The sequence below is a fragment of the Rhea pennata genome, chromosome 15 (assembly GCF_028389875.1).
Source record: "Rhea pennata isolate bPtePen1 chromosome 15, bPtePen1.pri, whole genome shotgun sequence".
Taxonomy (NCBI): domain Eukaryota; kingdom Metazoa; phylum Chordata; class Aves; order Rheiformes; family Rheidae; genus Rhea; species Rhea pennata.
Genome location: NC_084677.1, coordinates 19,352,623 through 19,489,869, shown reverse-complemented (window position 1 = coordinate 19,489,869; position 137,247 = coordinate 19,352,623). Strand labels below are relative to the sequence as shown.

General features: G+C 57.4%; 1 protein-coding gene and 1 long non-coding RNA gene across 2 annotated transcripts; both read right to left on the bottom strand.

Moving 5' to 3' along the window:
* Positions 1–43,153: 43,153 nt before the first annotated feature.
* HS3ST4 (heparan sulfate-glucosamine 3-sulfotransferase 4) lies at positions 43,154–102,676 on the bottom strand. The gene is made up of 2 exons (XM_062588553.1): positions 102,000–102,676; positions 43,154–44,359 (listed from the first exon to the last, which is right to left on the bottom strand). Exons 1-2 carry the CDS (start codon positions 102,674–102,676, stop codon positions 43,723–43,725), a joined length of 1,314 nt encoding a protein of 437 aa, XP_062444537.1. The 3' UTR covers positions 43,154–43,722.
* Positions 69,965–71,945, bottom strand: LOC134147421 (uncharacterized). Its single transcript, XR_009960005.1, has 3 exons — positions 71,861–71,945; positions 70,348–70,392; positions 69,965–70,267 (listed from the first exon to the last, which is right to left on the bottom strand). It is a non-coding gene; the product is annotated as an uncharacterized LOC134147421 (long non-coding RNA).
* Positions 102,677–137,247: the final 34,571 nt, after the last annotated feature.

Genomic DNA, 137,247 nt, shown 5'->3' with positions numbered 1-137,247 from the left:
TCACCCACAATTATTGCCCATTACATGCTCTCTTCACCTGCGATCACACAACAAAGCGTGAGCGTGGAGCCAGAGGAGGAGCTGGGTGGCAAGGAGCTGTCGAGATGAAATAGCAGCAAAAAGACCTGTCAAACGCTGCTGCTGTGAGAAACCTAAATCCTCTGCCGACAGCCCCTCAGCGCAGCGTGCGAGAGCTACTTCTGTGCAATTATAAATTGTCTGCAGGGCTTATCTGAGAGGTTCAGAGCTGACGTTACAATAATAGGGTGGCTGAGCTTTATTTAAGGGATGATAATGTTATCCCTTAAATACATTACAATGGCAATAAATGAGTGTGGCTGGTGATTAACATGGGCGTGAAGCTGATGTGGGCCCTGCTGCGTGGCCGGAGGAGGAGGAGCCCAGCAGGGCCCCGAGGGGCAGCTGGGGCCAGTGGGGCTGACACAGGGCTGCACGGGTGACGACCGCGGGGCTGCACAGGTGACGTGGGGCTGCACAGGTGACCGCGGGGCTCCATCTGCAACGGCAGGGCTCCACACGTGACACAGGGCTGCATGCGTGGCCGGGCTCTGTGCCAGGAGGGCGCAGCGGATGCTTCTGCAGACAGGTCCCACCAGGAGAGACGAGCAGGAGGATTTGCCTGTGCAGCTCTGGACACATCAGCGCATGGTCCCATCCCTGCCACCTGCCCGGGCTCTCTCTGCAGCTAGCAGAAAGCATGGGGATTTTGGGGCACAGTTTATCTGACCTGCTTTAGACACCTCCCTTACGGTGAGCTAAATCATTCCCAGAAATGCCTTTCTCTCCACCGAGTATAAAAGGCAGAAGATGAAGAGCTCAGATGTGGGCCTGTAAACCAGGAGGGCTCGATCCCACAGGAAATACCTGGCTCACCTTGGCTAATACTTTCTCAACATGCTGCTCTGGTTCTACCTTACTGTAAGGATGAATTTTCAAAGGATGAATTTTCTGCAGTGTTTCTGTAGAAATACTAGCTGGAAAGGGAAAGTGCAGAAAACAAACCTTGCACCTGTGTATTTAAGGCAGTTTTTTGCTTCCTTGAGTCAGATTTGCTCCCGAGGTTGTGGGGGGCAGCACTTGCCCCATGCCAGCTCGGGCAAGGCGCTCGCTCCTGCCTCACTCCCCACGGCACTGGGGCAGCAGCACTGCATGAGTGGGGGGGCTCCTGCAGCCCCGCTGCCTGCAGAGAGCTGGGCATGGCACAGCACCCCAGAGCCTGCGGCTTGCAGCTAGTGCCTGCATCTGCCCCTTTGTACCAGGTGGAAAAAAAAACAGCTGCACAATCTGTTGTCCCAGACCCGCCTGGGAGCTCTGCCCAGAGGCAGCCGCGGCGCTTCGCAGCTGAACCGCGCGGGAGGCAGCTCGGGGCTGCAGCCCCTCAACTTGTCGTGTGAGCTGTCAGGTTGCAGTAAATTGTGTGTGTGGGGGGGGTCATTACTATTTTATGGGAAGGGAAAACAGCCCTGCCCTGGCTGCATCGGCCGTGGGGGCGGCAGGTGCTTGCAGGACTGTCCTCTGCGGAGGAGGCAGACTCCCCCCTGCTCCCGTAACGGGAAGCAGTCAAAAGGCGGCATGCTGCTTGCTGCGCTCTGATCCCAGTGCCAATCACAGGGACTGATTTCGATCGGCAGTGCTGCCAGGCTGGCCCTGCTCTGGAGGGTTAGTGGTGTTATTAACTAGAGAAAATTCTACAGAGTAAGTATTAGCCTTGTGTTATGTAGAATTTTTAAGTGCTTCATTAATTTACAATTCTACTTTTTATTAAATTAATTTGCATTTTAATGAAAAAAATAAGTGGATCCTGCTCTCCCCTCGAGCAGCAGTGATGTGCAGCCGGTGCGTGATGGAGCGGAGGGGCTGTGGGTCCTCGGGCCGCTGCAGCCGAGTGAGGACGGCGGGAGGTGAACCCGCTGCGTTCACTGTCGCGTTTTCTGCGCCGGGGCAGCCCAACGCTGCGTGTTGGCCGACAGCCTTCGCAAATGCCTGTAAAATGCTCCATGTCTCTTCCCGAGTGGGGCCTGCTGCTCCTCGACTGACGTCCGTCAACTCTGGAGCGGGGCCGAGCAAACTTCTGTAAGCTAAATGTTTTACAAGGCAAAGCAGTGATTGTTCTGAAATCACTGCTGTCAAGCAACACGGCTAGCATTCCAAGGGTGACAAAGGTGACGGTTTTCTCTGCAAGGATTTTTCTCCTACAGAGGATTTCAGGCACAGTTAAGGCCAGTCTGAAAGTAAAAAACCCATCAGTCCTCCTGTCTAGTCACTAAATGGCATCTGCAGCACCTCCGCAGACTCCTCAGCTCTGTGGTGGCATCAAAACATTTCCTTCAAGGTCCTGCAGTATTGCTTGAGAGAGACATAATTTAATGATGCTGGTCTTCAGGGCTTTGCTAATAAAGGTTGACAGAAAATGGGATGCTCTCCACCAAACTGTCTTTCCTTCTGAACTCTTTCATCGTCAAGTTTGCTGTTAATCTTGCATGGAGTACTTCCATAAGTTCTTTTCCTTTTTAGACAGGCTAATTTAACAAGCCTTTTATTTTATTATTATTTCTTTTTGATAGCATTCAAGTGTCTGCTAAGAGAGCTTATACCCTGTGACCCCGTGACTCACGTCTAGAGGTGGCTGCAGCAACCATAAGCCACAAACCTGGATCTCGGTCCAACCTGTGCAACCAGGAGGCAACTGTCGCTCCCGGAGCCTGTGAATGTCAGCTCCTCATAGCTAGGTAGGGGAACACCAGGGGCATTGTGTGTACAGGGGATTTTTTTAGAAAAGAAAATTGAGCAATAAACATCCAGAGAAATGAAACATTTAAACATTCAAAGTAATTGATACCAGGAAAAAATATGATAGGATGAAATCTATTCCTGCAATAAACTGTCCATTAGTTGGGCCATCAGCATAACCCTAATCTAAAGTTACGAGGATCCATTACAGATATAATCAAATACAATTTTGTATATTCCATGAATCAAAAGAACCATATGTATTAAGAGCCTAGTTTGTCTTTTTGTTCGTACCTTCTTCTGGAACAGTATATATCTGATTTCTGGTGTTATATTGCTCTGATGTCTGCTAAGGGCACCATGCCCTAGAAATTCACATTAAATAACTGAGTGCGAGCACTAGAAATGAAAAAAGTGAAATACTATCTAGACAGCAGGAAGTAAAAATATGAAAAGTGTTGCACTTACAGAAGGGAAAAAAAGCCTATTTTTATGACTTGAATAGACAGTTTGGTATAAAGAGAAATTCCTCACCCAGGATCAGACATACAGCTGAGCTGCAGCAGGCTGCTGAAATGTCGTAATCTGCAAAATGCCAGGCTACAGCACAGATTTTAACTTGGAAGCGGAGGTAAGGAGGTGGGTGCAGATGTGTAGCAGGACAGAGCACGTGGAGGCTCCTGAACGTGCTGCACAGTGACTGCGACCAGTCACTTTTTTGCCATCAAGCTGACTGCTGTTCTTCCGCAACCCCTTCCACGTCCCTGCATTGCTGCCCTTGCCTCTAGCCAACAAGGTAGGTCTATTCGGGCTCGAGACACATCCCACTCTTTCCAGCTCAGGGCTATGTCCCAGGTCCACCTCACATCTCTGGTTGTCTGAACTCACTTGAACGGTCACCTCTGAAATACAGAGACATTCAAAGACAGTGTGGCTTGTCCAGGCACAGGAAAGTGTGCCCAGCTCCAGACCCCGTGCCTCTGCCCAGCTCACCTGCACTGTCCACGGCTTCAGCAGCGCCTTGGCCCTGCGCCTTCTCTTCCACTTTGCACCCAGTGAGGTGCCCTGCGTGAGCCATACCACAATACTCTGCTGCACGCATCAGTGTTTCATTTGCAGGTGGTTAGCAGGAGTTTTGTTCTGACCTGAAATGCCTTTGCTGGGCCTTGCCTTCCAGAGAAATCAATGCAAAGTGGATATTTTATCAGAAAAAGTCTAGAGGGACCTGTGCCGGTTTGTAGTGACCATGAGAGCTCATAACTCCCTTGTCTTTGCACACAACTTCCAGAAACGTGTTGGGGTGAGACCTTCATGCAGGCCCCAACACAGTGTTTCCGGGGTGGAAAGCAGTGTCCGTAGCAACTGGCCATCTGGAGCAATCCTCCTCCCCACTTCATGAATTCTCCAGCTGTTTTCTAATCCCATCTGAAAGAAAATATCTCTTCTGTCTTCCCAGCCTGTCCCATTGATTTCTCTCTGCCTCAGTTCTTCTCCGTAGGTGCCTGTCCATAAGAGGGGATGCTTTAATTTATTCATCACTTGGGACTTTAGTGCCATTTCCTCCAGTAATTATACCCTGCTTCCACTGCTGACCCGTATTATTTAGCTCTTCAAAGCATTTTAGGCAACAGCCAGTGGGGTAAGTACTCTCCAGAAGAGCAGTCTGACATCATGTCGTTGCTGCTGCTGCTCAGTGGAGTTTGCAATGTGCCTTGGGCTCCACCAGTCTGACAGACTCTGGAGGGAGGCAGGTTGCTCTCCGTGCTCCTGGAGCCATCTTGCACCCCAACGCCTGGTTCTTGCCGCCTGTGATGTGTCACATTGCAGGGTGCTGCTGATGCCTGGGAGCTCCCCAAGGATGAACTTGCCCTTTTCTGGACCGTGCATCCTTGCCATGGGCAGGGTTTGCTTGGAACATTGAGTGCAAGCCAGGAGATGCCTCCTCAAGCAAAGCAGGAGGAGCAACGGCCTTCTCAGGCCAGCACAGGGATCAGCCTTCAGGGTACATTGCAGGCTTGCTGCTGAACTCTAGGGAGAGGAACAAAAGTTTACAAAAATACAACATTCTGTCAGTCCTTTAATCAACCTGAGTCAATTAATGCATGTGAGATGCTGGGAGAGCTCAATGCAGTCTCTGCAGGGGCAGGAAAGGAAAAGGCAGCTGGGGTGCCAGCTGCGAAGTGGGTCCCATCCTGGGGCTGAGCAGGATGCCACCAGCTGCCAAGGAGACAAAGGAGAGGCAAAAAGAAATGACATCTGGTTTGAGGTTTCTTGGCTTGAGAGTAAAGGATCAGCCAGATAACGAGGCGGCACACTCTGAGGGCAGAGGAAGAGCTGAGGACATGGGTAGCTGCTCATTAGCAGCTAGAGACATGTTAGCTCTCGACACCAGCCTCTAGCACTTTGCTCTGGCTGGTTCAGAGGGAGCCTTTGAACGTCCGCGAGAAGGAGGGCTTGCTCCCTGCTCCTGTTGCTCCTGAGCCAGCAGAGCAGCAGCTCTGAAGCTACTCTGCTAAAGACTTGAGAAATTAATTTTGCCTGTCAGATTCAAATGCACGGGTGTGAACTGAGGTTCAGCAAGGTAAGCTAACCCACCTGGCTGCTCTCCAGCTCCAGCAATGCTGCTCACAACAGCAAAAGGAAGACCAACAAGGACCTGCCTATGTAAGCGAGTGTTGTCTTCCACATAAAACATGCCCTCAATTAATAGCAAGGATGAACTAAGTTACTATCTCTGTTATCAGTTTGTGGATGTGGTATTGTCTGTCTCCCAGGACAGTAATATCCCTTCATCTTATTGCAAATTGCTCACAGCATCCTTCTATTACACAGGTTTAATGCTTGAAAAATAGAGATTTAATACTTCACCATATCAGACTAAGTGAGGTCAAAGCAGTTCATATTCATGGTCCCACAAAGCTCCCTGATAGTGTTTCCTGTGTGAAATATGGATGTGGAGGTAATAAACTGGGGAGTCCTTGCCCTCTGCTTCAAGTGGTCCCACTGCAGTGAAGGGCACGATGGAGACCTTGCAGTCGGAGCATTTGGCATGTTTCCTGAAGGACAACAGCTGGTTCTGGCACATGGAGGCCAGAGGGATGATGAGGGGACAGAGCCCTGCTGCCGGGCTGCACCACTGCCCCCAAACTCCTCCACTGCCTTCCCACCCTGACAGCTCCTGCTCCTTTCCTAGTCTTAAGAGGCTTCTACTAAGGGAACTTGCCTGTGGCCATGGGAAAGGACACCTCTTCTTTAGTGGGAAATGCAGGGAAGGTTTCTATCTCAATTTTCAGGACCTGCAGGAACGCCAAGAATCCTTTAAGAAAGAGAGACCAAAGATAGCCTAAACCACAGTCAAAGACTATATTTTCCTTGGACACTGAAAAAATGAGATTTTTGTTATGTTGGAAGTCATGAGACTCTGTAATAGGGCTGCTTGAGAAGAGCAGATCTGAACGTCTGCAAGATGCCTGGTGGGGATCTGGCTATCCCTGCTCCAGCTGCAGAGGAACATGTCCCATGGGGAAGTGCTGGAACTGTGCGTTGGTGCTGCCATGCTGAAGTAGGCTGCCTTTCTGCTGGCTTTTGCATAGACAGTGCTTGTCACTAGCTCTGTCATTAAAAGATTACAGGTCACAAAAAGGATTATTTCTGAATTTGCAGAATTCTTAGAATGCAGCTCCTGGACTAAAATTAACTGGTTCATTTATAGACCACATGTGAGGTCTGTAAAAGTACCTTGATTACAGAAAGAGGGCTGGCTGTAGAGAGTGACTGATGTTTTCCCTGCTGGGAGCAATCTACCAGTGGCAGTAGGTCACACCAACATGACTGTGAATCTCACCTATGCAGCAAGTGTCCCCAGAAGGGGAGCTGTCGGGAGCACGCAGTGTCCTCCGTGGCACTGCGACGCACTGATGAGAGCTCATGGATAGCTAATTGCACAGCGAGGCAGATGTGATGGAGCCATTCTCGGAGCACCTCAGCTGCTGAGGTCAGCAGTGACGCAGAGGGCATAATTTTTCATAGCATGCTCCTTGTATCCTACATTTCCTACTGTAATGGACTAGCAAATTACCACAGTATTTAAAAAGCAGCAATTTATAACATTTTGATAACTGTGTGCTCCTGAGGCTATATCATCTGTGCCTGCAGAGAGGATGAATGGGAAGGCTCTCCTGCCCACAGCCCGGACGTGTGTTTGTAGGAGCACACACGTGCACCCCACTTGCCTGCCCTTCCATGCACATCCTGGAAAAGCCCCTCCCTCTCCACCATGGGCTCACTTGCTCCCGTTCCTGTTCATTTCAATGCGTTTCTGACTTGGGGAAGTGGCTGATAAAGCTGAGAACTTGTCTCAGATGTGAAGCAACCAGGATGGCTGCCTGGGCCACAAAGCCACCCGTGTTGACAGAGCCAAGTCTGAAGTTCTATGTCTAGGAGCAGGCAGTGGAGGCCAGTCCTCCACCCAAAGCACTAGGAACTGGGGTCCTGCTCTGAAGCTGGCTCAGAAGCTCATTCACACTTAACATTTTGGGGTATTTTCCAGACATGCTAACACCACCAACACTCATTTCTTCCTTTCTGGATGCAGAGAAGAAACTTCCTTTCCGCAGGCTGAGTGGGGAATGCAGATGTGTTGTTTTTAAGTCACCGACAGGGCTCCAGGGCCCTTGCAGCCTCTCCTTTCCCTGTCTCAGCTCTCTGGAGCCCACATGGGCATTTGCTAGCTGGGTGCCTTGGCCATTCTCACGTATACTCTGTCTCTCATCACATGAGCATTGCTTTAGTCCCCAGGAGGTGTCAGGACTCTTGCTGCTGTAATCCTGATGAAGTGTCAGGGCTCGGGGAGCCATTGGATGCTATTTACAAGGCCCCAGAGTCAGCAGGAAGCTTTTTCCAGAGCTCTCCTTACCTTGGGAATGTACCTTGGGCCCGTTGCATGTGCCCCTGCCTGCCAACATGCTCACACTGTGTTGCACACATCTCACACTCTGTTTTAAATATGTGCTGCCCCTCAGCAGGTACATCTCCTTTGGTCCATAGGAGACATTGTTTTTGCTTCTTTTAAAGAAGGAATCTGAACAATTGAATGCAAGAAAAATTTGCATGGAGACTTTCATCCCTTTCAAGTAAACAAAACCTCGTCCTCCGGTCATGGCAGCCAGTCAGCTCTTCCTGCACAAATTAGACCCTGTGCAATTGCCTTTGTGGAAGTCTTTGCCTTCAGCAGAACTGCCAGGTATGGCATCCTAGGAGTGGGGAGCAGCCGGAGCGGAGCACGCCGGTGCAAGTTTGGGCAGCGGCGAGTTGCCCATCACACGGCAGTGATTAGCAGAGTGAAGGGAAGTGCCCGTCCAGCCTTGCGCTGGTGGGGTGCAGGGTGCCTGTGCCTGGATCCAGGCACTGCAACGCCAGTGGGACCCTGCCCATCCACAGAGCGGATTGGGAGCTGGGAGGCAAAGGAAGCTGGTGACCATCCTGGCCTGGGTGGACACATCTTCTGGAGACAGTGATGCTGCAGAATATGCAAACCTGTGGCAATGCATGCTCTCCAAGAGCATGTGTGTGCTTGCCCACTCCGTGTGCTTTGACCATGTGTGTACACATAAATCCATGCCTCTGTGCTTCAGCATACATCTTGCTGAAATGTGCGTGTGAGTGCACGTGTTTGATAGCAAACTATTCCTGCACTAGAACCTCAACAACACTTTTTATTAACTGCTTTCCTCTAGAGTGATGTAACCATCCTCCATGCAATAAAGATGGGTCCAATTAATCAGATGGATAAAAGTGGTTAATGCACCTTAGAGGAGTGTGATTTAATTGGAAATGATTATTACCTGCCACTCCTATGTAAAGGGTGTGAGAATCAGCACTAATGACTCTGTTATGAACATGACTTTTAATTGCTGTATGGTCCAGTGATTTAAGTCTTTCTCTGGGTGTGCTTTAGTTTCCCAGAGATTTCAAGTGGGATGCTGATTACAACAGCACGCTGGGGATGAACAAGGCACATTGTGATGAGTTTGGGCTTTCCATCCTTTTTGTGCTGATTTTCAGATGGAATGAGAAGACTTGCTGATTTGCCTTGGAAATCCATGGAGATTGGCTCTGTTTCCACGGTGCCAGTGACTCTGTGCTTGGTTGCAGCTTGCCTTCTTGATCACCGCTGTCTCCAGCCTTTCTCCGAGTCTGCGCATGCGCTTCTCTCTCCGGGTGCGAGGGATCGCAGACTGGCCGGACCCTGCCCCCCCTGTGACCCACTGACATCTGCGGGGCTGTGGCCCTGACCGGGATGGTGGGGAAGAGATGCAGTGGGGGAGGCCTGGGTGGCCGGGGCAAGCTGAACACGGTGGCAGCCATGGAGCTGCCGGGAATCACCCACGGTGCCAGTGCTTTGGTCCAGTGCCTGTGTGCCCTCCTTACGAACACTGAATTCATTCACAAACCTGAAAGAAGACCAGAGGTGCTCTTTTAAAGAAGAGGATCCCATTCACAGATTCTGTAATACTTATTTCATTTGAGCCTACTTAAAAAGGACCTTTAGCATGTAGTTAACTCACTTTGATGCTAGATACAATTCTCAACAGTAAATCTCATATTAGTTGTTGCTTTAAATTAAGCAGATTTCCCACCTGCAGGCTGGTAACCAGCAGCCAGGTCTTCGGTGGCTTTCTGAGTTGTTCAGTGGGAGTGCGATGTGCTGATCTGCAGATTTCGTTTGCCAGCCCTCGAGCTGAGCTGTGACCACTCATGTCCTGCTGGGTTATTCAGACTCACATCCACCTCCCTAAGGAGGGTGGTTTTCTCTGGTGATGTGGAAAGTGTTTAACATTATCAACTAGCTACATGCAGATGTTGCTGTTTAATTGATTTCAAATCGCTCATAATCAGGTCATAGTCGGGTGTGGAGCCACGATCCTTTTAAACAGTCTCAGCAAGCAGGCAGTGTCTTTACTACTGGATCCAGAGATGGGAATGCTTTGCAAGAAGTGTTTGCTGTGTTGTTTCTTAAAGATAGAGTTGTATATTGTTAGAAAGACACAGGGCATAGCTTATTTGTACCTAGGAAGTGAGAAAGATGAAGTGTGTAGAGCAGGTCCTACCAAAGTGCTATGAAGCTAGGTTGGAGGCACTAAACTCAGAAGGATTCTCAAGAGAAAACCCTGCCGCTGCTGAAACTAGGTCAGAAACGTGGGTCTTTTGTGAGAAGAAACTGAAAAAAGGGTCATGCGGGAGGGTGTACTCTGAGGTTGTGGCATCGCAGGTTCCTCCTCCGGAACGTTTGTTTGCTGAGTTTTCCAGGGTCCTCTTGTGTCTCTGGATCATCTGCCCACATGCTTATAGAGAGATGGAGCTTATTTACAGGCTCGTCTCCCCATCTCTGACTCTAGCGCTGCCAGGGCCGTCACCATCCTGGGCTGTGCTGAGCCCGGGCCTTGGTGGCCCGGGGCTGCATCTGGGATGGCCCCAGAGCTGGCGCGGCCGGCGGCATCACGTGTGGCCAGACCAGCCTGCGCTCTGGCCCGTGAACAACGGGACCCAGAGCATCATGTGTAGATTTAAGTACAAAGGGAAAAAGCCCATGTGGGCTCACCGTTTTCCTTGACAGCCTCTGCTTTGCACTTCGGATTTCATAAGCCGTTTCTTCCCTCTCCAGGACTGATACACAGCAAGGCAGAGCGAGCCGGCTCCCGGGGATCACAGGCAGCCCTCAGATCAGCCTCCCTGCCACGCAGCATTGAAACCCAGCACTTCTTATTTACTCCCCACAAGGCAAGAGAAACTTCTGAACCCACAAGGAGGAAGAGTGTGCGTGCGGGCTCGTGTGGGCACAGCCATCAGGGTGGCACGGGTGGCTCGGGCACTGCAGGAGCCTGGCGGCGCGGGAGCGGGGGCTCGCGCTGCGGCACGTTCCTGTGCCAGCCCGCAGCATGGTGATGTGTTTAACTGCACTGGAAGCACAGCAGCTGAGCCTGCATCCTCGCCGGGTAGCTTCATCTCCCGGGGCTGCAGAGATGGGCTAGGCTGGGCTGCAGTGCTGCCAGCACAGCCCCTTCCCCTGTGTCTTCATGTGTTTGCTTTTGGCTTGGAAGCAAGGAAGGGAGGAGACGTGTGAAAATCAAACTAGCCAGCCTGCAAAGGTGCTGCAGCCCCTGCTGGGGAATTGCACTTCAGCGCACAGACCTCACCCTCCAAGCGCTCCCTCCAACCGCGCTTGCCAGTCGCCCTCCGGGCCCGCGTGGCATCCGGCATGCGGGGAAGCTCCTAGCTGTCGCCTGATGCGAGGCTTGGGTGCACCCGGCCCCTTGCCCTGCTCTGTAGGCTGCGGCTGGCAGGTGTCTGGTTCCTCCTGCCTCCAAAAATGGAAATTGGGCAGAGAGGACCATCGTGCGTGACCTGACCTGCTCGTAGCAGCAGGTCAGAGCGAGCGCTGAACACCCAGCCGCATCCGTCTGCCTCCCCCATGCGTAAGGATGGGAGGGAAACAGTGGGCATGGAGTATGCTTCCGTGGGCTGCACAAGCACGGTGGCATGGGCTTTGCTGCAGCCTGAGTAGTGCAAGCTGCAGGGCAAGAAACGTCCACAGTGGTGCAGGGCAGAGACATCAGCGGCCTGGCTCAGACCCCGGTTCCCGCTGCAATCCCGCCAGGAGTGGTGCAGGGCCCCAGCACTGCTGCTCCTCAGAGCACACTTGCAAACTGAGCTGATTTAATAAACAACAGGAGTGTTTTTTCCCAGACCACATGCTGAGCTGTATTCAAAATACGTTTGTAGGAACATCAATTTTTAATGCAATTTATGCCAAATGTTGTTGCAAAAAGCAGCCGTTAACATGACATTAATTCAGTCACTTGAAATACAGTACGTGTTGCTAAATGAAAACATGTTATTAGTCAAGTAGATTAACTGGATGTAACTCTTCCAGAGGCAACGTATTATGGTCTCTACATGGTTAATTACGTTGTACAAATTACCTGGCAATAAGGGTTAGCACTGGACACACACATGCAATTAGTACATGTGCAGAAAAAACAGCTTGTAATTCACAGTTGAATTCTGTCAAAACTACATGAAATATGGCTGTCTTGTGAACTTGAAATAGTACATCAACAAAGAGAATTATGCTGGAATTATAATGGCAACAGGGCAATATCTGAAAGAGCCAGGAAAATCTTTACTGAAAGATCACAGATGTTCGTAGTTGCTTTCATAATGGGTTTTAATCTGCTTTAAAAAGATCATTTTGATTTTAACCAGAAATTCTCACAGCAATGGTGAAGTCCCTCCCTGTGCAGGAATCTCTCCACACATACATGAGCGATGACTTCGCTACCTCCTCCATTGTTTGTGTTTTATGCTGAATTTGTACCCACTTGCACGGAGATGTGCCAGACTGGCACCAGGAGTGGGCACTGTGCCCAGAACAGCGCGCCGCGTCATCGGCACCGCAAACCTGCCACATGGCACGGGTGACCCTGCGGACACAGCCGGGGCAGGGTCGCCCGCTGCATCCAGCACCCACTGCTGCTGGCACCCGCTGCACCCAGCACCCACTGCACCCGGCACCCACTGCACCTGGCACCCACTGCATCCGGCACCTGCTACATCCAGCACCCGCTGCACCTGCTGCACCCAGCACCCACTGCACCCGGCACCCGCTGCACCCGGCACCCACTGCATCTGGAACCCGCTGCACCCGGCACCCGCTGCATCCAGCACCCGCTACATCCGGCACCCGCTGCATCCGGCACCCGCTACATCCGGCACCCGCTGCATCCAGCACCCACTGCATCTGGAACCTGCTGCATCCAGCACCCACTGCACCCAGCACCCGCTGCACCCAGCACCTGCTGCACCCGGCACCTGCTGCATCCAGCACCCGCTACATCCGGCACCCGCTGCACCCAGCACCCGCTGCATCCGGCACCCACTGCATCTGGAACCTGCTGCATCCAGCACCCACTGCACCTGGCACCCGCTGCATCCGACACCTGCTGCCACCAGCACCCACTGCTGCTGGCACCCACTGCATCCGGCACCCACTGCATCTGGCACCTGCTGTATCCAGCATCCACTGTATCCAGCACTCACTGCATCCAGCACCTGCTGCGTCCAGCATCTGCTGCATCCAGTACCCACTGCATCCATAGCCCGCTGCTGGCGCTGCACGGCTCCTATGCACCTGAGTGTGGAGGGTTTCCCCAGGGCCCCCAGGTCCGAGGCTGCACAGGGGCTGCTTCCCTGCAGGACATGGCCCCGAGCTGCAGCATGGGGACACCGTGGGGCAGCCAGGCGCTGTCGGCAGTGCCGGAGGAGAATGGGGCTCCTGCCAGCTCTCTGTGCAGCTCTGTGGGAAATCCCAGTGTGGGTTGTGCCCCTCCAGCAGCACCCTGCTCCACTCCAGTCTCCAGCCCAGGCTCCCCAATGTAGCCCCTCACTGGGTCCCTCACCCAGCACAGCACTGGAGCTTGCTCATGCCCTTCCTGGCACCCGACCACTTCCCTCTCAGTTCCTGTCCATCCCGCTTCCCGGGGCCGTGTTGCTGCCCGTCCTCCCCGCCGGGACACTTGGGCTTTGCAGTGCCCGGCCCAGTGGGGCTGCTCCCACGGGCCCCGCACCACGGCAGTGCCTGCCGGCACGGCCTGCCAAGGAACCCTGGAAATGCACTGTTATTCCCAGTGCTGGAGTAACTAGCACAGTCCAGGGAAACGTGACTCTTTTCCCTGCTGATATTTAATCCCTGCAGCGCAACAAGCCATGCGGGGCTGTGCCAGGGGAGCGACTTCGCACCTGGCAGGCGACTGGCCTGCGGGACACGATCGCAAAGGGATCCAACGCATGTTCCGCGTGAGCACGCTCGTTTCATTCACATCCCCCATGAGCAAAAGCACCTGCGACTCAAACGCTCTCAGCGCCGGTGCCCAGCAGGCTGCCGCTGCCCTGGCTCCGGGGTGAGGGTGGAAATGGCAAACACCTCCCTCGGCGCACAGACGCGGCTCCTCGGCGTGCCCCCCACGCAGTGGCGAGGTGCTCCGGGACCGCGCGGCACCCGGGTCCCTCCCGCCCCGAGGGCCCGCGCTGGCTCCCGCGCCTGGAGAGGCCGGGGGCCGGGACCGCGGCGGCTCAGCCCCCGGAGCATGCGCCGGGCTCGGGGGACGCCTTCAGCCGCAGCGGGCGCCTCCGCGCAACCTCAGCCCCGGAGCCCGCCAGTGCTGCTGGCTCTGCGGCAGCGAGAGGTGCTAAAGCTCCTGGAGACTTTCCTGTCTCATCTCGTGTGAACCAGAGGAAGGCCGAAAACATCGGAGGAGATAAAAATGTAAAAGCAATAAAAAACCATGACTCTCGATGAAGGCAGCGACATGACCACTGGCAAAAGAAAGGTCTCACGTGATCGGGGGTTGCTTGCTGGAGGAATTGTGGATTATTTAGAGCTGCTTAAGGGGCTGGACACGCGCGCTCCTGCGCTCGGCCGGCTGATGAAAGAAGCAATAAAAAAACACGACTCTCAATGAAGGCAGAGGCTGGTTCGGCCCTTGTTTACCACCAGCCTCACCCGCGCCAAGGAGCAGGAGCGGTTTCTGGCTGCTTGCTCAGAAATAAAAGGAGACCAAGAATCAATCATTTGTTTACAGTGTAAAACTTGTTGAAAATCAATTGGCTCCACATGTTGCAGATCTGATTGCATTTTGTTAGCGGTCACAGGGAATGGTTTTCCCTTGACATGCCTGTGCTCGTACTTTCTTCAATGCATCAACTGTACCAAGCTTTTAGGATAATTGAGACCTGGCAACAATCCCCTTTATAAATATTAACTCTGATATGCTTGGGAAACTCTGCCTCTCTTGGATGAATTCTTAACTAGCTTTTTTAATCTATTGCTTCTTGTTAGAAAAGCTGGAGTGCTCCTGTCTCCAGTATGGCATCTCGGCATCGCTGGGCTGCTCTTGGTGTCACTGAGCTGCTCTCAGAGTCACTGAGCTGCTCTCAGCATTGCTGGGCTGCTCTCGGCATCACTGGGCTGCTCTCAGCATCACTGAGTTGCTCTCAGTATCGCTAGGCTTCTCTCAGCATCTCTGTGCTGCTCTTGACATCATTGCTGGGCTGCTCTTGGCCTTGCTGGATGCCCTCTCTGCTCTTGAGTCTCCTGCTCAGCTCCCCCAGGGAATTCAGGGCTCAGGAGGAATAAGTGCTCGGGCTCCTTCCTTCTTTGACAGCAGAGCTGTGCCGGGTCTGGAGGCAGCAGCGGGTGCCACAAGTGTGGTGCAGGCAGTTCCAGCCAGCAGCTTTTCCTGTGGAGCAACGTGGGCCCTTTGAATCCACATGCACTCTAGTTCATGCCAACTACGAGCAGCGGGATGGGATGGGACGGGATGGGTGGGGACGCGGCTGTGTTTCCAGACGCACTGCCTTCGGCCGAGTCTCCGTGTCCGTGACTGTGCTGTTCCTACTCCGTCCTCCATGCACCCCTCTCCTTTCCCATCCTTATTTCTCTCTGTCCCCTTTGCTGTTTTCAGGGTGATGTGGCCCAGAGCTGCTGTTCTGCAGGCCCCTGCAAGGCTGCAGCCAGAGGCTCTGTAACAAGCAGCATGTCCAGATGCCCAAGAGTGACACGAGTTTGCCAGGCCTCTGGAGGCTCTGTGATGGGCTTGTCCCTCTCCAGCAGGGAGGTGGCAGCTGCAGCTCAGTACCAGTGCCCTTGCTGGTCTTTGCTTCGTGCCATCTGTGCTCATCGGCATGACTCTGCAAAGCAGCAGGTTGGAGTCCGGCAGCTCCGGCCTCTCTCAGTTGAACTGCTTCTGTTCCCCCCACATCGTTCTTTAATATCATCTGAAGGTCTGTCAAACTGTGTAGTTTCTTGTGAAACCTCTGTACAGAAAAAGACAAAAGGAATAAGGGAAGCTGTTAAAATGGAAGCCCTACTTTACATTTCAAATACTTTAATAGATTTTTTTCCTCCTCTTTTTTTCTTGGCTGTTTAAGACAAGCTCTTAGAGGATTTTCTTACGGTGACGGCTTTCCGAGGGAGTGTCCATGAGGCTGCGTCCTGGCCCCAGACCCTGCTCAGCTGTGGGGCAGTTCCCGTGGAGTGGCTGCGTGAGCAGAGGCGGGACGTGCTGCCGGGAGAGGTGGCATCGCTGCCGCCGGTGCGTGCCCCGGAGCTGCGCCACCCTCGCATGCCGGCAGCCCCGGCGCCTTGCCGGGGCTCCGGGCCATGCGCGACCGCCGAGCCCCGGGACCTCAGGGCAAATGCCGGCCGAGAGGCCTGTCCTGGGACACTCACCTGTGCTATATGGTTTTTTATATATATATTTTATATATATATATATATATGCTTAGACCGTCTGCACCGTGCTATGAATATTATTAAAATGATCAGCTTAGCCTGAACAGCATGCAGAAATCTAAGCAGCAGCATGGCATTTCATTTTCACGGAGACCGTGCTGGCAGTGGAAGTCGCTCGGTGCAGATGGACAGACCCTGGTGCATACAGACAGACTGGTGCATTTTGACTGCGGTCGGTGCTGGCTGCCCAGGGACTCGGCTCCGAGCCGCTGCCAAGGCCAGGCAGGTGCCCCGGGCCAGCGTGGGGCTGCGTCCGGCCACGCAAGCCTGGCTCCTGGCTGGGGGGCTGCCTGTGTCTCTGCTGTGCCGGGAGCTCCTGTGCGAGGGAGCTCGCGGGAAGCAGCACTGGTACCGGCTGCTGGAGACCAGGGTGCATCTCATCCATGCAGCAGCACGAGGAGCAGGAGGAGGAAGCAGCACTGGATGCCGAAGCTGTTGCTGGTCCAGAGGCCAGGATACACCCGCGTCCGTGGTTTGTCACAGATGGGGATGGATCTGCAGTGCCCGAGTGGCCCCGCTGCGTCCCGGGAGGCCAGAGGAGCCACGGCGCGTGGCTGGGCTGGGCGGGCGCTGCCTGCCTGCACGGAAACCACCAGGGTCTGTTGGCCGCAGCCAAGGCATGGCCACATCTTTTGGGTCCAGCTCATGATTTTCCATCCAGAGGGGTTGTCCAGAGGAGCCGCTGAGGTGGCTGCAAAATCTAGTGGCAGCACTAAAACAGACAGTGTGGAGTGCCACGTTTTGTTAGTGCTGCGTGGAGAGGGGCTGTCGAAGCAGCAAACAGGACTCGTCTGGAATCAACACAAACGCTGATGCTTACATCCATTGAATGTGCATCAAAGCCGGGGCTCCAACACCTTTGCTTGCTGCCAAATGTTAAGAGTCTGCAGCACTAACTAGAGCTGATGGACGTGTATTTATTTATTTAAACTGTCAAGATAAATTAACTTTTAAAGCCACAATGAAAAAGTCTTAAAGGTCTGTGCCGCGAATCAGAGGCATGAATATTCAGATGCATGCACTCATTGAATTAGTTTGTTGCAGACATATTCGGAGGCAGCTGTTCATTTAATAATCAGGGATAATCACAGGAATAGATGACCAGTTACTCTGTCTAAATTACATGGTTAAAATTATAATTTTATAACTCTATCTCAGCAGTCAGATTTAAAAGCTATAAAAATCCAGTAAAACCCAGCTGGTGGAAAGCTGTTATTCATTTAATGCCGCAAAGCCCAGGTCAGCGTTGGGCTGCCATGATGGGTGACCAGCAGCCACCCCTCCGATGCCTCGCCGGCCTCCGACGCAGACCCCCAGGTGCCAGGCGAGGGGTCTGCCACAAGCGCTCCGAGGCTAAAAGCGGCCCAGGCAAGGGTTAACTTTTTTGGCTCTTCCTGTCTTCGTTACAATATTTGTCCAGGAGCAGATGAATTCCTGTCATGTTTTTTTGCCTTCCCAGCCCTTTGTCACGGGAGCGGTTTCCCAGGGCTCGATGAGTGCGCTGAGTTAAGGCTGTGCATGTGCTGTAGAAGTTTGACTCTATCAGCTCTCCACGTCGTGATTCTACCCCTGCAGGCTATAAACAACCCAAATTACCTCTTTCTTTAGCTTCCAAGAGGGCTAGTCCCCTGCCTAGTGCTTTATCAGTCGGTTGAGAAAGCATTAGACCAACCTGACAATCCAAACAGAATATATTGAAAAAATTGTATTACTACACTGCGGCTTGGCTGGGAGGCTCTGAGCGGCAGTGGCTGCTTGCTCCATCTTCGTCCTCATCCTCGTCCTTGTCCCCGAGGGGCTTCACCCTGTGCGCTCGGGCTGCTCCTCCTTGCTGCTGCCACGAGGCTCCTTCCCGCTGCGCCGCTCCGGTCCGGCACCGTGCTCGGCTTCCCACTGCTCCTGGGCTCCCAGCCCTCCCTCATTCCCAGCCACATCCAGTGCCATCGGCTGCCAGCTCTGCCTGGCCCCTCCGCACCGGCGCCTCCCGCTGCCGCTGCCGCTTTCCTTCCGAGGGAAACCGGGACAAACCTGCGCAGGTCTGGGAACGATGCTTGCCCATAAAGGCGCATTCCAGCCCACGGCAAACGGCTTGTCCCCACCCCTGGGGCCGGAGAGGGGAGCCTGGAGGTTTAACACTTTATTGGAAAATGAGAGGGTTGGACCGTATTCCAGAGAAGGAAATTTATTGCTGCTCTGGCCCTGCAGTAAAGCAGAGTGTGCATAACACAGGTGCGGGGTCTATAAATCCCCCAGGGCAATCGCTGCAGAAAGGATGGTGACAGCAGCAGCAGAGTCTGGCCACTTAGTATTTTTCATAGATGGGTGAATAATAGCAATATGTAAATGAAGTCTATGGTGAATGATGCAAGGCAGAGGGGTGTGTGTGGATTGGCATCCCCTTCCAGCAGAGCAGGACAGGAGCTCTCCCAGGACACGCGCCACCGGAGGGTCGGGGCAGGCAGAGCTCTGATGCCCTGCCACCTCCGGAGATGCCGACCCTGTGGACGGAGCAGGTGACCGGGTCTGTGCCTGGAGAACAGGCGGGGAAATCGGAAAGGAGGGAGAGAGCTCCGGAGGGGAGGAGGGGAACAGGCAAGAGGCAAGTGCTCGCAGCAGCAGGGCTGCGCGGGGGCAGCTGGGCGCTCGTGCCACGTGGCTGCGGCCCTGGGGGCTGCGGCCCTGGGGCTTGCACTGCGTGAGCTGAAGGGACTGCAGGGGCGGCTGCAGCGGGGCTGCTTGCGGGTATAAAATGCTGGGACAGCTGCAGCGGGGGCTGTTTTCAGATGTATTTTTTTTCCTGCTCTGGTTGGTCTCTGCAAGGCAATGGAGGGGTTCATTCTCCTCAGTGCAGTATAATTTGTTTTCCATTTTAAGCCTTTTATTTTTTAATATTTATTTCCAGGCACTAGATGTTTTGGAGTCACACTCACTCGCGAGTTCCAGCTGAGGCCGGGCAGGCCGAGCCAGGGACTCGCAGGAACACGCAGCCCGAGGGACCGTTGCAGCTTCCGACCGTGCAGGGTTTGTTCCGCGCTTGGGCGCAGGGGGGTGGCGCCAGGGGCTCCCCTCCGGACGCTCCCAACGGGCTGCGCGGTGCCTCCTCGGCCGTGGCGGCGTGCAGGAGCCTCCGCGTCGGCGCTGTTAGGGAATCCAACGCCTTGCTCCAGCCTAGCGCCACGGTGAGGATTTACGACTCATAAGGATCGGCTTCATTATCCCAGAGGGAAAAATCAGCATCTTGTTATGGATAAAATGACAATAAATAGAATGGCCATTAATTTACAGTCTTGCCACACAGTGGCACTCGAGCAAATTCCTGCTAATGGCTCGTTATTATCCCCATCCCCTGCGGGGCTGGAGCTGCGCGTGGCAGACGGGCTGGCGTCCTGCCGGAGCAGCGCGGACCCACTCCGGCTGGAGGCGCGAGGGGGCCCGGCCGGGCTGCGGACGCTGCCGGAGGGGGATGCTGAGTGGGAGTGGGAGTCGTCCGCCGGGAGGGAGCTGCGGCTGGGCTGCGCCTGCTCCTCTGACAGCAGCCGGGTCCTGCCGGCCCGTCTGCAGTGGGACGTGACGCGAACGGCCCGGTGCAGCTGGCTGCTGTTAGGCAGCAGCTCTCCAAGAGGTTTCAGCGAGGCAAAAAGCAGTGTAAGAGCCCCAAGGAGAGGGCACCCTTCTGCGCGGCCGCAGCCCGCTGCGCGGGGCAGGCTCCCGGCGGCCGCCTGCCCACTCGCTCACGCGCCGGCTGGCGCTTTCTCGAACCGCATGCTGCTGCTGGTGTAAAGGTAGCACCAGACGAGGACAAACACGCTTGCTCTAGGCACAGAGAAGTATCTCTGCTGCAGGGAAAGGGGCGATGCTCTCCCTCCCGTGCAGGGCTCGCGGCCGGAGATCGGTGCCGTTGGGCGGCTGGGAACGACGCCGGCCCTTGTGCACGCTCCCGCCTTTGGGCACGGGACCTATGCAGCTTCCCAGACTCCAGTATGTCTTGTGGAAATTAGGGAGCGAGGCCCAGGGAAGAATTTGCCCATCTGCGCGCAGCCTGGGGTGCAGCGTGGCCCAGCCCGACGCAGGACTCAGCTGTGCACTGCCAGCTGTTCTGCTCCGGTCAAAGTATGCTTAGTATTCACTTTGATAAACAATTTTTAAGCATGACAAAGAAAATGCCAGGAACTAGTCTTCATAAATGCATTTTTACAGTAATAGAGCAGAATAAACAAATGCTCCAGAGCATCTCCCAGTGTCACTGTTATTTACACTGCAAGTGACCTGTTATTACTCACCCCTCTGCCATAAATGCCTAATTGAGAGGAGGCCACAGAGGAAGCGGCCAATGTGAAGTGCATTATGCTAAATAATTCATAATGAGCGCTGCGGCTGTGGCGGTGATGTATGCGAATGGGGGATCCTTACTTTTTAACTTACATTCTGCATTGGTTTACGAGTTTCAGAAGGAAATCCTCAGTCTCTGGTACATGACTGGCTGGGGTTTCACTCCCCCTGAGGTCTCGGCGCCGCAGCCGCCCGCACCGGGCTGGGAGACCCGTGCTCGCAGACCCCTCCTGCGGCGGCACCCAGCACGGCTCTTTCACGGCTCAGCCGCGCTCCGAAGGGGCAGCGCCGGCAGGCGGGAGGGCTGCGGGGCGCAGACAAGGCACCCACACCAGGGCGCTCCCAGCAGCTCTGCACCTTGCCCCTGCCCGCATCGTGCCCCTGCCCGCATCGTGCCCCTGCCCTCATCATGCCTCTGCCCACACTGTGCCCCTGCCGGCATCGTGCCCCTGCCTGCATCATGCCCCTGCCTGTGCTACGGCCCTGCCTGCACCATGCCCCTGCGCACGTCTTGCCTCTGCCCATGTAGTGCCCCTGTCTGCCCCGTGCCCCTGCCTGCACCGTGCCCCTGCCTGTGCCATGCCCCTGCCCATGGCTCTGCACGGCAGAGTGATTTGCCCAGCACTGCCTGTTGCCCACCACTTGCAGTGCACATGAAGAAGGATTTCACTTTCATCACCCTTTTATTCCACCGTTTAATTCAATGTCATGTTTCCTTGTTCCTTGTTATGAGTGGGATAAGAGCAGCTCCCAGACTGTCTTTTCTAGACCATTTATTATTTATTCATTTCCTTTCTAACTTGTTTTTCTGTGTCCTTATTTGAGAATTTTTCCAGTCCTTGGTATTATTCTTGTCCCTCTCCAGTGCTCATCTATTCCTACAGTACCCTCTAGAGAGAGGGTAATCACTCCAGGAAAATTGACTTGCATTCAATGGCAAAAAGCTTCATTAAAACCCAGTTAGGGTTCCCAGAGGTCCCGTCCGTTCCTCGTGAACTTGCAGCAAACTCGCACATTCGGCGGCTGGAGTGGCGGTGCCCCTGGCTGGGCGCTCCGGGAGCCTCACACATTTGGCAGTGCCAAGGTGCCAGCTTCAAGGGCAGCTGCTTCATGTTGGGGTGTCCTGGGGCACCTGCGGGGCACTCGCTACCCTCCGGCTGCAGTGCCGTCGCCTGAGCATTTTGGGACTCGCTGTGTGCCCTCCTGCCCTTTTCAGCTCATTAACGTGTTTGCTAATGAATGGCACTAGCTGCGGAGCCCTCACAGCTTGATGATGGGTGTCTGGTGCAAAAGCTGCCCTTGCCGTGCAGGGCTTGGTGGGGGCCGGTGCCTGTGGCTGTGGCCAGGGAGGGGAGGCAGCTGTGGGGCTGCTCCGGCCGGGATCCTGCACGCAGCACGCGCCGTGCTCAGCCTGCGGCTGGGGGGAGCTGCCCGTCGGAGGCAATGGGAGGAGGGAATGGGAAGGGCCCTTCTGCTTTCCTCCGCGCCCCCTGAAACCTTTCCTGGGGATCAGATAGCCCCCGATTGGGTCTCCGTGCTGGCGTCCTGCACGCACGGCGGAAACGCCACGCCGCGGGATTGGGCTGTGCCTCCTCTGGGATCTCAGGAGCAGTGGTACCTGTTCAGGAGGGAGCAGCCCTTCCCTGGGGAGAATAAATTGCGCTAGTGTGGTATTTCTCAAGAAGGATGAGGCTCAAAAACTTACCTTAAAATAACTTAGAAAGTCAGTTTCTTTCCTCCTCTCCTACAGCAGAGGAGTAATTACAATTTTGTAAAGCTTTTAATTTTTTTAACATTGCATATAAATACTGCTGCTCAAGAGTTCAGAGGCAGGGATTTTAAATCTAATCCACATTTAACAAGGCTATTAAAGAAAATGTTTAAGCTGCCAGAATTTAACTGATTACAATATTTAATAAATCTTACCCCCAAAAAGATGTCTTAAAAAAAAAAAACAGCAAGGAGCCAAGATCACATGGCTTTTATATGCACACTACTGAGAGTGCTTTAATGGGAAATGGAAACCCAAAAGAGGCAATAATCCTGCCAAAAAGGCCCAAATGTATTATAAAAATGTTTAAAGCTCCATTTGAGTATTTCTAATTAACTTGATAATGACACCAGCATCCTCTCTCTATCAGTCTGCTGGAGGATCAGATGCGTCGCGGCTGTTAGAGCAATTCTGAGCATGGCAGGAAAAGCTGGGATTTTGCCCCTTTCCCTTTCAAAGCTGTCCTGTGGCACGCAGCTGCGCATCACCGTGGCTTGCCGACGTGGGGGAACCATGTGCGGCTGCGGACAGAGCGCGGCTGCCCGCACCGCCTGGGGCTCCCGCGCCCGACAGGCACAAGCAGCCAGGCTGGGCATGGCACGGCACGGGACGAGAGCAGCAGGGCGCCACAGGCGCAGGCACTGGCAAGGCATCCCTGTCCCCCTCTTTCCTCCCGGAGACGAGAGAACCATCGGGCTGCTGGCGCAGACCCACCAGCGCAGAGCGGGGAAGCGGCGCCTTGCTGCCCAAACTTGCCTTAAGCAGAGCTTTCTGAAAGTCTCTGCGTCGCCCAAGCCCTGTGCACACCGGGTGACTGCACAGTGCCCGGGGGGGGGGGGGGGACCCGAGATCCAGCTCCTTGCCTCCCCTTGTGCTGCAACACACCCAGGAGGAGCCCACTGTCAGTTTTAAATGTTGTGCATCTCCAAATCCTCCGCAAATAGAGGGGCGAAAGGAAGCTCTGGGCTCTCAGCAGATGCTCAGACCTGTTTGGACAGGTGCCTCCCTGTGGTGCCTGTTTCTGCAGATGGTGGCAAAGCAGGAAGCTGAGGTGTATGTGGAGAAGGGGTGAATCAGGAACAAGGCAAGAGCTTTGGCAACAGCTTCCCTGGAGCCATCTGAGCCCGAATATGTGGAGAGTGGTGTCTGCAACGCTGTGCCGCAGCTCACCGCACAGGTCGCAGACCGTGCAGGGCTCCACCAAGCAGCCATGGGTCTGAGGAGCTCCTTGTTCCTCTGCAGGTCCTGTCCGGTTCCTGCGGACCACACTGCATCCCTGTGGGCAGGAACGGCCCTTGAAGGAGTGACGGTGCCCAGATGGGCTGGTGGGGAGAGCTGCTGAGCACGAAGGGGGAAAGGGGCTCTCTTACCAGGGCTTGGCAGGGCGATGTGCTCCTGCTCGTCCAGCACAAAGGTGTGCACGCAGCCGTGGCACGGGGCGCAGCCCCGCTCTAGCCAGCCAGCCTCTGGTCTTGGTCCTGAGGCTGCTCTGCTGACTGCTGGTCTGATGAGGGGTGAAGGTTCCTGGGAAAGACATCCCAATGAATTAGCAGAGATCCGTGTTTTGAGACTGTATTTCTTGTTGTCTAGGTCAGAGAAACAGCCTGGAGCTATGGTTTATATTCTCCAGGAGATATTAACTGTAGAAAATCTGAGGTCAAGGCAGAGTCATACAATTTCATGGTTGAAGACGCTGGGCTGTAGCAGAAACCTGGCTGATGAGGTGTTCAGTGTTGTAGGAGAAATGTCCCTGGAGGAATGCTGAGTGCACTGGGGCAGAGGTACAGCTCCACATACCTGTGCCTGTGTCCAGAGCTTTGGCCTTGGCAGGGTGGAGGTGGTGGTGGGGCCAATCTGCCGTTGCTCCTGACATCCACGCTGCAGAAATGCTCTTGTGAGCTCATAGGTCTCCACGTTTTAGCTGGACCCATGGTGCCTGCTTCTTCTGACAACAACATCGGGGGCATTTCTCTCTTGCTCCCAGCCTGGGCAGAAAGTGGTGGTACAAAAGCACTGTTGAATCTCTTCAAATGTCCACCAGAATGGGTCCAAGATAGTTAGCCAGACTCTATGGCTGCTGCTGGCCTTTGCTTCTGTTTGCTAATCCAATCCACACTTTGCTTTTCAGCAGCAGGCATCTTCCTGAGCCTCTGAACCGTCTCGTGACCCTTGTTTCCTTCCTGCAACTTCTACATGTCTCCAGAGCAAGGAAGAAGAGCAGCTGTGATGCTCCTATGCTGACTCCCCAGAGCCATACTGAGAAGCTCTCCTCCTGCTCCTAATTAGCTCCTCTCTGCACACAGCCCATTTGGCTGCAGCTTGTGCTGGGACCGTATGCTGAGCTGCTTGTCAGTGCATCTCGAATGCTCTGCAAGGTCCTGCCTGATAGGATGGGTTTCTCCTCGGAGAAGTGGGCTCTGTGCCTGGCTCTGGGATAGCCATCACCTCCTGGCCGCCACCCCAGCAGCGATGCCTCCAGACAGCACCCAACGGGATTGCTCCCCGGTCAGTGCTTTGGCTGATTCTTTACCCAGTTTGCAGGGGCTCTGCTGTAAAGCATGATATTTCAATCAGAACAGGATGTGATACAGAGCCAAAGACCTCACAGAAGCATCTTGCATCAGTGTAATTGCCTTGATCAGCCAAGCCTGTAACCTCATCGAAGAAAGAGCAGGGTTGCTTGACGTGGGCTGCTTTCCTTCGCACTGTGCCAACTGGACTGACCCCACCTGCCAAACCCTCCCATGAGCTTTCCTGCAAGACCACGGTCATTCCCAGCAGTTCGTGAAGTGTCTCTGCAGCTCCCCTGTGCACAGCTTTTCTGTTCATCCTTTCTAGTCCTTGTGTAGTTTCTCAGCACTGTAACTTTCCCCCAACTCCAAACCTGAACAAAGCCAGCAGACGCTTTTTTTCTTCTGCCTCTTCTCAGGATTTTTGTGCAGGAGTTGTTCAGGCACAGGACGCTGTAAGAGTTGCTATTGTCACTAGCATTGCATGACATCCTCTGCTAGCAACTGATGGAAAGCACTTACCTGTGTGCAACAAATGTCTATAAAGGTTCTTTCGGGTGGCGAACAGAAATATCTACTGAATGTATGTGGGAAAGATACATACTAATTCACTGTCTCTCTAGAAATAGGCTCTGCCACTGTTTGCATTGAATAAAACCAGGCAAATATTTCAGGAAGTTTTAAAACAAATAACCTTTTCTAAAAAGAGGATATTTTGTTAAAGCTGGCTTGTACCAACCCCCCGCCCCATGCTGCCACCAGCCCATGCGGTGCAGGGATGCGTGGGCGACGGGGCCGGCGGGAGCACGTGGGCTGGCAGCACTGTGCAGACCCACACGTGGCTGCCTCTGCTCCTGCACGGCCGCGCCGCTACAGCTGCTCGGGTCAACGCCACCGTTCCCACGCACGCTCCAAGTGCCGATCCCCTGCAGGGGCTCGGCGGCTCGCGGGGTGCCGATCTCCCGGGAGCCACGGCTGGGGCTGGCGGAGCAGGGCTCCTCTTGCGGCCCTGGGTGATTCGCGCTCCAGACTTCATTAATGGTCTCTTTGCATCTGCATTACTTTCCAGGGAATTTCCAGTCACACTTGCCTTCATTAAAGAGGCTTCTTGTATTGTACGGGGATAGATGTTTTGAAAAACAAGAGATCAATGCAAGCGTTGAGCCACTTTATTGACTCATTCACTTATTAGTGGACGTGGCTCCCTTCTTGCTGTTTGTGCTCAGAATGGATTTTTATTGCTTAATTCTCTTTCAGTGAAGTGCAAGCAAATTGTAAAATCCTATTGTTTAACATGTAGCATTAAGTATTGAACTAGTAAAAGAATCAATTACAGGTTTGGTCACTGATTAGGTTGACTTTTTATGGAATTTAATGTCAAGTCTCATTATAATTCTGCTCCTGAATTCAGAACGTGCAGGAGGAGGGCTCATGGCGGTGAGCGGCTCCATCCCAGCTCCCCTCCTTTGGGGTGCCCAGCAGGACGGCCAGCGCCTGGCAGTGACGAGACCTGGTGGAGGCGGCGAGCGATGGCGCAATGTGCCGCTAGGCCAGGTGGCATGGGGGCTTCCCTGCTCCACCGGAGACGTGCCCAGGGCTGGAGAGCATAGGCTCAACTTGATATAGTGTGAAGGGATTATCCAGTCTTCTCCAGAGTCCTCCAAGCCTTCTGCCATAGGGGAAAATGGGGCAGAAAATATGGGTCCAAGCACTTCCAGGTGTAGACAGGGACCCTTCAGCCAAGGGCTGAGTGCCTGGCAGAGGATCCCAGAATGGAGCCCATCAAGGACCTTGGAAAAATCTGCCTGGCTCCTGGTGGAATATCAATGCAATGATTCAGGGTAAATGAAATATGAGGAAGTATAGGCACCCGAGTCAAAAATCATCACAGAAACAGTCAAGTCAATAGTAATCAGTGTGTGCTTCCTCCCGGAAGATTTCCAAGGAAGAGCTGCAAGTGCAAGGAGGAAAAGCAGTGGTTTCCTGTGGTGGACGAGGCTTTCACGCAGCCTCCTGGCAGAGCAGGAATGTGCTGAGCTGTGCAGCATGGGAATGGGATGAGCCGCGTAGCGTGGGAACAGGCTGCGCTGCACGGCGATAGCAAGGGGCTGAGCCCCGTGGCGTGGGAACGGGCTGAGCTGCACAGCGTGGGAACGAGCTGAGCCCTGTGGAGCAGGGACGTGCTGAGCGGGGATGGGCTGAGCCGCATGGAGCAGGGACCGGCTGAGCCCTGCTCCACTGCATGCTCCACTCCGCCGGGGATGCCGAGAACTGGCACACGCCGGGGCACGCTGGTAGGATTCCCCTTCTGGCACTCTGGTTTTGGGAGACTCCTTCTTGTCTGACCGAGCTTACCCCCCTTGCAGAAGAAGCTCTGATAGTATGCTAAATTACACTGTACTGCATCCTGAATGAGCATGGTTTGGGCAATTAAAGCTTGTAGGAAAAGTATAAAAAATACAATGTCCTCAAGCAAGGCATCTGTTTCTGCATCCACCAACAAGGAGACCACAAATGCCGGCAGCACCGCCGTGGTCAGTGGAGGGGGGGGGAGCGCTCGGCACGGCGGGGCTTGGCGCGGTGGGGACGCAGTGTCCCGGCGAGGAGCAGATTCGGTCATGGCTCAGGTCCGCTGGTCCCCGTCATGCTCGGTGTGAGCCATGGTCCACTCTGTGCAGCACTGCACTTAGCATGGTGCTGGTGCTCGGCAAATAATAAATAACAGTAATGATTATGAAAGCACTGCGCATGGGCCCCTGAGGTGCTGCAAAAAACTTTTACATCAAAATCCAACTGCAACATTTTCCCCCTTGTCTAATACACAAAATATGCCCATAAAAGCAATAATTTATCTGTACAAAGGCAATTCCCTAGGTATTTAAACAAAGATTGATGGCTCCAGTCTTACCGGAGAGTGTAAGACCCTGCAGAATTTCCCGCTGTGAATTTCCTGGGACTTCACAAAACTGCAGAAGCTTTTTCCATTTTCATATGCAAAAATCATAAAATGAAATAATATTTACCTCTTGGAATTAAATTGTGGGGCTGTTCTGGTCCCACCCCCAGCTGTGTCTCCCGACTTGCTCAAGGCTTCCCAGGCTCGGGGCCTGCTTCACCTCCCGATTTGTAGGAAAGCACCTAAGGGATGGCGCTTCTCCCTTCCTCCAGGTTTGACTTTTATATCATGGCTTTTCAATGCACTTAAATCTGCGTGATGTTTAAAATTCAGCTATGTTTGTTGGAATTCAATTACCCCTGAAGATTACACAAAGATTATCAAAGTTGTAAACAGCAGAATATGCTCAGAGATCAATGAAGCACAACAAAGACCATATTTAACAGGAGAAATAAAAGTAAGAGCATGCTGGCAAACTCTGACAGTGGAGTGTAGTGTCGCATCATCGTGCTGAAGGCTGGGAAGTAATTGAAATCTATGTTATAGCACAATATATCCCAGCGCAGCTTTGCAGTCAGGGAGCAGAGTTTCAGCTCTAGCATCGCAGTGACTCATGCGGTTTAAGCAGTGGCAGGACCAGAGGTGTTCCTGCTGTGAGCCGGCACGGGGCCTGGCGCTGCCCCGGAGACTCCCAGTGGAGCTCATGGCTGGGCGCCGTCCCGGGATGGGTCCACTGGGCGCCGCACTGCCGGCGCTGTTCCCTGATGTGCCGCTCCAATGCCCTGCTCCAGACCAATGCCTGCCCCCCCGGCAATGCCTGTCCCACAGCAATGCCCTGCCCCCTGGCAATGCCTGCCCCATGGCAATGCCCTGACCTATGGCAGTGCCCTGCTCCACAGCAATGCCCTGCCCCATGGCAATGCCCTGGTCCTGGCAGGAGGCTCCAGGAGGAGGCCAGTGGGGTGGGGGGTGGGGGATCCCACATCCAACTGCTGGCACTGTGTCCTGGGAGCGCTAGCACCAGCCTGAGGAAGGGAAGAGGAGCAGGAGCGGGAGTGGGAGCAGGAGTGGAACCAGGAGCAGAGCAGGAGTGGGAGCCAGAGCAGGTGGGGAGTGGAGCAGAATTGGGAGTCGGAGTGGGAGCAGGAGGGGAGTGGGAGTGGGAGCAGGAGCAGGAGCAGAAGCGTAGCAGGAGCAGGAGTGGGAGTAGGAGTGGGAGCGGGAGCGGGAGCCGGAATGGGAGCCGGAGCCGGAGCGGGAGCCGGAGCGAGAGCGGGAGTGGGAGGGGAGCCGGAGAGGGATCGGGAGCTGGAGCGGGAGCAGAGCTGGAGCGGGAGCTGGAGCTGGAGTGGGAGCTGGAGCTGGAGCGGGAGCGGGAGCAGGAGCGGGAGCAGGAGCGGGAGGGGAGCCAGAGCGGGAGCAGAGCTGGAGCGGGAGCTGGAGCTGGAGCGGGAGCAGGACCAGGAGCAGAGCTGGAGCGGGAGGGGAGCCGGAGTGGGAGGGGAGCCGGAGTGGGAGCAGAGCTGGAGCGGGAGCTGGAGAGGGAGCGGGAGCAGGAGCGGGAGGGGAGCCGGAGCGGGAGGGGAGCTGGAGCCGGAGCTGGAGAGGGAGCCGGAGCGGGAGCCGGAGCGGGAGCCAGAGCCGGGGCGCGCCTCCGCCGCCGCAGGGCCGCCTGGGCCCGGCCGGGAGCAGCGGTGCCGCAGTGCCGGGGCTCCGGCCGCCGCCGCGCTGGCTGCGGTCCAGCCGCCGGCTCCTCCTCCGGTGCGTCGCCGCCGCGATACCCGGCGCGGCAGAGCGGCGGGCAGCTCCCCGCCTCCTGCTCTGCACCTGGCCGCAGTTCTAATAGCGCTGCGGGGTGCAGCCGGGGGGGGGGGCAGGGGACTGCGCGGGGCGGCCCCGGTCCCGCTCCCGCGGCCCCAGCCCCGTGTCCCCATATCCCCCAGCCCCTGGCCCTGTGTCCTCACGTCCCCACATCCCCATGCCCCCGCTTCCCCATGCCCAAATCCTGTCCCTTGGTCCTGTGTCTCCCCCATCCTCGCATCCCTGTCCCTCAGCCCTATGTCCCCGTGTTCACACATCTCCATGTCCCACATCCCTACATTGCTGTCCCCCATGTCCCTGTAAGCCCATGTCCCCGCGTCTCCCATTCCGGCATCCCCAGCCCCCAGCCCTATGTCCCTGCATCCCCATGTCCCCACGTCCCTCATCCCTGTATCACTATCCCCTGTCCCTGTGTCCCTGTGTCCCGCATCCCTGCATCCCTGTCCCCCAGCCTTGCGTCCCCGCATCCCCATGTCCTACATCCCCATGTCCCTGTCCCTGCGTCCCCATGTCACTGCATCCTCACATCCCTCCCACCTCGTGTCCTCGCATCCCACGTCCCCGCGTCCCCCTGGCTGCCTCGCTTTCTCAAACACTCGGGAGTTCGGAAGAAACCCTTCAAGCCAGATTAATCGCTGCTCTCGGCCCCCAGCCTGGTGCACCTGCCTGCTCTCGTCAGCTGCAGCCACAACGTGCTGAAATTCTCATTCCCTTTCTGCTTTTCTTTCTCCTCTTTTTTTTTTCCTTTTCCTATTTACTTCTGCTTTAATCTGCATATTATCATCAATGCAAAGACCTCAGAAATAACATCTGACAAATGATGCCTATTAAAAAAAACCTCTGCACTACCCTCTTTCACCGCCTTCCAATTTGGACTAGCACTATAACTATGCATCAATAGACAAGCAATATTATGTTAAGAACATGATAAAATACCAGCAGCTTCATAATGGCAGCAGCCAAATGGTAATTTCTGCTTCAGAAATTGGTCATTTATTTTGCTGGTCTGTTCTTACGTTCAAATTAGATGAAGTTTAATATACTGTAAAATTGAATGTATTCTATCCTTTTCAACAAATATGGCATGTATGAAATGATTTATGGGTCTTACAAACCTTAAAATGTTAAATAATCTCCTTTCTCCTGTGCCTTAAGTCAGTGATGCCAAATAGTTTAAGTACAGAGAATCAAAACTTTATTAGCTCCCATCCTGATCATCACTTTATTTTGCTGCATTTACAGAGGCAGGAACAGTATTTAACATATTAGACTGAGTTTTAGAGGCAGCCATATTAATTGGTACATTAATTTTACCCTATTAACTGTAATTGGTAGGAAAGTGATTCTTCCCTGGTGAACGTTGTAATTTGTGTTTTAAATTTTTAATAAAGGCACGACGGCGCTGCAGATGCTGAAGGAGGGCGCGGGGTCCGTGGTGGCGGTGCCAGGCCAGTGCCGTGCCCGTGACGGTGTGGGGCTGCCGTGGAGCAGCACCAGCCCCGGGACAGTCCCGGCGCCGGCTCTGGTGCCACCGGCCTCCCACCGTCCCTGCTGCAGCCGGCGCCCCGCGAGAGCAGAGCCGCCGGCCGGCCCCGCTCCGATGCGGCACAGGGGTTTTCCAGCGGTGCCACAGGCTGCAGCCACGGCCACAGCCACCGGACAGCTGTCACCACCGTGGCGCCGGGGCTGCCCACGTTTAAAGGCTTCAGTAAAAATATGGGAGAGGAGAGAGTAGACAGAACAACAGGAAAATTCAAGAAGACATAGTAACTAACCCACCTGCTCCCAGAAAATAGCTGGAATGTACGCCCCATTTTAGAGCGTAATCCCCGTGCAGAGGCGCTAATATGCGTTTCCTTGTGTGCGTGTGTGCTTGTGCATTCTTAAAAGACAGTGGCTGTATACAGCTGACAGCTACAATACAAAGATTTTTACATCCACACATACACAGTCTGTCCTTGCTTCTATTAAGGAACATTTCTTATGGAAAAGTAGCTAGATTTCTGATGTGAAGAAACAATTCTGCTCAAGACTGAGAGCTGTTTAGAATAAATGCCAGACACTGTGATGGAGACATTGCATGGAAACTTAATGCTGGTCACATCTCCCTTCTCTGCCAGTAAGTCAAGGATGTGTCTTTGCTATTGTATTTGGTGACTCATCTTTCAAATAATCATCTCTGGGAGAATTTTGTGCCAAGATGAAAAAATGCTAGCGCCCCAGAAGCCCGCACACGTCTCCTTCCAAGCAAACCCCTGGATGGAGCCGAGGCAGCTCCGCGCCCTGCTCGACACGGCAGGCTGGGGCAGCGGGCAGGGGCACGGGCTGCCTGCAGGGCAGCTCCGCGTCTGGGCACAGCACGGAGAGGAAAGGGAGGGGGATTCAGTAGGGAGCCTCTGGGCAGGGCTCCTGCCAGGAGTGTGCACCCGGCCGGGCAACGCTGCCTCTTGCAGCCTCACTCACTGCGGTTTGGCGAGAGCAGGAGAGCATGCATTCCTGGAGGAGCATGGGGGGGCCCCGGGAGAGAGGCAGCCCCAGGTGCTGTGGGACAGAGGCATGGTGCACGGAGCAGCCACAGAGCTCCTGCAACGTGTGTGCACACCTGCAATGTGTATGTGCTTGCTGCTGCAATGTGTGTGCACTCCTGCAGCACGTGTGTGTGTGCGTTCCTGCAATATGTGTGTGTGTGTGCGCACATGCTCCTGCAAGGTGCATGCACCTGCAACGTGTGTGTGTATGTGTGTGTGCACTCCTGCAACAAGTGTGCACTCCTGTAACATGCATGCACCCACCTGCTTTAGGGCTGGAGCTGCAACTGCAGTGAGCATCCAACCAGCACCTGGAGGAGATTTCCATCATCCTAGGAGCAAAATATGCAGATGAGCTGAGTAGCTGAAGTGCTGTATGCTAATTAATTCAACAGACTCACTGTTCCATAACATAAAACCTACACAAGGAGAATGCGCTGGGATTAGCTTCCTGTGGAAAACAGTTCCTTGCTGCTTAATGCAAAGTTGCACAAAGTTGTTAAACACTTTGCAAGCACGTAAGCCCTTCCCTCTCACTGCCACCAGAGAAGCCACAAGCGCTGCGCGGGCTCGCTCCAAGCAGCACCCTGCAGGAAGGGCAGGATTCCTTGGCAGCTGCCAGAGCCTTCAGGCTGTGCCCTGAGGGGGCAAAGGGACGAAAGGAGCTGCTGGAGGAAAGGCAGCAAGCGATGTACCGGCTTCCCTAATGAAAAAGCTCCACCTCTACCTATAAGATCCTTCAAGAAGGTGCAATTTGACTTGTTTATTCCATATCCCTGGAGAAACAGGACACAATCTCTTCCACCGCAGCGCTTGTGCCAATGGCCAGGGCTGTGTCTCTTTTTGGGGCTGTGATCTTCTAGTCTGTCTAATAAGGAGCTTCTAGCATGCTCTGGGATGTCCAGCCTGTGAGCACCAGGACCATGACTCAGCTCATGTTGCTGTGCAGCTCTTTTCCTGCATGTGAACATACATGCAGAAAGTATGCAAGCAAACACACATCTAATGTACGTCTCTGCGAACCCTTTTTTCCCCTTTCTGTGAGTAATTCTCACATTGTAAATCTGGCAAATCTACTTTGCCACATAAATTGCAGTACCTGGAATGAAGACACTAGGTTTATGATTTAATTATTAAATCCTGCTAGCAGAAAATGTTAGTTATGTTATTTCTCTATCTTACTCTGTAGAGATGGTCCCTGACCAAATGGATGAGGAGGGAGTTTGCTGTTGTATCTGCACCTCAGGTCAGAGGCTTTAGCTATCAAGAAACTGTGAAGTCCTTCTCTGCAGGACCTTCTCTTCTGTGAACTCTGCCAGATTGTGTGAACTGGAAGGTGGCCAAATTGTGGACCAGATAAAGAGAGCCTTTTTGCATAGTCACTAATGAGCTGTCTATTCAGGATGGTATCCTGCTAAGGGGAGGGTGTTGTGCTGCCAGTGGATTAAGGAATTACTGCAATTGGCTCAGGAGACGCAGTGCTCTTTGGAGACAAAGCAAACTTCTGAGCAGAAGCATTTGCTAGACAAACAGGTCAACCCACAAAGGGCAGTCTAAGTCATTGGTGCATGGGCAAAGCACCATAAATTGCTTGATCTCCTTCAAGGAGATCATCTGCTGAGAGTGGCTCATCTTCATCTACCAAGCCTAGTAGCCTCATTAATCCACCAGTGCACATAGCCTGCAGGTGCAGGCCAGCCTTTGAAGTTGCAGGGCAATGTGGAGCAGACTATCAAATTGCTGAGAAATTAGATGAAATTAGCAGGAATTAACCCTGCTAAGGCACTTCTTCCCAGGTAAACTGAAATGCTGAGGATACAGGGCACGTCTCCGCCCTCTGCATCAGTGCTCCCCAGACAGGGGAGATCTCCCATGCATGATGGCACTGGTGAAGCTGGCGTGGGGCTGCGCAGCATGCATGGAGGCCCGTCCTGACCCAGCATCCTGCAGACCCCCCCAGCCACCTTGCAGAAGACATTGCCACCTTGGAGGCAGGTGACAGGAGGAACTGCGAATTTTGACTGCTCAGTCCCTGATGCGCTGGTTTTGCTCTCTCCTGCCGTGAGCAGCCCGCCGGCCGTGCAGTCCCGCTGAGGCCCAAAGCCACGTGCACCACGTCTTGGAGCAGGAGAGCCCATAAGGAAGGAAACTGCTCGGCTCTGGCCAGTCCTGACAAAAGCTGCAGGTCAGGCTTAGAATGTTCATAGACAAAGTAAAAACCTTTAAAATATTAATTGGAGGGTCCGACATCCAGGAAACCATCACACGACTGGAAAGATTCCATGAGAAAGGCAAAATCTGTCCAAAGACTTGTTTGCAGTCACTTACTGTGCTCATGAAATCTCCCAAGAGGGGAGCGCAGTCACCCTCACTGACCTGCATATTCCTCATTGCTTTCATTAACTGCACCTTATTCTCCAGATAGATTTCTAAGATAAAAGTAAAAATCACCCATTAGCTTTTTCTCATTAAACGAGATTTAACTTCAGCTGCTTGCGACATGCCAGGAAAAGTTCATCTGCTGCCGTGAGACCGCGGCGCCGAGCGCAGTCCCTGCCCCACCAGGGCGGATGTGGCTGGGGAGGCAGCCGGAGACGTCAGCGCCCCAGGAAAGGGTCCGGCGCGTGGCCGGGCCAGGCAGCCACCCTGGATGGGCTGCCCGGTGTGGTTTGGCTTTGGAGGCCCCTGTTCCCCGCGGGAACGCCTCTGCGGAGGACGGGGCGCGCGGCCATCGTGCCGCCGGGGCGCACAGCCACACACCGCATAGCTCCCCCCACGGGCACCACAGCAAGCTCTGAAGGATGATGTGCTGTTAACAGGGGCGTTTGTAACGGTTTATCTCTGTCAGCTGGGTGGGAAATTGCCAGATGTGCCGTCTGCCCTCGTTATGCAGACATCTCTGGTTACCTGGATCAGCGTGCTAAGCATGGGCACCGCTGGAGGAAAGCCCGTTTCTTGGGGCGGTGTTGGCACCTGGGATTGCGCCTTCGAGCACCGCGGGGAGCCACCCGGGCGGCGGCACGCAGGACCGAGCTCCGCGCCCGCCGTCGGGAGCCTTGCGGAGGGGCAGGCGGGACGAGGCGCGACCGCCCGGGCGGCGGCACGCAGGACCGAGCTCCGCGCCCGCCGTCGGGAGCCTTGCGGAGGGGCAGGCGGGACGAGGCGCGACCGCCCGGGCGGCGGCACGCAGGACCGAGCTCCGCGCCCGCCGTCGGGAGCCTTGCGGAGGGGCAGGCGGGACGAGGCGCGACCGCCCGGGCGGCCGCACGCAGGACCGAGCTCCGCGCCCGCCGTCGGGAGCCTTGCGGAGGGGCAGGCGGGACGAGGCGCGACCGCCCGGGCGGCGGCACGCAGGACCGAGCTCCGCGCCCGCCGTCGGGAGCCTTGCGGAGGGGCAGGCGGGACGAGGCGCGACCGCCCGGGCGGCGGCACGCAGGACCGAGCTCCGCGCCTGCCGTCGGGAGCCTTGCGGAGGGGCAGGCGGGACGAGGCGCGACCGCCCGGGCGGCGGCACGCAGGACCGAGCTCCGCGCCCGCCGTCGGGAGCCTTGCGGAGGGGCAGGCGGGACGAGGCGCGACCGCCCGGGCGGCGGCACGCAGGACCGAGCTCCGCGCCTGCCGTCGGGAGCCTTGCGGAGGGGCAGGCGGGACGAGGCGCGACCGCCCGGGCGGCCGCACGCAGGACCGAGCTCCGCGCCCGCCGTCGGGAGCCTTGCGGAGGGGCAGGCGGGACGAGGCGCGTCCGCCCGGGCGGCGGCACGCAGGACCGAGCTCCGCGCCTGCCGTCGGGAGCCTTGCGGAGGGGCAGGCGGGACGAGGCGCGACCGCCCGGGCGGCCGCACGCAGGACCGAGCTCCGCGCCCGCCGTCGGGAGCCTTGCGGAGGGGCAGGCGGGACGAGGCGCGTCCGCCCGGGCGGCGGCACGCAGGACCGAGCTCCGCGCCCGCCGTCGGGAGCCTTGCGGAGGGGCAGGCGGGACGAGGCGCGTCCGCCCGGGCGGCGGCACGCAGGACCGAGCTCCGCGCCCGCCGTCGGGAGCCTTGCGGAGGGGCAGGCGGGACGAGGCGCGTCCGCCCGGGCGCGCAGCCGGCAGCGCTGCCACCTCGGGTGCCCGCGGTGCCCGCCGTGTCGCCAACGTCCTCCGCTCCTCCAGCCCGCGGGAGCAGACGTCCGGGGAGGGTCGCGGGTGACCGGAGTGGCTCGGCGCTGCGGGGTGGCGTGCGGCGAGCGGAGCCGGGCTGGGGAGGGCGCGGGGCAGCGGCTGCAGGAGCTCTCCCGCGCAGGACGTGGTCTGCGAGCCGAGCGTGCAGCCCCTGCGCGTCCTAGAGAGCCCCACGCACCGAGGGGCCGGCAAGACCCACAGCCATGCGGGCGTCCTTCGTCGTAACGAACGAGGGAGAACCATGAAGAATGGGTTAAATGGAAAGAAATTGTCTCCTAATAAAAATTTTTCCGTGTTTCCCATGAGGCATGAAAATCTCTGCACGGACAGCTCGTCAGAGTAGAGCCCCCAATGCGCCCTGCTTTCTGCCTTGAAACAAATAGTTGCGTACTGTACAAGTGTTTGTTACGAGGAAACGCATGTGTTGGAAGAAGTTAGACATTAAATCATTATTTCATGCAAAAAGATATTGCTAAAGGGAAAGGATTACTTACCATATTAATTCTGTCCTTCAGCTACCCATACGTCTCTCTGCACATAGTGACTTCAGTCCCAAAACGTGATGCTGAAACAACTCTGGTGCCTTTCAGACCTTTCAGGCCGGTTTCTCTTTCAGCCCGCGGCGGGGGCGAAGGCGGCTGCCCCGGCAGAGCCATGTCCCTCCGTCCCGCTGCGCCGGGCCCGGCTGCCGCAGCGCCGGCCGAGGCCCGCCGCCTCCCTGCTTGCCGCTGCTCCTCCTTGCGTTGACTCTCCTTTGCTTGGGGACCCAGCGGTCGAGCCGGAGTTCCAGCAGCGCCAGGGACGAGTCAGCAAACCCCTGCTGTGTGCAGTGGAAGCCTTGTTCCAGGCTCACCTCACAAGCACATCTGCCTTTTTCCAGGTCTGTGTCACGCTGCAAGAGCAGGAACCCTGAGGCAGAAGAGCCCACCCGCCTCTCCCTGCTCCCCCATCCCAGTGAATCGCTAGTTTACAGCAGAAATTCCGATTTGTACATAAATCTGGCTCTGCAAAAGCCTGCTGCTCTGGTAGCCTCTGTCCCCACAGGAGATGCATGTGGGCAAGCGCTCATATCTGCCGGGCTACTAGGCTTTGTGTTACTCCTGAAAATTTCCAAAATATCGCTGTTGGTCTTGTAAAGTAATAATGAAGTGTCCCCGGAATTCAGGTCTTTTACCTGTCCCCAGAAGAGTTTCTTAAAAGGCAGCAAGACTTCTAATCAGATTTTTTTTTCTAGTCAATGACTCACAGGGGGACAGTTTCTGAGTTCAGAAAGGAAAAAAGGAAAAAAGAAAAAAAAACAAAGCAGAAAGTGTCATCAAAGCTAGGGAAAAGCGAGGGTGTAGGTTTGTTTTGATGCTTTTGGAAGTTGCACCCTGTTGGCACTGAGCACAGTAATGCATTCATGCTGGAGGAAGGAGTTTATTCATGCTGACGAAGTGATAACAGGCCAGTATGGTTTTGCAACCTGACCATCCAAATAATCTCTATGTTGTCTTCTCCCAAGGCTCTGATTTTAGGGAAAAACTCTTTCGTCTGTTACCTGAAAACTAATGGCTGGAGCTCTTGCCTGACGCTCTGCTTTCCCGTAGCTGCTGAGCTAGGTGCAGAAACTTCAGTGCTGCGCACAGAATAGGGAAGAGCAGCAAGCTACAGCTCTTATAATCTGGTGTGTTATCCTTAGCTAAAGGGCTGTGTTTGAAACCTGGCATCAGCGTATATAGAACATGTTGCTTCTTTGCTGGTACCTCGTCAATCTAGTTTGCAAGACATCCTGGAGGATGTGACCTTGGAAGGCAGGCAGGATATCGACCCTGCATAATAATAGCATCTCGGCATCACTGGCAGCCTGTTGGATTCAGGGCAGTTAATAAATAATGAGGATGTCAAAGATAACAGCAGGAAACTGGGAGCGGGTAACAACTTTACAGCCAGCTTTCTGACAGCCGCCTGGCAACATCCAATTAAAAGCATGTCCCTGTCCAGAGCAGCAGGACACAGGTCCAGTGCCGGACCTGCCGTGGTGCTGGGAGGCTGATGGGAGGCAGCAGGGGTGGCAGGGGGCTGGGGAGCTGAGGGCTGTGGGTCTGTCGGCAGCACCCTGACACTGTGGACTAGGCTGCAATGGAGCGAGGGCTGCACTGGGGCAAGGGCTGCGCTGGGGCCAGGGCTGCGCTGCGGCCAGGGTTGCACTGAGGCAAAGGCTGCACCTGGGCCAGGGCTGCACCCAGGCCAGGGCTGCACTGGGCCAGGGCTGTGGTGGGGCAAGGGCTGCACCCGGGCCAAGGCTGCACCCGGGCCAGGGCTGCACTGGGCCAAGGGCTGCACTGGTGCCAGGGCTGCACCTGGGCCAAGGCTGCACCCGGGCCAGGGCTGCACCCAGGCCAGGGCTGCACTGGGGCAAGGGCTGCACCCGGGCCAGGGCTGCACTGGGGCAAGGGCTGCACCCGGGCCAGGGCTGCGCTGGGGCAAGGGCTGTGGTGGGGCAAGGGCTGCACCCGGGCCAGGGCTGCACCCGGGCCAGGGCTGCACCCAGGCCAGGGATGCGCTGGGGCAAGGGCTGCACCCGGGCCAGGGCTGCACCCAGGCCAGGGCTGCGCTGGGGCAAGGGCTGTGGTGGGGCAAGGGCTGCACCCGGGCCAGGGCTGCGCTGGGGCAAGGGTTGCACTGAGGCAAAGGCTGCACCTGGGCCAGGGCTGCACCCGGGCCAGGGCTGCGCTGGGCCAAGGGCTGTGGTGGGGCAAGGGCTGCACTGGGCCAAGGGCTGCGCTGGGGCCAGGGCTGCACCCGGGCCAGGGCTGCGCTGGGCCAGGGCTGCGCTGGGGCAAGGGCTGCACTGGGCCAAGGGCTGCACTGGTGCCAGGGCTGCACCCGGGCCAAGGCTGCACCCGGGCCAGGGCTGCACTGGGCCAAGGGCTGCACTGCTGCCAGGGCTGCACCCGGGCCAAGGCTGCACCCAGGCCAGGGCTGCGCTGGGGCAAGGGCTGCACTGGTGCCAGGGCTGCACCCGGGCCAAGGCTGCACCCGGGCCAGGGCTGCACCCGGGCCAGGGCTGCGCTGGGGCAAGGGCTGTGGTGGGGCAAGGGCTGTGGTGGGGCCAGGGCTGCACTGGGCCAAGGGCTGCGCTGGGGCAAGGGCTGCACTGGGCCAAGGGCTGCACTGGTGCCAGGGCTGCACCCGGGCCAAGGCTGCACCCGGGCCAAGGCTGCACGCGGGCCAGGGCTGCACTGGGGCCAGGGCTGTGCTGGGGCCAAGGTTGCGGCAGGCCGGGGGCTGCATGCCCTGACGGCCGCCCCGCGGTGCAGCCAGCGCCCACACGCTCCGGGCTTGAGCGAGGAGCTTGTCCCTCCCTCCCCGGCCTGTGCTGGGAGCATCCAGAGCCCCGCGGCCGGCTCCTCTGCACTAACGTAGACAGATACTTGTTCCAAGGGCCGGCACTGTAGTCTAATTGCATAATTCAAACATTAGAAATCTGACTGAATTTCAGATGTAATTGATCTTCCGATGACTTTTTAAACATCTGGTAAGAGGGGACTGCTTTCCAAACAGCAAAATCTACACCAAAATGATCTTGATTTGAATATTAAGTATTCCATCCTTGTTTGGTAAATATACCCAGTGTTAATGGTGCTTAATGATGCCTGTAATTGGTGTCTAAAGTTATTTAAAAGTAAATTTACTAGAAAATAATTAGCAATTTTATAGTTCACTACTTCCTAATTTTGTTGATAAAAGTTTTGCAGTGGTTTTATCAGATGATACAATAAGGCTGTGCTATGAAATAGCTTTTTTCAAACTGGCAGGGAATTGTGCGCACAAAATAAAATAAAAACATTTTCTCCCTAATTTCTTTCCCTGGCAGCCAGCCCTCTCTCTCCTTTTATTATGCAGTGATTTATCTGTGATCAGCAGCAAGTGGCGTTTTCCTGGCATGGCTCAGGGTTGTTTGTTGTGGCCCTGGAGCTCTGGTTCAAGCTGCGAGAGGGATCGTCCCTAACCCTGTCCCATCCCCATCCCCGTCCCCATCCCCATCCCTGCCACCATCTCCATCTGCAACCCCATCCCCATCCGCATCCCCATGTCCCCCTCCCTGTCCCCATTCCCATCTCCATCCCCATTCCTGTCCCCATCTCCATCCCTGTCCCCATCCCATCCCCATCCCCATCCCCATCTCCGTCCCTCCCACTCTTCGGGTATGAGGCTGAAGGCTCGCTGCGCCGTTGCCCCGCGTGAGCACGGCTCCAGCTGCCCCTGGCCGCCCTGGGGGGATCCCGCTGCTGCCCTTGGCCAAGCGCCGCTGCCCGGCGCCGGGGGGCTGGGACCCCCCTCGTGTGCAGCCCCACGCCTGGCCTGCAGCCCGCGGCACCGGCAAGAACGGTTGCGGCTGCCGCAGGGCTTTAGGGCTGGTGCCGCAGCGTGCCGGGGCAGGCAGGGCCGCGGGAGGCGCAGCGCGGCCGCCCGGTTTCAGAAAGGACCGGCTCCGCATTTGCAGGCTCCGAACCAGCTTTTCCAGAACAATGAATCACCCAGTCTGTGTATAAAATTAAATATAATTTATGCTTTGCTAATTGAAATCAAATACAAAATTCAATTTTCTGTGTATTGTAATGCTGACATTTGAATAGTTTTTTTTTAAAAAAGGATTATTATCCTGACTCTTTCTCTTTTAGCAGGCCACTTGCTGGCCAGATAGAAAATAATTCCTCTGTCAAGTCCCTGCATTAGCAATGGGGGACACGCAGCACGGCACGTGGAGAGGTGGTGGACGGAGTTAGTCTCCCTTTCTAGAAACAGACCAAAGCCGCGTTGGATCAGAGCGCTGGAGCCGATGCCCCCGGCCCCACAGCGCCCAGCAGGAGGAGCCACGTGGCCCTGCACCCCACTGCGGAGTGGGGCCTCCTCGCCCACATTGTATCCCATGTGAAAAATAAACCTCTGGATCTATGGCAAGAAGAAAGCAAAGCAGGAGACTGCTGTGGCGTGGCCCTGCTTCCCACCCCGCTCGTCATCCAGCACAGCCGCTAGCCCACTGCCACTGCAGCCACCAGGACCCAACGTGCACCCCAAGGCTGCAAGGCACAACGCACACCCCGAGGCTGCACAGCAAAACACGGCACAGCAAACACCGGGGCTTCACGGAGCAACACGCACACCGGGTCCGGGGCACAATGTGCACCCTGGGGCTTCACGGTGCAGCGTGTGCACTAGGGCTGCACGCCCCAACATGCACACCAGGGCTGCATGGTGCAAGGCGTGCACTGGGGCTGCACACACAGGGGAACCTGCTGGGCTGGGCTGGGTTTTCAGAGGCTCTTCTAAGCTCAAAGTCCTTGCTCGGAGCAAAACCTCTCCTGCGTAGGCTGTGGATAGGGGTGGAGAGCGTCCAAGCTTTGGTCTGGAGATGCCCAGCACCACACTGATCACCACCGACACCCATGGTCACGAGCCAGGACAGAGCAACATGCCTCCGGTGGGATCTGCTGGTCCCAGGTGCCCCTGGGCTGTGCACGGCTCCAGCAGGTCCAAGTCTGCCATGGCCTCAGGGCTGCACCGCATTGCAAAGGAAGAAACCGTCCTGCACGTCCCGCGGGCGAGGAGCTGCTTAGTGGGTCTGGAAGGAATGCCCTTGTCCCCAACCGAATTCACTAATCATCTTGTACAAGGTGTATAGCAACAGTTTTCACTTAGGAGATGAAATGACATTTTAACAACACATGAAACAATTTAAAGATATTCCTATTACATACTTCCAATTTTTATGTAATAATTTTGGGGCTTGCAGATCTTTGAAAAACTGTTTTACATCGGGAGCTGTTTTGAAATCTGATCAGGCCAATGGGAACTGACATTACTTTAGCAGGGACTTCTGTGATGCCTCTCCAGCATGGTCCACAGTGTTAATTTTCCCGCTGAGTTTTACCCAGCCCAAGGCACCAGCACCACTTTACGTTGTAGTGAACCACAGGACAGACCGTGAAACACAAAGCAGGTGCAGCTTGTTACCTAGCATAGCAATGATTTCATTTGGTTAGCTGGATCAATAAGGATTTCTCGCCACCTTAATCAAAACTGAGTGTTGGTTTCCCCAGAGAAATCTTAAGCTGCATCCCGGCTGCTTTGGAGCACCAGGGACCTGGCATCTTCAAGGAGCCAGGAGACAAACACCGCTGTGCTCTGCCCTGAAGGTGGCTCACCACCACTCTTTGGAAGGAAAAAAAAACGTGTTCAATTGGCCTTGGAAACCACCCCGAGGACGGCAGCACTTCGGCGAGGGCAGCTCTGCACCCTTCTCCTTGTTACTGCGCTTAGTGTTTGTCTCTCAGTAACAGGCCTGGGAAACAGGGCAGCTGCATCCAAGCCCTGCTGCCTGCTCTGCACTGATCCCAGCACGCAGCTCACATGGCACTGCTGGGGGATGCAGCTGTGATACAGGTTTATTTGATAGTTTCTACCAGGATTTGCAAATTTGGTTGGATGTTCAACATGGTCATTTCCATTAGAAAGCACACATTTTGTGCAGACCAGTACTCACACTGGGAATTAATTGCTTTTTTGTTACTGATTCTGAAGTGAAGACTAAGGCTGCTTCATGCTTTTGCAGACCTAGCTGTCAGTGGTAAGCAGCAGAGCTCTGGTGTCCAAGTGAGTGGTGGTCCCAGGACCCTGCAGTCAGGTCGGTGCCAGGCATCACGCACCTACCTAGACGTACCGTAAGGTTTTACCTCCTCCCGCCCTGGCACCTCGGATCTGCAGGAACAACCTCATGCCCAGGGACAAACCTGTTTCCAGGAACGAGCTGCCCCAGTGGGACACGCTGCATAGGCACGCTGGGCTGTCTCCAGCAGCCTCGCTGTGTGGCGGCTGCCGGATTGCGCTGGGCCAGGGCCTGAGAATGGTGTTAGGACATGGTTTTCTAGAGGAGCATGGGTGGATTCAGGGGAAGGCCCCAATTCTGATCTACTGAGCAGCCAAGTAAATCAGAAACAATTCTCTTCTGCTAGTGGAATTACCCCCAGCAGCGAGAGAAGAGTTGGGGCCAAAGGGTTTTTGTGGCACTTGGTAAATACTAGTTTTAGTGCAACAAGTAACTGGAACATCTGGTGCAAATGAAGTTTCTGTACATAGTTCCTTTGCAGCATAACTGGCTTTATTCCTTCCACTCATGAACACGAGTGTGTGCACGTGAATTTACCAGCTCTGATGCTGCTGTGCAGGCAGAACTAAAAGCTGGGGCAGGAGAAATCAAATCTACTGGTTTGTCTTGTTGCTGCTGGATTTTGCGAGCCACCATCATGCTTAGCTGCAGTGGCAGGACATGCCAGTCCCACCAGCCCGGTTACATGGGGTGGACTGCCGCCGAAGGTCAGCACGAGGCATCCCCTCGCCCTGTGCGCTCGGTTCCCTCCAGCTTCTCTTCCCACCCATTCCCTGACCCTTCACGCAGCGGGAGGGGAGAGCCTGGGCCCCAGTGCGCCCTAGAGGTGACAAATCTCTAAGCGCAAGAGTCTCGTTCTTACCAGAGCGAGACTGTAGCCCCGGGGGAGTTTTGGGTCTCTTAATGATTCGCATCTCCAAAGGAAAGAGCTTTCTTCCTGATTTCTTGGTTCTACTTATCACTTTCTTCCCGCTCCCACTCAAAATCTTGGCCTGTCATTTGGTAAAACATAACATTGAAAGGTTTGTAAAACTTGCGCAGTCTGTGGATGACATCTGGGTCTATTCTGGGGTGAGTTCGACCCTTGGACTTGCCCAAGCACCGGGGAGCACTGCTGTCCTCCGGCTTCTTTAGACAGGGGAACCCCTTGGTTTTATTAAAATAAAAATGTTTCTCTGTTACAATCCTCTTGAGGCCTAAGAAATCCTGAACCTTGGCCATTTCCCCAGCTGGGTCAGTGATGAGCCTCTCACCACTGACAAAAAGAATTTGGGACAGCGGGAAATACTGGAGCCAGTTCTCCAGGTGCAGAGCATAGATCCCAATGCGGATCGCGCTCCAGGAGGCGTCGATCAGCCCCAGGGTCCGGTTCTTGAAGGCGAGCACCTCGAAGGTGGGGATCTCCGGCTTCTTGGAGAGCGTCTGCGTGTAGTCCGAGATGGCCCGGGTGACCGGGTTCCTCACCACCACGATCAGCTTGGTGTCCTTAGCCATGGAGTGAATGCGCTTGGGCGCCTCGTTGGTCACGAAGTAGCTGGGGGTCTTCTCCATGGTGATCTGGCCCTCCAGGGTCTTGGGCATCACGCTCCTGTGCAGGAGGAGAGGAGGAGAGGGGAGAGGTTAGCGCTGGCTGCCCCTGCCGCAGAGACACCAGGATTGGCAGGACGTGGAGAGGAGGGACGCTGGACCCGCATGCCCCACATCAACCCCTCTTTCCTCGGGCCCGGTGGGGACCTGAGGTGTGAAATCAGCCTTGGTAGCACATTGTACAGTGAATTTGCCATAGGCACATGTAGACACAAGTTAATTGACAATAAACCTGTACAATACCTGTCTGCTCAGCAAGCCATCTGCTTCCATTTGCTCAATTAAGTCTATTCACTTCAGAGCCTTGTACCAGAGTGGTGCAGTTAGGATTACACAAGACCTTTTTGTTATGATGACATGCTTTTAAATGTCTCAGCTAATAAAACTTAATACAGAATAAGATCCCTTGCTTCTAGTACAATAATTAAATTTATTTACTATCTTGTGTGCGAGAAAGAATGACTTTTCTTTTATCTCTAATTCACATGCTCTGTCAATAATTAATTGCTGCTGGGTTTTGAGCTTCCTGTGCAAGCACTTTTATTAGCCAAAAGGAATTTGCCTACCGGATAAATTAGCACGTAGCAAGACTTTCCTGGATAGCACATTACCATATTGTAAAATGAAACTGCAGCCAAGATAGCATTTATATCTAAGAAAACGGAGAGGTAAATGCTTTTCCCAGCTGCCCCCAGTTCAAGATTATCATAGCAAGCCGGAAGGCATAAAGCAGTCTCCTCCGTCGGTGCGTTATAGCCTCTTCCAAAGCCTCGTAACGGGCGGGTGCCGGAGCGGCCCGCGGCGCCCGGCGCGGCACAGCCGCTGCACCGGCCCGCCGGGCTCAGCGCCGCCGCCCCCGCCGCCGCGCTGCTTTGCCCCGCGCTTCGGCAGCGTCCCTGCGCTAGGCTATCTGCAGGGGCGTGCCGCAAAGGCGGATCGCCCGACCGCGCGCTGGAGCGGCGGGGACACGGCAGGAAGCCGCCCTTCCCTTAGAGGAACGCCCGAACAAATTAAGAGGGTGCAAGCACCAGGAGACTGTGGAATTCAAGGCTGGCGTTCCCGTGGGGGATCCGGCACCCAGATTTAGCAATCCTGTGGGAAGGCAGCACCCTTTGGGGCTCTCCATATCACTGCCTCCGGGAGCCCCAAGTCACAGACCGCTGCGCAGAGGTTGCTTCGTGCGGGAGCTGCAGAGGAAAGCGCCGCGCACGGAGATGGGACCTGGAGCAGGGCTGCGGGGATGGCAGCAGCTCCATCAGGAAGACGGGAGTCAGGGCGCTTTTTCCAGAATTTCTGCATGGAAACGAGGTCTCTGCCACTTCCTGTTATCAGGCTCTCCTGGCAGATGAGGGTTTGCTCTAACCATGCTCAGCTGTGGGGGCTCAATCATCTTCCCCAGTTACTGAACGACAGCTGGGGCAGCAGCAGCCTGCGGCCACGGGGTTGCTCCTGGCAGCGCTTCTGCCCCTCACGCCTGGCTGACTCCGCTCCTGACACACGCAGCCCGAGTCTCTAGGCCGAGATGCACCGAGGAGCGTGGGATCCGATTGTCCCGTGTGATGGAGGAGGTCGAGCGAGATCCGCCAGCGTCTGGCGGATACGAATCCCAGACGGCTGTTGCAGTGACAGCACGGTATTACAGCCTCGTGTTAATCTTGCATCGGTCCTGGTCCTCACACAAGGGAGGGGACTCTTGCACGGGAGCAAAGCCATGCCAGCTGCATTGGTATAACAAAATTTTCTCCTTCCATATAGCATTCTTGGAAGGTCAGGAAAGGCAACGGTTTGGCCTGGCTGCTAAAATATTCCCTATCCAGTGCTGAAAACCGACACTCTGGTGACTCAGGCCTGGAGCACACAGGCAGCAGGGGACAAAGACATTTCTGGAAGCCACCACAGTCGGTGGGATAACCCAGCCAGAAACCATCCCCAGCACGGTCCTGGCGCAGTCACTGAGCAGCCCCGAAACACAGTTGAGGAACCGGGCAAAGAGCTGATCCACAGAGCAAAGGCTCCTCCAGCCTGGGACTTTGCCCAGGGCACTCCCAGAACAGATTTCTATTGAACGATTAATTACCAAAATCAATGCATTTACTCTTCTGTTCCTCGCTGTACAAAATAGCTGTTTTATTGTCATTTATAGCCATTCCCATGCATTTCCTTTTTAACTCATCCTATCACATGCAAACCGCAGTCCGCTCTTTCCTGCTGCCTGCTGTCCTGCACAGACGCTGCAGCGAGCCGGGGCAGCGGCGCCAGCAGCCGTGGGCGAGAGCCCTGCAGCCCGGGCGGTGGTGGGCAGCTCTCCCGCCGGAGACCCGCACTTTGACACTGCTCAGGAACAGCAGCCCCGCGGAAGGCGCAAGGACCAGACCGTGGCACTGCTCTGCCCACGTCTCCTTCCACCCTGATCCTTACGGCTAAAGATTAGGCAACCTGCAGCAGGATGTTTTAGTACCCCCTTCCCCGCCTCTACAGCCCCGGGCGTGAGTAATATGCACCGCCACGTCCAGGCCTTTCTGCATGCTGCGTGCTGCCTAACCAGAGCAGCAGCGTGGCAAAGCCCAGCGGTGGGCGGCCGGGCAGCACAGAGCGCCGCTACCCGGCGGGGCTCGACTCCGCGGCGGCGCGCAGCAGCACCGCGCACACGTGTGCTGTCTCCAGCGGGATGACCTGTTTTCCTCCACGACTGTCCGAGTAAAAGGCGGGCCTGGCACAGGCAAAACTGGCTGGTGCATTCTCTTCTGAGTCAGACACGCTGGCAGCGGCTGTTAAATGTCCAAGCGCGGTGATTAGGAGACACTAAGAGCCCAGGTGGACTGCGCGTGACGGACTCACGGACGACAGGGCCCAAGGGGACCACTGTCACCATCGGGCTGACCCTCGCCATCGCCTGGGCCAGGCCTGCCCTGGCTGCTCCTGCTCCGGCTCGGAGCAGCGCCGCTGCGGAGGCATCTGCCCAGAGCCCGGGCCAGCAGGGAAGGACCTCGGGCTCGCCACTGTCGCTCGGGCTGCTTCGCGCTGCTGCTGCGGCATGACGGTCTGGCCACGCCGGCAGCTTGCAGGCTCGTGTAACCCATCTCACACCGGGCTCCTGTCCGGCAGGATGCCTCCGGCAGCCGGGCGCTTCTGGCCTCTGACACCAGAGGCTCGGTGCAGATGTCAGCTGGCTCCCAGCACCGGCAGGAGATAGATGCTCCCAGCAGTATGTCCATGGCACTTGTTCCTCAACCCGGACCCTTGTCCTGCCCTGCAGCCTTTCTGCACCCCGTGCCGGGCAGGCTGCGGGACAAGGCACTGGGCAGGCAGCAGGACGAGGCGCGGTGCACCTGTGCCGGGCAGGATGAGGGACAGGGCACTGGGCAGGCAGCAGGACGAGGCGCGGTGCACCTGTGCCGGGCAGGATGAGGGACAGGGCACTGGGCAGGCTGCAGGACGAGGCGCGGTGCACCTGTGCCGGGCAGGATGAGGGACAGGGCACTGGGCAGGCAGCAGGACGAGGCGCGGTGCACCTGTGCCGGGCAGGATGAGGGACAGGGCACTGGGCAGGCAGCAGGACGAGGCGCGGTGCACCTGTGCAGGGCAGGATGAGGGACAAGGCACTGGGCAGGCAGCAGGACGAGGCGCGGTGCACCTGTGCCGGGCAGGATGAGGGACAGGGCACTGGGCAGGCAGCAGGACGAGGCGCGGTGCACCTGTGCCGGGCAGGATGAGGGACAGGGCACTGGGCAGGCAGCAGGACGAGGCGCGGTGCACCTGTGCAGGGCAGGATGAGGGACAGGGCACTGGGCAGGCTGCAGGACGAGGCGCGGTGCACCTGTGCCGGGCAGGATGAGGGACAGGGCACTGGGCAGGCAGCAGGACGAGGCGCGGTGCACCTGTGCAGGGCAGGATGAGGGACAGGGCACTGGGCAGGCAGCAGGACGAGGCGCGGTGCACCTGTGCCGGGCAGGATGAGGGACAGGGCACTGGGCAGGCTGCAGGACGAGGCGCGGTGCACCTGTGCCGGGCAGGATGAGGGACAGGGCACTGGGCAGGCAGCAGGACGAGGCGCGGTGCACCTGTGCAGGGCAGGATGAGGGACAGGGCACTGGGCAGGCAGCAGGACGAGGCGCGGTGCACCTGTGCCGGGCAGGATGAGGGACAGGGCACTGGACAGGCAGCAGGACGAGGCGCGGTGCACCTGTGCCGGGCAGGATGAGGGACAGGGCACTGGACAGGCTGCAGGACGAGGCGCGGTGCACCTGTGCCGGGCAGGATGAGGGACAGGGCACTGGGCAGGCAGCAGGACGAGGCGCGGTGCACCTGTGCCGGGCAGGATGAGGGACAGGGCACTGGGCAGGCTGCAGGACGAGGCGCGGTGCACCTGTGCCGGGCAGGATGAGGGACAGGGCACTGGGCAGGCAGCAGGACGAGGCGCGGTGCACCTGTGCCGGGCAGGCTGTGGAACGAGGCGCTGTGCACCCATGCAGGGCAGGATGAGGGACGAGGTACCAGGACCCGGTGCTTGCACCAGCCCTTTTTTGCTGTGTATTACAGATTGAGACTATGATCCGGGGTGGGGGGGGGGTGTTAGATGACAGAGCTTTAAAAGAGATGAAAATCAATCCGAGTTGAGGGGAAACACTGCTGCTGTCCTGCAGCCCCCTGGTGTGCCTGTCCAACCTGCGAGCTGGCAGGCGCTGGCCGTCATTCGGGAGCAGGGATTTTCCGCTCCTGCCAGGAACCAAGACGCAATGGCAAAAGCCCCTTCATGGACACTTCTGTAAACAAATCTTTTACTCCCCTCTGCTCTGGGGTCAGGGCAAGATTATTGTCTTCCCTTTAATATTAAACTTACTTAGCTTTTATTTTAAATTACGGTTTCAATAAGCTGTTGCAAAAACAAAATGCCTCTGAGGCTTTCCTCCGTGGTGGGGATGCCTCAGAAATATGCAGGAGCAAGTTACAGTGGCTGATGTTCAAGTACAAAACAAACACGCCAGGGGGTTATGAAAGAACAACGAACCAACTATTAATTACAGCAGCCCCTTCAGATGATGCTATCGCAATAAGCAGGAGCCAAGAAATTGCAGAGCTAATAACCTGCAAGCGTTGCCACCTTTAAGGACTGTGTTTAATGCCATGCACAGAAGTGGATAGGCAGATCGGCACCGAGGAAAGACAGCAGGGAACTGGTGATGGAGGAAAAGGGGAAGAGGAGGCGATTCGGCTCTCAGGGCAGGGTCGTGGGGCGGATGCGGGAAAGGGCGGCAGCGGCGCGAAATGCCCCTGCAGCCCGGCCCTGCAGAGCGCCGGGACGCTGCGGGGCCTCGCGCCGCAGGAGCCCAGGGCGGCCGGGCCGCCGCCGCCGCGGAGCCCCGGGGCGCGCGCCAGCACCGCGCGGGCAGCGCCACGCACCCCGCGGCGCGCTCCGGCTCCGGCTCCGGCAGTGCCGGCGCCGCTTCGCCCGAGCCGTCCCAGGCGCCGGGCGCCGCGGCCGGCCCCACGCACGCGGGCAGAGCGGCCCGGCGGCGGGTCCGGCCGGGACGCGGCCTCGGCTGCCCGCGCCGCCCGCGCCACCCGCGCGGGCGAGGGCCGAACCGGGGCTGGGCGCCGGCTGCGCGGGGGCACGCCGCACGCCTCCGCGCCGCGCAACGCACCGTCCCCGGGCTGGGCACCCGGGCGCGTGACCCGCCGCGTGCCGGCGCCGTCGGCTCCTGCCGCCTCGCAGCCGCGGCGGCTGCCGGCCGCACGGGCCAGCTCCCCTGCTCTGCGGACAGCCCGCGTGACCGTCCCGGCTCGGGGCGAAGGCCAGCTCTAAGCCCTCGCTGGAAAAACGTGCTGCAGTAATTGCTCTTAACTGCTGGCTCCAGACAAGCTCTTTATTTTCAAAGGATACATTTTATAAATTTGCGAATTTGCATGTTGCCAAAAGCCCCTTGCGGTTTATTTAAATCCAGATTATCTTGTTTATTCCTTCAGTCACAGCTGTCATTTATCTCTGTGTGGGCAGCTTGTTCGCTATATTGCAGGTTTCCTGCAATCCCACTCAAAAGGAGCCTTTGTCAACTGCTTTTCCACGTTCCCACCAAGGGAAAGAGTTCACAGGGCTCCCGGGGCTTGGAGAGCTGCGGAGAAGGACGCCGACTGCCCGCAACTGCTGTCCAGAAGAGGCAGCGGCTAGCTGCTGCGACAGCATCACCCTCTCTGCTGCTCTTCAGTGTGCAGCAAACATCTGCTTTTGTCTTCAGAAAAGACAAACGTGGAGTCATTTTCCATTTCATTATTAACACATTCTGGTATAATTGCTTGAGCTGTCAACTGTGACCTGCCAGTAATTCGGCAGGCGTGGGACTTCAAGGGGAGAACAGCATTGCAGCTGAAGGCTGCAACATGCATTAAAAACAGAACCTATTTGCTGTAAGCCCCCAAGTCAAATCTCTTGTTGAATTTGTTCAAACATAAATTTACAGCTGAATTTACATAGGTTTAATGTTTTATAATCTTTTTGGTCTGTGAATCTATATTCAAGACTGAGTGCATTAGCTTAGAAATATTGTGCTTAACGCTGAAAATAATTTTAATCTCTCCAAAGTCCAATCCTTTGCACATCACTAAACCTCAGAATCCAATCCCTTCTAATAAGGGACACAAGAATTGCATCTGCTGCTGCCTAATAGATTCATACTGCTCTCACTCAAATGGCCGACACATGCGTTTTGAAAAGCATTAAACGAATAGCAAAGAACTTTAGAAAAAGCTTTTGGTTACTCATACGTTTCCATCTGAAGGGAACAATGCCAGTTTGGAGGGGGCTGGGAGAGAAGGAACATTCCTCTGGGAGCCCCACGGAAGCCCACGTCACGCCGTGGAAGACGGCGTCAGTCTGTCCTGCTGTGCCGATGGGGCCTTGCGACCCGCAGCTCTGCTCCCAGCTCTGCAGCGCCCCATTCACCGTCCAGAAACTCAGGGCTCCCTGGGACCTTCGCTTTACCTCTGCAGGAGAAGCAGCTTTCCTCTCTCCCAAAGTCTGCTCTGTGCTGGCCCCCTCTCCTGTCATGTCCCTGCTGGGCTTCCCCGGGCTCCAGCTGGGAGCCAAGGACCAGGGCACGCAGCCGGAGCAGCGGCCACCCTGGCTGCCGATGCAGCCGGGAGAGGAGGGAGCAGCCAGGGCCCACGAGCGCCAGGGGCTTCGCAGCAGGGCTGCCATGTGTTCGCCTCTCTTGCCACCTGCTCCTGCCACGCACTGTGCGCCTGCTGCGTGCTCCCCGCTCCTGCTGCACGCGCTGCACTCCTGTTGCAAGTTCCTCTGCATGCTCCCCTCTCCTGCTGTGCTCTGCGCTCCTGCTGCACACTCCTCTGCGTGCTACCCTCCATCTGTGTGCTTCCCTCTCCTGCTGCACGCTCCCTTTCCTGCTGTGTGCTTTACTGAACGCTCCCCTTTCCTGCTGCACGCTCCCCTTTCCTGCTGTGTGCTTCACTGCACTCTCCCCTTTCCTGCTGCCCGTTCCCCTGTCCTGCTGTGTGCTTCACTGCACACTCCCCTTTCCTGCTGCACGCTCCCCTTTCCTGCTGTGTGCTTCACTGCATGCTCCCCTTTCCTGCTGCACATTCCCCTTTCCTGCTGCATGCTCCCCTGTCCTGCTGTGTGCTTCACTGCACGCTCCCCTTTCCTGCTGCACATTCCCGTTTCCTGCTGCACGCTCCCCTGTCCTGCTGTGTGCTTCACTGCACACTCCCCTTTCCTGCTGCACACTCCCCTTTCCTCCTGCACACTCTTCTCTCCTGCTGCGCGCTCCCCTGCACGCTCCCCTCTCCTGCGGTGTGCTTCCCTGCGTGCTCCCCTCTCCTCTGGTCTGGTCCTTCCTTCTCTCAACAATGTCAGCAGAGCGATGGAGAATGGTCTTTTGTTGCCATAACAACGAAGGTGCTAACATCGTGTTGACTAACTGCAAGCTGATATGATCAGAGAATGGAAGTATTGAGTTGCTATGGAAACCGAAATGCCGAATTTGAAATTGTGTCAATAGCAAAGTTCCCAAAGAGGAAGCAAACGTAAACAGCAGTTCGGGGTATGCAGGTCTGGTGGTGGCCCGAGAGGGCCCCGCCGCTGCAGCAGGCATCTCGCCCGTGCCAGGCACCGTCCCGCTCCGGGGCTGCGGGAGCAGCCAGGGAACCCGCCGAGGGGCAGCAGCAGCAAAGCGCCCGCCCCGGGACCCTCCACTCACCAGGGATGGGGATGCGGAAACGTGGGGCACGCTCCCAGCACGGGGCCGACCCTCCCGGCCACCGACCGCTCTCCTCCAACCCCGCTTCCCACACGCGTGCAGACAGGGTCTGCGCTCGCACTGCTGCAAGGCGCCAAGGACGGCTGCCGTGCTCCCGCAGCCGGAGGGAGGCTCTGCCTGCGCCGGTGGGCTCTGCCTGCGCCGTGGGGCTCTGCATGCTCCGTGGGGCTCTGCTCCTGCCAGGGGGCTCTGCCTGCGCCGTGGGGCTCTGCATGCACTGTGGGGCTCTGCTCCTGCCAGTGGGCTCTGCCTGCGCCGTGGGGCTCTGCATGCACTGTGGGGCTCTGCTCCTGCCAGGGGGCTCTGCCTGCGCCGTGGGGCTCTGCATGCTCTGTGGGGCTCTGCTCCTGCCAGTGGGCTCTGCCTGCGCCGTGGGGCTCTGCATGCACTGTGGGGCTCTGCTCCTGCCGGGGGGCTCTGCCTGCGCCGTGGGGCTCTGCATGCACTGTGGGGCTCTGCTCCTGCCGGGGGGCTCTGCCTGCGCCGTGGGGCTCTGCATGCACTGTGGGGCTCTGCTCCTGCCGGGGGGCTCTGCCTGCGCCGTGGGGCTCTGCATGCTCTGTGGGGCTCTGCTCCTGCCAGCAGGCTCTGCCTGCGCCGTGGGGCTCTGCTCACACTGGGGGGCTCGCCAGGGGGCAGGACTCCAGCAGCAGCCTTCGAGCCCTTCCCGGAAGCAGGGGACGATGCCCTTGGAGCCCAGCCTGTCCCTAACGCGGTTTGCGGTCCTCGAGCCCCGTCCAGAGCCAGCGATTGCAAGGAGAGGGATCCCGTGTCTCCACGAACGCAGAATCTGTAACGCTCGTTGGCACGCGCGTAGGCTGGCCTGGATAAGAAGTTACTCCTGAGAGTCTGCTATCAATTCTGTCAGGGATTCAGAGGTTTTATGGGCATTGCTCAGGATCTCTTTAGTGCTTGTACCTTCCTAATGGCTCTCGGGGCCGGCAGAACTGGAAGCACCAGCTGCACCGGAGCCCAGCCCGGAGCCAGTCGGGCACGGGGCTCTGCTCCACTCAGCCGGGCAAGCCCGCCCAGCCGTCCCGGCCAGGGAAGCGGCTCTGCTTCCCCGCCTGCCTTTCAGGAGGCAGGGAGATACCAGCCAGGGGAAAAGTGGGTGAACTCCCCCCAGGAAGGCTCCTCTCCTCCCACCAGCGTGCCACAAAATCAGTGGGCAGCTGGCTGAGTAGCAGACGGAAATATAAATACACTCTGATTTCACCAGGACCATCTGGCTCCAGCATGATAGGCGGGTAAGAACGCTATAATCATGGGCAGAGAACTAAGTTGATCCATTAAAGTCTTTTAGTAGAAGCAACTATGGAAACCCACGTTAATCCAGCAACGCGTTGTGAACAGACATCACAAGGTTAGACCCATTCAGCTGCAATTAAAAATAGCCCTCGCTATTCACGCTGCCTTGAGTAGCTATGACACTGTTGTGTTCCCCAAAGACTTCCACTGATATAGATTGTTGATGCCAGCACAATGCATTCTGAAATTATGATCTTAATGCTAAATGTTGCTTTCTGCTGTTCCTTCCTCAAGTGGATCTCCTCCAGGACACGGCTGCTGCCTTGGGCTGCAATCCCCCGCCGTCCGACAGCACCGGCGTCCTCCCGGAGGGGCCCCTCCGGCTCCTGCACCAGCCGCCTCGGCAGCCAGCGGGAGCGATGACTGACGAACGCCCGGCCTGTGCCAGCAGCCAGAAAACAGCCGCGACCGACCGCCAAAGCTCGGCAGGCTCCTAGCGAGACTGGAAGTGCTCAGCAGCTCCCGAGCGCGCACGTCGTCTCAGGGGACTCGCGGACACACGGCCCCCAGCACGTCGCCGAGCTCCGGGCCAAGCAACCCCAGCTCTGCCGGATGGGGACTTGAGCTCCGTGTGACATTGTCTTGACAGGGAAAATTTGGCCTGATCTGTCCAATTTTAACATTTAATTTATTATGGTTCAGCATGCAGCCATGAAAGAGGCAGTGCAACAGGTTGGAAACGTGTATTTCTAACCTCACTGCAGTGAAAATAATTCTAATTCTCACTCCTGCGCTCTGCCGAGCACCGCGACGCTGTCCGCTGGGCATATCGCAGAGTCGTCGAGCAGATTTAATTGCTGTCCTGGCCCGAGTTGCGGGCAGTGCTCGCCCGAAAGCCCCCCCTGCGGCTCGTGCCTAGGCAGAGGGGCTCTCGCTGGCGGAGCCGCGGTCGCTGCTGCCTCTGCCGAGCGAGGGCTTTCGCCTGCGCGCGGCTGCTCTTCCCTGCGCCTGGCCCCGAGCCTTCCCTCAAGACCAGCTCCCCTTCAACGCGCCGCGCGGCTCCCTTGAGCGCCAGCTCCTTCATGCTTTTCCATTCTCAGAAGAGGAGGGAGAGAGTCCTGGACGTCCTGACCCGGTGTAAATCCTGGCGGTGAGAGAGGCGCAGCCAAACCAGCAAGCGCACGGAGCTGCTGGGGACGCCGCGCGCGGCGCCGTCCTCCGCGCGAGCAGAGCCGGTGCGGGCAAACGCCTGGGGGAAGAAGAGCTGCTAAAGCCAACGAGCAGAGAGCTGAGAGCGAGCTCCGAGGAGCAGCGGGGTGCCCGTACGGGGCTCCGCAGGGGCAGCGAGCTCCGTGGGCCCTGCGAGGCGCCCGGAGCCCGGAGCGCAGGGCGGCCGTTCCCGCGCGTCCTCGGGAGCCGCGCTCCAGCTCAGCCTGTCCGCTCGGCGCCGGCCCTCTCCACGGATGCGTGTGTGGCCGCTCCGCATGGAAGTGGCTCTGGATAGCTCTTAATAACCCCATTTACTATTGCTGTTGCAGGCTTTAGTTCCTGGAAAGGCCAGTTTACATGGAAAAGATAGAGCTGAGGAAGTGAGAACAAGAAGCACTGTCCAAACCACTCTAAATACTGATTTGACTCATTTGGGCAATTAAGGCCATTTCTGTTTCCCCAGGGATGGGCCTTTCCAGTGAAGGAATAATATGGATCTACATTGTGAGGAATTCGGTTTCATCTTCTAGAAAATTTACTTCTACCAGAAAAAAAAAATTGGAAATAACGGCTGCCTAAGTGAAAGCACTGCTGCTGTATCCCACTAAAAGCTTTTCAGGGAAAAGCAGTAAATAAATTCCACTCTTCAGCTGTATCTGGATGTTATCCTAATGCCATGCCGTGAGTAATAGAAGAGCCACCGACAGCTAGAGGGATACGTGCTGCCAGGGAAGGACAAGGGAGGAGCGATACCCACCGGAGAGGCCGACGGACCGCAGCGACGGCCGAGGGCTCCCGCAGCTGGACGCCCCGAGACAGCTCCTCGGGGGAAGCGGCGCCGAGCCCAGAGCCTCCCCAAGAGCTGCAGCTGGCCGGCCGTTCCCCTTTGCAGGAATCCCTCCGCCGCTCCAACACAAAACATCCCGCTCTTTACTTAGCACAGCGAGGCACGTGCCCACGCTGGCCCCGTCCCCGCGAGACGCTGCTCCCGGCCCGCGGCCCGCCCCGTCTGCGGGAGCAGAGTGAGTGGCGCCAGCCAGGCTGCCACCCAGGGCACAGCTATCTATTATATGTGTGAGACGATTATTTGGGGGTTTTAAGTTCATTTATTATGTATGCGAAAATGGTAATACACTGGCATCTGAAAGTCTTTTAGACATACAATATCCTTATTATTCAAAATGTTTTTTCCTCCATAATTGAATGGTTTATCTTATTATTACTTTATGTTAATGATCCAGCATTTCCATTTTTCTATAGGATGCTTAATTGTAGGCGAAGTGCAATCAGAATCAGAGATGCCATCTGTAATTGACGGCATGGTAATAACAGCCAGCACTGCGGGAACAACGCGCCGAAATGAAGGGAGAGAGCAGCCTCCGAAAGCATCCGGGAAGCTGACCTGGTCCGGCACGAAAGCACCTCCTTGCAGCACCCGCTCTCCCTGAGCAGTGACAGTTTGGGCATTAACACAGACAGAGTGCTATTTATATCAGTTTGTACATTTAATCAGTTTTTTTGCAGTTTTCAGCGGGATGTGAACTATATCCCTGTCCAAGGCATTTGGTTCAAATCAGCTGAGACAGAGAATAATCAAGATTTATGATTCTCATTCTGACTCGGATCACACCGGCAGTGCAATCGGAGCAGCAGAGCTGAGTGGCATCCCTCCGCTCCCCCTCGCAGGAGCGGCTCCCTGCGCGCCCCGCGGAGCGCCAGCGCGCTGCCGCAGCCCGGCGCGGGCGGCACCGGCCGCAGCGCCCGGGGCCTCGGCCGCGCCGCGCAAGGCTGCTCGGCAGAAATCAATACAACGGCGCTTTGTAAAATAAAAGTGATTTCATCTCGTTCCGCCGCTCGGGGCGGCTCAGAGCAGCCCAGAGGACGAATCGGGCTGCGGCGCGCCTGACCTCCCCGGGAGAAGCTGTCTGTGCCGGGGGAGAGCCCCGCCGGGCCGCACGTGCCGCGGCGTCGGCCAACGCCTGCTCCGCCGCGACGGAGGCGCGCTTGGGCGGGGAGAGCGAACGCACCCAGGGCCCCGCCAGCGGCACGCGGGCTGCCAGCACCTCGAGCCGCAGCTCCGCTCCCAGGGGCTCGGAGCCGCCCGGGCGCGTGCCGTCCGACGCCTCGGCTGCAGAGCAAACGTTTAGATGAAAACTAAACGATCCAAACCCAGCTCTATGGAGGAAACGGCGCCGGGTGCTGGGGGGAAGCAGCCGTGCCCGCGGGCGGGAGCGCGGCCGCTCCCGGGATGCTCTGCCGCGGGAAGCGCCCGCGGTGCAGCCGTCCCTCCAGCCGCATCCGGCAAACCCCGCGGCGCGCCGGAGACGCAGCGCGGCGAGCTGGAGGCACCAGGAAGGATCATCTCGCCCCACGCACGCCGCCGAACCGCGGGCAGAGGAACATGCCAGCTGCGAAGGGAGGGAAATGCCGTCCGGCTGCAGCGCTGACGCCCCGCGGCGCTCCCCACGGCGCTCCCCACGGCGCTCCCCACGGCCGCACGCCTCCGGCCCCCTCGCCGGCAGGCGCGGGCTGAGCGCCGCTGCTGCTGCGGCCGGACGCGGTGCGGCCCTCCAGGAGGCGGAAAGCCAGGCTGATCACACCCCAGTCAATAGAGCAAACAACTCCTGGTGTGGATAAACAGAATTACGAGTGCTGAAGAGCCCTGGGCAGTGCTGCACACTCTGATTAGTGTAAATGCTAAATACAAACCAATTAACACTCTCTAAGACTGCTTATCTCATGTCACTTAGTGCTAAAACAAAGCCTAACACTAAATACACATATTGATTTAGCCATTAAATCTAGCATCACTCAAAATAACTCATTATATTATTGAGAAAAAACAGAGTCACCTCAGTTTCCAGCACCAAGCGTACTGTGAGCAGTGATTTAATTGCTTCCTCCAGCAGGGGAGAGCTGATCTCAGAGCAGACTGGCATTGCCTGGCCTGAAAACTGGACCTGCCAGGAGCGGAGGCGCCAGGGCCACCGCGCTGCTGTGCTGCCCTGTCTGGCTGTGCCCCGGGCACACGGCATACAGTGCCATGCGGGTGCTGTGCAGACGTGCCGTCCCAGCAAGCTGCGCCCCGGGCACGCGGTGCACAGTGCTGTGCGGGCGCTGTGTGGGCACACTGTCGCGCCACTCCGGCGCGTGCCGCCACGCCGGCCGGCTGCACCCCGAGCGCATGGTGCGGGGCACTGCGCGGGTGCCCCTTCGTGCCATCGTGCTGCCGGGGCAGACTGCACCACCGCGAGCACGCCGCCCCGCAGCTCCCGGCACAGGCCGTGGGCGCCGGTGGCTCCCCGGGGACAGCGCGAACCTGCCGCCTGCTCCTGCGGGCACCGCCGGCGGCTGCAGAGCCAACACCGCCGCGCCGCCCGCGCGGGCCTCCGGCCACGGGCGCAAGCAGATGCAAAGCAAAACCAAACTGGGCAGCAGCACTGCCCGCAAGGGTAATAAATGGGACCATAAAAGTTCACGTCCCTGATATTGCCTTGCGAGCTGCTACCTTCTGCACCAAGCGAAGCAAAAGCGTTCCTCTTGGCTAAGATACCTGTGCAACAGCCTCGCCTCAACACACCTGCAGCCTGGGCCGGGGCTCCCGAGCCGGGGCCGGCGGCTGCCAGCCCCGCGCCAGCAGGAGCCGAGCGTGCTGCAGCTCACAGGGAGCTCCGGGGCGCTGCCCCACGCGGGCGGCGCGGGGCTGCGGGCGGCGCCGGGACGGGGCCCTGCGGGCGGGCGGCAGCATCCCGCCCCGCCGGCGCCGGGCCAGGAGCAGCGCGGGACGCGGGGCCGTGGCGGCCACGAGCGGTGTCTGCGTTGCTCATCACGAGCGCTACCGCTCCCTCCCGCAGCCAAGGCTGAGCAGGACGTGAGGCCACAGCTGCCACTGCACCAAGGCAGGAGGACAGGCCAGGACAGCAGCACTGCTCATCCAGGAGCAATGCAAAACTGGTTATCTCAAGCTGTTTAGAGGCAAGGATTAAAAATAAATCTCCACGAGCTGAATATTCTGCCAGTCAGCTCCTTTTTGTAGGTGGAATCTATTAAAAAATTAACTTTCTGCTAAAATGCTACAGTATTTTTGACATTTAACAGCTTGCTTCAAGCAAAAAAGTGCAATAAATACACGGGAGAGCTAATTGGCTCCAGTACACCCAACATCCGGCCCTTCATGAATAAGTAATGCAGTGCCAGCGCACTGATGGCTGGAGCAGACCCATGAAACCCTCTTCCTGATCAATGATGCATCTGCTCCAGCCTCTCATGTTAGTGCAGCGTAACGGGGAAGTTCCCATCACAATCCAACCAAAGAACAAAACCAGCTGCAAATTGAATCTTTAGACTGGTGAGGACCAGCGCAGGAGGGGCTCGTGCTGTAATTTCATCTTACTGAAGTCTGCGCTTGGAGATACTTAGTTTGCTGCAAAATGGAGAAAAAACTGCTTGGCAATGTATTCTTCTCAATAAAAATTAATGCTTTAACATGAAGCCAAATAGCTACAGCTAATGTACTTCTGAATGAGATCTAAATTTTATTCATAAGCATCAGTGTCAGGACTAAAATAACATTTTTATGGACACTACGAGCATAAACAGCTCTGCTGATTCAAAAACAGAAACTGCACTTCTGAATGAATCAACTCATTCATTTGGAACAAAAGCATCGTTTTAAATACACGCCTCAAATAAAAGAGAAAGCCAGAGACAATATTCTTCTTGTGAGCCTGTTTCCAAGAAATGCACTGCAGAAGGGAAAGGAGAGGAGTTCCTGGCAAGGGGTGGCAGTGGGGAGTCCCAAGAACGTGCTGGTGGAGAAGAGAGCACTCAGATGCTGTCTGGGACATGGCTTGACTGGGGCAGGGGCAGGTCCCATCTTCTGAACCATCTACATGCGGGAGGGAAGCACAGGTGGGACAGAGGGACGTTTGGGACTTGCTGCCTCTAGTGCATGGTGAACTGGCCTTCAGACATTCTGTGGTGGATTGCACCACCTTCAGAGGGTTTTCTGGACTCCCAAGCACCAGGTGTTGAGAAACCTGAAGAAATTAGAAGAAAATCATCTCAGGGCAGTGGACATCGCTCCGTGCTGTGCAGGAAGATGCACAGAGCCTGTGAGCGTGTCCTTCCTTGCAGGTTTGCCCAGCAGGGACAGCAAACCTGAGCAGCCAACTGCACGGGATGGCAGCAGCTGCACTAGACGCGTCTGCAGAAAAACAATACACAAGCGATGGCTCCATCTCTTGCCGGCGTTTCTAGTCACCGCCAGCCCTGGCTCTTCCTGCTCCGCTCTGCCCGTGCGGGGTCTTGCACCTCCCCGAGCCCCACACTGCTGGGCCAGCTCCCCACTGCCGCGGGCTCAGCACCGGCGCCCGCTGCCGCGGCTCAGCTCGCCTTGGCTCGGCTCAGGCTTCTCGGCGCCTAGAGGTGCTCTGACGGGTGCTGGTCTGTGACACCTCGCACGAAGGACGTTCCAGAAGCTTCATTTGGATTTTGATGTGGACGTTGGTAACGTACAGATAGCCGTTTCTGTACCAGCAAGGCAGTTACAGGTGCTTCAAAGGCACAAGTTAAAAACAGCCATAAACTGGAAATTGTGGAGAGCCTTATAGCTAACAGCTACCTGACACAAGATTTGCAGAAAAACGCATCTTGAGAGCACGCTCGTTATAGATGGAAAAGTCAGGCAGATGCCAGAGAACACTCCGGCATAAGGAAAAACTCACAGACTTGTACGACAGGGCAAGAAAATGACAATATTCTGGACCAGCGGAAATTCTGCGCTTCAGACCCCGAGAGCGCGAGCTGCAGAAGGCAGCAGCCCCGCGGAGCGACGGCGGCGAGCGCCCGCAGGACGCACCACGGCGCGCGACACCAGCAGCGGTTTGGCTGCGTGAGGGACGCGGGACCAGGGGCTCATTGGAGAAGCCCCGGCTGGGCGTCTGCAGCCCGGGCGCGCCGGGCGCCCCTCCGGAGACGGCTCCTGCCCGCCGCCAGCCACGGCCGCCTCCGCCGAACGGCCACGAGCCCGAGCGGAGCGAGCTCAGTCCCTCGGCGCCGCAGCGCTGCCCTTGCAGAGGGCGCGGGGAGCTCCCGCCGTCCCGGCACGGCACGGCACGGCACGGCACAGCACACCGTACGTGCAGCCACTGCTGCGTCCTGGAGGACCCCAGAGCACGGCCAGAACTGTGTCAAAAAATACACGGCACGTTCAGGGAAATCGGAAGTTCTGACGACAGCCTGCTCCACAGGCGCCTCCCAGCAGCTCCCAGTGCCTCCCAGCGCCTCCCAGCAGCTCCCATTCCTAGTGCCCTCCAGCAGCTCCTTGTGCCTCCCAGCAGCTCCTTGTGCCTCCCAGCAGCTCCCAGTGCCTCCCAGTGCTCCTATCAGAGCCAGCCAGCCAGCCCCAGCCCCCACCTTTGTGCTGCTCCTGGTTTCATGGACCTGCCAGGCTCAGCCGTGCACTACCCTATGACTAATTCGTTAAGTAGTCCAGCTGCTAATAAAACTTTAACAGGTGCTGGACAGTTTGCTTAATTTACAAGGCCGATTAGGGACCACGCAAGAGGCAAATCATCGGCTCCCAGCACTCTCCTCCTGTAGAGAGGACCGAGCAATTGGAGTTAATATCCAAATATCAGAGACAGAGCGATTCCCACCCAGGTGCAAACTGCTGGGGCGCCTGGCTGAGATGGGTCTGGAGGGGCAACTGGGCACTGGGCAATCCCCGAATTACCCGATCAGCTCGGAGGTGCTCGGGGCCGGTCGTCCCTTCGCGCGGAGGGCTGGCCCGCGCCGCTACCACCGTTGAATTTCCTGCAACGGGGGTAATATATCTGCAGCCACAAATGAAAGATCAATATTTATTTAACACACACACTACCCTTTAGAGGCCCTTAATTATAAATTAATCATCATTAACTGACAGTAATTGAACAGGCTGAAGGCTCCAGTCACGGCTTTCCCTGGCAGCAGGGACCCGGAGCAGCTGCAGCCGTGGAGGGTAGCAGGGTCGGGGACGGGACAGGTGGCAGGAGGCACCGCGGCCCCCGTGCTGCTGCCGCTGCCGCGGGGAGCAGGGATACTCCGGTGGTGGCTGCGGCTGCTCCGTGGTCGAAGCTGTAAAATGCCCCTGCGCCGCTGCCCGCACAGAGCTGCAGGCTGGAGGACTTCTCCTGGGCTAAAAGCGGCCCCAGAGGCTTTGGCATGGCACATCTGGGCTTTAACCCCGCTCTCCTGTGCGGGATGGCCGTCCCTTGGAGACCTTGGTCATAGCATCCCCGGGACATGGAGACCCTCATCGCAGTGTCCACTGGGGTCACAGAGACCCTTGTTGTGGTGTCCCCTGGGACACAGAGACCCTCGTCACAGTGTCCCTGGGGTCACGGAGACCCTCGTCTTGATGTCCCTGGGGATGCCCCTGCCCCATGCTCCAGTGTGGTGGCTGGCACCAGGTCCTCGTGCCAACCCGACCATCCTGAGCACGGCTCCAGGGGCAGGGAAGAGCTTGGTCACATCTCTGGAGTTTCACCTCTTCAAGGAAGTAGCAGCGATATCAGTAAATAGCACAGAAGTGTCAGGAGCGGTGAACATCGGGCTGCAGAAGTCCCACTAGGAAAGGCTGCGTCCTCCAAACCACGCAGAGCCCCACGCGTCCCGCAGGCCACGCTGCCCCAGCACAGAGCGGCGCGGAGCCGCGCACGGCGGGCGCTACGCGCGGCTTTCGCTACCGTGCACGCCCTGGATCGCACGTTGCAGTCCCAGGGGCAACAGTCCCTTCGGTTACGTGCCTCCATTTAGCTTCGTCTGAAGAATATTAGTAGTTTAGCCCATGCCAGACTCCTGCTAAATCCTAGGGCCCAGGAGATAAGCTGGGACACAAAGTGATTTATGACTGAGTTAAGAAATTGAGCCCTCCACGCACTGCGGAGCAACCCGGCTGCTGCCACAAGTGCCGAGGGCTGGGCACGGCGCTCGCTCGGGTCCTCGCTGCCGTAAGCTGGGAGATCTCAGCGCTTTGCAGTAATGCAGGATTCCCATTCCTGGGATTCCCACGGTGCCTGACACTGTCATTCCTGGAGAAAAATGCACCACGTACAGACGAAGCCTTTCCACGTGCCCCTCTAGGGGGGAAACCTGCTTTCTGGGGCTCGGGGAAGATCTGCAGCGGAACAGCTTCTGCAAAGCACTGCGCTAAGGGCAATTCCCAGAAGTGCCGCAACGGAGACAGAGGCGACGTCCCACTCGCGTTTGCCAGCAGCGGAAAGCGGGCGGAAGGCAGCCAGCCCGCGGCTTCTCCGCAGGGACGCCCGCGAGAGCGGCCGCGCGGGCGATCCCCGCTCCCTCCTACGGCTTCGGCGAGGACGTCCCGCGCACGGCAGGTCGTGGTGGGGCACGGGTAGAGCGCTCATCCGCAGGCTGCCCCAACGGTCGGGATGCTTGTAAAGCGCATTTCTGGGCTGGACTCCACTGTGCAGCTGTCCAGGAAAAGGTGATGTTCCCCGTCACAGCCTTCACTGAGCAACTGGTCTAGAGCTGGCCAAGTCCTGGAGTCAGGCAGTGGGGACTCAGTCAACACCAGTTTTTGCCTTATTTTCCCTAAAAAGATGTGCTTTTCCCCTAGCTTCTCTTTCGGATTGCTTTGTGAGAAGGGGAGCAGAAGCAGCAGAGGGTCAGTAAGACCCAGATCTGCTGCTTACACGTTCTGGAAGCTGCTGACGATGGCTAGATCTCTGCACCCAGGGTCTTTGCCATAGCTTTTGCAACAGCGGTATCAGCCTGTGAAATTTTCATGGGGCAGAATCTGGACCAAAATTGCAGAGGTCTGAGAAGAGAGACACGCTAGAAGCGAAGGGGCTGCCCCAGGAGGCAGGGTGCACGGCCCCGCTGGCGCCGGCCGGGGAGCAGCCCCGCGCCGCAGGCGGCTGCACCACCCGCTGCTTGCAGCAGGCAGGGCCTGCAGCGGGCTCCAAGCCCACAGGGCTGCTTTTCCCTCGGGAGTGAGAAGCTGCTGTTTGTTTCCCTTCATCTGTCACAGAAACACAAAATAGGAACAAATGCCAGTTCCTCCTCCTCTGGCACGGAGGTAAATCAGCTGTGAGCCTGCCTGCGGGCTCGGGGCAGCGCAGCACAGCCTCGCGAGGCGAGCGTGAGGTGCATGCTCCCCGGCAGAAGTGCTGCTTTGGAGACTGACTTGCTCACCAGAGGACTTCGAGATACTCCCACGTGCGCCTTGTTCTGGGGGCTTAGGGCAGCTCTGCCCTGCACTTCTGCTGTTGCGGTGATTTAGCAACAAAACACCCCAGGGTGGCGAGTGCAGGAGAGTGCAGCTGATCCCCAGGGCCGGCAGGCCACGCAGATGAGCTGGCAGAAAGAAATGCAAATTCCCTTTCTATAAGGACAACAGTGGCATGAACGCTGACTTTATTAAAATGCAGAATTATTTCAGGTCCCTTTGTTTAGCTCAGAGCCTGGAGGTAATTTATGCACAAGGACAGAGCAGTGAGGGCTGTGCCGAGCTGCCTGGTGCCAGCATTTCTTGGCTTGCGCTCTTGGTGCAAGGGCTTTCCAGCTCTGGCAGGAAGGGCTCTGGGAAGGCTACGCTCTCCCCTGCCTGCTCTTGCTGAAGAAGTTTTCCTGTCCCCATAGCTCCTCTCTGCAGCTCCTGAGCCTTTAACATAGAGGTTGATTAAGTGCTCACTTATCAAGCCGGCTGGCTGTGCCGCTCCGCTGCGCCCTTCCCTTCCAGTCTGCCCTTCCTCCTGCTGCCCAGAGAGCAGCGCCCTGACTGCACGCAGGACCGTGGCACCGCTCCTCGGGAGACACCATCTCTGACTGCTGATGCACGGCATCCCTTCGCTCCAGCCTCCAGCCTCCCTCGGAAAAGGGGTTGGAGCCGGCTAGGGAAAGAGGTTTAAGTCATGGCAAAAAGAGCAGATCCATCCTCTCCCGTCCCCCCGGTCTGCTGCCTCCCAGTGCCGCAGGGTGCAAGCTGCCCCTCTTCTCACATACGAAGCACAAAGGTGCCAACAACTACAGCCACCTGAATCTCACAGAATCATAGAATCAGTCAGGTTGGAAGGGACCTCTGGAGATCATCTAGTCCAACCCCCCGCTCAGCAGGGTCACCCAGAGCACGTCAGACAGGGTTGCATCCAGGCAGACCGTGAAGATCTCCAGAGAAGGAGACTCCACGACCTCTCTGGGCAACCTCTTCCAGTGCTCCGTCACTCTCGCAGTGAAGAAATTCCCCCTCACGGTCAGGTAGAACTTCCCGTGCTTCAATTTCTGCCCATGGCCTCTTGTCCTGTCACACGGGACAACTGAAAAGAGTTTGTCCCCGTCCCCTTGACACCCTCCCTTCAGGTACTTGTACACATTGATAAGGTCCCCCCTCAGTCTTCTCTTCCCCAGGCTAAAGAGGCCCAACTCTCACAGCTGTTCCTCATAGGGCAGGTGCTCCAGCCCTCTGATCATCTTTGTAGCCCTACGCTGGACTCCCTCCAGTAGCTCCATGTCTCTCTTGTACTGGGGAGCCCAGAACTGGACCCAGTACTCGAGATGAGGCCTCACCAGGGCTGAGTAGAGGGGCAGGATCACCTCCCTGCTGGGGAGATGCCCTCGACCTGCTGGCAACAGTCTTTCCAAGCAGCCCAGGATACTATTGGCTTTCTTGGCCACAAGGGCACATTGCTGGCTCATGTGCATCGCTGCTGGATGCGGTCCAGGTGTCTTCAGGCTAGGAAGCTCATGGACTTTGCAGCTCATGAATTCTGCTCAATCCTGGCAATGTGAGACACTGCAAGCTCTCAGCGAAATCTGGGGCTTCGTTGCCTCTTCTGCTGCTTTGGCCTTTATATTGAAGTGAAGCTAGTAAGAGTTGGCAGAAGAAATGCCAGAATCTGGCACAGAGATGACAGTTAGTTTCCCATGATGAAATATTAAAATTCAGAGGGAGATGGCCAAGCAATTCATTCCCTGAAGTCAGAGCCACAGTCGCTCAAAGTAAATGTTGTTTTCCACAGGATGCAGCTGACCTCGTCCCTGGAAAGGGACCTGGAGAGCATAAAAAGGGGAGTTTCCACAAGCCACATGAGATGGACAGATGTGGCAGGAAGGGAAATGCTGCCTGGGCTCTCTTTCTATCCCAGGGAATGGGAGATGCACGCTTGGAGCACACCAGGACACAAGGACAGAGGCAGTAGCAGGATGCTGCTGGAGCTGTGAAATGGGAACATTCATTCCTGGGTCTGGGAATGTGGGACCTGAACAGGATGCCTGGCAGAGCCTTTCTAGCAGGGGATCTTAGCAGAGTTTTGCCCCTGGGCATTAAAAACTCTCTCTACTTCATATCTGAATGAATGTAATTGCTGAGGCAAATAAGGTCTCCTGGAAATGGTTGACAGGGAGGGTTACTGAGAGGAAATCTTGCATCAGGTTGTGTGCTCTTGTTTTGAGGAGTTTAAACATGTCCAAGATCATGCTAGACTAAATCCTTGACTGCCACTGCCACCCAGGAAGTCTCAGCTGGGCTGATTTGCATTTTCATCTGCATACTAATGCTAATAATCAGCAAGAAAACATTCGCAGCCCATTGGTCCAAATGCAAACATCTGCAATGAAAAGTGAACGCAGGAGGAAGCGTCCCGCCTCTGCAGCGTCCCAGAGGAGAGCTCACCAGTGCTGCTGCTCGCGCGATTTGCCATATCGGGATTGACAGAACACGAGCACATCCCCAGATCTGCTCATTGGCATTGGGATGCACGCTGCTGGGGCTGTTTTGAGAGCGGTACAGTGTGTTTGACACAAAGTCTAGCTTCACTGAGCCGAGTTTATTATCTGAGAAAAGCTAATACACCCCGGTGCCATAGACAGAGCAGGAGGCCTACTATAAACAAGAGAAGGAGCAGGTGAATAAATCTAGGACTTCTGCTTTCATGCAAGTGGGTTGCAGATTTAGGCTGGAGCATACGAATGGTGCTCTCTGCGTGATGCCGGGGCGTAAATTACCCCGCGCCACTGCATACATTGATCACTGGCCCATCACAGCAGCTGGTAAGGAGCTGCAGGCCCGCAAGAGTCAGAAGGAGAAATAAGGATGCCATAAACGTACGCGATCGAGAGGGTGAGAACTAGCCGCCCCTCTGAGGGGAAGGAGCCTGTTCCGAGGTGGGTGCTTTGGACGCAGCTCAGCTGAACCTGCCTTTCAGCACCGCGGCTCCTCTCCCCGCCGCGGCACGACGACAGGATGCAGCCCGCCTGTGCCGTGGGAGTGCGCGCTTCCGCGGCGCAGCCCGCGCCGGCAGCACACGGCGCGCCGAGCGAGCGCCAGCGGAGCGTGGCAGCGCGCCAGCAGCGCCGGCACGCCGGGGAGCGCCGGGCTCCGCCGCCGCCGCCACCGCGCAGCCCGCCGGCGGAGCCAAGGGAGCAACCTGCACACGGATCACCGGGGCCGAGCGACGACCAGGCATTCAAAGACATCACTTAGCTTCTGCAAACGCTCTGCTTTGCTAAACCTCCCCGCTTTCAGTTTCTCTGTATTTTGATCTCTTCGCTGCTGCCAGTTACTATGCAAAATACTCATGTTAATTCCCAAGTCCGTTAACAAACAGCCAATAAAATCTCCTGCACGTGCCAAGTGAAGGAGGGCTTGGCACCACGAGCAAGTGCATTTCGGACCCTCCGAGAGGGCTTCACCACGGTGCCAGGGGAGCAGGATGGGAAGGGAGTGGGAGGAAGCCTTGAAGCTGCACGAAAGGTTGGACTAGATGATCTCCAGAGGTCCCTTCCAACCTCACCCATTCTGAAGCAGAACCACCCGAACATCCCGGGCGCTTGGGGGAAAGGACGCGTCCCAGCTCGGCAGCGCCGGGGGCCGGCATGGCTCCGCTGCCCCGCTGACACCGCTGCTCCGCACGCTGTCCTGCATGGCCGCTGCCGGCTTTGCCAGCCCCACGGGGACTGTTTGCGTGGCTGGGAAAGATAAATCTTGACACTGGCACAGCCCTTCCAGCAAGGCCGCTATTGCTGTTTGGTCCTGCCCCGGGAGGCTCTGCCTGCGGAGCGCTCGGCTGCTGTGCCCTCCGGCTGCTGCGCTCAGCACGGGACAAAGCTGCTGCCCGTTCAACGCTCACGGCAGCACGGGTGGTAATCCCGTTAGCTGCTTCTGGGTCCTCTGACAGGCTGCAAATGCCTTCCTATAAGAAATTACAGCTAATGCAAGGGGCCGCTTTCCTGGCTCCGGCTGGGGATGCAGTGCTCGGGTCGGTGTAGCCGCGGTCTGCAGGCCTGCAGTGCACGGCGCAGCTCGCTGCCTCCAAACAGCCCGCGGGGACAGAGGCACCGGTTTGCTGCAGGATTTGCGGTGCTGCTCTGCAGCTCGCAGGCGGGACACCTGCCCCGTGCACGACGAAGCTCCAGGGCAGAGGAGCCTCCGAGCATCGACTCATCCAGCCACCCGGCACCATGGACGACTGCAGCCTCGCGCTGCGCAGGCTCCTTCCAGCCCGAACGCCTCTGCAGTTCGGAAGCGCTCGCTGGCTGGAGGCCGGCAGTGACGGATGGGGACAGCGGCTGCCCCGGGCGATCTCACACTCATGTGGAGACAACTCTCCTTCCAGGTGGAGAAGGAAAAGCCATAATCCACCCTAGCTGCTGCTGCGATTTCATATCCGTCACGCCAGCGGCTCCCTGCTGCCTGCGGGCGATCCGGGCCGGCTCGGTAAGCGGCGCGGGGCAGCGTGAGGAGCGGGGGCGCCGGCAGGCCCCTGCTCCCGCGGACGTCGCGCCCGACCCTCGGCAGTGCCCTCCTCCGGGCGAGCGCCGCGGAGCACGCCGCGGTCGCCTGCCAACCTGCGCGCTCCCGCGCCTTAGCTGATGGCGCGGTCAGAAACGGCGCGCTCAGCCGTTCCGCATCCCAGTGCGTCTGCTTACGGCGTCCGTCACACCTCCCCAGGGGCCAAACCGCAACCACGCGGCGGCTGCGCACGGCGGGAGCCGGGGAAATGGTGCATGCAAGGCGAAACGGGGTCTGGGGAGCAGCGCCCGGGCGCCGGCACGGTCGCGGGCAGGGGGGCCGAACCAGGCCGTGCAGACTGCCAGACTTCAGGACATGCCAGGGCCACAAAGCAGCAGTGAACAACCATTTTGATACAGTGGAGAAATTGTAAAATTCTCATTTTGCAGTGGGAGAAAAATGTTCCTGCATTTGCTTATGTATCCCTGTACACCCCTGTCTCCAGGGAGAGAGCACAGCCCAGCAGCCTGTTGTTGCTAGAAGATGCACGTGGTGAGAAGGTGCAGGAAGGAGCACGTTCCGGTTCAGAAGGAGCCTCCTCCTGCTCCCTCTTCCTCTGCACTCCGGCTTTGCAGCGCTGACCCGGCAGCTCTGCTGCTGCACCCTTGCTTTAGCCATTGGCAGCCAAGAGGGAGCCCCGCAGAGCCCAGGCAGCGGGACCTGCTGTGCACCGGATTGCTCCGAGTCCCCAGTTAATCCTGTTGCCTCCAAAGGATATCCAGACAACGGCTGGCCTGACGGGCCCGCGTCCACGCTTCAGCCGAAGCTCCCCAAGCCCTAGAGCTGCAGCGTCAGCGGAGGAGCCTCGTAAGCACAGCTTCACACAACGGTCCTACGCTGAGAAGCAATAACCTGTGGCAGAGGCAGAGCCTCTGCGAAAAGCCTCTGCATGCCCTTCTGTTTGCAAAGGATCCAAACCTTTGCAGCCCAGCTATCAGCTATGCCTCCTACACATCTCTGGTCTATTTACAGACATAAATCCTCTGCGTATCGCAAGAAAATGTTCCGCTTTGCCAGCCTGATTTGTAAACCACTTTACAGTAGCCCACAGCTTTGGTACAGACATTTTTTTTATGTGGCACCATTTGCGATTCTGAAGTTAAGCCCGAGTCAGCAGCTCCCGTATGAACCGCGCTTCAGGGCCTCCTGCGCAAACACAACGCGCTCAGCACGCGCTCAGGAGCGACGAGCGTCGTGCCAGGGCACGCGGGAAGCGTCCCGAGAAGATCCAGGCCGCGGAGGGCTCTCTGCATCCCGCCGCGTTCCCAGACCTTCGGACGGGCTCCGCGGCCCCTTCCCCGGCCCGTCGCCGCTGCAGCTCTGGGCATCGCCGCGTGCTGCCGGGGCCGCGCGGCCGCGCAGCGGGGAACCTCGAGGCGCCGCCACCCTGCAAAGGCCCCGGAAACAGCAGCTTCGGGAAAGCCGACTAGCTCGATGTCAATTAGCTCCGCTGAAGAAGGTAATTACCGTATCGCCTGCAGTACTCCTGGAGGAGGCAAACACCGCTCCTCGCTGGCACGTCACGCGTTACTCCCCGCGCTGGACGCCCAGCCCGGCCCCACGCTCGGCCCACGGCGACGGCCAGCGCGGCTCGATTCGGTCCGGCGGAACGAGGGGGCCGCCGGCTGCGCCCAGCACCCAGCGCCCAGCGCCCTGCGCCCTGCGCCCTGCGCCCAGCGCCCTGCGCCCTGTGCCCAGCGCCCAGCGCCCTGCGCCCTGCGCCCTGCGCCCAGCGCCCAGCGCCCTGCGCCCTGCGCCCAGCGCCCAGCGCCCAGCGCCCTGCGCCCTGTGCCCAGCGCCCAGCGCCCTGCGCCCTGCGCCCAGCACCCAGCGCCCTGCGCCCTGCGCCCTGTGCCCAGCGCCCTGCGCCCTGCGCCCAGCGCCCTGCGCCCTGCGCCCAGCACCCAGCGCCCTGCGCCCTGCGCCCAGCGCCCAGCGCCCAGCGCCCTGCGCCCTGTGCCCAGCGCCCAGCGCCCTGCGCCCTGCGCCCAGCGCCCTGCGCCCTGCGCCCAGCGCCCTGCGCCCTGTGCCCAGCGCCCAGCGCCCTGCGCCCAGCGCCCTGCGCCCTGTGCCCAGCGCCCAGCACCCAGCGCCCTGTGCCCTGCGCCCTGCGCCCAGCGCCCTGCGCCCAGCGCCCTGCACCCTGCGCCCAGCGCCCAGCGCCCAGCGCCCTGCGCCCTGCACCCTGCGCCCTGCACCCTGCGCCCAGCGCCCAGCGCCCAGCGCCCTGCGCCCTGCACCCTGCGCCCAGCGCCCTGCGCCCAGCGCCCAGCGCCCAGCGCCCAGCGCCCTGCGCCCAGCGCCCAGCGCCCTGCGCCCTGCGCCCTGCGCCCAGCGCCCTGCACCCTGCGCCCAGCGCCCTGCACCCTGCGCCCAGCGCCCAGCACCCAGCGCCCAGCGCCCAGCGCCCTGCGCCCTGCGCCCAGCGCCCAGCGCCCTGCACCCTGCACCCTGCGCCCAGCGCCCTGCGCCCTGCGCCCAGCGCCCTGCGCCCAGCGCCCAGCGCCCAGCGCCCTGCGCCCAGCGCCCAGCGCCCAGCGCCCTGCACCCTGCACCCTGCGCCCAGCGCCCTGCACCCTGCGCCCAGCGCCCAGCGCCCAGCGCCCTGCGCCCAGCGCCCAGCGTCCTGCGCCCAGCACCCAGCGCCCTGCGCCCAGCGCCCAGAGCCCTGCGCCCTGCGCCCTGCGCCCAGCGCCCTGTGCACAGCGCCCAGCGCCCTGCGCCCAGCGCCCAGCGCCCAGCACCCTGCGCCCTGCGCCCTGCGCCCTGCGCCCAGCGCCCAGCACCCTGCGCCCAGCGCCCTGCGCCCAGCACCCTGCGCCCTGCGCCCAGCGCCCAGCGCCCTGCGCCCAGCGCCCTGCGCCCTGCGCCCAGCGCCCAGCGCCCAGCACCCTGCGCCCTGCGCCCAGCGCCGGCGCTATCTCCCAGCAGCTCGGATTTCTGTAACAGGAAAGAGTGAAAATCAGAGCTCCTCACTCACTGCCGGCTCCTCTCCACGGCGCCGGCCTGGCACGAGCCTGGCTGCGCCGCAGGGGGGTCCGGCCGGGCGCGGGTCTCCCGCGTCCCGCAGACCCGGCAGGAGGGGGTGCGCCGCGCCGCACGGCGCAGGCGTGGACCGCGGGGACGCCCAGCCTCCGAGCAACCTCTTCCTAAGGGCGCCCTGCGCTGCAGCGTGCGTGGCGAAGCAGTGTATCACCGGCATGCCGGGACAGAAAATCTCCATTAAAAAATCTCCATAAAAAATAAAATTAAACAGTTCCACTGTAATCCTATTAATGCATCTCCACACAAGTCGGTATCTCCTGAAGAACACTTCCCATTAAAGAAATCAATTTAGTATTCGACTTTCTTCCTATGGTGCACATTGAAGTGGGATTTGACAATGATGGAAAACAGATTTGTGTTAAATACTGCCAATAATGTCTCGTAGCTCAAGGTTACGGCTCCTTGTGAGCGACAGCTGCTCGTAATCCAACGCTTTGAAAATACTGCTCTCCACTATCAATTATCCGGAGTTATTAGGCTTTAAAACAAACGGCACATCCAGACTTTGGGCCACATGTTTATTTTAGTCTTTCCTGCGATTGCTTTGCCCCGTCCCAGGTTTCTGAGGTGGCTTTGCAAACCCTGGTGAAGCGCGGGGCTGCCCACAGCACGCCCGGGCCCGTCTCTGCCTGAAGACGCCAATGGCTTTGGAAACCTGCTCCTGGGTGGCACAGCACGGCACAGCATGATATCGCATGGCACGGCATGGCACAGCACGGCATGGCACAGCACGGCACAGCATGGCATGGCACGGCACGGCACGGCATGGCACAGCACAGCATGGAATAGCACAGCATGACATGGCATGGCACAGCATGGCATAGCACTGTGCAGCACGGCACAGCACAGCATGACATGGCATGGCACGGCATGGCACAGCACGGCATGGCACAGCACGGCACAGCATGGCATGGCACGGCACGGCACGGCATGGCACAGCACAGCACGGCACAGCACAGCATGACATGGCATGGCACAGCATGGCATAGCACTGCAGCACGGCAGTGCACAGCATGGCATGGCATGGCACTGAGCGGCACGGCACAGCATGGCATGGCACGGCATGGCACAGCATGGCACAACATGGCACTGTGCGGCACGGCACAGCACGGAACAACAAACAGAAATGAAACTGAACATTAACGGAGCTTTTTCAGCCTCACTTAGGAAAGCGGCATTGCGAGGACGTCGCAAGACCTTTCCGCCCGTCTTTTTATTCCGAGGTTGCTCGCGCGCCAGCTGAGCCAGCGACTCGCCCGGCCGTGGCAATGCTCTGGCAGGGCACGAAGCAGCATGGGGGGCACGGAGCAGCGGGGGGCACGAAGTGGCATGGGGGGCACGGAGCGGCGGGGGGCACGGAGCGGCATGGGGGGCACGAAGTGGCGGGGGGCACGGAGCGGCGGGGGGCACGAAGCGGCATGGGGGGCATGGAGCGGCGGGGGGCACGAAGTGGCATGGGGGGCACGAAGTGGCATGGGGGGCACGGAGCGGCAGGGGGCACGGAGCGGCAGGGGGCACGAAGCGGCATGGGGGGCACGAAGTGGCGGGGGGCACGGAGCGGCGGGGGGCACGAAGCGGCATGGGGGGCATGGAGCGGCGGGGGGCACGGAGCGGCGGGTGGCACGAAGTGGCGGGGGGCACGAAGCGGCATGGGGGGCACGGAGCGGCGGGGGGCACGGAGCGGTGGGAGGCACGGAGCGGCGGGGGGCACGAAGCGCCGGGGGGCACGGAGCGGCATGGGGGGCACGGAGCGGTGGGGGGCACGGAGCGGTGGGAGGCACGGAGCGGCGGGGGGCACGAAGCGGCGGGGGCACCTAGAGATCTGAACGAGGGAAGAGCAACGTCGCTGACAGACCTGTGCGACAGGTAAGGAGTGCAAAATGCACGCGTGCTTGGGAAGGAGGGACCAAGGAACGGGAATTCCTACGCACTCATCCCGAGGCATTTTCTCAGTATATTAATTTGCAAGTCAATAAAGCCATGCAGAAGCCCTGTCCTATTTTCAGACTGCATTTTTGGAACAGTGTTCCCTGGGAAAAGAGCTTTGAGGTATGAGTCATTCCTGGGCATCACCTTGCCAAGAAGTGGCAGCAAAGTTGACCAAGTGCAGCAAAAGCTGTGAGCGGATCCTAAGGCGAGGCAGCCCTGAGTGTTCTGCGGACCACAGAGAGATTTACTGGTCCTACAAAAGCCACAAGAATAATGAATATTCCTGGCTTCTACCTATTAGCACTTTATTAAGCAATTACAGATATACAGACCTTTCTCTTATATAAAGCACTCCCGCATCACTGGTAACAGCCTGCAAATATTCCAGAGGCATAAACGGCGTAATTAATCAGGGCAGCACGCAAGGCTGTAAGGGGAAGAAATTACACAAGGAAACCACGGCGCGAGTACTGGAGAAAGTTTCCCGGGGGCAGAGCGTGTTCACCGGAGGACTGCGGTGCCCGGGACCGGGACGCTCCATGGCACGCCGCCGGTCACAGACCCGTCCCTGCCCGCGGCGCGTGCCAGAGGCAGCACAGGGAGCTGCCCGTCCCCCGGGAATAAAACCAGTCCAGTCGTTTTGACTCCTCTCTGCACACGCAGCAATGCTTGGGGCCGAACAGGGCAACAGTCCTGCAGCGGAGCAGCTGCTAACAGCCGCTCCTGCGCGGCCCGGGAGCGGGAGCGGGAGCGGGGCGGGCGGCTCCAGCCGGGCATCGCCGCCTGGCAGCTCCCCGGGCGCCCCGCCACCCGCTCTGCGCAGCGGCCGCCGGCGGAGCGCTGGGCTCCAGCCAGCCTCTGAAAGAGCAAAAACCACGAGGGGCGGGAATAAAATTACCCCAAGTCATAAATTCTATTTTTTTCCAGCAGCTTTGTCAGAAATTTGGACACACAGCAGCGAGGGCAATGGCATCACCGGACCTCTCAGGAGGCACCTGCCGGCACAGCCAACGCTCCCTGCGGACCTCGGCTCCCGCCTGAGCCGAAATCCGCTGCTCACGGCGGCGCCACCGTTCACCTGGTCGCGTCCCCCGGCAGCTCTGCCTGGGCTGTGCAAAGCGACACGGAGCGTCCGCCGTTACTGCCAGCCCCCCTTTGATCGCGGAAACTCGGCTGTCCTGCGCTCTGCGCCAGCGCTCCGCACTTCCAGGTTTGCTCTGCAGCTGTGCAAACCAGCCCAGCTCTTCAGAGCTGCCCCAGGAAATCCATCCGAAGGGCCGAGACTTTCTCAGCTGCTGCCGGCCGCTCCCCCGTGCCCTGCCTGTCTGCATGCTGGAGGGCAAAAGCAGAGGAGACACCGCCTGATTTTACAGTACGTGCTGGGAACTCAGTGCAGGAACGAGTGTCACCAACACAGGCTCCGTGCAACGCGTGCAGCTGCGAGACACGGCAAGGTTACCTCTACCTGCCGTCGCAGGGAGGGAGGCTGCGCTTGTAGGACGCGTCCCCTCAAACGCTGGCAGATCATTCGCTCTGCGCGTCCTCTTGCAAACAGATGTCTGTGCAGCGGAGCAGCCACCCGAATGCTAAAGCACTGCGCTCCCTGCGCTCCACAGAGATCTTATATTCGCTCCCAGAAGTTAATCTTTAAAGATTGTTAGCACCATCAATAACCGGTGGATGCGTGCAGAGCCGCCGGAGCTGCGGCGGGTCCCCCAGCGCCGGCGGGCCGCGGTGCGCCCCAGGCCCAGGGGTGTCCCGAGGCCCCCGCAGGGAGCCCGCGCTCGGTGCAGCCGGTGCCTGGGGGCAACGCAGACGTGGCCGAGAGCCGAGGGGATGTTTAGCTTCAATCTAGCAGAGAGATCAGCGTGAAGAGGAGGGTGCTCGGTGCCAAGGAACTGGAAAACCGCTTCATTTGCATTTGGTAAACAGCATGGTGCTGGGATGTGCTGCCGGTGGGGACAGTGTGTGCTGAAGGAAACGTGTCTCTTCCGTGGACCGTATGGCGCATTATGGTCCACGATGACTACTGGAAAACCAGATGCCTTTCCACAGACTCTGGTAATGACTCACTCCATGCTCGCAGAGCTCCTCCAGGCATCTCCTGAGAGCCCTGTTCATCTCCTCCTGAGGAGGAGCTGGCTCTGGCCATCCCCTGCTCCCATCTAGGGTGCTCCCGGACGCTGGCGAGGGCCGCGGGCATGGGGGCCCCAGGACTGCTTCAGACACGAGCTGCCCGTCGCTTCTGCAATCGACCCTCAAGGACTGCCAGGACACGAACGTTTCCGGAAAGCACCCCAGGTCACAGCAACCCCCCTCCAACCCTTTGAGTAGCTTTTCCATATTCATGAGCCTTATCATTCCCCTCACAAACTGCTGCCTGAATGCAAGTAGATCAGAAAGCAGAACCAAACAAAGACAGATTTTGAAGCCATCAGGGAATTGGCAATATCGTTTCTCAAAGACTCACTTGCCCTGGGCCTGCCCTGCTTATCTAAGCTTGTGTCCCAGCACTGCAAGTCCCAGGGCAATGACTTAGTCCCAGCAATGCTGGAGCAGCCTAATGTCCCTAATAACAGCTCCGGCGAAGTGGCTGGGACCAGGATAAATCCTTGCAGCATCTGCTGAGAGTGGCACACGGACCTCCCACGTGCAAAGTAACTAGGAGTGCCGGCTTCCTGCTAAAGGAGGGTGGGGGAAGAGCGGTTCCCAGCGAGCAATGGGTGGAGGCAACGGGTGCCCAGGCGAGCCAGCGCTGGGGCAAACCTCCAAAGTTTGCATTTATCACAGCATTTATCTAAATGCTGTGACTGGCTAGAAGCCGCTGCCTGGGCCGTGCACTCCGGCTGCGATGACCAGGCAACCTTGGCCACTCGTGACTTTCAGCCGTGTTGGAGCGCTGCATTCAGCATTTTATTAAGGAGACCCATTATCATTTGAAAAACATTCCAGACCTTGTCTGACTCCACAAAGCTTGTTCATGCTTTTATCTCCTGCAGACTAGATTACAGTAATGCCTTGCAGCTTGCTGCTTGCCAGGAGGGCTGATTCCCGGCCCTCGCATTTGTAAGGCTGTGCCGCGGCGCCGCCTGAGCACGACCACGCTCACCAAGGGTGCTTCCCGACGGGCTTGTTTTCAAGGTCGCGCTCGATCTTGGAAACTTCTCGAAGGAATGGGGCTCTTGCCGGCTCCGACGAGTGCAGCAAACCCTTGGCACTGCTGCCGCCGCCCGGCTCTGTGCTCACGGCGGGTTTCGTCTGAAGCGGGGCTGGCTCGGCCCCACATGAGCTTTGGTGCCTCCTCCGCCGCGCCGGGGACCGCTGCTCCGAACGGCTCCCCAGATTTCGCCCCATGCCGCAGGCAGTCACCAGCCCCTGCGCACCGGCGCGCAGCTACTGCCACGTCCGGGGGGAGAAACCTCTGCTCCCTTCCTGCAGCCGGGACGTGGCCCCAGAACCTCTTCCTCCTCCTCCTCCTCCTGGCAGCCCCGTGCAGCACTCAGCCCTCCCATAACCACCGCAGCTGGGCTGCTGGCTCGGCCCCTTCCCTCCCGCGTCCCCCCAGGGAGGAAACGCACTGGGTGCCAGCAGCCCGGCCACCTCTTGTCTCCACTCCCCGACGGCGTGTTCCCCTTCCCCTGCTCCCCAACGGCACGTTCCCATTCCCCCATGGCGCGTTCCTGTTCCCCTGCTCCCCAACGGCGCGTTCCCATTCCCAACGGTAGGTTCCCATTCCTCTGCTCCCCAACGGCATGCTCCCTTTCCCATTCCTCCACTCCCCAACGGCGCGTTCCCGTTCCCCTGCTCCCCAACGGTGCGTTCCTGTTCCCCAACAGTGCGTTCCCGTTCCCCTGCTCCCCAACGGCGCGTTCCCATTCCCAATGGTAGGTTCCCATTCCTCTGCTCCCCAACGGCATGCTCCCTTTCCCATTCCCCTGCTCCCTAACGGCACGTTCCCATTCTCCCATGGCGCGTTCCCGTTCCCCTGCTCCCCAACGGCGCGTTCCCATTCCCAGCGGTAGGTTCCCATTCCTCTGCTCCCCAACGGCGTGCTCCCGTTCCCGTCCCCCTGCTCCCGCACAGTGCCCGCCCGCCGGCCCCGCAGCCCCTCTCTCCGGGGACAGGGACCGTGCCGCGGAGCGCGGCCGCCCCTCCAGCCCGGGTGCCGTGTGCTGCTGGAGCGACGGCCCGGCAGCGCCGAGACCCCGACCCGCGCCTGCAGCTCCGGCTTTCCGGAGGCCGAACGCGGACACGCGCCAGGCAGACGAAGGGTGTTTACTGCCGGTGGTGCTGGCAGAGCGGATGCTTGGCACAGGGCAGCCGTGCTGGCCCGGGCGCCCTGCAGCACGGTGTGGGAGGAGGAGGAGGAGGAGGCACGCGGCGAAGGAACTGCCTTGCCCAGCCGGGGTACCGCGGCTTCACCAGCCCCATCCCCGGAAGCACGGAGAGGCGTTTACAGCTCCCCAGTTCATTTCAGCACACTGCAGCCAGTTTATCTGAGCTTCTCTGGCTCCCCCACAGCCCCTCCGAACCTTCCCAGATGGCTTTTATCTCTACACGACTGTACAGCAACACAAAGAGGACAACAATAATTTAAGATCCTCTTTGACTGCAGGCTAATACCAATTCACTCTGCCAAAGGACGGCGCTTTCCCGCCTTTATATAGCTTCTCTGATTTTTTTCAGCCTATGTAGATAATCTCATGCTCCTCATAAATGCGGCCATAAACTTCCCTCCCTCTGCCGCCTCGGGTGTGTATAAAACCCACAGGATAACCAGCGAGGATCCCAGGAGGTCCTGCCCAGGAGGCAGTTAGCAGCATCAGGCTTCCGTGTCTCCCTTGGTCTTCGAGCGGCCGTGGGGAGCGGAGCAGGTGGTGGCTTTGCCCGTGCTGCTCTGAAGGGCCGTAAGTCCCCAGGGCAGAGACTCGGGCGTCTGTCCTCAGCCGTTACACTCCTGTCATGGAGAGCTCTCGGTCTAACCGTTCATGCTCTTTGCGCGCTAGGTGAAGCTCCAGCCTGGCTGGCTGCAACTGTGCCTGCCATCTGGGAGGTCTCCACAGGCGCCGTTCCTGGCTGCAAACGTGCCGGGGAGCATGTGGCCACCCAATACGTGGGACCGTCTGGCTTGAAGTCAGTTCCTTCTCCTTCTATTTCAGAGCCTGCCCAGTTTGCACTGATGCTTCTCAGACGCTCTCTGGAAGGAAGTTCTGCTGAAAGACTGACAAGCAATTGATTTCTTCCCCCAAAGAGATTTTGAAAATATCAAAAACTCTTCCCATAGTGATGAAATATCAAAATCTTGGAAATGTTGTGAACCTGCAATGAATTGCTTGGAGTCTACAGAAACGACTATTCCAGAAAAGCTCATTTCAGCCCTGTTGGTTCTGTCTTTTTTCACATTCTCCATCTAAATTAATTAAGCCTTCAAATCTGGATGGTCATTTTCAAAATTTTTCGCTAGAGCAGTTGAAAGTAAGTGTTCTGCCAACTGTGAAACATTTTCCTTGAACATTTTAAAATTTGGAGGCTCATCAAAATCAACTTTAGTTTTCAAACTGTTTAAGTTTTGACTTAGCAGCTTTTTTGCGGGAAAAGAATGGCTAAAAAACCATTCCCAGCCATCTCTGCTGAAGATTTTGGGAGAGCAAAAGGGACTGGCATAGATCGCTGATTCTGAGCGAACCTCTCCAGCATCAGGTCAGAAGCATCCTTCTTCCTCTTGCTGGAGTGCAGACAAAAACTGCATGTTCTTGTAAGAGCCTCCAGCCATTAAGAAGACAAAATGTCGCAGGGTGCAGTGTTTAACAGCGCGAGGTCCCTGCTGGTGTTTCCCTGTCCGTGGGGTCGCACCTCGGCAGCCTGAGCCATGCTAGCGTCCCACCACCCTGGGACACGGCTGGCGTGGAAGCAGCTCTCCAGCTGAGCAGCAGGGAGATGCCACCATGGGAATCGGGGCACCTCGTCCTTGGAGCAGGTCTTCCCACGTGAGCCTCTTCCTTAACATCAAAATCTTCTGTCTTTCTGCTGTTTCCTCAATTTGTCTTTTAGAGTGAGAGTGCAAATCATCCCTTTATATTTTCTCTTGGCCAGAAATCTTGACATCTCACACTACTGGGAAGGTACAGAGATCCTTGGGAGTCTAGGGCTCACTGCAGGCTCAGGCTCCACAATGCCTGAGACGGTTTTGACCGTGGGACTTCAGGTTCTTCAGATTCTCTTGAAAATGTTATGCTTCACCTTCCCTGTCCCAGGAATTGCATAGGATCTCTGGTTTCAGCGCTGCATCCACAGCTCCTTCAGCAAATATTTCCTGGAATGCTCTAACAGAGAAGTAGCTTCCAGTTTTTCCAGGAGTCTTCCTGCTCATTACAGGTGCCTCCATCCTGCAGATGACAAATCACTGCCTGAGCGTACAGGCTGCACAGCATGTCTCTGGTTGAGTTGAGATTTCACCCAGAACCACATCCCCATGAGTTATTATCAGTTTCATTAGATTAATGATTGCAGAATCACTAACAGCATAGCAGATGAGGCATTTATTTTTGCATTCGCGTACAGTAGCAACCAGTTGCATGGTTTTGCTTAAATCAGGACCAGAGACTGACTGGAGACTGACAGAGTGAGGCATGATTTCTTGCCGGCTTTAGCAGCAAGGAGGCAGATTTATGATGCTTAAAAAGACACAGACTGGACTGGGAAATGGACAGAAATCTTCTTGGTCTGCATGTATTGACACACAGAACTTTAACCCCTTGAGTACTGTAACCTTCTTTCTACTCTACACTGAGACTGACTGACTCAAACTCCCCTAAAACAACAGGCTGAGGAAATGAAATTAGAAAACATTGTCTCAGTGCCTAGTCATCTGTGTTGTTAACTGTCACGAGTAGACCACATGCTGGGCATACAGAGATGCAGGGAAGCCAAGAGATTGCTTGTACCATCAGCACATCTCATGATATGTCAAGTTTTACTGCCAGGTCTCAAGGAGGCTGCGAACAGGGAACACAAGGACGTGGTGGAAGCGCAGCTCCAGAGCGGCAGGAAGGGCAGGGAGCAGCCCGAGCGCGGCGAGGGACACGCAGGGCAGGTGCCGCCACCTCCTGCCAGTCCGCGCGGTGCCCCACGGGCAGGCACGAGGCGCCCGGACCCAACCTGGCTGGCGCCAGCAAGGGAGGTCGGGGCGGGTGGCTGCCTCGGCCCTGGGCAGCTCGGGCGTTTCCTGAGAGCTAAGGATGACCTTCGTGTGCTTTCCTGCTTTTCCTATGCTGCAACCCAGTGCTATGTGGAATAAACGTCATTCTTCATCCCGAAGCTCCTCTGGCGCACAAATAACGGAGTGAGCCAACGAGCAGGGACCTCTTCCCTTGGGAGCGGGGAATTCAGGAGGCTTGCGCCAGCAGACCCTTGGAGCACCTTTCACAGCATCAGCTGCAGGGTCCTCTAACATGGGGTGGCCTCCACAGCCCGAGTCAGCGACTGTGCAGGGGACGGGTCATACCCCCAGCTGGTAACTCCTGCTCGTAGGTGGTAACCAGCACCCAGGAGCCTGCAGCAGGAGGGAGCAAATCCACACGTTACACAGAGCACATTTACCCAATGAAGTGGGGCACCAGCGCTGCACGTCAACTAGACCAAGGCACGGTGCACCATGCAGAGCAGAGGTGGCACTGCCGGGGCTGCAGCCGCGAGGGCCGCGCTGCCCCGGCACGGGGGACGTGGCACTGCCGGGGCTGCAGCCGCGAGGGCCGCGCTGCCCCGGCACGGGGGACGTGGCACTGCCGGGGCTGCAGCCGCGAGGGCCGCGCTGCCCCGGCACGGGGGACGTGGCACTGCCGGGGGTGCAGTCGCGAGGGCCGCGCTGCCCCAGCGCGGGGGACGTGGCACTGCCGGGGCTGCAGTCGCGAGGGCCGCGCTGCCCTGGCACGGGGGACGTGGCACTGCCGGGGCTGCAGCCGCGAGGGCCGCGCTGCCCCGGCACGGGGGACGTGGCACTGCCGGGGCTGCAGCCGCGAGGGCCGCGCTGCCCCGGCACGGGGGACGTGGCACTGCCGGGGCTGCAGCCGCGAGGGCCGCGCTGCCCCGGCACGGGGGACGTGGCACTGCCGGGGGTGCAGTCGCGAGGGCCGCGCTGCCCCGGCACGGGGGACGTGGCACTGCCGGGGGTGCAGTCGCGAGGGCCGCGCTGCCCCGGCACGGGGGACGTGGCACTGCCGGGGCTGCAGCCGCGAGGGCCGCGCTGCCCCGGCACGGGGGACGTGGCACTGCTGGGGCTGCAGCCGCGAGGGCCGCGCTGCCCCGGCACGGGGGACGTGGCACTGCCGGGGCTGCAGTCGCGAGGGCCGCGCTGCCCCGGCACGGGGGACGTGGCACTGCCGGGGCTGCAGTCGCGAGGGCCGCGCTGCCCCGGCACGGGGGACGTGGCACTGCCGGGGGTGCAGTCGCGAGGGCCGCGCTGCCCTGGCACGGGGGACGTGGCACTGCCGGGGGTGCAGTCGCGAGGGCCGCGCTGCCCCGGCACGGGGGACGTGGCACTGCCGGGGGTGCAGTCGCGAGGGCCGCGCTGCCCCAGCGCGGGGGACGTGGCACTGCCGGGGGTGCAGTCGCGAGGGCCGCGCTGCCCCAGCGCGGGGGACGTGGCACTGCCGGGGCTGCAGTCGCGAGGGCCGCGCTGCCCTGGCACGGGGGACGTGGCACTGCCGGGGCTGCAGCCGCGAGGGCCGCGCTGCCCCGGCGCGGGGGACGTGGCACTGCTGGGGCTGCAGCCGCAAGGGCCGCGCTGCCCCGGCGCGGGGGACGTGGCACTGCTGGGGCTGCAGCCGCGAGGGCCGCGCTGCCCCGGCGCGGGGGACGTGGCACTGCCGGGGCTGCAATCACACAGTGCCAGCTACGCTGGGAGGTGCAGCCTCACGGACAGGCTGCACAACCCTTGGCGCAAGGACCGGCTTGGGCAGACGGGCTCTGGGCCCTCCTGTTGCGGAGCGCTGCTCCTCAAAATCCACTGCATTTCTCTTTAACGAGCATCGGTGAAACTCAAGGCTGTCACTGATGCCTGTGAATGCTTCCCTGAAGCAGCAGCTATGCAGCGGCAGTAAAAGATATGCTGACACAGTCTACCTTTTCGGTGCTCGTTCAGCCTAAATCTTTTAGTGCTTTGTCCTTCACTTGTGGCTGCTGAGAAGCAAACGGGAGGCAGCGAGGGCAGATCGGCACGCCTGGGAGCGCGGCTGGTGCGAGCGGGCGCGCGCATCCGCCCGGAGCCCACGCTCGAGCCTGCAGCGCTGCGCCGGGAACAAGCCTGCGCTCCCGGGAAGCTGCCACCCACCTACATCTGCTTCCTCGTGAGCACCCACCGGTGCCAGACCCACGGCGTGACCCGCGAAGCCCCTGACTGCCACGCTGCAGCCCTGCTCCTCAGCCCTGGCTCCTCGAGAATTAATGCTCTGGCTATCGCACAGAAACCCGACGTAAGCACAAAAAGGAATGAGCAAATGATAAAATGGAGATGAATTTTAGGAACCAGAGAGATTGAATAAAGAAATGAGATGCCAAAATAAGCAATCTAGGCACAGGAAGGATGCATTTTGACAAGGGCTAATATTTTATGTGGAGCAAATAACTCACTAGTAGCAGATATGCACATTTAAAATGTAGTACTAGGAAGAAAACACTGTTTTTCCTGTTTCTTGTTAGAGCCCTTGACAAGCACAACATCTGCACCGTGTACTCGGCATTGCATTATACGTAAATACACTGCTCTTTCCTGCCCTTCTCCTTCCTCCTCCCTGCTAGAGCCTGGAGTTTTGAGACAGGATCATTGCTCCAGCTCTTAAAATGCAGAGAAACTCTTTCACTGCATAAATGACACAGCCCAGTTCATAGACTGTAAGCGCAGAAGAGATTTGGATCACGCATCTCCTGCATCTCATCTCCCCGTCACACCTGACACTGGACTGTGCCTGCTGAGCCCTGCCACAGAGGGAACTTCCCTCTGTTAGGAGATGCTCTTCAGTTCAGCGCTTTTAATTATTTATGCTTGTGTGGTTACCACGCATCTGAGGCCGAGTCCATCCCAGAGGAACAGGGCACGCTGAAGGACTGCTGAAAATTTCTCCGTTTGAACAATTACTGCAGGACCCAACCTGCAGTGCGAGCGGGAGCCTGGACTCCTGCCGTGCTCGCCTTCCCGTTGTAAAGGACTTTGCCACAGGGCACTCAGGATGCCTTTCAGAGAACGTGCTCCAGCAGGCTCCCAGCGCACTTTCTGTGCCAGGCCATCTGTCTGCGCTCTCCATCTCTCCTTGCCGCAGCCAGAGATTTGCACAACTGAACACGTTTAACTGTCACTGAAATCTTCCTACCTGGAATGACAGCTGTAAGCCTTATCTGCATTTAGGAATTGTGCTAAGCCAGCAGATCCCCTGCATATTCCCTGTTTGAAACCACACTCTGAAAAGCTCTGGCAGCAGGGCCACATGCAGGGAAAGCCCTACATCTTCAGCCTACAGATAAAGCTTTGCACCATATAAGACATTTCACTATTTGATTCTGGAATTTGGCATCGAACCAGAAGAGCACTGAGTTATCTTAAGCTTTGTAAATGCAGAGATAAAGCATTAGCAGGGGAATTGTTCTTAAATCAAGGGTCAGAGGCACATGGGGAAAAAAGGTTCTTACAGGGTGCTCTCCCATTAACTTTGGTGGGATAAGTGCATGCTTACGCACCCCACCCTTGGGAAACTGGAACACACTGCTATTAAGCTGAAGAGCTTACTGAAAAACTACAGCAAACCGATTCGCCCAAGCTCCTAAGTACATAAAAGCATCAAAAGGTAAAAATGTGTTCTAAACTATGGTTATTAGTTAGGATGATGGATAGGGACAAAAATCTAGTTATGCTGTTTCCTTTGCAAAAGGTTGCTCACGGCTCATGCAGCACGAGCAAACTGCTGAACGCGAGACTGGTTTACCCAAAGGACGGCTTACGCCGGTGGATGGTTTAGGGACCCACATCCCCGGGAACGCAGGCAGGAAGGCGGCAAGTCAGTCAGTGCTGCGCTGGTGCCCACCCGGGCTGCCCCTTTTGCAGGAGATGGTGAAGAGCTGATGGCTGGTAGGAGCTAAGCAGCTAAAACAGGCGAGCTTGAAATACTCTCCAAGAGAGAAGCGAGGCAGCTGCTCAAGGCTTGTGGCAGCCTGGAGCTGCATCTCGCTCAGGGAAAGGTGCCGCAGCAAAGGAGACCCTGTGTCTGATCAGGAAGCTCAGTCAAGAGCTGGAGTGTTTAAACAGCAATAGCAAAAGTGCTGGGAAACAGAAAACAGGAAAGAGCAAAAGGCTTTTAAACAGTGAAAACGTTCTGCTACGGAGGAGGAGGACTGAAGAGGGAGGATTAGCCAACTATAAATACAAGCAGCACCGAGTTAAAAGGCTAATTAGAATAGCAAAAAGAAATACAGCAGCACATTTCAGAGACTATTTCAACTAACAAAGAGTTTTTCAAATCTGTTTGCAAGAGCGAATATGAAAGAGAAAATTGGATCCCTATGAAATGATTGCAAGAATTGGAGGAGGAAAAACATAATGGCAGATCTCTTAAACAGCCAGACAAGCTCGCTGACATCTTCATCTGCTGCGAAGGGAGAGGGGAAGAGGACGGACGCGGCGTCACCGAGGCGGGAGGGCCGGTTCGGGAAGAGGGGCGCGGAGGGAAGGCCGGCGCTGCTCCCTGGAGCGCGTCCAGCCTGCGCGGGGGGACGACCCGCAGCCCTGCACCTTCCCCGAAAGCTGGAGCAGATGGTCCTGGGGCTCCCGACCCGTTAAATACCGACGCGCAGACGCGCACGCGACGGGAGCCTCCGACCTCGCGCTGCAAACGCGCGCCGGGGCCGGGCTGCGGGCAGCAGCGCCCGGAGCCGCCCGGGGCCCGTCCCGTCCCCCCCGGCCGCGCTCGGCCCCGGCGCGCGCCGCGTCGCCCCTCCCGTGACCACACGGCGGCTCTGCCGAGGCGGGAGCGCAGCGGGGCGCGCAGCCGCCGCCGCAGTCTCGCCCCGGCTCCGGCAGCCCCGCGGCAGCCGTGCCCGGGCGCGCCGTGCCCTGCAGCTCCTGCCGCACCGCGCCGAGGTGGCGCCGAGCGCCGGAGCGAACGGCCCTGCTCGCGTGGCACGGCGCGCTCCGGTCCCCTCCCGCCCTGCCTGCAGGGCACAGGCGCATCTCAGCCCTGCAAAGGGCTTGGAGCTGCCCCGGGCGGCTTTTACTCTGCATCCGCTCACGGCGCCAGCGGTGGCTGCCGCCGCCGGAGCCCCGGGTCACGGCGACATCAGGCCGTTAATGGGACGGAGATGCGGCCGCTGGCGCGGATTCGGGAACGGGGGGACGGTGGGGACAGGAGACGGCCGCGAGAAGCAGAAGCAGACGGATGCCGTTCCCCCGCGGGTGGGCGGCAGCTGGGGAAAGGGCCGTCTGCCAGGAACTTCCTGAAGTTAAACCACTTGCATTGCCTGGCAAATCGAAACGGCAGCTACGATCCTTTGCTCTCCTCCGAGGATGCAGGCAGCTTTATGAGCCCTAATTAACCCAGACGAGTCGTGCGAGGCAAAGCGTTAGGAAGAGTTTTGCTAACAGAGAGGCACCGGGGCAGCGCCGCGTCCTTCCCCCGCGGGGCAGAGCCAGTCTGCACGGTGCCCGGGCGCCTGCCCACTCCCGCCCGGCACCGGAGCAGCCGGCGGGGCCGTGCCAGGCTGCGGCATGCGAGGCCCCTTCTCCCGGCAGGAGACGGGGTTTGCTCCCGGGCGCCCCAGCCCCGTGGTCTGCACCCCTGTCCTCTCCACGCTAGCCGTCCTGGATCTCCACCCAACAGGAGCCTCTTTTCCAGGCAGCGTTTTCTGCAGCACAGAGCACGGTGGAGATAAACAGAAAAAAATCACAGACATGCACCTAAATAAAATATTTTTCAAGTGAGTTTCCCATGAGGTGTCAGCAGCTCTTTAATATTGTGCTGCCTTTGCTGGCTGATCATGTCATCGCTCCAGCTGGTGGGAGAGCGGCTGCCAGCTGCCTTCAGAAGGACGCTGCAACGCGCTTCCTCTCCCGTAAGGGCGGTGCGGGCTGGGCCTCGACGCCGCTCGGCGCTGCAGAGGTCCGGCCTCTTCCGAGGGGCAGCAGCACGGCGGCAGGAGGGTCAGCAGCAACCGCGCCAGCCCGGCTCACTGCCTGCCGCCAGCGGGGCGCGGAGCCACAGGGTGCAGGGGGCTCCGCTCAAAAACCAAGGGTTTCCCTGGCTGCAAGGGGGTGGAAGCAGGCGCAGCCGCCCGCACCGCTGCTGCCTCCAGCCCTGCCCGGCGCGAGCAACGCCCCGCGCCTGCCCGCGCTGCCCTCCCGCCGGCGAGCAGGACGGACCCGTCGAGGCCGGCTCCCCGGCGGCGATGCTCTGCGCCCTGCCCGCTCGCCGCTGCCGCTCCCGCAGGCGGGAGCAGCTCGTGCAGACCTGGCAGCACCGCCGCGGACGCCAGCTTTAAGAGCAAACTTCTCCTCAGCTGGGAAAAGCCCCTTTGCCCTGGGGCAAAGCCACTGCAGCCGGGTTGCACGCGCTCAACGCATCAAAGTCTGACCATTTGCACGTTCTTGGGTGGGAGGGGAGAGAAACTGTCAGTTCCTCTAATTACACATTAAATACCAAATAAATGCCCTATCCTGTATGGTAATTGCAGCATCTGTGAGTGATTAATGCCCGCTCTGTGTGCTGAGAACGTGCACTACACTCGCGAGCGGGGATAACCCGGCTCCGGAGCCGCAAGGCGGTCGCAGCGCGGCCGTCCCTGGGCTCCGCTGCGCCGACACGCGCGGGGCTCCGGGGACTGGCACGGCAACGCTGGCGGCAGGACGCAGGGGACGAGGGAGGGCGTCCGCTCCCTGCCAGCGCACCGCGCCGCCCCGCGCCCGCGCCGCCGGGACCTTTGCAGACGGCGAAGCCCCCGCTGCAACGCGAGGGGCCGGGCCGCAGGGCGGGCAAGCAGCCGCCCCGCGCGCCGGCTCGCCCTCCCTCCTCGCCTGCTGCCGCCTCCAGCCCGGCCACCTGGCAGAGAAAAGGCTTTCAACTGAGCTTCATATGCATAGGAGGGTCGCAAACGGTGACACTTGCTAATTGCATTTTAGAAAATAACAAAAGGAAATTCTAGAAAAAGCCTAGCATCTAGCCTCCCTCCCCACGCAGGCACTGGGGCTTTTTTCCCTTTTAAAAAACTCCCCAGGGCTGCTGGCACAACTGCAGAGTAACCTTGAATTATACGTAGCAGGGCTCGCTTTCATTATTTATTAGCAGATCAATTAGAATATTCTGTTTGCAGAAGAATATAATCCAATATGTACTTCAAGCACTAACAACTAAATATATGCTTATTTAAAAATCAATCTAAAAGTCAAGGTTTCCTTTGTAAATCCTTACTACAGATTAAAAAAAGCTTTGAGTGTTACCACCTGCTGAACACTATAGTCTCAAGGAGACAGTTATACATTTTAGAACATCTCAAATGGGAATTGATTGCAAAAGGCAAACAATTGCTCAAAAATCCTGGCACAGAAGGGCTCAGCAGCCGTGCAGCTCCCGTGCTAGGGACCACCGGAGCTCCACAGCATCCTCTCCTTGCTCCCTGAGCAGCAGGCTTCCAAGATTAATTGTCATGTATTATTTATTGACCCCAGGGGTGACCTTGGTCCTCCACCGCTTCGCAAGACAGTGTCTCTGCACCTAAGCGGTGTGGAAATGCAGCCGCCCCAGGCAGGGACTGCGCTGCCGCTGCACGCCCCGTCGTCCTCGGCCCTGCAGGATGCCCATCGCCCCGGTCCCACGCCGCTGGGGCTGCACCAGGCACCCCGTCGTCCTCGGTCCTGCAGGATGCCCATCGCCCCGGTCCCACGCCGCTGGGGCTGCACCAGGCACCCCGTCGTCCTCGGCCCTGCAGGATGCCCATCGCCCCGGTCCCACGCCGCTGGGGCTGCACCAGGCACCCCGTCGTCCTCGGCCCTGCAGGATGCCCATCGCCCCGGTCCCACGCCACTGGGGCTGCACCAGGCACCCCGTCGTCCTCGGCCCTGCAGGATGCCCATCGCCCTGTTCCCACATGACTGGTGCTGCACCATGCACCCCACAGCCCCCAAATCTGCAGGATGGTCCACTGCCGCGTTGCTGTTCCCCTGGCTCTGCACCATGCACCCTGTCACTCCATTCCCATGCTGCTTGGGCTGTGCCGTGCACCTCATCACTCTGGGGCTGCACCATGCACCCTGTGGCTCCCACTCCTGTAGGATCCTCCATTGCCCTCTTCCTGCACTGCTTGGGCTGCGCCATGCACCCCACCATCCTGGGGCTGCAGTGCACCCCGTTGCCCCAGTCCCGTGCTGCTTGGGCTGCACTGTGCACCCCGTGACCCCCATTGCCATAGGATCATCCAAGGCCCTGTTCCCCGCCGCCTGGGCTGTGCCATGCACCCCACCATCCTGGGGCTGCACCGTGCAGCCCACGGCCCCCCTTCCCGCAGGACTCCCCATCACCCCGTTCCCACACTGCTTGGGCTGCGCCATGCACCCCATGGCCCCCATTCCTGCAAGATGCTCCATCGCCCTGTTCCTGCCCCACAGGCTCCCTCACTCCACAGCGTGATTCCCCGTTGTTCAACCTTGCTTTGATCCCCTGCGTTAAGCCAGGAGCGGGTACACTGCACCAGCCAGCGAGCTGCCAGGTTCTCCTTCTTTCTTAAGCTCTTTCTTTTTCCTCTTTCATTTTTAAATCTTATCTCCAGGTAAAGAAGGTATTTGCTGGGATCAAAAGGTGACCTTTAGCAAGGTTAGCAGAGCCTCAAATAACACCCCGGCAAGTTCACGCACACTCGAGCATTAAACAGAGCGATTCTCTGATCTCTCGTTCCTCAGTGGAAAAGTTGTTTCACAAAGATTTGTACCAGATGTCCATGCAGTGGGTTGAGAAATCTTTCTTAAAATAAAAAAAAATCCCCAAAAACCTAGAGTTAGGCACAGGTTGTCCTCTAACTTCTAAGAAAATAAAGATTAAAAACTTTGGAGGTATTTCGCTCTCTCTGTTAGCAGTTTGCAGTTTCTTGCCAATTTCCTGGGGCTAAAAGATCCCTGAATATCCCTCATCTTTCACTTATCTAAATAAAATCACTCAAATGCATCTTAGGAGAAGCATTACTGCTGTAGAGGGAGGACAGAGGCAATCAAAGCGATTAGAGACTGATTAGCGGTCTGGAAACGTATCCACAGACATGGCGCCATGGACATCGCTGCCGGCGCTGCTCCTGCAAAAGGAGATGGGATGTAGAGTGTGGCATCACACCAGGCATTGCACCGCTCCAGCGTTACACAGGAATTGCACCGCGGCGGCATCACGCCAGGCATTGCACCGCTCCAGCGATACCCGGGAATCGCACCGTGGCGGCATCACGCCGGGCATTGCACCGTTCCAGCGTTACCCGGGAATCGCACCGTGGCGGCATCACGCCGGGCATTGCACCGCTCCAGCGTTACCCGGGAATCGCACCGCGGTGGCATCACACCAGGCATTGCACCGCTCCAGCGATACACAGGAATTGCACCGCGGTGGCATCACACCAGGCATTGTACCGCTCCAGCGATACCCGGGAATTGCACCGTGGTGGCATCACACCAGGCATTGCACCACTCCAGCGATACCCGGGAATTGCATCGTGGTGGCATCACACCAGGCATTGCACCGCTCCAGCGTTACCCGGGAATCGCACTGCGGTGGCATCACACCAGGCATTGCACCGCTCCAGCGTTACCCGGGAATCGCACTGCGGTGGCATCACACCAGGCATTGTACCGCTCCAGCGATACCCGGGAATTGCACCGTGGTGGCATCACACCAGGCATTGCACCGCTCCAGCGTTACCCGGGAATCGCACCGTGGTGGCATCACACCAGGCATTGCACCGCTCCAGCGTTACCCGGGAATCGCACTGCGGTGGCATCACACCAGGCATTGCACCGCTCCAGCGATACCCGGGAATCGCACCGCGGTGGCATCACACCAGGCATTGCACCGCTCCAGCGATACCCGGGAATCGCACCGCGGTGGCATCACACCAGGCATTGTACCGCTCCAGCGATACCCGGGAATTGCACCGTGGTGGCATCACACCAGGCATTGCACCACTCCAGCGATACACAGGAATTGCACCGTGGTGGCATCACACCAGGCATTGCACCGCTCCAGCGATACACAGGAATTGCACCGCGGTGGCATCACGCCAGGCATTGCACCGCTCCAGCGATACCCGGGAATTGCACCGTGGTGGCATCACACCAGGCATTGCACCGTTCCAGCGATACATGGGAATCGCACCACGGTGGCATCACGCCGGGCATTGCACCGCTCCAGCAATACACGGGAATCGCACCGCGGTGGCATCACGCCAGGCATTGCACCGCTCCAGCGATACACAGGAATTGCACCGCGGTGACATCACGCCGGGCATTGCACCGCTCCAGCGATACCCGGGAATTGCACCGCGGTGGCATCACACCAGGCATTGCACCGCTCCAGCATTACCCGGGAATTGCACCGCGGTGGCATCACACCAGGCATTGCACCGCTCCAGCGATACACAGGAACTGTACCGTGGTGGCATTGCACCGTTCCAGCGATACATGGGAATCGCACCACGGTGGCATCACGCCGGGATGCGAGCCCATCCCAGGCGGAGGCGGCTGCGCGGGGCCGGTGCAGCCGCCCCTGTGTGGGAAGGGACGCACCGTGCCGTGCTCCCAGTGCCACATCCGTCAAATGCACAGACCCCTGCGGCACCTTCGCATGGCAGTGCCCAAACCCCCTCGCCCGAGGCCAGCAGCAAAGCGGTTAAAATGCCTCATTGCTCCTTTGATACCTGGCTCGTTCATTTGGAGCCCAAATTTCCCAGGAGCCACAGCTTTTTACTAGCAGATCTGCTGCAGAACCACGTTATTATAGATTGCAAGTTCCTTAAAGGTCAGATAACACAATACAATTGAATCATATTAGCGAGCATAGTGACTTGGTATTTTACTAAGAAAACCCATAAAGCAGACTGCTTGTTGCAGAGAAACATACGTTGCACAATAAAGTCAGCGCAATTGTCTCCAGAAACAACCAACTGGTTGATGAATAAAAACCTGCCTGCGGCCGTGGGCCCTCCGCACGGCCGCGCGCGGAGCGGGGCACCGGGGCGCCGGGCGCACGCGTTGCAAGCAGGTAGTCTGCAGTTGAGGTACAGTACCAAAACTCATCCCAGAAGACCTAGGTGGGAAATAAACAACTTCCAAGCATATTGTTGAGAGACAAATATTCAATACTCCATTTAATGTACGGTTTGCAGTTAGTGGTTAATCTAAGACGATGCGGAGGGAGCCATGTTTCACACTGCTATTAAGGAAATGCAGAATTGATTGTGAGAATGATTGAAGATTTCTAAAGAGCACAATTCCCAAGTCAGTGATGACCCTTCCTTTTTTTTTTCTAATTTGTCTGTAATCTACTCAGACAAATCCTTTCATCACGTTTATTTCCTTTCCAAGTTACAACTAGCGTGATTAATCACTTAACTTTGCAGCCTTGCTTATCCTGCTGCACACTCCCATTTTTCTTCCCTTTAAAATGGTTTTCCACCCCAAATAGCCACGTTTTCTTTTCAAGCTTCTTCCCTTTGTTGGTTGGGACTCGCTGTTCGTCAGCTACAAAATCAGCTGCAACGCGCAGCTGCCCCGCCGGCCCCGGCTCCGAGCCGGCAGCATCGCTGGCCGCGGCGCTTTAACCGAGACCGGCGCTTTCAAACGAGCCGAGGTCGCGCTAAAGCCTCCAGGACGGGGCAGATCCTACCCGCAGCTTCTCCCGAGGCTCCGTCCAGGGGGGCCCGGCGCGTCCGCGCCAGCGCGCGCCCTTGGCGAGTCCCCGACGCTGCCCAGCGCGCTCGGTGCCCTGCTCGCCGCGGCAGCCCCCGCTGGCAAAGCAGGGCGGGCAGCGGGCAGCCCCCGGGCAGAGCTTTTAAAGTATAATAAGAAGTCAAATGGAAGAAACTCATTTTAATGCCACAGAGGGAATTGTTTTATTGCTAAAGCAGCAAATAGAACTAATTGAATCTGCTGGAAAAAAACAGGAGAAGGAAAGGATAGGTGCGGTGCCCAGGCAGAAAGGGCGAACAGGAACCTGAATATTCATAGGCCTGGAAACTGCAAATCCTTGAATGCAAAATATCTTCGTAACTGATAGCACTGCCACAGGCGATGCATCCACGGTGCTCAGGGACGAAGTCTGCAAAGCCAGCCTCTACAACGTATTTTTTTTTAAGTAATATTGTGGAACAGGTTCTCCGCTGCGTTGGCTACTTTGCACCACACCGGGAAAGCGGCGCAGCTCGAGAGCCAGCGCCGGGTTCGCCCGCCGGCGAGGGGGCGGCGAGGCTGGGCCAGGGCCAGGGCCAGGGCCAGGGCCAGGGCCAGGGCCAGGGCCAGGGCCAGGGCCAGGCGCCGGGTGCTCGCGCCCCGCGCGCGGCTGCAGAGCGCGGCGCAGCCGATCCCAAACCGCCTCCCGCTCCGCGCAGCCGGTCCGACCTGCCCCGAGCTTTTGCACTCGCTCTCTTCAGCCACCCTTCACCTTCAGCGGCAGCGTATACATTAATGCAGGGGCTCTGCCTTTCAACTAAGGCAGCAAGCGTACGCTTTATTATAATACTAAGTCATCCGGCAAAATACACCGGGGACATAAACCCTGTTAATGAAGAAGGAAGCACACACCCTGCACTGTACGTTTAAGCGCAGAGGCCCGCGCACACAGAACGACTGTTACCGAAGCACGAGTCGCCGTTTCCGAAGAAAAACGGCATCGGAAATGCGACGTGTACCCCGGAGGGGCAGGCAGGATTCACCTGGCACCACCGCGGCCGCGGGCACCGGGTCTGCATCCCAAACAGGCTTCCTACTTCGGTTTACTCATGCGCCACCCCCCCAAAAAAAAAAAAACAAAAAAAAACCAAAACCCACAATCCATTTACCGAAATTAACCTCTCCTTGGCAGGACATGGACGAGCGCGTTTGAGAACGTTACGCGGGAACAGGGTGATTACAAAACACCTTGATGTAGCTTTACCAGCAGCGGCTCCAGCAGAAAAGCCTGTGACGATCTAATAACGCATTTCCCCTGCTGCCATCCCAGCCGCAAGAAATCCAGAGCAGTTCGAGCCTTAAGTCCGTCCCAGCCCTACTTCTGTCATTAATTGTTAGGCTATTTGTCATATGCATTTTATGTACCAAACAGATTCCAATTTCATGGTGGACTAGACTGCAGAAATGCCTCTTCTAATCTTTTTAATTCTAAAGTAGTATAAAACTTTAATATTTTCTAATTTACCCATATCTAACAATATCACTACAACTTAGGAGCAATAAAAGCCAAGTACTGCCAATGCAGCTTGCAGCTCGAGCTCCCAAGTTCAATCAGTTAACCTAGGAGAGCAACAGCTTCCCTGCAATGAGTAACGATGCAGAATAATATTCAGATAGAGATAAACCTTTTTTTGCATAGGAAATTGCATTATAATTTGCTGGGTCTTAGAAATTCTCAGCTTGACACGTTAGTTTACCAGTGAAGTCACCGCCTCAGGCATTTTTCCACAGCGCTTTGATTTCCTCCAGGTTTCTAGAGGATTTTGAGCTGAGTAAGGAGCCTTTACCGTTCCCGGTCGAGGCACGTGCGGCAGCCCCGGCGGCACGGACCGCGCTCCCTGCTCCCCGCCGGCGCCCGCGGCCCACAAGCAGCCGTGGGGCAGGAGCCTCGGCGGGGAGGGGGCACCGCCGGCTGCTCTGCCCGGGCCGGCGAAGCCCCGAGAGCCCCCGGGGCCGGGGCGGGCGAGGGCAGCGCCGGGGAAGGGCGCTCCCGGAGCCGGGAGGCGGCGGGAAGCGGGACGCACGCCTGGCTCCGGCGGGAGCCTGATTTTAGCTCGAAACGTGTTACCGCAGTCTGTAATACCAAACAAAGCCGGGCAGCTGGAGCTATTTTTATCCAAAGTCAAGTCCTGTTTAGGAGGTTCACGCTTTAACCGACGTCCCGCTAGTACTTCTGCCTCCCTCCCGGCCTCCCTCCCTCAGTTCCTCCACGGCGCTGATGAGATGGGACCAGAAAACCACCGGCATATTCGGGAGAGTCTGCATCACTTAGCTGTAAAATCAATTGTGAATTTTTCATCCACCCTCAGCATTTGGCCTGTTTATATTGCCAAATAAATTCTTTAAAGAAGTACTGTACTTCACAGGAGAGCTTGTCAAGGTAAATACCTTCATTTACATAAAATGTGACTAGCAATTGAAATGTTAAAGCCATAAAGAGCAAGTTTATGATCCATCCTTGATGCTTGGATGTATAATATGACAAGGGGGAAAATAGTGTGCCTTGCAACATTTACTAAATTGGTGTGTTGACTCTGGGGATGAAAATGGGAGATTTGAAAGAACAGGTATTTTTCATAAATACGAGTCCCTTCCACCGCCTTCAAACGCTTTGCTTTTAAATACTCTCCTTCAGCTCGGCGGCAGCAGCTAGCTAAATAACCAAACCACCCGCAGGACGCGGGCGCGGGCAGGGCCGGAGCGCTCCCTGCTCCGCGCCGCGGCGCTGCCGGAGGGACCCGGGCCCTCCTCGGCCTCAGCGCCGATTGCTCCTGCGCTTGAAAACGCTCTCCTAATTTAGGTTTTACATTAAACTTTTTAGAAGGGACTGGAAACCAATTTACATCACTTCAGATCCTAAATAACACTTTCAAAAGTGAATGAAAGGATAAAATGGACTGCTGCCTACTTACATACCACGGTGAAATTATAATATCCACACTTAATGCTCTGGAAAGTTTGATAGTGTATGTTCCTTACCTGAACTCCGTACTAAAATTTCAGCCATTCATTCATACTCTTATCCTCCTCAATTCATTGAAACCACTTCAAGCAAAAATCATTTGAAAGAAATTACCTCTGTGTATTACACCAGGAGCAGTGAGAAATGTCCCACATGAGCCTCTCCAGCCCCCAAAGCAATAAAATTTCTGCTGAAATGCATGATATAATAACTCAGGGAAAAGAAGTCCCCATGACAACTAGAGGGAGAAGAAATCCATGAAAAGCACAAGATTCAAACCTCTCTCAATACCAGGTGCCACCAATTTGTACTGGAATTCGCACTGTGAAAATCAGAAGCTTTTGTCCATACCCTCCCTCGAAAACCCGCTGCTGCTCCCGAGCTGCTCTGCGCCGCAGCAGAGCGCAGCGAGCCGCGCGGAGACGGCCGCAGCCTTCACGCCCGCGAACGCAGCCGCCGACCCCCTGCCTTTCCCCTCTCCAAGGCCCATTTTTGGGCTTTCCGTGATACCTTTGTGCTTGATGTGCTGCTGCATTCGTGCAAAAAGCTAAGCTCACAAACTTTAACGCCACAAATAACACTTAAACCATTAGAAGCAAAGGACTCTAGCATTTACTTAAATGGATTATTGAGCAAAATCCTAGGAAAAGCGTGTTCTTGAAAATACGGTGTAATAGTTAGATTATTTCAGGCCTGGCACCGTATTACCGTTCCCGAGCGCTCCAGGGGATGTTCCAAGAGGTATTAGAGGAAGGGAGCGGCGTTGCTGAGCTGCTTCTCTGGGCCGCGGGTTCGTAATTCCCGCAGGCGGTTTTGCTAGGAACCGCGGGCTGCTCCCGCTCGCGGGTGCCGAGGGCGAGCGGAGCACACCGGCCGTGGCGCCGCGCCGAGCCCCGCGCCGCGCCGGTGGGCTGCGCACGCCGCCGGCCGCAGCACCGGCGCTTTCCCGGAGGCTGCAGCTCTCCCCGGCCGGCGCGCCAGCCCCAGCGCTCGGGGCGCCCGACGCCGGCTCGTTCCTGCACCGCGCGCCCTCGCCCGCACCCGAGCGGGACGGCCTCGAGAAAGCTGCCGGCGGGCAGCCCCGGCCCGGCAGGGACGCGGGAGGCCCCCGAGCCGGAACACGCGGCCGACTCGCCCTGGCGCAGGGGAGCCTCCGGCGCCGGCGCTGGAGCGGCCCCGCGCCGGGGCGGCTGAGGGAGCCCGGCCCGGCTCAGAGCCGCAGCCCGTGGCCCCGGCTCGCCGCAGACCTCGCGGCGCGGCGCTCGCGGCGGGCAGCCTGTGCTGCACACACGTTTGCTTTGCACAGACGTGCTGCAAGATTTGGGCTAGAAAAACAGTGCCAGCGTAAGATCCAATCCAGACCTCCGGGCTCGGGGAAGGGGACCCAGTACTGAAAGAGCCGCTGTTACAAGGAAATACTTGTACAGTCTTCTACCCAGATTAATCCCAATATATTGGCTCCGCAGAAGAGGGCAGGCAGCTGAGTCACTGCCTTCCAGCAAGAGCCGGCTCTCGGCAGGTCCCGGAAAAATCAATACTCCTTCCCTAACCGGCCGGGAGGGCGGAGGACGCAGCACACCGGGGAGGCCTTCTGCAGAGGAGCGCAGCACCAGCGGGCTCCTGCGCGAGCCCCAACGCCTGCGACGGCCGCTGCCCGCGCGGGTCGGGGCCGGGCGACGCGGCTCCTCCGCCCGCCCGCCCGCGCGGCGCGGGAGACGGGCTGCCCGCCACGGCGCCGCTCGTCGCTCGCACGACGGCAGCGGCTCGGGGCGAGGGAGCCCGCTGCGAAGAGCCAGGCGAGCGGCGGACGCAGCGCTCGACGTGCACGCCTTTCCATCGCTCGTCACGCTGACTGCTCCACGCACAACGCTAAACCCCCGAGTAAGCGCGTGGAGGCCTAGGACGGCGCGAACGGAGCGGGGTCTAATCACAGGGGCACTGCAACCGCTTCTGCGTGAAGGCTGCAGAGAGCAGAGCCCTTAGTCTTTGCCAGAAAACAACGTAAATGTGCACAGATACTTTAACTCCTGAAGCGATGTTTGGCAATAATCTTCAAATCAGTGAATTTGAAACCCCTGAATTTAGGTTCACCATTACCAGATACTCTCTTAGCATTACGGACATCGTGTGATTCTTGTTAAAATGACACATTTGTTTTCAAAATAATGCTATGAATCCTCAGTTTTCTGCTAAACGTGGGGTGTCCAGACAGCCCAGGCAGCGTGAACGGACGAAACGGAGCCGTCCCCGTCCTCCTCCTGAGCCCGCGGCAGCCCGGCACGGCGGGCTCGGGGCAGCGCGCCGCGCCGCTCAGCTCCGCCGGCCGCCCAGACGCCCCCAGCTCCGGGGCTTACCATTTCTGCCGTCCACGCGAGCAGAACGACCCAACTGCAGCACCATCCGCTCGGGTTTCCCCTCCCGCCCAGGCGCGGGAGTCTCAGCCGGCTCCACACGACCGCCCCGAGGGCTTCTGCCCCGGCACAGCGCAGGCGCCCCGGAGCCGCCGGGTGCCCCCGCCCCACAGCCCCACAGCCCCGGCTCCGCGAGGGGCAGGCCTGCCGCAGACGGCGCTGGCGTCTGCAGTCCCCTTGCCCACGAATCCCTCTCAGCCTTTTGCAGCTGCCTCACAGGCAGGCAAAGACCTGGGGCACGTCTGGGTGCTGCCTCCGCTTATTCGAGTAACGAGAGTTTGCAGACTTCAGCTAAAATGCTTCAGTGCTCAGCGGTCTCCGAAGTCTTCCTGCAATTCCTGATCCCTGTTGCGTGCTCAGAGGCTCACACGCCGCACATCTCGCTGCGGGCATTGCCGCGCAGGGCCCGGCTCACAGCCGGGACGTGCCATCGGGCACCGGGTCGTGCTGGAGAGAGCCCAGTGCCTCCGCCCGGGGTCGCAGCCCGCAGCGAGCACTGCCCTGGGTGCACGATGGAGCGGACCAGCACCAGCCACGGCTGCAAAGTCCACAGCGATCCCCGTGGGGCGACGGGCAGCGCTGCGAGTTGGAAGGAGCGAGCGGGCGATGAGGAGCCATCAGCGACTCACGAAGGGGACGCAGGCACCTGCTCCTGCCAGGACCCAACGCTCCCACAGCGGGACAACGCGTTACGGCATATTGTAAGGGACGGAGTCAGCAAAGTTCATCACGGAAGATGATATTTACTGCCAGGTATCAGTGTCCCTGATTTAAGGAAGAGAGAGAACTACAGACATGCAAGTAATACACACATGGGCCAAACTCTTAATAAAAAGAAAGGCTACAAATCACTTCCCGCTTACCCTTTAACACAACATTCTGCATTAAGACAAAAAGAAACTTAGGAACCATATCAAAAGCTAATGTGCATTGGGGTATTAAGTGCAATTCAAGGAAAGCTGCATCATTGAACTTGTCCTTCAGACAACCCAACATTAAAATGTATGGAATTACAGATTACAATTGCACAAGCAATTCCGGCAGCGTAACGTTAAACAACTAAAACAAGCCTTAAACCCAATTCGCATCATGTGTAGGACTTCAGTTCCATAATTTCCACATAAACTTTGACTGCAGAGTTAAAGCAATCACAAACAGCACAGCTTTTCCTAAAGGTTACCAAGAAAACAGAACAGACTGCAGAAGATTGGTGTAACAGGCTTTCCACGTACAGCATCATCCAATATGTAGAAAGCTATATTTTGCACTAACTTCAGCTTCTGAATACTGTCCCGATACAGATCCCGGACACTGTGTTTAGAGCTGACTAACCTCAAGGCAGCAGAAAGACGAATAACACAGCATGGTATGCACACAAAAGAAATGGTAGCATTTAGGTGTTGTCTCCATTTTACTGATGGGGAAAACCGCTCTGAGACAGCCCTCAGCTGCGTTACCGAGTCTGGACTTGAAGGCAGGCTCCTCTTCCCTGCAGCTCTGCGAGAAGGTGTCCTCAATAATGAATGACAAAGCAAGGGATGCGCAGGCTATGCTGTTTCCTTGCTTCACTGCATAAGAAAAAATTACCTTGGCCATACTAAAACCTAACAGTGTACAATGCATGAAAGAAAGCATGTTATATGCAAAATATAAACAAGTCACTGTATGCAGATGCTGATACAAACACTTCAGTAGCCGCTGCTTTGTTAAAAAAGATCGACGTTTCTGTGGCTAAGAAAAATCTCCAATTACTCTACCCGGGACATAGCTGTGAGCAGCCAACCTTCTTAGTGCACTACACCAGCTAATCTCAGAGAGGGTCAGGAGGAAATTCCTGCTAACACAGAGGGGAATCCTTTCATTTATTTTTTTAAGTCCTTTTCTTGCTTTGCATTTGAACAGCACAAAGTGCACCAGCTTCCCAGCCCACAACAAGAGCATAGTACCAGTAGAGCACAAGCAGGAACTCGTGGCTCCCGCTGAGGCACAGGACAGCTACTGCTGTGTGACCTGTTATTCTTCTCCAGCAAGGAGGAAGGAGAAGAATACTGTTTGGGTCGGGCAGCTGCAAAGATAGTAGTAGGTTAAACAACCAGGGCCACGGCAAATGGTGCCAGGGTGCACCCAAATGCACGGGGCCACGGCAACAATTAATCAGCAATGTAATTTATTCACCTTATGACTGGAGAGTGCATCCCTCTTTCTGCCCAGGAACTTCACAAATCAGCTCTTATCTAACCTTTGCATTTCCTACCTCTCTAACAGTGCAGCATATCATTAATGCCAGGAATCTGCTAAACAAATCACAGAGCTAGTGTACAGATGGAAAAAAAAAAATCAAAATACATTCTGCAAACAAAAGCCTATGCATACCTTGTACTCCAGGAGTTACACCCACTCTCTAGCCCTTTTCTTGTAGCATGACTTTAAAGATGAAAAGGCAGCTGCTTGCCATATTCAGTGCTTGATCTTCTTCTGCCTACGTTGAATAAAACCAAACCTTTTATATGCCACTCTCTAGCCTCTTCCAACAAATTTCTAAACTTACTTTTCAAGCCAAGCATTCCTGCAGGGAAATTCAGTAAAATAAGCTACTGGGTCTGAAATTATATGTTATAAATAAATGAAGTAAAATAACCACAGTCAGTCCTTCATTCCTTCCCCATGTTGGTACAACACACTCAAAGCACTCTCAGAGACAAATGTACTTTCACGGTGCTGCTCTCCACTTCACTAAAGTCCCTCAGAAAATTCCTCGTCATTTTAACGAAGCCAAGCAGATGCTACACCAAACAAACGTTAAGATGACTTCACTTCCACAATTTTTGCAGAACACTGCCTAGAGTGAGTGTTGCTCATTCTTAAATATTGTTATGAAACTGCATACTATTTTTATAAAACTGACCAGATAATCCAGGCCGCAACTAACTTGCTGCACCTGTCATACATATTTTCCCTATATTTCAGGATGGTTAAACAACCACTATACAAAGCAAAACAAAAAAAGCCAGAAATTTATGGGTTTAACCACAAATTATTTTCTTCTTGGAAAGCAACTAGCATTGGTTTGTTTTAACCACAAACTGAAGAATTAAAGAATTTGCAAGTCACAGTAATGCACTGCATTGTTTTCAGTCCTGGGACAAAAAATGTGAAACCCTGAGCCATCACAACTCATTCATTTACTAAACCGCCAAAGCACTTAATTAATTGCTGTAGTTCAGTATTTCTTCAAGGAATAGAATTTTAGCATAAGATTGCCTTACAATGTTATGCTATGCCGTACAGTAAGATGCAGAGACTGCTTCATAAATAGAATTAAATCTAGTCAATGGGAAAACTTTCTGAGGATGGAACTTGTTGAACAAAGAGTAAACCTGATCTATGAACTCTGCAGCTTGCATGAAATAAGGAATCCTTTTTCACTTCAAAACCTGCAGCATCACTCGGAACTTGCAAGCTTGTTTGTTTCCGTAATTATTAATTACTGACCTATTTACATGTGTGTCACGCCAATGCAACTGAGCTGCTATGCTCTGTTCAAGTGTCTACGCATGGGAGTTGTAGAAAAGGGATGTTTTTACACATTCCCAGCTCCCCATCGGAGCCCTGCAGTTTAAATCGCTACAGCTGCCAGGCGAGTCACCCACACGCTCACCCCGCCCGTCCTGGCAGCGCGGTTCATCCGCGGGGCTCCGCCCGCGCAGCGACCCGCGCAGCGACCCAGGGCCCCCAGCGCCGCCGCCTCCGGGCCCTTCTCCCCCTCCCCCGGCAGCGCGCAGGCACCTCCGCGCCGCTCCGCGCGGCCCCGCGCACTCACCGGTACCACTCCAGCCCCTTCTCGTAGTTCCTGTCGAAGAAGTGGGGCTCGGTGCCCACGGCGCGCACGTCGGGGTGCGCCCGGATGGCCTCCAGCAGCGCCCGCGTCCCCCCCTTCTTCACCCCGATGATGAGGGCTTGCGGCAGCCGCTTCTCCCCGTAGTCCGGCGTGGTGCTGCCGCCGCCGCGGCTGCCCGCGCTGCCGGCCCGGCTCAGCTCCTCGTCCGTGGTGCTCGACTCCTGCGGGTCCCGCTCGAAGGCTCCGCTCTGCGCCGTGATCACCTCCCCGGGGGCCAGCGGCGTCCGCGGCCAGGTGCCCGCCGCCTCCTCCCCGCTGCTGTTGGAGGCCCGCGTCGGGGCCGCGGGGCTGCTCGGCGGGCCGGGCGCGGAGCGCGGGGCGCCGGGGGCCGCCGTGCCCGGGAGCGCCGCCGTGCCCGGGGCGCGGGGGGCCGTCGTGCCCGGGGCGCCGGGGGCCGCGGCGGGGCGCGGGGCGCCGGGGGCCGCCGTGCCCGGGAGCGCCGCCGGCGAGCGCAGGGCGCCGGGGCCGGCGCCCCCCATGAGGCTGTAGCACAGGTAGGTGAGGCAGAGCGAGAGGCTGCACATGCAGAGCAGCTTCCGAGCCGGCGGCCCCTTAGAGCCGCGCCCGCCCGGCACCCCCGGCTGGGCGGGCGGGGACATGGCTGCTCCCCGCTCCTCGCCCCGGGCACCGGGCGCACATGGTGTCAGCCGCCGCCCGGCCGCCCCCGCGGCATGGGGCGCCGCTGCCCCCCCGCCCCGCCGCCGCCGGGGGGGCGCCCCGCATGGCACGGGCCCCCCGGGCCGCCGCCGCCGCCGCCGGGCTCCGCGCCGCTGCCGCGCCGCGCCGCACTGTTGCCGCCCGAGTTCCTGCTGCTAAACTTTGTGCCGGGTGGGAGGTGGAGAGCGCGCTCCCGGCGCCGAGAGGGCCCGCCCCCGCCGCGGGGGGCGCGGGGAGCGCGCCGGCCGCCCGCGCAGCGCCGCGCAGCGCCGCGCGCAGCGCCCAGCCCGCCCGGGACGCGGCCGGGGCCAGTGCCGGGCCCTGCGGGCGCCGTGCTGGGACGACGTCCTGCCGGCCCTGGGGCGGGCTGGGGACGGCGCCCAGCGGCCCCCACTCCTGTGCCCCCCCATCTGCTCCCCAGCGCTGCACCCTGCACCAGGGCTGGTGCGGGCCCCTGGGGGCAGGAGACAGGGCCAGCTGGAGGGGCAGCCTGCTTCTCCACATGCCTTTCCCCAGCAGAAATCAGGGTGCCAGAGCTGCTTGAGCCCTTGTCTCAAGCTGCTCCCCTCCAGCCCCCCAAGTGCTTTCCTTCTTGCTGCCCTTGCTTCCAGACTGTAGCTCCTGCCCACATCCTCCAGCTCCCCAAGGCTGCACCTGAGCAAGTGCTCAGGTGAAGGACCTCTCCTGCTCCAGACCAGCGTGAGGCTGCAGGAGAGCTGGGGATCCCCTGGCTCTGGTGCTCTGAGGAGTGGGGCAGTGCAGTGAGGTTTCCTAGGACAGCCTGCTTTCTCCTGCGAGCTTACAGAGAGATGGCAGCCAGTGGGCAGGGGCAGGCAGCAGCTTCTTTGCTGGTGCAGAGGAGCATTTGCAGAATGGAGGGCTCATAGTTTGGGTGCCAGGAGCTGCGCTAGCAGGTGAGGCCCAAGGCCAGGGGTGTAGGTTCACCAGCACTGGAGACATGTGCATTGCACAGACACCTCGTTCACTGCTCTCCCAGGAACATCCCCAGCTTTGGTAGAACAGGCTGGAGCTAAGCTCTTCCCTTCTCACAGCCTTTCTGGAGCAACCGCCACCCTTCCCAGAGCAGTTGCCACCACTTCCCAGCTCCACATTTTGGCACTTTGCACCTCCAGTTCTCAGTTTTGGTTTTAGCAAGGGTTTTGTGAGGGGACAAAATGGCTTTTGTGTCTTCCTCAGCCTCCTCCCACCCTGCATCCTGGGGTCTCCTGGGAGTCTCCCCGTGCATACTGCACTGTGGCAATGGGGCACCTCCCAGCTCTTGGTGTGCTTACTGCTGTGGTCCCCTTCGGAGGGGAAGTGCTGGGATCACTTTGGTACAGTGGGGGACGGAGCAACATGGTCATTTGCTAAAGCCCTCAGAGGTGAATGAGCAGGAATCTGACCTTTAGCATCTGAACTGCTACCCCCAAACCAGCATCACCCTCTGAATCCTGCAGATTACCTGGAAACCTCCAGCATCAAATATGTCTCCTCATGCCAGCACCTGGCAAAACTGCAGAGAAGCTGCATGTTAACACATGCACAAGAGCCACAGCCAGGCACCTAAGCGAGCACTGGAGAAGTGCAGGCTCCAGCAGAGTGCCTTCCCAGAGCTACGTGGCTGTGAATGCCAGGTACCTCATCCTGCCAGAGAGTAGGAGATGGTACCTTTGGAGAGAGCATCCCTTCCTCCTCTAATCTCCACTGGGAAGCTGCAGAGCTGTACATCTCACCATGCGGTGGTGCCCTGGGCTTGGGCTTGGGCTTGGGCTGGCTGGGAGAGAGCTGGCTGACCTCCCTCACGCTTCCCCAGTTGAAAAACTGTGGCCTAGATTTTACAGGGAAAGTCCAGGAATTGCTCCAAATCTTGCTGTTAATGTGTGAAACTCAGCAGGGAACACCTCAGAACAACATGCCATTGGAGTCTCATTGATTTGAAAAAAATATTGAGTGCAAATATTAACTAGATACCCGGTGCTGAGAAAAAAACAGTCATCAAATAAGATGAAGAGCACAGACTTTTCCCATAATGAACAAAAGCTCAATGCTGCTCTCAGCTGGACATGTGTTCTCTGTGTGCAGCTCCAGTTCTCATAGAGATTATTCCGTTATGATATATTTTTTATGATACACCTGAGACCTCTGAAATGCAGCATCTTGTGTCCTGTAAATCATTTCCTGTAACTGTTGGATTCCTTTTCAACTGCATTACAGTAATGGGAATGTTAAGGGGCTAACTTGAACTGTCAGAGGAAAAGTCTTGCTTCCTTCACTCGCAGTCTCAAACCTTGGTACTGAAAGAGGCTACACTTGGTACAGCAGTGTCCAGGTGGCCCTGCCACCCTGAGGGTGTCACTTCAAGTTCGGGGGAGCCAGCACACTCTGCCTTGCCTGGCAGCCCCAGAGGAGGTTGTAGGTGGGAAGAACAACGAGTTTAGCAATCAGATTGGGACCCGAAATGAAAATCCAGAGTAGGTGCCGTTTGGGTCATTTAGGAGAAGAGCGTATGCTACAGCACTGGGGAGAGATTCACAGTCTCCAGAAGCCTTGGCCAGTGCAGGTTCACTGTACTGCTCTATTCAGCTCGCATACAGGTCCTTAGCCCGCATTTCACATAATTGTTATGCTATGTATAGATGTATCTTGAGTGCGTAATTACAGAGATGAACTGTTATGCGGAAATACATTTATTTCAACTTGGAGAACCCAATGAGCACCTGTTGGAGTCAGTAAGACTGCTGTCTGCTGCGTTTGCCAATACCACACCAATGTCATTAGCCATGCAGACTCAGGACTTTTTATTGTGCCAGGTTTGTGTGACAAGCTCCCACAGCAGTGTTGGCTAGAAGTAGTCATCAGTTATCAGTGGATGAGCCATTCTGATATGTGATAGCAAACCCCCCCTGCCAAAAAAAAAACCCTCAAAATTTGTTCTGAAGTTTCAAAGCAAAAAATGTGAGATAAACCTCAGAAAAGACACTATTTAATGAAGAGTCACAATTCTTTGGCCTTTTTTTAAATTGAACACACATCTAAGCCACAGTGCTTACCAAAATGCCCCAATATGACATTCTAGTGTCTCTTCTCCTGTGATGTGCTGCACAGAAGACTAATAGGATTTGCAGGCAAACCACATATAACAGAGAGAGCATTTTTTCTTGGGCATCAGCTTCCAGCCCAGAGGAAATTTTACAGCTAGATGGTAAAGCTTTTAAAACAAGCAGTTTAGCCTTAAATGACTGCTGCCCGAGCTCTGACTCTTTTTATTCATCCTAGACTGTGTGTTTTTCCTGTATGGATGTCAAATGCATCCATGAGCAGATATGAGAGTTATCCAAGCGTCTGGTGGTGTTCAGTGACTGGATGCAATAGGAGCTGATGGAGTGTAACATTTTATTTGACAGTTCTGCTTTTAAGGGCTTAGATATTTACACTGCATACCTGCACCTTTCCATCCATATTAATTAGCAATATGAGTGCTTCTCAAACATTCAGTAAGTGTCCAGTCCAGAAAGGCCAGCTGGGGCTGTCAGCTCAACATGGGAGTTGCCAGGATGGATTAGACCAGTGGTCCATCTAGTTCACTCTCCAAATTTTGGCAGGTATCAAGATCAGCTGCTTTGGAGGATGGTGGAGGAACTCCATAGTTAGCAGCCACGGAGCAGCCTCCCCTCAAATGCAGTTTCTTCTTAGCCCCCATCATTTAGCATGACCTGTGCCTGTCCCAGCCTGGGGGATGTGCCTGTGAGGCTCTCCTCTCCAAACGGACAGCAGCACTGAGATCCATGCTAAACTCTTGGCTGAGGTGGCGTATGGCAGTAAGTCACAGCAAGCAGCTGGGAATTCTTCCCTGTGCTAGCCAGCAGGACATGACTCAGCATGTACTAAATGCAAGACTCTAATTAGAGCTTTTTTTTCCCCCCGTACTAGACTGGAAAAGACTTTCTGAGATGTTGGTGCACACCCTTCAACCAGCACAGGGGTGTTGTTCCCCTTGCTAGTCCCATGCAAGGCTGGCAGCCTGGCTCAGGAAGGGAAGCAGATCTCTGCTCCAAGTGGGGAAGGGTCAGAGATGGCTCATTTGCTATTCAGACATGTGAATGGCAGGTACCTTTCTCATCACCCCTGCTCCAGCAAGGTAAATTTGGAAGGGAGTAGGGGCAGAGCAGGGCTCCAGGGATGACCTCTGGACTGAAAAGCCCATCTGAGGACAGCAGAACATATTTAGCCAAGTCAGAAGAAGGCTAGGGAGCATATGGCCGCTCTCAAAATACATCAGCAGATGAGCACGAAGGAAGGAGGAAAATGGCCTCGGATAACAGAAGGTGCTGGCACAAAAACAAATGGGTATAAATTGGCATGAATATGTTTAGGCTGGAAATTAGATGGTTTCTGACCATGGGAGAAATGCTGTTCTGGAACAGCTTCCTGAGAGGACTACTGGGGGCAAGGCATGCAATTAGTTTTAAGATTGAGTTTGAAATGGACTTCATAACATGGTTGCCAGCAATTGCAAGGAAATAGGATTTGATGGCCCGAGCTGTGCCTTCCAGTTCTACGCTCCTGTGGTGACTCACAAGCACCGCTTTGAGAAGAAGACCTGTGACAGGAAAGGGCTCTTTAATCTAGCAGACCAAAGCTTAACAAGGCCCACTCATGGGAAGACAGAATTAGACACATTTGGGTGAAATCGAAAGTGTGTATTTTGGAGAGGGACTGTAATTTACTTTTGCAATAATTTGTGAAGGGATATGGCAGATTGCCTGTCTTGCAAGGCTGTACGTTGAGACTGGAAATATTTTAAAAGAAATGATCCTACTGGACTGAGCAGTAAGCCGGGGACACAGTCTCTGGAGGAGCAGCTCTGGCCCATGTGCTGGGGCTGGTCCAACCGGATGGTCATGATGGAGCCTTGTGGTTTTGGCCTTTGAATCTCTACATGCCACTTTCCCAATTATTTCTTCTGCTAATAAGTAAGCTTCTAGGTATTATCATCTTTATTTCCCAACTTTTGCAAACCATTTTTGAATATAATTATTCCTAGAAAAATATTTTTCAGAAAGCTTTGCAGGTTAACCTCTTACAATTCTTTTTCATTATCTACTTGTCATAAGAAGCAGTGAAACACCTTGAAGAGAGGTAGATTAATACAAATTGTGCCCTACCTCCTTCAGGGACTGAATGGAGATTGTAAATGTATACTGATAGAAAGTAAACAGTAAAAATGCAATGTCATTTAAACTAATCCAAGGCTCTGCACTTGAAATATTTCACAGTGGCATTCCACAATGTCAAAGCATTTTCCTGTTCATGGAAACAGCTTCAGCTTTAGAATAAGTGTTGTTCTGACGGCTTTTAGCAGTGACTTCTGTGATCTAAACTGCAGATCTTAGGAAACTACATCTGTCTTTGTTACCTAAAATTAACAAAAGGTGGAGGAAGAGCATCTCTGGGCAAAGTGCTCAGAAAGCAAATTCTCTGGTTTAGCAATGCATCATTCACACTTTCTGGGGGAAAAAAAAAAGGAAGCATGCTAGGGCTCTTAGACTTGGAAGAGCGTGTGTGTAATGAGTATGTTATGTGATTTATACAGTGAATAGCCTTGAAAACATTGTAGTCGGAGGAAAAGCTATTTAAACTGAGAGCCATATGATGGCAGAGAGCAATGGAAGAGGTTAGACAAGGGGCAGTCTCAGGTGACATAGGCATGGGGAGGCGCTAGATGTCCTCTGCAGTCCCACCTGCCCTCCAAGTCTGCATTTCTATACATGCTGCTTGGCCAAGGACTGTAAAGGCCCCAGCTCCACCTGCACTGTGGCAAATGCTAGAGAAAGCAGGGGCTTCTGAGCAGCTTTAGTTCCTCCTGTGACTGTTTTGACAAGCCAGCCCTTGGCAAAGAGCAGTGAGGAGTCTGAAGTCGGGAGTTTCCTTTCCATTGCTAAATACTTCAACTACTTATCAGCTCCCTGTGTATGCGGCAGTGGGACTCTCCCCTCCTCTCCCTCGCTCTTCCTACGAGTCTGTCCTTGCCCAAGCAATCAACTTTCTATCTGGATGTGTGCAGCAGCATGGGCACAGCCGACCTCCCTTCTCTTCAGGGAAGAGGCTGCGTGGGGGAGATAGGGATGGAGAAATGCAAAAGATGCAGCCGCCACACTCACGGCTAGCCCAGCCCTGGGGCTGCCAGCATGGCATCGGCACTGCCACAGTTCCCAACCAGGGAGCAGCATGTGCCGGGGCCAGCAGAGCCCTTCTAGAGAGGCAGCTTCATGCAACAAGGCTACAGGGGCTGAGCCCCTCGAACATCCCACTGGGGGGGGGGAGCCGCACGGCGAGGCCATGCTCTGCCGTGGCCAGAGCCTCAGACCTCCTTCTGCTCCTGAGCATCCTGCTCCCATTCTGGATGTCCCAGCTATTGCTCAGGATTACTGAACCCACTGGTTCCACACCATGTCTGCCACCAGTCTCACTGACAAGCATGGCAGCAGGCTCTTTAGGAAGGGTTCTGGGGGAGTCCTCCCAGCCTGTCAGGTACTTACAGTGTGATGGGTGAGTACTGTTATCCGCACATTATCCAAAGATAATCTCTTGTTCTAATTGCTGCAGAATTAGGGCCAGAGCTTGCAAAGGAAGAAAAGCCCATTGCTGACTACAGGACAGAATGACATGGCAAAATCACACTGAATGCAAACACAAACTGGCTGTCTCCATCCTGTGCTCAAGCAGTGACAGTGGCAGGAAAGGGGGAGGCAGCAATCTCAGAGACTATTGCAAGGTCATAATCACGTAGCTATAGAAAGAGAAACTGAGGCAGGGATGGGAGAAGGGATTTGCCTGCGGTCACAGAGCAGCTTTGGTCCCAGTCCTGGAAGGAACACCCATCTGCCTCCAAGACCTTCTCAGCCTGTCGATGTGGTGCAGGACAGTGTGCTCCTCTCTCAGAGGCTCCCCAGGCAGCTCATGCAACCACACAGCCCTGGCTTGACTGCCAAACCCTCCACTGTGAGGACGAGGTCTCCTCCAGGGTGGCTGTGGCTGTGCAGCATGCAGAAGGTGGGCATGTCCAGGGCCGATGGGGACTGCAGCACTGCTGGTCACAGTGACCTCATTCCAAGCCGTCATGACATCATGCAGCCAACTGGCCAATGACGAGAGTTACTGGGGTGGCCAAGAGACCACCTGGCCTTTCCACCTTGACTGACTGATGGTGTCTGGTCACTTGATGCTAGAAGAGGTCCCTGGCCACCACATTGCTGGGGCGAACCCTGAGCAGGCAGAAGTGGAAGGCACCTACCAAGGAGTGCAGAGCCCAGGACCTTGGATACAGCTCATCTGCAAAGCTGCCTGCTGCCAGATTTGCATCAGACAGCTGGACTGGAAGTGCTTTGCCAACACACACTGTGATTTTTAAAATCACCAGACCTATAGCCTGCTCCAGGAAAAAAATACTCTGGCAAGGGGGTTTGGTCACCCAACACATGTACTGAGCCACAGTGCTACAGCTTCCCATAACATCACCCCGTGGATCCAGGGTGCTGCTTGTACTTGCTCGTAGGCCAGGGATGGTTGTTTATGGCAAGATGCCGATGCCGTTGAATCAGCACAATCATGCCAGCTTCCCAAATCTGCCTCAGGCAGCTTGGCGCACACCGCTCTGAGGTGCTCGGGACCACATTACCATAGCAATCAGATAAGCTGCCTGCAGAGGCAGTGGCCAGCCCTGCCTCTGCGGGAGCATGTCCAAGGGGATGCAGCTCTCCCATAGTCCCAGCCCCGGGAGCTTTGCCAGCCGAGATGCTCTCCTTCTCCATTGCATACTGATGCTTGGGCTGTGGAGAAAAGACACTGCCTCCTCTTTCACTTTGTCTCTTCTCTGCAGAAGACCTTCTGGAGGCCAGCCACACTGCCAGCATTTAAGTTGGTCAGTTTGAGCTGACAAATCTGTACCAGTATCAGAGCCTGGTTCTGCATGAGAACTTGAGGTTCTCTCCCTGCTCCATGGCTGGTTTTGCAGGAGCTCACCCCATTGGGCTTGGCTTTGCCCGGCAGAACTCACCTCCACATTTGTGACAGAGGGAACAGCAAGGACAGACACTAAGGCCATGGGCTTTCAGACAACAAGCAACAGTCTCAAAGAGACCTCTGCTTAGCCACTCTGGGCTGCCTGACCAAGAGGTGAGGTGAAATAGGAGCAGCTGGGTAGGCTGCAGTTTGCCAACATGGGAATGGGGCATTGCAGAGGGATTTGCCTTGTTTGTCCACTGGCAACTGGAAAGAGGACAGATTCCTAGCTGCTCGGATGGAGGCCTCAACTATGAGCCAAGGAGCTTTTTTCTTCTTTAAAAAACATAACTTATTCGTCACTAATTAGTTGCAGACCAGCACAGAACAGCAGAGGGCATTCAGTGCCAGACCAGGAGCCTGTTTGTAGGTTTGCTTTTCCCTGCTCCGAGAGCAGACCTGCTTTACAGGACACCAGCACGTGGCACCCCCAGTCAAAGGTGGGCACCCCTGACACTTGCTCAGGGTTGCACAGGCAGCTGGGAATGGTACAGCCCCTGCGCACATTCGCAGCTGGGCTCGGTCCGAGCGTGGCTGGAGGCTGGGTGGGAAGGGAGAGGCAGTGGGGCAGGCAGGCTGCAGCACTGCGGGGTGGGTGTAAGTGTGTGCACGCTCAGTGCACGCTGCAGAGCTGCTGTGCTGGGTCAACAGCCCTGCTCCTGCCCCGGGCTATTTAAAAGACATCTCTTTAAAAGCCGTTCTGCTTCCTGCCAGAGCGCGTGGGCCTGCCCTTCTGCAGCCCTCCCGGCCCCGGCCCTGCCCCGGACGAGGCCGGGCAGGGGATGCTCTGATCTCGTACTGAGGGATGGAGACCTCCTGGTGGCCTCGCGGCTCTGCTCACGCTGCGTGCCGCGGCCCTGGCGACTGCCGGGCGCTGGCGCCAGCAGGCCCTCACGTCGCTGCGACGGCACGGGGTTGTTCCCCCAAGGAAAATCGGGGTCTACAATACTCAGCAATGAGGCTACCTGGGATCTGCCCCCGACCCACCGTGCGTGGCTGGCAGCAGTGATGCTCAGGGTGAATCTTTGTAATCGTCCCTGCTCCTACTCAAACTTGCCCTTTCCCTGCACTGTTCCTCCTCCTTTCTTTACTTGCCACTCAGCAAAGGTCTGACAATTTCAGTAATTTAATCTCTGCTCATTAGACTGATCTTCCACCTTCCTCATCATTTCTGTAGCTCTTCCCTGAGCTGCCTAATTTATCATTTTCTGCCTGGTTACGAGGCACCCAGTGTGCTCCCAACAAGATTTATTCTTTAGAAACACCCATGCCACCTACTATGCAGGCCTCTGCTCCCTTAACGGCTTAGGGGCTCTTGTAGGATTTTGTATGATCTTGGAATTGAAATGGGATTAATAAGTGATTATGACTATTCATTTACTGGATTTTGATACCACCTTTGCCTGCCTTGGTTCTGTCTTCCGCAGTCTAGAAAAGAAACCTCTGCTGGTGTATCCCTTACCCGCGGTAACGCAAATAATACCTGAATTTCAAGAGGGAGAATGAACGATGGTGCAAGCCTCATACGACCAGCTAGACACGGGGCGCTGGGCAAGACAGCGCTTTATGTCGCCTGGGATGACATTCAGTGAAGTCTAAAGTAATTTCTTCTCTATCGGAAACGAGACGTTCTTGTTCTTACGTTAGAAATCCTGCTGAGACACTGAATTTTACAAACCTGGCTGCTGTTTTGCCATTACCCGGCTGAGAGCCTCCTCCGGCCAGCAGCACCCAGGCGGGGCGGGGGACGTCCCGGAGAGCCCGCTGCCGAGCGGCGGGGCAGCCGCCCTCGCCTCCTTCGCGGGGCCCCCGAGGACCGTGGCCTGCCGGGGCCGCGCCGGCGGGCCGTGCCGGGCCGTGCCGGGCCGTGCCGTGCCGGGCCGTGCCGCCCGGCCGCACTCGCCGGCGGCGGGCGGTGGGGTGCAGCCCCGACCGGCAGCCCGCCGGCGCAGGAAGGAGGAGCGATCGCGAACCTTCCCCGTGGGTCTCTGGGGACGAAGCCTTGGTTAAAGGCAATTGCTACGACAGAAAGCAGGAGGGACGAAGGCTGTTCGGAGAGCTTCGTCCAGAGCTTCGCCTCCGGAAGCCGCCGGACCGCGGGGCCGCCGGGCGCCGCCACCCCGCTCGTCCCGGGCCGCCCGCCCCGGCAGCCTCCGGCCTCTGCCGCGCTTCGGGCCGCTCCCTCGGACGGGCACCAGCAGGCTCCCGGCACGGCCCGGTCCCGGCATCGCTCCCGCGGCGCCGGCTCGGCTCGGCTCGGCTCGGCTCCCCGTCGGGCGCTGCAGGCGGGAAGCGGCAATCCGGGCGGGAAGGCGGCTTCCCCGCTCGGAGCGGGGCCGGAACGGCCCGGGGACGAGCTGGAAGTCTGTGCACGGAGTTAATCAAAACTCTTCTGCAGTGAAGTTTCCCAGCTCTCCTCGTCCCCATCACGCTGACTGCAGCAAACGTGCCGGGAGCCAGGCTCTGGCGCTCGCTTCCACACGACTTGCTTCATTCTCCATTTTCACATTTCTAGCTTTTCAGCTTTCTGTCACAGCTGAGCCACATAACTAGTCCTAGCCGGGCTCTGTTTTTCTTCCATGATGTGATAAGTGACAGCTCATAAACTTGAAAGAGTATCTAAAATATTGGGGGAAATAAAAAGAAAAAAAAAAACCCACAATGCAAATGAAAGGGGATTGGGTTTTGATATCTGGCGATTTGTGATTCAGAAATCCACCATGCAGCGAATTGAAAGCCAAGTGACCGCCTAACTAGCTACTTAAGCGAACCTCAGATTAATTTGAGCAGAGTTGCTAAAGACTCAGATAAAAAGGTCAAATAGTCCTTGTCAGCCCGTAAGCTTCTTCTGCAGAGAAGAATCAACTATAGCCCTCGTTATGGAAAATAGTCAAAATAAAGCAGCGATGCTACCTCCCAGACAAAATAGATAGTGCAGGTTATTCCATCTTCTCTTTCAGATATATCAGTTTAGAAAAAGCCAGGCTATTTACAGAGAGCATTTTGCTTTCAGTACTTTTTGAAGTAAGTGAATTTTGAATTAGTTTAAATGCAGGATAAATCAGTGAAATAGGAAGATCTTTACACTCCAATAAGATGCTATTACTCATAAGTATATTGCACTGTAGCTTGTGGACTAAAACTATCAGTGCATGACAGGACACCAAGGGCATGAAACACAGGGGATCCATGAAAATTAGCAAAGCACCTTCCATATGAAGAGGTAATTTGGGATATTGATTTGTGATGATCGCAGTGCGATGCTGAGATAACTGCCCCGATCCTGTGATCCTCAGTGCTCCAGGCAGCTGTGAAAACTCCAAAACCATTTCCAGGAACAATCTGTACTTCTTCTGATTTCACATTAGAGGCTGAAGCAGGAACAGAGAATTAAATGTTGTGTTGTTGTTAAGAACACTGTGTCCACCGTTACTCTTGTTTATCACATCCATCATACTGACATGGAAGAACCACGGCCAGGAGCTGAGTCCCTTGCTGGGCACACTGAAAACACTGTGGTGACAAAGTCTTTTTAATGAGTTTATAATTTAGGTTAGAACAAGATGCACAGGTTGGCAGAATACACAAAAAGGGTAGAGCAGAGGCTGCTGCGGAGAAAGACTGCTTGAGCATCACTCACAGGATGTTTGAGGAAATAATAGTTTTTCTTTTTTACATCTATGACCTCACGGATGCTTCAGAACAAAATCCCCCTGGATTTGGCAGTGACTGACTCAGCAGAAATATCATGGAGTAAAGGTCTATCAGCAGAGGGCAGGGGAAGCTGGAACAAGAAGGGAGTGAGCAACCGCAGCTGAGCACAACTGAGCAGAGCTGTGCAGGAAGCCCCGCGCCCCGCTCCCCGTGCACGGGCCTTCCTCACCATGACACGCCATCAGGCAGCAGAGCACGGAGCTCCCCGTGTCTCCAGTGACAGTTTTTATGATACGAATAAGATCAGCAGCCAGGAGGATGCACCTGGGAGGGCTCTGAAGGTGGCCAGACATGACATCTCGTGCTGCACCCAGGCTTCCCTCGAGAGCACCACTGAGTAAGATGCACAGCAGAGGCTGTCTCCAGGGAAAAAGCCTCTTCGGGTTGCAAGTGCAGGGAGAAGCTGGTTAGGGAGGAATGGTGCTTTCTCTCATGCTGAATCTCCATCAACCACATTCATCACTGGTTTTGAGCATGGGAAGAAGATGATGATCTTCTCCTGGGCTTGTGTCTGGCTGTTGTATTTCCAGGTCTGCAACAGACACGTCTGAGACCTTTCTGAGAAAGGAAACAGCACAAATGAAGCTGGATGCAGAGAGGCGTGGAGATTCTCTCCCTGCTCCCTTGACATCTTTCACCCCACTCCTCACAAGCTGCTTGGATTTTGTGTCAAGAGGGTGATTCTGCAAATTAAATCCATTCCTGTCTCCTCCTTGTTGGCATGGCAACCCAGGAGGATAGATGACACAGCCTTGCTACATCCCTCCTGCCTCTTGTCCCATCCACAGGCAGCGTAGCCTGGTTGGAGGCACATCCCAGCTCCTGCGTGCAGGTGCCTGACCCAGGCAGCTGGTGCGGGACGGTTGGCTCTCTGGGCCCAGCTCCTGGGACAGCTGCCCAGCCTGCCGGCTCACACTCACTCTGGTGAGAGGGCCAAGCTCAGGCCGGGCTGAGGCAGGTGCCCACCGTGACGCAGAGCTTGCACCTGGGCTGGCAGAGGCCCCAGCCTCCGCGAGCAGCCACGGCAAACGCTGCGCAGCAGCGCTCGCCTCCCCACTCTCGGACCTTCCAGGCCTTGGCAGGGATCCGCTTTTCCCTGCTGTCTCAATAAATGAATTTAAGCATTTTCCAGCTCAGCAACTAGAGCCTTTGCTAGTCTTGCATCTGTGTTTGATTAATGAGATAGCCAGTAATTTAAACATCTCTTGAGGTCTCTGTCTTTCCTGAGTAATTCTGAAGTTATTGCTGTTTACATAGAAGAAAATCGTATTGCGTTTCAGAGAGCATTACTGTGGTGATAAGAGTGCGAACGGATCCTCCAGGAGCGTGGTGCTGGCACCCAGGGGTTTCAGTGAATGCTCATCGTTTCCCAGCAGAGAAAAACACCCCGGACCTCTGTGGGCTGGGAGCCGCCCGCCCAGAATTGCTCTTCTGTTTCTCCCCGGCTTGGACCTGCTCCTATCCCACGAAACTGGAGTGCGGGAGGCAGCTGGTCTCTGCTCCCTGCCCAGGAGCCACACTAACAAGCCAAGGCGCCAGGACTCATCATTTCTATGGTGAAAACCCCCCGCTTTGGACCTGAGGCTTGTTGTTTGGGAGGATGAATTTCCGTTTGCAGACTCTGATCATCAGACCCACTGAGATAAATCCATTTGCAAAACTATCATGTTACAAGGTTCTAATTACAAGGGACAGGTTAGGAAGACAGCTGGGATTTGCCTTTTGTGGTTCCCGGTAGGCCTGATTAGCCCTGGTTTTTCTCACATAAATATGGAATAATGTTAGCAGGTCAGAGGAATCAGGCTGTTGTCAAGGCAAAATCTGATCTGAGAGGAAAATGCAGACAACGATAATTTGGGGGATACTTCTGCAAAATCAGGGCCTGTTCCTAAAATGTGGGATTAGCCCTGGGGCTAAACCATGCAGATTTCGGGAGGTGTAACCTTGAAGCCGCTTTGCCTGTGAGGACGGAGCGCTGTAGCAGAGCCACACGCAGCACCCCACGCCGGCTGGTTTTCCATGAGGAGCTTGGAGCAGTTCAGACGGTCTCATCCCAGGGTCTGGCCAGCGAGCGCTGCTGTCGCGTGGGCTCCGGCGAGCGCCAGCCGCGGTCTGCAGTCTGCACTTCTCTGCCAAGCGCAGCAGTCGGCCCAGTGAGCCCCAACGCTTCTGCCAAACACCGGGCGGCCGGGTTTTTGGGCTGACAGCAGTAGAATTTGCTCTGTTACGCAGGTGCCTCTGGCATGGAAACCCACCGGCACCGGCACCGGCGTGCAGCGCCGGGCCGAGCACAGCCGGCACGGCCAGGCCCAGCGGCGAGGCGGAGGCGTGTGCCCGCGACGAGAGGCGGTACCATGCGTGCACGAATTGCTGCAAGGCTCCAGGGAGCCGCCCGCTCCGTGCGCTGCCGTTCCTCCCCTCCTCTCCGGACAGAGGGCTGAGCAAGGACCCGAGAGCCGAGCTCAAAGCCACGTCTCCTTGCTGGGTGGATTTGAGACCCAACTCTGCCAGCAATGCAGGGTTTCAATATCTCCCTCTAAAGGAGCTTTTCTCAAGCGCTCTCTTGTGGTTCTGTATGAAATAATTTCAATTTAATGAGCTCAGTTAGTTGCAAATTAATTGAAAACAATTTAGCACAGGTTCCTTCTTCATTGTGAAAACATCCTGGTCTGCCTTCTCGTTTCTCAAGCTCGCTCTCTCTGTGGTCGTCCTCCTCCCTCCCTTCTCCCGTCATGCTGCTCGCACAAATTACCCATTCCCTGCATGTGCCAGCCAGGAGAATAACAGCCTCAGAAACCCCTCCGCTCCTGCGCCTTCCCCTCGAGGAGACGCACCCCGCGCGGCTCCCCGCGCACGTGGCCTGTCCTCAGCGCAGACCCTCGACATCCCCGCGGCACCTGCCGCAGGCGGCAGCTCCCTGCGTGCCGAAACGCCCGCGGACGGGGCGCAGCCGGCAGCAGCGGTGGCAGCGCCCACGGCGCGGAGCTCCTGGCTCCCCGGCGCGCTGCCAGCGCCGCGGCTCCGCACGAGCTCCCCAGCGCCTGGCGGCCTGGGCCGCGAGCCGCCCGCGAGCCCTCTCGTTTCTGCGTCCTGTATCCGGCATGCTCGGAGCTTTATCTTTCTCGCAGTGTTCACGCTGTTGGTTTTTGTTCTCATAAAGCCCAGCTACAGAGCTTTGAAATCTCCTGGCGCTTTTGAAGCACTCACTGTAAGAAAAATACCGATGCAATCCTACCTCAAAGCTCCGGCCAGTCTGAGGGTCCCTCACTCACAATTCTTTTCTTTTTTAATCAAAGGCCCCCAAATTGCAGTTTCTTTCTGCTGTCAGCTGCACTGCTTGTCCCAAGGCCCCTGCAATGCACACCAAGCTGCGAATCCGCAGCCCAGTGCCCATACCGAGAGGCTGTGCAGCACGAACTGCAATTAGCTTTTATCACTAAGCAATTCCCATCCCTCAGCCAAGCCCATCAGTTCCTCTCCGCAGAGTCGAAGGGGCTCACCCAAAGTGATTCCTTTCCCGTACAGCAGACGAGATCTTCTCTGTATTAGCACGTCTGATAAACCGCTGCCGGTCATTGCACCATTACTATTGCACAGGGGCCCCAGCTCCCTGCGGATCCCGAGTCCCGGAGCTCTGCTCCCACCCCGCGCCGCCAGGCCCCTTGTTATCTGCACATCATTGCACTAATTCCTGGCTTTCCTGTTTTATCCTCTATGCTGTCCCAGTAGAGACAGGAGAAGGAAGCTGGGGACACGAGTGAGACACGGCACAGCATTTTCTCCGGGGAGAGCTCAGACCCTGCCTTGGTGTGTGCACGTCTACTGGCTGCAACAGTTTTAACATGTCCTTTGGTGAACAGGACTGGGAATTTCTTTTGGTAATGCCAAGTTTCTGCTCTAGAAAGATGAAGGTATGCTCACTTCTCACGAGGATGCTGGCAGGCCATGCAGATGGAAAGTTTGAGAGTGATTTTGGATAGCCCGGTGGACCTGGAGGAGCTGTATCTGGCGGCCGAGCCCTGCAGGAGTTCTGTGCTCTCCGCAAGTGACTACTGCTATTCCTTGCAGAAGATGCTTCAGATTTTGCCCTTCAATTCTGTAGGAATCGCTATGACAGAACAGTTACTTCCAGGCATAAGCCAGTTACCCCTTGCCACAGTCACCTCTCGGGCACGTTAGCCAGCGGCCAGCGCAAGCAGCTCCGAGCGCTCCGCTGCCGGCGGAGCCGCGAGCCGCTTGAGCAGAGCGCAGGTTCAGCTCGCTCCGCGCTGCGGCGGGGCGCTGCCTGGCGCCGGGTGCTCCCCGGGGAGAGGGGCACGGCGATGGCCCGGCCTGGTGACAGCCCCAGCCCACGGCCCCGCACAAACCCGGGCAGGAGGCCAGGCAGCGCAGGCAGCCGGGGCGCAAACCCGCCTGGCCGCGGGGCCCAATCCTGCACAGCACCCGGGGGCTCGACCCCTGCAGGCACCCGGAGCCAAGGCAGCCTGCGCCGCCCCGCGCGGGCTCCCAGCAGTGCCAGCCATGGGCACAGAGGCTCCTTACCACGGAGGACCCCTTACGCCGGGCGAGCGGGCACCGCCTGAGCCGAGCACCCCCACCCCGGCGACTCCACAGCAGGCGAACGCCAGCGGAAGGCAATTCATCTCTTAGCCTTATCGCCTCGCGCTGTTTGAACCTGATTTACTGTTATTGGCAGTCAGCAACCTTTGCCATTTATATTCAATGCCAAGCTTCAATTTACAGTATACTTTCTGCTTCAACTCACCCTGGCCTCTATCTCCACCTTCCACATTAATGCAGTATATGCATGGAATTCATCTTGGAATTTATTTTAAAAATGTCAGCCACGCTGGCTTTAGTACATTCCTGCACCGAAGTAGCACAAAGCTCAATTTAAATGAAACTAGCAAATTACGGGCTGTTCTCCAAGCCGGCAGCCAGCTTAGGTCCTTCGATCCGGAGATCTCACAAGCTGGGGCGGAGGGAGATCAGCATCACTTTACTGGTGGATGCGACCCGGATGGTCCCAGTCACATTTTGGGAGGATTCATGTGAAAGGAATAAGGAGATTAATTGTGAGCTTGCAGCCAAATATAATTCTTCTGGTTACAGAGGGCAATGACACGTGAGAGAGGCCTGTCTGCCCGTCCCTCGCCGAGCAGGGTGATCCCTTCACTCCAGGCATTGATGAAGCTCGACAGTGGCAGACGGATCGCCCGACAGCTCCAAACCCATCTTCCACTGGGCGATACTGCCTGCGCCGTTCTTCCCTCCTGCCTGGATGAAGAGGACACCGTTCCTGCCTCGACCACGCCAGCTACGAGACATCCTGCTCCCAGACTGGAACGTAAGACTTCAGCGCTGCACGGGTTACTTGGCAGCTACCGCTGCGTCTTTGCAGTACGTACGGGATATCAAATGCCAGGGGATGGAGCTGTGGGGCTGAGTGAAGATTCGGGCAAAGGCGAGGAGGACAACAGCCTTCCTGACTGCCTGGCTGCCCAGCGGCCGTGCCTGCATGCTGCTGGGCATCAGTTCTGCAGAGAGCTGAGAGAAAGACACAAAGTGTTTTTAATAGCTATTAAAATATTAAACTTTGAGGAAGCGCTCTCTCCCAGGGAAAGCAGTTCTCAGAATGGTGCACGCAACACGAATGACTAGAGATCGTGCTCTGTAATAGCATTTAGCTTAGACTAAGGGCAAAGATTAGCAGCTGGGCACACAGGAGAAAACAATAACCATTAATTAGTATAAAGCAAGAGAGCTCTATGATTCTGCTTTGTTTGCCTGTTTTTGTGTCTGGGATAGGGGAGAGTGAAGGGAGAGGGCTCTCGCCGTGCCAGGATCCTCCTGGAAGCCTCTGGTGATTGGTGGTTTTGCTGCCTCGCGCTCCGGATAGCTGGAGCATGCTGGGGATGCACGTATGTGTGGGGGAGTCTGCTTTAGTGAGGCTCAGAGAAGAGTGTTTGCACGGCAGCAGACTGGGCACGCCGGTGTGTGCTCAGCACCCTCCCTGTGTGCGCCGCGGAAGGGAAGCCTGCACAGGCTTCAGCCTGAGCATGTGAGCAGTGCATCTGCGGTGGCTGCAGCTTTTCTTGAAAGAGTAGAAAATGCCTTTGTTTATAGATAAATAGAGATTAAAATGTAGAAATTATAATCTGGTGTTTAGCAGCATGTAATGCCCCTGTAGAATAAGCAAGACTAAATATCTGGAAGTAAAAATGGGTGTAGATGGGAAATCTGCAGTTGTTCTGTAGGCTTTGCTGTCTTATAGCCGTTTCAAAGCCTTTCTGAGGGGCACCTGCTCCGGGGCCTGCGCTGCGAAGGGCACCCGAGGGGGTGAGGAGCGACGGCTCCGGCCGGGCTGGGCCCCGGCGGCTCCGTGCCCGCAGCCCGGGGGGGCTCCGCGTGGGCGCCCGGCTGGAGCCCGCCGGGCCGGGGGCGGAGCGGGGCCGGGCCGGGGCAGGCTGCGGGCCGCCGGCGCGCCGGGCGGGCTGCCCCGACGGCTCCGTGCCCGCAGCGCGGGGGGGCTGCGCGTGGGCGCCCGGCTGGAGCCTGCGGGGGCGGAGCGGGGCCGGGCCGGGACAGGCTGCGGGCTGCCCCGACGGCTCCGTGCCCGCAGCCCGAGGGGGCTGCGCGTGGGCGCCCGGCTGGAGCCCGCGGGGGCGGAGCGGGGCCGGGCCGGGGCAGGCTGCGGGCTGCCCCGACGGCTCCGTGCCCGCAGCCCGAGGGGGCTGCGCGTGGGCGCCCGGCTGGAGCCCGCGGGGGCGGAGCGGGGCCGGGCCGGGGCAGGCTGCGGGCTGCCCCGACGGCTCCGTGCCCGCAGCCCGAGGGGGCTGCGCGTGGGCGCCCGGCTGGAGCCCGCGGGGGCGGAGCGGGGCCGGGCCGGGGCAGGCTGCGCTGCGCTGCCGAGCGCCGCCCCGGAGCAGCCCCGCGGGCCCGTCGGCCCCGGCGAAGGGAAGGGCCAGGCGGCGCCGGGGCGCGGGGGCTCCTGCCTTCGGGCACCCTCGGCGGCTCGGCCAAGGCCCTTTGCTGGGAACTCGGCTTGTCGAGGGGAATTGAAAGGTTTCAGAGCGCTTCTCCAGCTGTTCCCCACCGACTGAGGAAGAGGTGGGGGATGTGCGTGCTTGGTGGTGCAGTGAGAGGCTTTTCTGCAGAAAGCCGGAGCAAACAACAAATACCATTGCAGGAATGTGCTGCTTCTCACATTTTGCAACAATTAATATTCTTTTGGAGAGCCAACCATTGCTCTTTTGAGAAGGGGACAAAAGAAATATCATTGACAAGTTTTTCAGCCTCATTACAATATTCTGTACAGCAAATGTGCGCAGTGTACCAGAAAATACAGATGTTGCTGCTGTCATTTGGGATAACCTGATTATCCTTTTATTTCTAGCTTTGTTCAAAATAAATTAGCTGTGGTGGTCTGTTCAGGGAGATGATCGTAGTCGGGCTAAGCACCAGAATGCAAGAAACCTTCGCTGGGGCACAGGCTTGACTTGAGGTCAAACCAAGCTGAAGATTCAGGCCTGCGTGCACTTTGTGCTCGCTCAGGATCCTTCCCCTTCTGCCCCTCTCCCGGCGTGAGGTCTCCTGCACGAGGCAGGGCACAGTCCTGCTGCAGTCCTCTGCCCCAGCAGCACTCGTTCTGTGCCGCAGCAGCAAGTTTTTAGGAGCCCATGAGGGAGGTCTGTTGAGGAAGTTATTTTCTCTGTGTTGGCATTAGCCTGGGAGAAAGCTCAAACATGCTTCGACTTCAAGCAAGCTGGCTCCGGCCAGGGCTTCTTGCAGACATCTAGCCGGTGCCTCTGTTCCAGCTGGATATTTAGGTTAAAGAGTGGGTTGTTTCTGAGGCCTGATTTTGCAGTCTAATTAACATATACGTTCAGTACGCTCTGTGCGCCAGTTAAATGCTTTCATTCCAGTTACTAACTCTACTCATTTTCTTTAAGAATAGTGAAACAGTGAATTCATTTTCTTTTTAAAGCTGTTATTTTAAGAGCTGTTGAATATGCCAGTCTTACTAGAAGCTGTTTAATTCTTCTAAATTAGGCTGTAGTCAAATATCTGTTTACTAACTCTAGATATTTAAAGCCCAGATGATTAGATAATCTGGAATACAAATGAATACAGCTTGAGGAAAAGGAAAAACAAGCCCCTTTAGTGAAGTCCCATCCCATATGTTCTGACAAAATGCAAACAAATGCAGATGTAGATGTGTGGCAAAAGACTAGTGTGTAACCTTACGGCAGTAGTTTCAAAATATTGTTTTGCCTGTGCACAGTATGTTGCTGTTTTAAAGTGCTCCGCTCACCCCTTTACACGGGATTCCTTTCCATGGTGCAGACGCTGCCTACTCAGGGCTGATTAGAACACGAGCTGGGATGTGGCAAATTTGGTGAAATTGCATGAGGCCAGCTGCTGTTAATTAGTTATCCCCTCTGCATGAGGAGCCCCTGCTGCAAGTCGTTAACATGACCTGTGGCTCCAGGCCTTTCCTGTGCTCCCTGCTCTGGGCTGATGCAGCCTTGCTGATGGGGGATTGATCCCAGCTCTGTGCTGAGCCAGCTGGATGTTGCAGCTGGGTTGTGGGGAGCCACTGTGGCCTTGTGCTCAGTGAAATTACAGTTCACAGAATTTGCTATCTTACAAATCAGTGCTAAACACATGTTGCCCTTTCCAAGGAACAGGGCTGATGTGCTTGCTGGGGACAGGGCAAGCCGGGCCTGGGCAGTGGCAGTGCAGTGGCTCCCCGGGCTGCGCTGAGCTGGCACGATGCCCCGCAGGGCCCTGCCTGGGTGCTTCTGCGACCAAAACTACCCATCGCATGTTACTTCGTGCCCATGCATAGAGAAATGCTGTAAGCGGCCGCCGAGGCGAGCGGGAGGCTGTGCAGGAGCTGCCGGCAGGGAGCTGCCGGCCAGCCCCGGGGGCAGGAGCGCTGCAGGCGCCCGGCCGCCGGATCCGCGCGTCCCCCGCCCCGTGCTGGCGAGGGGCAGCTGTGCACTGTGGCGCTGCTCAGCAGAAAACCTCTGCGTTTTAGGGCAGATCAGCCAGATTGTGTATCCAAGCGGCCGTGGGCATTGCAGGCCCCCGTCCCTGCAGCATGGCAGCAGCTTGGCCACGGTTTGCACGGCCCCTTGTACTGGGGTTGCGATTTTCCAAGCCTGAGGCAGAAGGGCTCCAAGATTTATTTCTCCCAGGAGCAGTATCTCCCACAGTGATGAATAGGAGGTACTGTGGATTTGCAAGGAGGCTTCCCATTAGATGTTTAAAATGGTCTTGCTCAGCGAAAGAAAAGAAGGGAAACGACGAGGGGTGAGAGGCTGGAGAAGCCCGTCGGGAGGATGCACGCAGCGGGCGGGAGCGCGGCCCCAGAGGCGCCCGGGACCCAGCCGACTGCACCGCGCGGGCGCTGCCGCGGAGCCGGGGCCGGCGATGCACAGGCCTGCGGTGCCGATCACCGGAGCAGAGCTGTGTGTCTGTGTGTTCATCAATATTCTCTTTGCAGAACACGAGGAGAAGGCAAGGCTGGCTGGGTTTTGATCATGGTTTTGCTAGAGAGCTGGCTAGGATCTTTGTCATTCAGTGTCTGTGTAAAACACTTACCAGAGTTGAAATTCCACTATAGAAAAACTATTTATCGGAACATCCCCTCCCTGTTCTGCTGATAGACTAAACAGGAGTTGCCAGCACACTCTGACAGCAGGCTGAAGGCAATATGATAGATACGTGGCTAATAATCAATCAATACTTTTGTTTAGGCCTCTGTCTATCAGTCTGGCATTGTGTGAACTAATTAGATGATAAAATGTGATGAATGTGTATTAAAGTCAGCTTCTCCTTGTTAGCACTCCAGGGACCCTTTCCATTTTCTAGCTGACCTTTTAGAGCTCAGCTTTATTGTACGTGAATGCAATTAAATCAATTTGTCAGATATTTGCATTGCTCCTGCTAGTTCAGAATTCAATTAGTCAGTGTCACTTTACCGTCCTTGCGAGCCTCTGCACCAGCTCACTTAAGGAAAAAAAGGCATGTTAAAAGCAAAACAAATCTGCCGAGATTCAGCTCCTCTCTGTATTCAAACCCCGCAGGGAATTCAGGACCGCGCGTTGCCGTCGCAGTGAGCCAGGGCCTCGGCTCGTTTCTCCTGCGGCTCGCTCCCAGCGCTGGCGCTGCACGGCTGCCCTGTGCCTTCCCCCGGCGCCCGTCCGCGTGCGGGAATCCGGCACAGGGATCTTCCCTGCCCGCTCGGGGGAGGCTGGGCCCCAGCGCGAGCCGTGAACCGTTTTGGCCCGAGGGGAGCGGTCCGCCAGTGCCCTGGCTGCTGCCGCTCCAGCTGTGCGGCGCAGAGACCTTGTGCAACGAACTGCGCGTGGCGAACGAGAGCGCAGCAGTTGCCGCCGTGCTACAGGGAGTTAAAACAGTATTCAAATGAGAGCCAACCTTGGCAATTATTTTTCTTCCTGCTGTTATAAAGTGATGGCTCCTTTATCCATATTTTATCAACCAGCGAGGAGCTCTGATAGTTAAGATTCTGTTGCTTGCTTAGATGCAGGAAAGCACATCCTGAAAGTCTGTTTGAAATTAATGTACAGGAATCCGCCCAGTGAGTCAGGATGCGCTCCCTCGGCTTCTGCACCTGAACTGCGAGCTGTTTTTTAACAGCAAAGCAGCCGTCTATAGCTCCAAGGCGGTGTACTGCCCCGGGGCGCAAGCGGGATGCTGCTGCACACCGTCCAGCCCTGGGCCTGTGATGGCCCTTCACGCAGGCTGCTGTTAGGAGCGTGTGCGCAAAGCGGGGGCTGGTCCAACGGCAGGTAAAAGCTACTGCAATCTGCAGAGCAAAAGCCCTCCAGCTTCAGGAAGCAAAATAAAGTTAATGCTGAGTCCATCAAGTATTTTCCTAGAGCAGGTTTAATAGCAGGAGGAGGATGGAAGGGAGGGGAGGAGGAGGAGGAGGCTGGGTGCTCCTGCGCTGCTGGAGAGCGGTGAAGCGCCCACAGGGCACCCAGCCACCCTGCGCCCGGTTTGCGAGAGTCGCTACCCCTTAGCCTGGTGCTTTTGGCCTTTGCACCTCTACGTCGGCTGGTGCCGGGGTGCAGGCGAGCGTGAGATGGATGCGTCGGCTGCTCTTTGGGAGCAGCGGGAGCGTGGAGCTGCTGCGCTCTTGCACTTCACAAGCACAGCATGCCTTTTAGCTGCAGCTGAGAGAGAAGAGACACAAGCTTCCTGGATCTAAATATTTATATGACAAGAGTTTTGCTTGCACAAGCTCACCTTCCTCCTATGAGTTCTGGCTGTGATATGAATATCTGAACCATGGCAGGTATAATTAACAGATGGAACTAGCTAATTATGTCCTTTGCATGTGAGCAGAAGATGCAACTGTTAATTGATATTTGCACATTTATTATTCCAAGCACTCGGGCTGCTGGCATTTGCTGTGACATGTGCCCTGTTTAGAAACAAACAAACAAACTGCACTGCTGTCTGCACTGTGGTGCAATTTAAGGCCTAATTAATATAGCTGCTATTCTGCCCTACTGCTTTGAGAACGTGCGTGTCAGTGGCAACCCCGACCCCGAAGCCGGCAGCGCTCTGAGCCTGGAGCGTAGCTGTGTGGCGTGCAGGCAGCTGCAGTGATACAAGGGTGAACGTGCGGGGCTGCATCCGAGCAAACGGCCATTGCCCCATTAGCAGCAGTGGCAGTGCTGCGCACGCTCCTGATGAGCCACGCTGACCTCTGAAAGTGCCTCTTCACGTAGTCAGTCTGGAGACTACTCAGCAGCCAACTTGCAAACCCTGGACATCTGCAGAGTACCTTCATCTGCTGCTGCATGTCTGCCAGCAGCTCTGAGATCTGAGGTCCAACTGTGGTCCAGAAATCCCTTCCAAAATATCCTTTCCCTCTTGATTGTCTGAGCATCCTTCACACTGAAGCCTCTCCAGTTTAGAGCAAGTCCCAATCCATGCCTCATTCCCAGCTCTGCTCGGAAATCAGCAGCAGGAGCAAAACTTCTCATTGAGAAAGCTCTCCCTTGGAGCCTCTCCCAGGCACTGGCAAGGACCAACCCAGGCAGTGAGCGGTGACGGTGTCTGCACACAGAGACCTGATGGAGATGCTACAAGGACCATGAGAGATTCAGCCTCGGCTTGGAACTCCTCCCTTCACCCAGCCACATGGACTCTTGCCCTGCAGCTGGGAGCTGCTCTGGGAAGTCCCCGGTGGGGAACAGCTGCCGTGCGTGTCAGAGCCCCGGTGCCGCTGCACTGCGGAGCTCAGTGCCCAGGGCGGGGGCCTCTGCAGCCCCTCGCCAGCACTGTCCCTGCAAGTAGTAGTTGCACATGCAGCCCATGGCTGTTGGGAGTGATGCAGCAGGGTGGCAGCAGGACCAGCCTGTGCCTCTGCCAGGGACATGGGTGCCGCAGCAATGCCTGCAGGTGTGAGCAGGAGGACTGGCACCACGTGGCTGGGTTGGGTTGGGTTTCAGCTGCCTGGATGCGCGCCATGGGAGAGGGGCTGCACCAGCTCGGTGCAGGTGATGGACGTGTGCCGTAGGAGAGGGTCTGCAGCAGCTCAGTGCAAGTGATGGACATCCGCCATGGGAGAGAGGCTGCACCAGCTCGGTGCAGGTTATGAATGTGCACCGTGGGAGAAGGGCTGCATCAGCCCGGTGCAGGTGGTGGACACGCACCGTGGGAGAGGGGCTGCAACAGCTTGGTGCAGGTGGTGGGTGATGGGGGGAGAGCTGCACTTAGCTCTGATGTGCAAAAAGCTTCCAGTTTAGGGAGCAGCTTTATCAGGGGAGGAGATGTCGCTGGAGGAGAGCGTGCAGGTGGTTAACCTAGCGAGTGCCTTTCCCACACGCCTCCTTCCCAGCTACAGAAGAGCAGGTTTCTGTAAACGCGAGCGCTGCCGTGCCGGCGGAGCGGGCTGGCGGGCTGCCGCGCGTCCCCTTGTCCGCGCCCGGGCCCTTCTCCCAGCTGCATGCTTGTCTCCAAAGCCTTCGGCATCTGCCCCTGCACCTCACCTTCCCACTGGCCGAGGAGCCTCTCAGGAGGGAAGAGCTGCTGCCCTCGCCCTGCCGGGCAGCGCCCACCGTGCCATAGGGACGCCGCGCTCAGGCACAGCGGACGCGTCCCGCGGCCTCGCCGGGTGCCGGCAGCAACGCCGCCTCCGTTCGGGAGCGGCAGCTTTAAAGCCTCTGCTTCTCCCCCTCTTTCTCTAAACTGTAATAAGAAAAATAACAACTGTATTTTCAAAGGTAGTGATTAAATCTCTAGTCTTGAATAAGTATTTGTTTGAGATCAGCGCTCAGAGCATGCCTTAGCGCCACGGTTAGTTACATAAATATCAGAGATGAATAGCAGAGGAATTTCTGCCTTTCCTGTTAAAGAGCTGAGATGGATTTCAACGACTGCATTACATCAGGGGGTCTGAGCCAATATTCTCTAGGTGAAGGCTTTCTTTGTGGCTGGAAGAACCAGCCTCTGAAACGCTGTTGCTCCTTCGTGAAGCAGGAGGTATCGCTCCCCGCGCAGCTCCGCTACGAGGGAAGGGCCAGGAGCATCCTCCTGCCGCCGCGGGAACCCCGGCGCGGGGCTCTCCGCCTGCCGGCCCCTCCGGCCGGGCTCGAAGGCCGGCCGGCGGCAGTGGGGCTTCGCCGCCGGCCCCGCTCCCGGGAAGCGGCACCCCTGGCGAGAAGGAGCGCTTCGTTTACCAGCCTCGGGCTTTGCCAAGGCGGCTGGGCACCTGGCCAGCATTTCCAGTGCCATCTGCCAGGTGCCCAGGTCCCCCTCCCTCCGGCTCACAGCCCCTGCCGCCAGCTCCGGCTTTCCCTCCCTCCAAGGGGACTGCACAGTCGCAGAGCGAAAGCAAACGGCTCCATCAAAACGTGGCCTTTGGAGAAAGCATCAGTGACCCCGGGACCCTTTCTGGCGGCGTCGGAGAAAGCTCTTTGCAGGTGAACACATTTCTGGGCTCGTTAGCATGAGAAATAAACCGGACTGAATAATCCTCTGGATAATAGACCGCAAGGAAGTGCCGGTGCTGCCAGAAGGGAGCAGGCCGCCTCCGCACCCCCACACCCTCTCACCGCACAGCTCCGCACCGTAAAGCCACGGGTGCTCCCTGCCATTGAAACAAAATGGCCCGAGGTGGTCGGATTTGCAGGCATTCCCGTGGAGAAGAAGCAAACAAGGGAGCGTGCAAATGCATTTCCTGATAGGTAGTGTTGATACCTTAAAAATGCCTTAAAGTTGGAAACCACTGGGAGGGCATAGGAAAGGGCCTCAAAAAACCAGATCTGGGAGAAGTAGAAGAAAGCAGGTAAAAGCTGCAAGAGGTCTTACATTATGGGAGCCACACCACCTCAGAAACACCAGTAAAAAGCACCCGCAATCTTCCCTTCGTTGCAGAGGTATGTCTTGTCCCCTCCTCCCAGGCTCTGTCCCCGTTCCCTGTTGACACAAGTTTGCCAGGAAGCAGCTGAGCTCCTGGCTCGGGTGTCCCTGTGCCACCGCTGCACCCTCGGGCAGTGCAGCGATGCTGCGGGGGCTTCAGGGCAAGACCGATGGTCAAGGACTCCAGATGCTGCGCTCAAAACAGGAACTGCAAATTGCCATCTGGCTTCCCTTTCCTTCCTCGCAACGAGCTGTGGTGTGGATGTTCAGATGCTCAGGCTGGTATTAGCATAGCTGAGGAAGGTCACGGGATGGTGGGAACACAGCAGCCTCTGCGATCCCACTGCCAGAGCCTTGCTCGCTCCGGGAGAGCCTCTGCAGGACCAGTCAGGGACGGGCGCGGGGCACAGGCTGTGCACACGGGAGGGTGCCAGGGCCCAGCACTGGTGTGGGAGGAGGATGGTGGGAGGAAGGCTGGTGCAGACGCTCCTCCTCGAGCACACGGGGCCCTGCAGCGGCGGAGGGCTGGGTGCTCCGCTGAGCGCCCCGAGGCTCACGCGGCACGCTCGCTCGCACGGCAGCCACGTGCCCCCGAGCAGCCGCTCCTACATCCCGCTACCCAGCAAAAGCTCCGTCCTGGGACGGGGTGCAGTGTCCAGAGCTACTGCACGTAGCGCGGTGGCACCCTGCCTGCCAGCAGCCTGGCTTTGCCGTTCATCCCCAGAGCAGGGATCGGGGCTGCCGGGTGGTGGGATTGACGGGAGATCTGCCTGCACTGTGCACGACTGCCCGGGGGTTCATCTAATGCCTGTTCCCTGCTCAGAGCCTGTGCACCTGCCTTCAGAAAGTTATTCTTTCTTCTAGCTGGTCCTGCTGTGATAAACAAATATTTTCCTGAAGTCGGGTCTAAATTTCCCTTTGCAGAGTTTGCTCCTGTTTATCCCTCCCTGCACCACTCCAAGCAGCTCTTTACAGCGCTGTGAAGAATTACAATTCTGCACCACAAAAGCAGGAAACAGAGCTATTAATTTCTGTGCAAGTCTGCAGGGCACTTACAGAGTGGATGCTGCCTTAGGCAGGGTTTACCCGTGCCAGGGCAGAAGGCACACGACGCATCGCGGTGGCCCGAGCCGCCCGGTGCCGCACCAGCCCTGCCCGGGAGCCCCGCGAGGGGCCCGAGACGGGGTGCCCGGGAGAGGCACAGCAGCCCCTGGGCAAGCCGGGGCGCCCGCGGGAGACCCTCCCCTCTGCTGAGGGCCCGGGGTGCGCAGAACTGCTCCTCTGACACCCCCAGAAACCAGACATGGGGAAAGGGTGGAAAGCAGCATGGGTGGAACTGTCTAAACACCCCAGCTGTAATAACTGAAGCAATTGTGCATCATCCGAAATGCCAAAACCTTGACAGGATAATGAGTTAAACCCGCGCGTGTGCGTTCTGTGACGTTGCTGGGTGTCACTCGGAGATGGAGCAGCGTGTGAAGCAGGGCACGAGGCCACCGGCCGTGCCGGGAGTGGAGCCGGCACAGTGGGGGCACCGGGGCCGGCCGTGGCGGGCGTGCAGCCGGCGGGGAGGGCGCAGAGCTGCCCCGGCGCAGCGGGGGCACCGGGGCCGGCCGTGGCGGGCGCGCAGCCGGCGGGGAGGGCGCGGAGCTGCCCCGGCGCAGCGGGGGCACCGGGGCCCACTGCGTGCCCCAGGCCTGACCACGGTGCTGCTGGAGCAGCTCCATCTCGCACCCCAACACCTGTGCTGGCTGGATGCTGTGGGAATGGCCCTTTGGGGCTCCTGGGAACACTGCTCCCAGGGAAGAGGCAGATGCTGGAGGGGTGCAGGAAGGTGCCGATGCCAGACTGCCCTGCACTCTCGCTGCTGGGGCCAGCCCCGTGGATGTACCTGGAAATACCAGTGCCCCCAGCGTAGCTGGCTCTGCCCCAAGCCAGCTGCGGCCAAGACCAGGAGAAAACAATTAAAGGAGAAAACAATTAACGGCAAATGCAGAGCAGGAAAAGGGGAGGGCAAAAGTGCTTTCTGCCTGTGTCCTTCCCCATCTTCCAATGGGCCAAAGGGTGCTTGGTGCTTTCGGTGAGACAGGGGAGAGCCTGACCGCCTCCCGGGTGGCGTGAGCATCGCTGGCAGGATCGCGGGCAGCGCAGCGCTTGTCCTGCACCCCCCGGGGACCGGCGTGTGCGAGGAGCAACGCAGCTGGCTCTGAGCCCCACTTCGTTTGTGAGCGCCCCGGCAGCAGCTGTTCGCCCAGCCTGGCCAGCAGCGGGTACGCTCACAACTTTGCCTCTCTTGCAGCACGGCCCCATCCAGCCCGCGCACCGGTGGCCGGTCCGTAACGGCCTGGGTGCCCGGCCAGATCACCAGCACTCGTGCCGCCCAAGCAGCAATGGATCGTCTGTTGGGGCACACAGGGGGGATGACTAACGAGCGCAGCCTGGCCATTAGTCTCCCGGGGAAGCCTCAGCTGGAGACAGCTGTGGGGATGGCACCAGCACCGGCTGCAGTGCCGGCCGCCACGGGCAGGAAGAGAGGGGAGGCCGGGGCTGTGGGCGCGGAGGGGCTGCCAGGCCCCGTCTGGGGCGGTGCATGCGCGTTCTGGTGGTGTTTTCTGCACAAATATTCCATGCAAGTTTTTAAGGAAATCTGCCACGGCCCTCGCCGGTTGCACTGCAGGGCGGTGGAGCTGTTGTCGCTCCACGGCAGCCGCCCGGCGCCAGGGTCCCTCTGGGACGAGCACACGCACCAGCCCTCTGCAGCCCCTGCCTTGCCCCAGCACGGCTCCGCACTGCATCGAGGGGGTCAGGACTGGTCTGAAGAGCTGACTTGCTGCCCCTTGCTTTCCAGCTGGTTGGAGCTGCATCGGTTTTTCAGTCGAAAACCTTCCCCCTTGCTCTCAGCCCCTGCAGGGTACGACAGGCTCTGGATACTCGAAGAAACTGCAAGCTTTAAAATAGAGAGATGGCTATATTAAAGAGAGATGGCTTTGCAAGATGATGGATTTCAGTGTCTCTCTGCTCAAGCTTATTGAGGAGGGTGAATTTTTATGGGCATCTTTTTCCTCTCCCCATCTCTCTTCGTTTGACCGTCTCTGAAGCTTATGCAGCTGGAGGAGCTGGGAAACAGGGCATCAAGCTGTGGCAGATCCAAGGGATGAACTGCAGGAGGGTTAATGTGCACACAAATGCCCGTGGAGCTGCAGTGCATGCAGGGGCCAACGGGGCTGATCTCGCGCCCGGGGCCTGGACCGGAGAGGGAGGCTGCTCGGGGCAGCTGCCCCTGGCCGTACTGCATGTGCCGCAATGCGAGAGCGTGCAGGAGCAGCGTGCCCCCGGTGCAGGGTTGCTACCATCCGCTATTGCCTGGGGAAGGCCACCAGGAGAAGCAGCAGCCGTGGGCAGGGACTTGCCTCCGTCTGAGTCACGCAGACGGAGAAAGCAGCTCCTAACGACACGGCCTTTCCCGAACCTCCTGTTCCAGCAGCGCCTCAGCCAAGAGCGTTTTACACCAGAGAAGAGTGTGAATTGGATTTGTCACATCGTTAAGGGCTGCTCCAGGGTGCTGCTGATTGCCTTCACCCAGGGCTGCGAGCACATGGGGAACGGCATGCACCTGCTCTCCTGGCGCCCGGGCCTGGGACGGAGACCGCGGGAGCCACCGAGCTGGTCCCGGCACCAGCGCTGCGGGGCTGGGGACGCCCCGGGCTCCCGCGCGTGGGGCCGAGGGTCCGCAGCACCCGGGGCTCCCGCGCGGCGGCAGGAGCTGGTCCCCACCGGTGATTAGACCTTGAGCGCATTTGCTGGGAAGCGCTGAAACAGGGCGCAGCGCCTCGTCCCCAAGGACTGATGGCATCCCTGGGAGGGAACCGGGCCGCGCGTCACCGGAGCCGGACCGTAAATCTCACAGCCAGGCAAGCCGGTGCGCCCTGCGCCTGGCGCCTCCAGGCTGCGCTCAGCAAGTGCCCCAGGTCCCGCAGGGCGGCGCGGGTGGCGGGAGCGACGGGTGAGGCGGGATCGAGGGTGTGCGGTGGCGATCCCAAGGCACCGGGAGCCTGCCGAGCGTGCCGTGGCGCGGCGGGGAAGGAGAGGACCGCGGGCAGGATGTTTGCTCTCCGCCGGGTATCGTGCAAAGCACTCGGGAAACGCAGGGAGCTGCTGGCGGAGGCACTGAGCCCGGCCGCGGTGGGAGGCGGAGAGCACGAAAGCGCTCAGGACGGCGTCGGCGAGGAGGAGCCCGCGCGGCGGCGGAGCCCGTGGAGCCGAGCCGCCCCGGCAGCGCGGCGCGCGCGGAGCCTCCCGCGGCTCCCGCCGGCCCCTCGCTGCCGTCGCGGGGCAGCCAGGGGCTCCCGGGCCGCGCTTTGGCATTCTGCACGTGTGCAAGGAGCTCTTAGAAGAGCAGCTCCGGAGCGAGCCCAGCAGGGACCCGCAGGTCAGAAGACATTCTGTCTCTTGTAAATAAATAATAATAAATTACCATGTTTGAGCACGCTCAGGAATGCCTCCGTGCGCACAAACATCAGGCTCGATTAGTGCTGGGCACCGACGCAGGACGGGAGGAGGCTGCTGCCCGCCCTCCCCAAGGCGGAGGGCACGTCCCCGCAGCCGCAGCAGATTTGTGGGCGCGCGGTGCCGGGACGGCCCGTGGGACCGGCGCGGCCGCGTCTCGTCCCCGCGGCCGGACCGCGCTGGCCACGTTGTGCGGGGCCACAGGCGCTGCGGGCGAGACCTTGCCCCGGTTCGCTTTCCCTCCGGCTGCGCAGCAGCGATGCGGAGCCGCGAGGAGCTGCTCAGCCTGCTCCACCGCGAAAGGGGCTGGAGCCTTCGCTCTCCTGCAAGTTTTAAGGCAAACTAAAATTCAGCTTATTTTTGCCTCAGCACATAGAGTGCCTCAGCCCGCAGAAGCTGCTGCATCGTGTCTGCCTGTTCGGGGCCTACATGGGCATTCGTATGGAAAAGATCTGCTCCTCTGAGTCATTTTTCATTAGCTGCAACACTACTGAGCAAAGCAGAGCTGGCTCTGTAAATTAAAATGGGTTGCAGTTCAATACAGAATACGTCGTTTGCAGCTAAGTTAGATAAGAGAATTGACATAAATATAATGCAATTACTTTTGCTACTTTCATAATGCCTTTATGAGGAAGATAACCATCCACATGCACGCGTTATCCCACCGGATCCCTGTGTCACTTCTGGACTTAACTCTTTTGAGTGGTATCAGAAGAATGGATACATTTAAGTATCCTATTTTAGAAGTCAGTTTTATGATGATTAGGAAGGCACATCTGCTGGGGACCGGGATCGGCACGGTGCCCGGCGCCGCTGGCCCGGCCTGCCCGGGGGCTCCGAGCGGTGAGCGCGAGGGCTGCTGCCAGGGGCGCAGCCGGGGCAGCGCTGCAGAGCGGGCACTTTGCTATGCTTACTGCAGCCTTTTTACCGTCTTTACAATTAATTCTCAAATGCACCAGTGCAGTTGTTACCTGCTGAGCCCCAGCCCACCTCCACCAGCTCCTTTCATTAGCAATGACTTCTAATCAGCATAGAATTAATTGCAGGTTTGCAGGAGAAAGACAAGTTTGATAAAGCACATTTCTACAGGGACCATTCCATTTACGTTGCTCTCTGCCAACGTTTGATGTGGGGATCAGGAAAAACAGAGAAGGGATGGAAGGTGCAAAGGCAATGCAGGGAGATATGGGATGGGGGGCGGTGCGGGGGGAGGCACCCAGAGCAAAGGGATTTCTCAAAGCACTGTTGTGTGCATGGTGCCGGCGGGGAAGGGGAGCTGCCTGGCCACCAGCCGCTCTGCTCTTCCTCCCCTGGTGCTCACCCGGGCTCCTCCTCGCCCGGGTTCCTGTGGGGCCCCGTGGAGAGATGCTGCAGCTGGGGCACCGTCTCCAGAACACGACACCCCGGGAAGGGAAACAAAGGCGTTTCTCTGGCTGGAAACAGCTTTCCATCGCCGGGGGGGTTCTGTGTTCCCACAGGGAAAAAGAAGTTTTATCTCAAAAGAAAAAAAAACTTGAGAAGCACAAACTTACTTGAATGGAGCAACTTCTAAAATTTCTGTTGAAAGTAAATTAAATTCTTTTGCTAAAATCAAACACTTTTAGGAAAAAACGATGTACAGTGCCAGGGCTGCACTTCCGCACCCTGTGCAGCGCCGGGGCCGCGCGGGAGCTAAGGCAGCAAGTGACGACAGCAGAAACAGCGAGAGCGGCCCAGGCTCCAGGCAGAGGTTGCGGTGGCGGGGGAGCCGGGCTGGACTCGGCCCCCTGGGCGGAGAAGGGTCAGCAGAGCAGCCTCCCGTCGGGGCGGTCGGTTACTGACCAGGGTTTCTCAGGGTTACTGACCCTGAGAAAAAGTGCAATTTGCTACCTGCAATTTGTAGTAGCGTAATAGTAGCGGTGGGTAACGTTTAGTTTCACGATTGAACTGGCTGCGCCCGGCTCGTGTCGCATCCGCCGCCGGCGTCGTCGCGTCCCGGAGCGAGGCAGAGCCCGCGGAGCGGCCGCGGCTGCCGGCAGCGGCGGGGGGACCCGGCGCTGCCCGGCCGCCCGGGGCACCGGGGCGTCGCTCAGCCCGTCCCGCCCCGCCGCCGCGCCCGGGGCGAACGCCGCAGCAGCGGCCGTCGCCGTGGGCTGCTCGGGCTCCCGCCGCGCGGCAGCGCCCGGGGGCAGAGCGGGCTCTGCGGGGCGCGGGGCGCGGGCTCGGCTGCTGCGGCGCCCGCGCGCTCGGGGGCCGGCCGAGCCACGGCCCTCGCGCTTTACGCGCCGGGGCCGGCCGCAGCGCTGGGTCCCGGCCCTCGCCCTGCCGTGCCAGCGGGGACCGTCTCGCCCCAGCCGTCTGCTCCTCGGCGGCAGGGAGCTCAGGGGCGTCTTAGGGGCCGTGCAATGCTGCAGGGCAAGGCTTCTTGCTGGAGGAGGAGGAAACAGCAGGAGGAAAGGGCATTTCCTCACGTCCAGCCCCATTCTTCTCCATCCTCGCAATTCCCATCCTCAGCTAAGCGCCGTCCGGGGGCGGAAAGCCCCCGTGGAAGCGTCGCATCCCTCCAGGACCGCGCTCACTGGAGCCAGTCCCGCTGCGGTGTCTCTGCTCGCGCGAGCGCGCTCGCCGTGGGCCTGATGAACCCCCATTCACATCGCCCTTCCTCTCTTCGGTCTTAAAATACACACTGCAAAGAGACGGACTAAAATCCTTGAAACTGGACTAAAAACCCTTTGAAATGTGTTTGGTGCCAAAGCAGATGGGATCTGTGCTTCCACCGGGAGGGTGCCTCTGCAGGCACATTTCCTCCTGTATTTGCTTTTACATCGGTAGCTATTTTAGACTTGCAATGCCATTTCTCTGTGAGGGGGCAATAAAAATAACTTTCTGGAAACGATGCGATCCTTACCTCAGTATTTAGAGCGAAGCTGCTCGTGTTGAGTGGAAAGCGCCTTCAGGCTCCTGGGGCGAGCAGCGCTGCGGGCGCGCAGGTGCCCGAGACACCCGTGGCACCCCCAGAAGGGCTGGCGACGGTGGAAGATGCCAACAGCTCGCGCGAGCGCTAAAACTCAGCGGGCAGAGGGAGGACTCTGCGGGCCGGGGCACTCCTTGCTGCCCGCACCCTCCTGGGGCCTCTGCAAGCCGGTGCCGCGGCCGCGGGCGTTTCTGCCGGCGAGGCTGCGAGCATGCGCTCGGCAGCCTGCCCCGCGCCTGGCCTGGCCCCGCTGCACCGGGCGCCCGCTGCCCCCGGCCGCGCGCCGTGCCTGCCGCGGCGGCTTCCTGGCGGCGTCGCACGCTCCGGGGGGCTCCGCGGAGCCCGCGGGGGCGGGCAGGGAGGGCGCTCGCCCCGGCCGCCTGCGGGCCCGGCCGGGCTGCTCCCGGCGCGGGAGCCCCCGGCGCCGAGGCGCTCTGCGAGGGGCGCCGCGGGGACGGAGACGCCGAGCGCCCGGGGGCCGAGCCGAGCGCTGGGGCTGGCAGAGGCGCAGCGCGCCCGTCTCCCGGGGCCGGGGTCGACTCGCGGTGGGTTCAGTGGCCGCAGGTGCCCCCCGCGGCATTTTAGTGCTGCAGCCTTTCATCTCAAAGCTGAGCAGCTACGTTTTTAAATACAGAATATTAGGGGGTTTATGACAAAATCAAACAACACTTGCTGGAGAATTGATTCTGCCCCTTGTTTCCCTGCTAGCGGGGGCCATGGTATTACCCCCGAGCGAGCGATATATCAGCCCTGCAACAGCGTAGGGTTGGCTTTTCAGGACGCTCTTACGGCTGGCTTTCCAGTGTGAGGAATAGCAGCCCAGCTATAGATGGGAGGATAAAAAGTCCCACTAAAATTCCCCCAGCAGATCCA

What these genes read in the sequence shown, in the direction of transcription:
- HS3ST4 (XM_062588553.1), bottom strand. Translation starts at nt 102,676, where the DNA reads ATGTCCCCGCCCGCCCAGCCGGGGGTGCCGGGCGGGCGCGGCTCTAAG. An exon ending in AAGGGGCTGGAGTGGTACCG is followed by an intron (nt 44,360 to 101,999) that starts GTGAGTGCGCGG and finishes CCTCCTGCACAG; the next exon opens with GAGCGTGATGCCCAAGACCC.